At 43.3% G+C, this 119,706-nt stretch overlaps 5 protein-coding genes and 1 long non-coding RNA gene across 11 annotated transcripts in view; all 6 read right to left on the bottom strand.

Annotated features, from left to right (window-relative positions):
- Positions 1-15,389: 15,389 nt before the first annotated feature.
- LOC306914505 (serine protease 27-like) lies at positions 15,390-19,774 on the bottom strand. The gene is made up of 9 exons (XM_079491560.1): positions 19,655-19,774; positions 19,327-19,468; positions 18,884-19,024; positions 18,111-18,157; positions 17,822-17,986; positions 17,428-17,605; positions 16,860-17,149; positions 16,562-16,698; positions 15,390-16,448 (listed from the first exon to the last, which is right to left on the bottom strand). The coding sequence occupies exons 2-9, from the start codon at positions 19,389-19,391 to the stop codon at positions 16,068-16,070; spliced, it is 1,404 nt and encodes a 467-aa protein (XP_079347686.1). The 5' UTR covers positions 19,392-19,468; positions 19,655-19,774; the 3' UTR covers positions 15,390-16,067.
- A 12,159-nt stretch (positions 19,775-31,933) lies between these two features.
- Positions 31,934-39,935, bottom strand: LOC306914509 (endonuclease G, mitochondrial-like). The gene is made up of 6 exons (XM_079491566.1): positions 39,652-39,935; positions 37,335-37,525; positions 36,640-36,781; positions 35,436-35,545; positions 35,230-35,311; positions 31,934-34,575 (listed from the first exon to the last, which is right to left on the bottom strand). Exons 1-6 carry the CDS (start codon positions 39,835-39,837, stop codon positions 34,384-34,386), a joined length of 903 nt encoding a protein of 300 aa, XP_079347692.1. The 5' UTR covers positions 39,838-39,935; the 3' UTR covers positions 31,934-34,383.
- Positions 39,936-43,014: 3,079 nt separating this feature from the next.
- On the bottom strand, positions 43,015-50,559 carry LOC306914500 (E3 ubiquitin-protein ligase TRIM39). 6 transcript variants are annotated; one of them, XM_079491549.1, is made up of 8 exons: positions 50,483-50,546; positions 50,279-50,307; positions 48,295-49,401; positions 47,438-47,533; positions 47,033-47,263; positions 45,901-46,048; positions 44,562-44,588; positions 43,015-43,618 (listed from the first exon to the last, which is right to left on the bottom strand). In XM_079491549.1, exons 2-8 carry the CDS (start codon positions 50,300-50,302, stop codon positions 43,065-43,067), a joined length of 2,187 nt encoding a protein of 728 aa, XP_079347675.1. In that variant the 5' UTR covers positions 50,303-50,307; positions 50,483-50,546; the 3' UTR covers positions 43,015-43,064. The 6 variants fall into 6 exon arrangements, with proteins under 6 accessions (XP_079347675.1, XP_079347679.1, XP_079347676.1 ...); XM_079491553.1 differs by having other exon boundaries at positions 48,295-49,340; positions 50,483-50,532; XM_079491550.1 differs by having other exon boundaries at positions 48,295-49,398; positions 50,483-50,501.
- A 1,562-nt stretch (positions 50,560-52,121) lies between these two features.
- Positions 52,122-72,632, bottom strand: btr12 (bloodthirsty-related gene family, member 12). The gene is made up of 9 exons (XM_079491558.1): positions 72,514-72,632; positions 68,436-68,705; positions 66,101-66,339; positions 65,181-65,372; positions 64,633-64,728; positions 57,955-58,188; positions 57,325-57,472; positions 54,596-54,622; positions 52,122-53,580 (listed from the first exon to the last, which is right to left on the bottom strand). The coding sequence occupies exons 1-9, from the start codon at positions 72,518-72,520 to the stop codon at positions 53,036-53,038; spliced, it is 1,758 nt and encodes a 585-aa protein (XP_079347684.1). The 5' UTR covers positions 72,521-72,632; the 3' UTR covers positions 52,122-53,035.
- A 799-nt stretch (positions 72,633-73,431) lies between these two features.
- LOC306914504 (E3 ubiquitin-protein ligase TRIM39-like) lies at positions 73,432-93,037 on the bottom strand. The gene is made up of 8 exons (XM_079491559.1): positions 92,993-93,037; positions 80,534-81,111; positions 78,657-78,752; positions 77,463-77,587; positions 76,393-76,501; positions 75,179-75,329; positions 74,737-74,763; positions 73,432-74,345 (listed from the first exon to the last, which is right to left on the bottom strand). Exons 2-8 carry the CDS (start codon positions 81,107-81,109, stop codon positions 73,798-73,800), a joined length of 1,632 nt encoding a protein of 543 aa, XP_079347685.1. The 5' UTR covers positions 81,110-81,111; positions 92,993-93,037; the 3' UTR covers positions 73,432-73,797.
- Positions 93,038-112,149: 19,112 nt separating this feature from the next.
- Positions 112,150-119,706, bottom strand: part of LOC306914510 — a 10,803-nt gene continuing 3,246 nt past the window's right edge. The window contains exon 3 of the long non-coding RNA XR_013788692.1: positions 112,150-112,183. This is a non-coding gene — a long non-coding RNA (uncharacterized lncRNA). The remainder of the gene's footprint in view (positions 112,184-119,706) is intronic.

Below are 119,706 nucleotides of genomic sequence, written 5' to 3'. Positions count from 1 at the left end.
GAGCTCTGGAAGCTACTAAACAATCAACTAGGCAGTGGTCAGAAACTAAAAACCAGGTTTTCAGTTAGTACATAAACATCAAATCGGACGACACTCTCATCACTGACAAGCTTGATGTGGCCAACTACTTGAATATCTTCTTTACAAACATAGCAACAACTCTGGTTAACAAACTGCCCTCCCACTCTGGGCTCTTTGGTGTAGAGCACATTACAACCTTCTACAGAAACCTAGGTGTAAAGACGATTTTAAACTAGTTATGGTAACAACTGATGAGGTAATTAAGAAACGGAGTGCCCTCCAACCCCACAAGGCCACAGGCCATGACAATATTCCCTCCAAATTTCTCAGAGACTCAGCCATCTCTATAGCTCCAATCATCACCCACATAGTAAACCTCTCCATAAAACAGGGACAGGTCCCCCAAGATTTCAAACTGGCCAAAGTAACCCCCTTGCACAAGAAAGGGAGTAAATTAGACCCTGGCAACAACCGCCCTATTTCTATTCTAAGCTCCATCTCGAAAGTGATGGAAAAAATAGTCTATGAACAGGTTGAAAAGTATCTTGCCACTAATAAATTAATGTACGAGTTCCAATCTGGCTTCAGAACGTCCCACTCCACTGACACATGCCTTCTCTATTTGAGCGACCACATCAAACATGAGGTGGATGCTGGCAAATACTGCGGCATGGTCATGCTGGACCTCCAAAAGGCTTTTGACACCGTGAACCACTCCATACTGGTTAACAAGCTAAAAGCAATTGGTTTCGATAGCACATCAGTGAGCTGGATGCAATCCTACCTGGAGGGGAGAGAACAGATGGTGGAGGTGAATGGAACACTGTCCCCCCCCCCCTCCCAGTGAGCTGTGGCGTTCCACAAGGGAGCATACTAGGGCCTTTACTGTTCCTAATATATGTTAACGACATGACTTCAGCTTGTGACTGCAACTTGTTCCTGTTCGCAGATGACTCGGCACTGCTAGTCTCGGACAGGAACAAACTGCAGGTTGAAAAGGCCCTCAGCTCTGAACTCGGTAGAATCTGCACCTGGCTCGCTGATAACAAACTATCTTTACACTTATCTGGGAAACACTGAATCCATTCTCTTTGGCTCTAATAGTAATCTCAGCAAGGCTTCTTGGTTAGAGTGGGTGACAATGTTATCACACGTAAAGATGAAATTACCTACCTAGGTTCCATCCTGGAGGCTAATCTTTCCGGTGATAAAATGGCCACCAACGTAATCAAAAAGGTTAACCATAGAACAAGATTCCTTTACAGGATCTCCTCACTGGTCGACAAAAACACCTTGAAGACCTTAACAGGAGCCCTTGTACAGGGTTTCTTTGACTATGCATGCACCTCCTGGTACCACAGCAACTCAAAGGCCCTTAAAACCAGGCTCCAGACTTCCCAAAACAAACTGGTCAGGCTCCTACTTGACCTCGCCCCCCGAACCCACCTCACCCCTGCCCACTTCGACAGGCTGGAATGGCTTAGGGTCGACGACAGAGTACAGCATCTTGCAATGGGTCTGGTCCACAAGATTCGATACACCACCAAGATACCCATGTACCTGTCTAGATACTTCCTTAATGTTAACGAAGTCCACACCCACAACACCAGAGGGAGTGCAACGAACCATGTACAACCCAGATTCGGCACAAACAAGGGACTAAATTATTTTCGCTCCTATGCCACCAAAATGTGGAACGCCCTACCAACAGTCATTAAGACATGCGAATCCCTTGACTCCTTCAAAACCGCTCTCAAAGGGCACCTACGGACAGCTGCAATTCGAAACTGGCCCCTGTAAAATCGGAATCCCTCAAACACGGACGCAAGGACAACACAAGAGACGGTCGCGGCCACACAGCCAACTCAAGGTATGGCCACTGAGCCGACTTGGGGACCCAACGCAAGGACAACACAAGAGACGGTCACGGCCACACAGCCAACTCAAGGTACGGCCACTGAGCCGACTTGGGGACCCAACACAAGGGCAACACAAGAGATGTCACGGCCACACAGCCAACTCAAGGTACGGCCACGGAGCCGACTTGGGGACCCAACGCAGCTCCTCCAAGGAAAACAAACAAATGAACGGAGCTGAATCCCCCCCACCGCCCACCCCTTTTTTTTCCCTCACTGTATATGTTTCTTTTCCCTTTTTACCTCCTTTATGATGAATTCCTGTTCTGTCCTTTGTCTATATAGAAGTGTCTATTTGTACGTATTTGAACATTGTGGACCCTATTGGAAACAAGTGTAATGCTTAATTGGGTCGTCCACTCACAGTTAACAGCCTTTGTATTGAGTTTGTGCTTGAAATGTACTGTAATTCTGCAAACTGTTAATACATTTTTCAATCAATCAATCAATCAATGAAGTACTCAAGACAGTAAGTGAAATGCAATGAAATGAAATTTTGTGCGTTCCACAAAGTACTGTGTTACAACAATGACAATAATAATAAAATAAAAGACACTGAGTGGGGGGACATGAAGTGTATAATGCTCATTTATGCACATGTTCATTAATTTTTGTTCAATTCAGTGTTGATGTGTATGACAGACTGAGACAATCAGTGGTGGAAAGTAACTAAATACATTTACTGAAGTACTCAAGACAGTAAGTGAAATGCAATTAAAGTGTGTGCGTTCCACAAAGTACTGTGTTACACCAATGACAATAATAATAAAATAAATGACACTGAGTGGGGGGACACTGTCTGCAGGGACACTGTCTGGGGGGACACTGGGGGACGATGTCTGCAGGGACACTATCTGGGGGGACACTGGGGGACACTGTCTGCGGGGACACTGTCTGCAGGGACACTGTCTGGGGGGACACTGGAGGACACTGTCTGCAGGGACACTGGGGGACACTGTCTGCAGGGACACTGTCTGGGGGGACACTGGAGGACACTGTCTGCAGGGACACTGTCTGGGGGGGACACTGGGGGACACTGTCTGCAGGGACACTGTCTGGGGGGACACTGGGGGACACTGTCTACAGGGACACTGTCTGGGGGACACTGGGGGGACACTGTCTGCAGGGACACTGTCTGGGGGGACACTGGGGGACACTGTCTGCGGGACAATGGGGGAACACTGGGGGGACACTGTCTGCAGGGACACTGTCTGGGGGGAGTCACTGTCTGCGGGACACTAGGGGAACACTGGGGGGACACTGTCTGCAGGGACACTGTCTGGGGGGAGTCACTGTCTGCGGGACACTGGGGGGACACTGTCTGGGGGGGGGGTCACTGTCTGCGGGACACTGGGGGAACACTGGGGGGGACACTGTCTGGGGGGTCACTGTCTGCGGAACACTGGGGGGACACTGTCTGCAGGGACACTGTCTGGGGGGAGTCACTGTTTGCGGGACACTGGGGGAACACTAGGGGGACACTGTCTGGGGGGGGTCACTGTCTGCGGGACACTGGGGGAACACTGGGGGGGACACTGTCTGGGGGGGGGGGTCACTGTGGGGTCACTGAGGGACACTGTCTGAGGAGACACTGGGGGAACACTGGGGGGACACTGTCTGCAGGGACACTGGGGGAACACTAGGGGGACACTGTCTGGGGTGGGGGGGTCACTGAGGGACACTGTCTGCGGAGACACTGGGGGAACACTGGGGGTACACTGTTTGCGGGGACACTGGGGGAACACTAGGGTGACACTGTCTGGGGGGGGGGTCACTGAGGGACACTGTCTGCGGAGACACTGGGGGGACACAGTCTGTGGGAACACTGGGGGGACACTGTCTGCGGGAACACTGGGGGGGACACTGTCTGTGGGAACACTGGGGGGACACTGTCTGCGGGAACACTGGGGGTTCACTGTCTGGGGGGGTGACTGTCTTGGGGGGGGGGGGGGGGGAGTCACTGGGGGACACTGAGGGTTCACTGTCTGGGGGGGACACTGTATGGGGGTTGACTGTCTGGGGGGGTGACTGTCTGGGGGGGGGTCACTGGGGGACACTGAGGGGTCACTGTCTGGGGGGGACACTGGCTGGGGGGGTCACTGGGGGAACACTGTCTGGGGGGTGACTGTCTGGGGGGGGGGGGTCACTGGGGGACACTGTCTGAGGGGTCACTGTCTGGGGGGGGGGACTGGCTGGGGGGTCACTGGGGGAACACTGTCTGGGGGGTGACTGTCTGGGGGGGGGTCACTGGGGGACACTGAGGGGTCACTGTCTGGGGGGGGGGACTGGCTGGGGGTCACTGGGGGAACACTGTCTGGGGGTGACTGTCTGGGGGGGGGGGGTCACTGGGGGACACTGTCTGAGGGGTCACTGTCTGGGGGGGGACTGGCTGGGGGGTCACTGGGGGAACACTGTCTGGGGGGTGACTGTCTGGGGGGGGGGGTCACTGGGGGACACTGAGGGGTCACTGTCTGGGGGGGGGGGACTGGCTGGGGGGTCACTGGGGGGAGAGATCAAAACAGACCCGTCTTCATCACACCGATTAGTGTGAAATTAGTTACTTAGTTACTTTAGTTACTTTGCAGATTCAGATTAATAATACGAAACATACATGAAGTGTATAATGCTCATTTATGCACATGTTCATTCATTTTTGTTCAATTCAGTGTTGATGTGTATGACAAACTGAGGCATTGAAAATGCAAAACAAATCAAGTTGGTTCAAAACGTGGTTTAAAATGACAACACTGCCCTCCTGTGGTCAGACTGTGTCATTGCAGGGAAAACTTCAGTCTGATTCCAACCTGTCCTGTCCTCCACCCTCTCTCCTGTCTCCTATATCCTATTTTTGAGGGGCGCTAGCCCCTCCTATATACAGCTTTTGTCCCAACACGTCTCATATTTGCCATTGACAATGAAAGGAGAAATTAGGTCATATGTCCATCATATATGGCGTAACAAACATTGAATGCCATTGACAATGAAGGGAAGATGTACGTCATATATAGAAAAGCAAATTGGCTAACCAATCACATAAATTCAGTTGTTCATGAGATGGTGTATAATGATAAGAGCGCCACTCACTTCACACATGTGTGATTTTTAATCCTATTACTAGGACTAATTCACACAATTTACACTCCGTCACTTACTGTAAAACATTTCTGTAATGATAAAGCACACATAGAGGACCTGTAGTGTTGAAACCTTTAGTAAACCAAGCGAACAAAAACATTATCAATATTTCCCTAACCCTTTCTCAGATATAAAATGGTTTATTTGAGTTCAGAAAAAACATCTCAATAAAGACACAAGACTGTAGAATGTAAATAAGTATAATAAATATAACAAACTAACTCAACTGTCTCTGGCATCTACCAAATATGTACTATGATTATTTAACAATCCAAACAATCCAAACAGTGAACAGTTACACAAACCCAGCAGCTTGTCAATACTTTACCATTATTGCAATAATTATTGCATTGCATATTAATTTAACAACATAATGAACATGACTTTTTAATCCTGAAAAATATGGACAAACACTGATGCTCGTATTGTTCTACTAATAACCTAAGAGCTGAAGATAAAACAAAAGTCCAAATACAAGAAACTATTAATTCTTTCAGCGCCATTGCCGTAGATCTAGGTCAATTGAAGCCTATTTTTTGATACTACGCTTAGCGCCATTGCCGTAGATCAATGGCAATTGCGCTTTTATAGTGCATTCGATCGATCAAGCCATAAGTTAGCATCGGGTAGCTAGCTGTTGTTGTCACAAGACTCCGTCGCCCATTTTAGATCATCGGCACCATAATAATCCATTCTATCCGTTTCTTTCAATCGCCTGTATCTCCTATTCCTTGTCCCAGATGGCATTTTTGGTAAAAACAACGTTTCTTTGATGGCACAGAGCCGGAAATGAGGAGCCCTCCAGTGCTCCGGCATAGACCCATTTTGTAAACAACAGTTGAAAGAGACCTGTTAAACTTACTAGGATAGTACTACTTCCGGTAGTCTGGAAATGTGGCTTTTCAAAATAAGAGCGCGACTGGGGAAAATGCTGCCGTGAATTAGATCCTAATTTTTCAATAAATGTCTATTAATGTTTATTTTATTCAGTCGTGTTGATATTGTCAGATTATGTGATTCCTCTGCATTAGTATCCTTGTGATTGTCATCCTGGATTAGACTGAATGATCATAATGTGTCTGTGTGTGACTAACTTAAACTAAAGGCTTTCCCTTTGTATGAGTCCTCATGTGTCTTTTTAATGTAGACCTTTCAGCACAGCCTTTACCACAGACTGTACAAGAAAAGGGCTTTTCGCCTGTATGAGTCATCATGTGTGTTTTTAGATTACTTGAGCTAACACAGCCTTTATCACAAATGGTACAAGAAAAGGGCTTTTCGCCTGTATGAGACCTCATGTGTATTTTTAGACTACCCGTTTCAGCAAAGCATTTACCACAGACTGCACAAGAAAAGGGCTTTTTGCCTGTATGAGTCCTCATGTGTGTTTTTAGATGACTTGTGTTAACACAGCCTTTACCACAAACTGTACAAGAAAATGGCATTTCACCTGTATGAGTCCTCATGTGTGTTTTTAGATCAGTGAAGCCTTTACCACAGACTGTACAAAAAAAGCGCTTTTCACCTGTATGAGTCCTTGTGTGTGTTTTCAGACTACCCGTTACAGCAAAGCTTTTACCACAAACTGCACAAGAAAAGGGCTTTTCACCTGTATGAGTCATCATGTGTGTTTTTAGATGACTTGTGCTAGCACAGCCTTTACCACATACAGTACAAGAAAAGGGCTTTTCACCTGTATGAGTCCTCATGTGTGTTTTCAGTTGACTTGTGTTAATACAGCCTTTTCCACATACTGTACAAGAAAAGGGCCTTTCGCCTGTATGAGTGGTCATGTGTGTTTTTAGACTACCCGTTTGAGTAAAGCCTGTACCACAAACTGTACACAAAAAGGGCTTTTCGCCTGTATGAGTCCTCATGTGTGTTTTTAGATTTCCCTTTCGATTAAACACTTTGCCACACTCTGTACAGCTAAAACTTTTCTTTGCTTTGTGACTCCTCATGGAGTGAATTTGTTTTGATGATTTCAGGTCTTGGGACAGCTTGCTGCAGCGCTGTCCTCCCACATTTTGTGTGTTTTGTGATTTCAGTGTGCTTAAAGCGGACTGATCTCCCCTAGTCTCGTCCCAATCATCACTGTCTTCAGTAATGTCAGATTCAGAACAGTGTGAAGAGAGGTGCTGGTCATCACCAGTTGGTTGTGATCGTACCCAATACTCTATATAAGCTTGTGTTTTCATGTGTTCAGTTGAGGTGCTGGCTACAGGCTCTGTCTCTCTGTTTTCATCATCATCTTCACTTTTCACTGCTAGTAATGTCAACGTCGACCCACCAGCGTCTTCTGGTCTTTGAAGTAGCTCCTCTTCTTCATCTTTAATCTGTGGAGGTTGTGGTTCCTCTTGGACCAGACCGGAGCTCCTCTCCTCTTCAGGTGTAACCTCCTCTTTACACACAGGGACATGCAGAAAGTCTAGGAAAACAAATACAAAGAGACTCTATAGAATCTTGTACCTCAGGATGCCTCTCCCTAGGGAGGTCCTCAAGGCACATCCCACTGAAAAAGGCCCGCAAAAATTGGAGCCGGCACCGAATGGACCCGCTGCTATTATTAGCATCCGAACCGAAAAGCACAGAGAGGTGTCGGAGCCGGAGCCAAACGGAACCACCTATTATAATAACTATGAGGACTGTTACCCGTACAAAACCAGAGTATCCGAAATGACCGAATGCTGACATTATCATTAAGTTACACATTATTAAATAAGACTTCTTTCTTACCTAAACGCAGCCTGCTGTTGATGGTGCTGCAGCGCCCCTGTATGGTCATTAACATGAATGCCACGTCACAGAGTGTGGACAGTTTGTAAATAAAATAATAAATCCACGTTTTAGTTAATGTGTAGTGTGTAATCTTTCTTCTTAGCCATTGCTAATCCACCGTTAATTTATGTTGCACCAGTTGTTTATCATTATCTTCAGCATGGAGTTTCCATAAAGTTCAACATGCTATGACAACTCGATTGTTTTACCAAATTTGAACCATTAACCAAAGCGTTACGTTAATGTTAATATCAACAATATATAGCCTATGACATAACTTCCCTCACATCTTTTGTTGTCGTTTTGTAAGTAGCACATACTTCCTGACTAAAGTCACGTGACCTAGGCACGCACGCCAAGCAGGCTGTCACTGGCCAGAGGAGGAAAAAAGGGGGGTGATTGACAGCTGGGACAGCCTATCGCCAGTTCCACTCGGGTTGTAGTCATTACCCGAGCACCGAGACATACGGGAGCCGCTCCGAGCGCACCCGTGTGTCACCTCTTGTAAGCAGAACCGGGACCCGCTGCGGGTCGGTTCGGACCCCGGGTAATTTCGGATCTCGGGCTTATCCGAAGACCTCTACTTGGAACGCCTCGGGATCCCCCAGGAGGAAGTTACTAATGTTGCTCTGGAGAGGGAAGTCTGGAGCTCTCTGGTGGAGCTGTTGCCCCCGTGACCCGACTATGGATAAGTGGTTGAGGATGAATGGATGCAAAAAAATAGAAAATATGAAAAAGCTACTACTGTGGAAAGGTTATCATATATCCATTTACTTATACTGACTCTATAAACATTTTAATATAGGTATGGTTTTGCACACTCAATTGTTAATAATTCATCTTTACACCCACAGTACCGGCCCACTTTTACAATAAAATAAGTACAGAGATAGCTCTGGTCCATAGCCTTCTACTGCTTCAGTATAAGGCTATGGGTCTTTCAGTTTTACTCTGCGCCCCCCACCACACGTATAAACGGTACTTTTTGGCCAAAAAGGGATTTTGTTTCCACTGAAAAAAACCCACTTTTAGTTATTCCAATGCGCCCTCTACCGATATTGCCCAGAGAACTGCCTCATAGAGAATATTTTTCCTCCGGTGAAAAAAAATCCCTTTCTGGCCAAAAAGTACCGTTTATACGTGTGGTGGGGTGCTCAGAGTGCGTCCACTAAGGAAAGTAGGCTTTCTATTAACACAACCCATCTTTGTATTGGTGAGTAGGTCAAACGTTTGTGAGATTTTCACAAAAGAGGAGAGGCTGGTCTGATTTCGATGTGAGCTTTAAAACTGAAAGACCCATAGCCTTATACTGAAGCAGTAGAAGGCTATGGACCAGAGCTAGTACAGAGAGTGCTTTAAACTTACTGAGATCCATGGTCTTCAGGTTCCTGTTTAAGGGGTCTTCAGGTTCCTGCTTAATAGAAACAGTCCTGGCTGGAGAACTGCCTGCTGGGACAGCCTATCGCCAGTTCCACTCGGGTTGTAGTCATTACCCGAGCACCGAGACATACGGGAGCCGCTCCGAGCGCACCCGTGTGTCACCTCTTGTAAGCAGAACCGGGACCCGCTGCGGGTCGGTTCGGACCCCGGGTAATTTCGGATCTCGGGCTTATCCGAAGACCTCTACTTGGAACGCCTCGGGATCCCCCAGGAGGAAGTTACTAATGTTGCTCTGGAGAGGGAAGTCTGGAGCTCTCTGGTGGAGCTGTTGCCCCCGTGACCCGACTACGGATAAGTGGTTGAGGATGGATGGATGCAAAAAAATAGAAAATATGAAAAAGCTACTACTGTGGAAAGGTTATCATATATCCATTTACTTATACTGACTCTATAAACATTTTAATATTGGTATGGTTTTGCACACTCAATTGTTAATAATTCATCTTTACACCCACAGTACCGGCCCACTTTTACAATAAAATAAGTACAGAGATAGCTCTGGTCCATAGCCTTCTACTGCTTCAGTATAAGGCTATGGGTCTTTCAGTTTTACTCTGCGCCCCCCACCACACGTATAAACGGTACTTTTTGGCCAAAAAGGGATTTTGTTTCCACTGAAAAAAACCCACTTTTAGTTACTCCAATGCGCCCTCTACCGATATTGCCCAGAGAACTGCCTCATAGAGAATATTTTTCCTCCGGTGAAAAAAAATCCCTTTCTGGCCAAAAAGTACCGTTTATACGTGTGGTGGGGTGCTCAGAGTGCGTCCACTAAGGAAAGTAGGCTTTCTATTAACACAACCCATCTTTGTATTGGTGAGTAGGTCAAACGTTCGTGAGATTTCCACAAAAGAGGAGAGGCTGGTCTGATTTCGATGTGAGCTTTAAAACTGAAAGACCCATAGCCTTATACTGAAGCAGTAGAAGGCTATGGACCAGAGCTAGTACAGAGAGTGCTTTAAACTTACTGAGATCCATGGTCTTCAGGTTCCTGTTTAAGGGGTCTTCAGGTTCCTGTTTAATAGAAACAGTCCTGGCTGGAGAACTGATCTTCACCTGCAGACTGGACTCCACACACTGGTCTGGACTCTGGAATGAACAACCAAACCTGAACAGAGGGCGGACGAAATTTTAACGAGAAACAATGGATAGTAAAAATTAAACACCACATTTCCACAAGGCCTGAACAATACAAATAGGCCTAATTAAAATGGAAAACAGTGGAGGAACCAAATCAACATTTAAAAGCCATTGAATCCTAAACCTCCAAATTGCTCCCAATTACAGGAGATAGATACTCCAGGGCAATAGCATAAACACAAAGAGCCATTTAGATGGGATGTAGGTAAACATGCTTAATCCTCTCAAAGGTAATCACACTTTAAGCATTTGACCTCCTAATCCAGTAACCTAAATTACTGGTTTTGGGGCTTTACATAGCACAGAAACAGCACTCTTAAAGGTTACTAATGATCTTCTTTTAAATGCAGACTCGGGTGACTTCTTTTAGACCTTAGCTGTGCATTCTACACAGTCGATCACGCTATACTAAACTCAGCAAAACTGAACCAGACTAAATTGATTTATATTTTGTACTTGAATGTTTTTTTTTGTTTGTTTGTTTAACAATCATAAATCTAATATCAAAATTAAAGAACATCTAGCAAGCAGTATTTTCTTCATTGCGTATTTGAAACAGCCAATCAGTTTGATAACAGATTAATGATCCTGAAATAGATAACACAAGTAAGTATAATATTGTTGCTGTCAGGTGGAAACCTCTCATGTCCAAAACTGTAAAGTAACTTTTCAGATTTCTAAAAGTAGCTTTCAGTAGCTTTCAGTTTGCTCGACCGGGCAACCTGAAGCTAAAGCAAGTGCTTGTTTGAGAGGGGATACAACCGTCTACAAACAACACAAGATATCTGTCTAAACATCTGAAGTCAAAGCACTGTCTTATGGTCTGTGCCTGTGGAATGTAAAATTTATGTTTTCACTGTTGCTACACTTAAAAATACCAGTAAGACGCCTGAGGGCGAGGTCGCGTGCACACATCCGCCTGGGTACAGGGTTTGATGAGGTCATATCAACATATGGAATGTCAGAACAGGTCAGCTCCATATATGGAGATCTAAAGGTGGTAGCAGTGTCTTGAGTGTACAGGGTTTGATGTAGGGTTGGGTGACGATACGAATATATCGGCAATCGTGATTTGGATGAGTCTATCGCCGAATATTTTTATTGGGCGATTTATCGGGCGATTTAATTATTTTTTTTATTTTGCAAAATAATACTCAATCTTATCGAAAATTCAACTCTTCAAATGTAGCCTGTACAAGTGTGAGCAAAATGCGAATCAATTTGGACCAGCAGCCGCCGGTAGAAACTTCTCCTCCCCTTGTAATGGTATTCTCCTGCCCAAGCAACAGCCCGCAGCAGCAGCAGCTACATTGGGGTCTGACCGTCCGGGGAGGAGGAGAAGTTACTAGGGCAAGCTACATTTTGCTGTGTTTACGTCTGTCACTCTAGTCCGGACCTTAGAGTATATATGAATAGAGACGGCACCCGGAGGAGAGCTTGTAGATCTGGCTTTTTTGCGACCCACAGTGAGCTGTTCTCACTTTTCTTTTATAACACGAATATATCGTCCATTGGCGATTTTTTAACAGACGATGGGCGATTGAAAAAAATAGTGGCTGCACTAATAACTTTGGGACAGGCCCGTCTAGAGTTTAAATGGACAGGTATCAGTCAAAAGGGAGACATTAAAGAGGAAGGGTGGATGGGAAGGATCAACATATGGAATGTCAGAACAGGTCAGCTCCATATATGGAGATCTAAGGGTTTGAGGTCAGATGTAGAGTTGCTGGCCAATATTGATGACATCAGGTATCTCTGGTCGCAATCAAATTAACCCAGGGTCATATTCATTGTTAGCCGATTTGCTCATCTACATACGACGTAAATTTTCCTTTCATTGTCAATGGCATTTAATGTTTGTGTTGCCACAAATTTACGTCATATTTGATCTCCTTTCATTGTCAATGGAAAATATGAGACGTGTGGGGACAAAAGCTGTATATAGGAGGGGCTAGTGCCCCTCAACAATTTACTTTTCGGGCAAGTGGGCATGACCTTTGGCCAAGTAGAACATGACCTGTACTTGTCCAACGCCAACGGGCAAGTGCCTCTGAGGCCTTAGTGTCAACAATGCTGCAGTATGATGAATTAGGACATTATTTACAAAAGAAAACATACACGTTTAAATGATGGAGATACAAGCTAGGTTTCTCTGCCCGACAGCAACGATACAAAAGTAAACACAGCTGCTATAATAGAGCAATGAGTATCATGTGGATTTCAGGATTCACATGGAAACAGCCACCAGGGCTAATGTTTAAGTTTAAGACACATACCTGCAGTCAGTGTAGATCAATGTCCAGCAGTTTTAATATGAGACGTTTTTCATCACCGACATACTAGAGTTATACTGTTATAATTAATATACCAGCCACCCATATGGCAATGACCCCGCTGACCAACTCTACGGTGCGTTATGGTTATGACCATAGAGTTATGGGTTTTATTCTTAGACTATAGGTTTTTTATTGCATATCTCTATGGTTATGACATGAAATTTGTACTTCCGGGGCAACATGTTTCACACATGCGCATTACACGATCCAGGTTAAACTGTTGCCTTCTTACTGTCTCTCGCCCCCTGGTGGAAGAGGTGTGTAAGTGAAGATAGAGCCCCCTGTAGCTGCTACACAGCGCATTTGTAGCTTCAAGTATCTTTATAGCTTAAGTTGATCAACCAGGCCAGCTCATCTTTTTGTAGCTTTTGCAGCAGTCTCAAGTTATACACGTCGCATGTGTCTTCTTCATGTTGCTGGCTTCCATTGAAAAGCAATGGTAGACTGACGACTGTACATCTTTGTATATCTGCCCCGCCTGCCCGTGTGAACCGTTACCATAGCTGTGTGAACGGTGAACGCAGCATCAGAACATACTCTGTCTATGATCAGACCGCGCAAGCACCGCTGTGCTGCTGCTACATGCCGTTTTCTCCGCCAGAGGGAGCTGTTGTTCCTCATCGTGTTACAGACACAGAGACAGTGACTACAGAGACAGTAACAAGTTAAATCAAACGCATGAAGTTGGACTGATGCAGTCATGCAGATGCTACTATGCTTATTTGTTATTGAAAGTGTAGGTCTGCACTTATTTGTTTTGTGCTTTTGTTTTGTTTATTTGGTGTTTTGAGTGAGTTTTGTGAAAAGAAAAATACTTTAAAATGGGGTTAAGAAAACCTATATGCCTATTTAGTTCATGGGTGGAATTCATTGCACGTTTCTAAGTGAAGTCAAATGGGGCACAAATAAATGTGTTGGTTGTATTTTGAATGCTGTACAATACAGCTATTTAACCAAGCTTGTACCGTACTGTCCGCACCCATTCTTTTATTTTATTCTAACTTACCCTTTCCTTTCTGGAGTACAATACATTTCTCATTCAATATTATTTATTGATTGTTGACAAAATTATAAATGTGCACATTACAAAAACACAAGAAAGAAAAGAAAAACACAAGACACAATCAACAAGCCAGCAAACAGCAATTGTTGCTGTTTGATTGCTACGATTTTGTCCACAATTCCATGACAGGAGAGATAAGAGGCAATCGATCAAAAATAACAATTCTTCTACATTCACAGTGTAAAATGAAACCATTTTCATTTGACAACCATTGAGAACCATTGAGAACGACTGCTCTATAGCAGTGATTGCTCAGAATATATAGAGCATGAACAAGACATGTCACTTCACCCTTTAAGGCATTTTAAACATGACAATGTAACCATAAATAACATAAATAATAGTGAAACAAAAAACATTTTGTTAAAATATATTATTTTATTTGCTTTAACAAATTTCAAATTTCACCCACGTTTGGCCGCCATGTGTCCCATTAAAGGGATAGTTCAGATTTTTTTAACTTAAGTTGTATGAAATACTTGCCATTAATATAGTGGTTGCAACTGTATTAATTGATTGCCCGAGTCCTGTGGTGGGAGTTCTGCTCTGGTTTTGGTGAAATATCAAGTAGTTCCGGTCATTTTGTGGGGGGCACTGGGGGCCACGCAGTAAAAGTAAATGAATCCACAAAACTAACGTCATTTGTATTATTGACCTATTTCTAAAATATTAGTGCAACTTCCGTTCTTTTTTTACCCCTCTATCACACAGAACTATGTTTTTTGTGTCCATATCACTACGCCCAAAAAATAGTTCCATGTGATAGAGGGGTCAAAGTTGAACGAAAGTCACGCTAATATTTTAGAAATAGGTCAACAATACAAATTACATTCATTTTGTGGATTCATTTACTTTTACTGCGTGGCCCCAGTGCCCCCCACAAATTGACCGGAACTACTTAATATTGACCAAAACCAGAGCAGAACTCCCACCATGGGACTCGGGCAATCAATTAATACAGTTGCAACCACTATATTAATGACAAGTATTTCATACAACTTAAGTTCAAAAAATCTGAACTATCCCTTTAACTCATACATAGCTAAATGGCAGTAGCAATAGTTCAGCACAGGCTAACATAGATTTGCTCTAGAATGAGTTAATACAAAAGTGGATAGTAAGATGCAGGCAAGACATATCTAAACATTTCAAGCTGTTTTATGATGGCACCGAAGAAGCCTGCAGTCTCTAAAAGGGTCTGTTGTTCCTCCGTGTCAACTTGTGTCTGACTAAGATTATTCAACTGGCGCTGGCCAAAGTGAGTGTGTGTGTGTGTGTGTGTGTGTGTGTGTGTGTGTGTCCAGCTGGTGCTCGTTAACGGTCGTTAATTTCAAGGCAATTTTGTTTATACACTGTCAAATAGGTCTACATCTATTTAAGGTAGCATATACCTGTATAGACATGTTATACTGCTCATTACTGCATGTGCACACATGTATTATATACATACATCTTTGTGTTTGAGCACAAAATGCATTTTGAGAACCCACAAATGTTCTGTGTGTGCGCACGCTGTGCGGCGCCCCCACACACAATCATTCTACAGTTGTGGCCCCCGAACCTAATCTAGTTGAATACCCCTGCCTTATACGAAAGCAGACCAATCACATCAAACTACACAGCTGATGCTGTTACGCATACACTCGAGCCCTCAATTAAAAACTCATAATCCGCCACCAAAACCTCGGGCGCTGTCCGTATACCGCCACCGTAAACATCGCTCTATTATTTTGATATAACGTTTCCCGTCCCCATAAATCAAAAAATAAGAATCTTAATTTATCTCTAGAAGCGTCAATAGCAATGCTACATCCCCGCTGTGCTCAAACACCGCGGATGCAGCCTACATTCGGAGAAAAAAGGTTTTAATGACTGTGCTTATAATGGTGGTGGACGGGCGGGGATATCCAGATATCACAGAGCAAAGCAAGCAAGTGTTGCCTAGCAACGGTGCTAGAAATTGGATAATAGCGAGCTGATTCTGAATCAATAAAAAACAAACAAAAAATCAAACACGTAAAACACGTTCTTGGCGCTTCTGACTTTCAATAAAAACAAGTTAATTAAGTCCTTGACAGGGTACGCTAATGACAGCTCAGCAACATTAAGCACACAAAGCTCTTAGGATCTTAGCTCATCATTGATGATGTGTAGGCCTGGTGCCATGCAAAAAAATAACAACAACAAAAAAGCTATGTAAAGAGATGTTTCCCATGGGCAACATAACTTGAAAAGCCCTTATGCAAAACCAGCCATGCTGTAGAGAATCAGCGCAAGAGTTAAGACATAAGTGAAGTAGGAGAAACGGATGGTGTTCGGGCCACCACAAAATAGACTCATACATGGTTTAACGGGTGGTGGTGGTGGTGGTGGTGGTGGAGGAGGAGGAGGACAAGAATAACCCTCATCAGTGTCGTGGCCGGGGGAGGTGAACGTGACGAAGCCTGGTTGGTCAGCGGTGATGTGGCTGTTGATCCATTTCTGGAAGCGAGACACGCGAGCATAGACTCCTGGGGAGTTAGGCCGGGCACAGTCGGGGAAGCTCACAACCCCAGACTGGACCCAGCGGGTGGTATGGTTGTGGTTCATGCGGCTCACCAATGCCCCACCAGAGTCAAACTGTGGATAGGAGAGATTTATGATGCATTTTATCATTCTCTCTCTCTCACTTTATTGAGAGAGAGAGAGAATGATTGATGGATATGGACAGAGAAAAGAATACAATCTCTCACCATACAGAAGCCCTTTCCTACTGGATTGAGACCAGCACACAGCATGTGGTCTGTGATGTCATAGGAGCAGTTACACTTGTTGTTTCCCACGACTGCCACATCAACTTCCTGAAGGATCTGGGGAGAGGGCAGGGGAACTAATGGAAGACATAAAGAGGAGTCATTTGCGTGACTCTGCAAGGCAATACAGTGCATGTGCAGGCGAATTTTGGGTCGGTTCCTACCCAGCGTTAATCTCCACCAGAATCTGCGTCCCCCCAGCCAGTGACAAAGCTCACAGTTCCAAAATTAGACTCACCAATGTCACCGTTGTGATGGCGTGTCATCCCCCAGCCAGCCACCCAGCTTGTGGTTCCACTATAGAAGGTGCTGTCCGATGCTGCCAGACAGACAGGGCGGATGTAAGGAGTGAAGGTGACAGGGCTGGAGAGCTTCAGCAGAACGATGTCGTTGTATTCATTCACACCCTGCTTGTGGTAGTCAGGATGGAGGATCATCTGTGCAACCGTCCTGCTCACCTCGTTGGGGTTCGTTAATACCTGGGCGTGGCGACCCAAGAAAATGGTTACGTCACACAGGTGAATGGAGCTAATGGAGTGGGGGGAAAAACATGACATTTTGAGAAGCGTTATTATTATATGTATATATGAACGCGCACGCACGCACGCGCACGCACGCACACGCACACGCACACGCACACACACACACACACACACACACACACACACACACACACACACACACACACACACACACACACACACACACGACTTATATTTAATATATAGATGTAGATGTAGATGTTCCTATATATTATATAGGAACACCGATATGGTGATATGGACACAAATACATTCATTTCTCACCTTGGAAAGCAGTGGGCAGCGGACAGCACCCATTCTCTGTTGATGAGGGAACCTCCACAGAAATGGCCCAAAACATGGTGGTGTATACTCGCCTGCCAAGGCCAGCTGCCAGGGATGGCGTTATGACCGACGATTCTGTCATCCATCCTTCTGCTGTTCATTGGAGCCTGTCCGCACACTAACAAAACAACACAGGTGAATGTACGTTAGTGCCACAGCAATTCTGTGCGAAACGGGCCACTCCCGCAGACTTTGGAAGAAAAATCAGACAGATAATTCATGATCGCATGACTACAGAGCAAAGGTATTGAGTTTCATGCCGATCGGTCCAGACGGACGGGATCGGAAACATAGAAAAAAAGAAGAAAGAAATTCATAATTTTATTAGACTTACGAGACCTGGAGAGGTCGTCAATAGTAGGTGCCATGGTTGTAGGTGCCATGGTTGTAGGTGCCACGGTTGTAGGTGCCATGGTTGTAGGTGCCATGGTTGTAGGTGCCATGGTTGTAGGTGCCATCATTGCCATGGTTGTAGGAGCCACGGTTGTAGGCGGAGGTTCTAGGTGGAGATAGATCATAAAGATGACATTTAACTCGACTTACTCGAGCCTCCTCAAATCAGATAATATCACTGATGGAAAGTGAAATATGGTGCAGTAATAAACAGGTGTAGTTTCACCCACCGATTGCGACACTGACAATGACACAGCGAGGCTCCGACTGGGTCGAACTGAGAAAACAAACACGTTTAATAAACAGGAGTTTTCATGTCTGTAAGGAATGAATTGTGTCTCACAATAAAGTTGATTTGTCCCACCAAGTACAAACAAAATGGTGCAAACAAAATACAGTAATTTAATACATTGGTTACTGATACTAAACTATTGCTTTGAATTTCAGTTTGTCCTAGTGTTGTCCTATAGTGGTGTTGGATTAAGGTTCTTTGGGGTTTGATCCAGCCAATGATGCTTTATCCTTTATGTAGTATCATCGTCTACTCATGCTCATGTGAACACACCAGAAAGTTTTTAAGTTGCTTGATTCAGTATTTAGATATTGGATATTCATTTTAGCTGCCCCACACCCTTCCTATACTAACACATTGTAAATTCAACTTCCATTTTAACCATTTTAAATTCATCATCAAAACACCAAACATTTTGTTGACTCATAATATGTGAGGTGCCCGTGTTTTCTTTTTTCTTTTTTTAATTACTCTTTTCATTTATTTGTAATAATTCTTTAGATCTTTTTTTATGGAACCTTATTCTTTCACTGATGTTACAATGGATTGGTATAGGAAGGGGGTGTGGCAGCTAAAATGAATATCAAATATCTAAATACTGAATCGAGCACCTGACAGACAGACAGACAGACAGACAGACAGACAGACAGACAGACAGACAGACAGACAGACAGACAGACAGACAGACAGATCATTTACATGGATGCTGACCTGTTGGTCTGAGCTACAAAGCAGATAGGGAGATAATCTCCATCCTCCGACTGTGAAGGTGTCCATCTCAGGATGAACCGTCCCTGTACTGGTTCAGTGACGTTTATGTTGTGGGGTCCACTGTACAACAGCTCAGAGACCCTATAAACACCACCAAAGAAGAGAACAAGGTTCAAAAGTCTTAGATTACGCCTTCAGTTCACCCGAAACGTTGGGGACACCATAGGACAACAAAACACTGACCAATCAAAAATCACTATTTACATCTGAACGTTGGACGGATTGGACTGTTGATGGTGATTTATTTTACTCATGTGAAGTGTGTTGCCTCTGTGTTGATGGTGATTTATTTTACTCATGTGGAGAGTGTTGCCTCTGTGTTGATTTATTTTACTCATGTGGAGAGTGTTGCCTCTGTGTTGATGGTGATTTATTTTACTCACGTGGAGTGTGTTGCCTCCGTGATGATGTTGATTTCCAGTGTCGTACCAACAGGGGCGTAGAGCATTGCTCTGTTAGCTGGGGTGGGATGCAGGAACCTGGGTATATACTTTCCCTCTGTACAGCTGGGTACTGCTCCATCCACTGACCACAAAGGAGGGAATATAACCATTTTAATGGCTTTCTGTCTATGTTAGATTATTGATTTAAATAGATTATCTATCGATTTAATTATGTTTTATATTAATTTATTGAGTTGCCAGGAACCCCTATAAGAAAATATAACTGCAAGGATCCATTTTTATATGAACTGAGGGTTGTAGGGTGTACCTTTGACAACAACAACAGTCGTTATCTTGTTGAAATAGCTGCTTGTTCCAAGAGTTTCATTTCCACGGATGCCTGTGACTGTGATAACCTTGGTGGGATAGTCCTTCCAATGCAACTGGAGAACGTAGCTACGCTCATTACTGCTGCTGGTGTTAGAAAATGCCAAAGTGCATCCCTGAAGGAGAATGGACACAGGACAGGAAGAGTTTAAAAAAAAAAAGAAAAGAAGGAAAACGAAAAAACACAAGAAATAATGGATCACATTTCTAAGAGGCAGCACAGACCGATTATAGTAGTAGGCCTACAAAATAAATGCAATTTTAATTCAAATCTGTGTTAGCATCAGAATTAAATTAGAATAAAATGTGTATTCGCATCAGCATGATGTGATCCATGTTCTTATTTACAAATTAAAAGCATTCAACTCACCTTTGAAAACGAGACCATAGAAGGAAGTGACTTTCCATAACATCTAACCGAGTCTCCTTCTGGGTCAAACGCTAACAGGTTGTAGTTTCTATTACAGTTAGAATGAACTCTGAGAGACAAAGAGAGATGGAAGAAAGAGACATTTATCATTAATTTCTTTTCCACTTCTTTATTAGTAGAGGTATATACCAGTAGTATTATAATAGTATATCATTATATTTTAGTATAAATTATAAAGGAAATATTTATCCTAAAACAGAATTTTATTTTCCAATTATCTTGTATGCATAATGTAGAAATCAGATAGGAATCAGTATTATGCTAATCACGTCTCCCCCGTGAAAAGACAACATCTTAACCGCTAGCATAAAGGTGAATAGTTTATTGAACATAAATGTAAAAAACAGCAACAGAGTACAGTCAAACACTCAGTTCAAAAGCGATAGCAAAAAAAAAAAGGTCCTTGCGGTCCTTGTTCCCATTTAGGCCCCATGCAATCAATTCATAGACATGACATGAATAATAACAACTAAATTGAATCTTTTCAACAACAAAAAATCAAAATCATTTCAGGAAAAAAATAAAAACTGTATGTACAGACTACAGAGTGGGATCAGGCAGAGGCTCTAATCCTCTACAGCTACATAATGAGTAATAACTATAAATCAGAACAAAACAGAATATTATGTAATACGTAAGTATACTTAGTAATAAGTATAAGACTGAACAAAACAGGGAAACCCTTTTGGTGTTTTAAGCATTATGTTATACTTTAGCTATTGAAAAATAGCAGATCTACAAGCTCATAGTGCGGCATCGAGTGCCACGCTACAAGCTTGTATATCTGCTATTTTCGGAAAATTGGGAAAATGTGGCGCAAATATTTGAATATATGTTCTTTCACAGCGAATGTTTTTAACTCAAATTTTGCTTTTTTTGGGGGGGGGTCACTGGAACAACATATTGTAAGATGGGGGTCCGCAGCCAAATACAGATAATTATGGGGGTCCGACTCCTTGACATGAAAAAGGTTGAGCACCACTGACATAGCAACATAGGTTTTTCAGAAAACTGTCATGATTTAGATTTAGAAGACATTTGTAGACTCTGGTCTCTGGTCTAAATGGGTTAAAAAAACAGCAGTGTATTATGTTAATGTTAGTAATGAGTGTAAGAACAAAACAGCAGTGTATTATGTTAATGTTAGTAATGAGTGTAAGAACAAAACAGCAGTGTATTATGTTACCGTAGTAAAGGTATGATGGTGGTCTGAGGAGACCCGTTGGGTTTCCCAGTGTCCGATCTGGTCCTGGGGTCGACTACCACTGTATAATATGAATCCAAGGTCATAGTGTTTGCAATGCCAGTTATCCAGTTACCACCTGGTAACCTGTGGGAGATGATATTATTGTCGTCTCCACCAGGCCGAAGGCATGGGGAGAGAGTATGTTTTGTTGTCGTCTCCACCAGGCCGAAGGCATGGGGAGAGAGTATGTTTTGCACTCCGTCCGTGTGTGTGTCCGTCCGTCCGTCCGTGTGTGTGTGTCCGTCCTTCCGTCCGTCCGTTACCAGCTAATCTCCGGCACCGTTAACCCGGTCGATGCCAAACTTTGCACACACACTCCCTGGATGCCAACGATGAACCTCTGCCCCACATTTTCCAGAACGGCCTGTTATAGCGCCACCATGAGGCAGCTTTTCACATTGTTTACCTAAAACTGCACCGATCTGCGTGAAACGTTGCATGCACACTCCCTAGAGGCCAAGGACAAACCTTTGACCTGCATTTTCCACATCTGCCTTTTATAGCGCCACCAGGAGGCCGAATTTTGAAAAACACATTTTTGGATATTACTCCTCCAGATTCTGTCCAAAAATCTCAAACATCGTTACACAGTATCTCTATGGTCATGTGCTCAAGTCGGATCTGTCCGATATTTCATATTCCATCCTAATTGGCTATAATTGGCTTTCACAGTTTGCAAGATTGCCCCGTTTTGAACAAAAGCCTCAAATCATGAACGCAGCATGCAATTTACGTCAAATCTTTCACACATTTTCTTACTAGGCTGAGGAATATATCCCACCCTTTTCACATTGGCCTGTTAGAGCGCCACCAACAGGTTGATTTTTGCAAAACACATTTTTGGAACAAAATGCCTCACATCATCCAATTGCCATCAAAGGCAAACATATTACTTATTTATATTACTCCTAAACATTTTGCCAAACATCTCACACAGTCCTATCCTCCTGGTGGAGACCTGTGCCCAGAAGGGCACTTTTTCTAGTTATTATTATTATTGTCTCCACCAGGCCGAAGGCATGGGGAGAGAGTATGTTTTGCACTCCGTCCGTGTGTGTGTCCGTCCGTCCGTCCGTCCGTCCGTCCGTCCGTCCGTCCGTCCGTCCGTCCGTCCGTCCGTCCTTCCGTCCGTCCGTTACCAGCTAATCTCCGGCACCGTTAACCCGGTCGATGCCAAACTTTGCACACACACTCCCTGGATGCCAACGATGAACCTCTGCCCCACATTTTCCAGAACGACCTGTTATAGCGCCACCATGAGGCAGCTTTTCACATTTTTTACCTAAAACTGCACCGATCTGCGTGAAACGTTGCATGCACACTCCCTAGAGGCCAAGGACAAACCGTTGACCTGCATTTTCCGCATCTGCCTTTTATAGCGCCACCAGGAGGCCGACTTTTGTAAAACACATTTTTTGATATTACTCCTCCAGATTCTGTCCAAAAATCTCACAAATCGTTACACAGTATCTCTATGGTCATGTGCTCAAGTTGGATCTGTCCGATATTTCATATTCCATCCTAATTGGCTATAATTGGCTTTCACAGTTTGCAAGATTGCCCCGTTTTGAACAAAAGCCTCAAATCATGAACGCAGCATGCAATTTACGTGAAATCTTTCACACATTTTCTTACTAGGCTGAGGAATATATCCCACCCTTTTCACATTGGCCTGTTATAGCGCCACCAACAGGTTGATTTTTGCAAAACACATTTTTGGAACAAAATGCCTCAAAAACATGTTTATATTAATCCTAAACATTTTGCCAAACATCTCACAGTCCTATCCTCCTGGTGGAGACCTGTGCCCAGAAGGGCACTTTTTCTAGTTATTATTATTATTATTATTATTATTATTATTATTATTATTATTATTATTATTATTATTATTATTATTATTAAAGGACCAAGCAGTCCTGAATGGACTTGGTACTTTATTGTTTTTGTCTGTTTTTTTCTTCTCCTTCTGCCAAAAATAGCAGTTCTGGCTGAACTGGTGTGTGTGTGTGTGTGTGTGTGTGTGTGTGTGTGTGTGTGTGTGTGTGTGTGTGTGTGTGTGTGTGTGTGTGTGTGTGTGTGTGTGTGTGTGTGTGTGTAAGAAGAATTTTCACAAAACGGCAATTTTCATTGGCTCATAAAACCTTAATTTTTTCACTTAAAAGTACTATAGAGGCCTGGGCCATGGCTCAGTGGTCCAGGCACCTTGGCTGGTAATCCAATCTGGCAGTGTGCCACGGGTTCGTCTCCCAATCCCGACGGCCTTTACTGCATGTCTTCCCCCCATCTCTCTCCCCATGTCCTGTCAGCCTACTGTCTGTCCCTCCATAAAAAATATAAAATAAAGGCGAAAGCCACAAAAAAAACATTAAAAAGTACTATAGATTTGTCATCATCATTTTTCGACCGTGGTCGAGATCATGGATTTCATAATGCCACGCCAGACTTTTCGGTCCTTCATTGCCATCCCCAGTTCCTGCTTACTGATGCATGTGTCACTAGCAATGACATCAGGGAACGCAGTAGACAGGCACATTGACCAATGACAAAGCTTCTAGGAAAATCTTTGATTGCAGATTGCGGCCCCTAGATGTGTCACAGAGACTACATTTTTGGGGGGAGTGTTTTATCCATTACTGGCTGTCTGAATACAAAAAAAAAAAAAGGGTAATTAAAAATTTGACATAAATGACCTACTGTGTAAAACATAAAAATGATATGCTTATAGCAGCTTTAAATTACCTACTGTGTAAAACATAAAAATGGTATCTAAAGTGTAATCTTTTTTGCTGTGTCATGAAATACAGTAGTGCATCTCTTTACTTACTGTAAAATGAAGTCGCGTCTGGGAACCCGTCGAGTCATGATTCCCTCTCGTATGCAATACTCATTGTTGCTCTGCACCGTGTTCACCTCCAGGTGGGTCTCTCGGCCACAGTCTTTCCCTACTCTACACACCCATGTGCGCTCACCCATGCATGTCTTGAAGGTATTCTTATAGCGGAAATCCACCTGGAATTATGAGATTATTATGACATAATAAAAGTTATACACTACATGACTTTGATCCTGTCTCTGTTTACAGTAGGTGGATATGGACACAGAAGCTTCTAAAATCTAAAAGTGTGTCAAATGTAGCTCTAGCAAATTAATTATGATATAACTTGAACCACAAATCATGGAACTGGTACAAAAGTGAGATATTTCATACATTACAGAATATTGATTAAGTTTTGGGAATTGCAAATTACATTGATGTCAATCGGTGTAATTGTTGTGGTTATTATAGTTTTGCACCTTTTGTTTTCATTTTTGTTTCGTTTTTAAAGAGAGTTTGTTATTGTATTGTAATATGGGGTAATCAGGGCAGAGATTCAAAATGTTCCGAAAAACAGCGGAAATATCACATCTACAATCTCACGACGCATCTCAATGTGATGTGAGATCGTAAATTGGTTAATTTCACAAATAATCTTGACATGTACTTACCGTGATATGAGTTACATTTGAGAATTCATGGTCCTTTACGTGATAGGTGAGGACAGTTCCATAAAAGTCGTTCTGCAGGGACCTCGCGACCCGACTATGGATAAGCGATTGAAGATCGTTGGATGGATGTCGGGCTCCTCCATGCTGCACTCCACAGAGCAACAGCAACACCACTGCTGTCGAAGAGAGACTCATGGTTTACTGAGGGAACGTAAGATACACTGTCAGCTTTTATACACACACACACGCACGCACGCACGCACGCACGCACACGCGCGCGAGCAAGCGTGTGCATACCAAACACTTAACAATAACAATTGTTAACAATTAACAATATTTTAATTTGACAGTGGAATGAAGATAATTACCTTATATGAGGAAATGCTATGTCTGTCCGTCCGTCTGTCCGTCAAACTGTGTACGACTATAGGTAGGTAGTGGGAGGCAGACAAATCAATGCAATCCCTATTCCCTACATGTTCCCAGTAATTTGTACATTTATAATATAATTATAATAGGACCACCATACATTAGTCCCCATACACTATCTGTATCTTACACAAGCTTTCTAACCCGTCCATCCGTTCGTCCACATATTGAAAAACACTGTCTGTCTTACTCTGGTCATGGAATTTGCTGCCCTTCATGTTCTGATTGAGGACTGATTGTGGTGACCCCGTGACCTTAACGGTCACTACTTTAACCCATTTAGGCCTAAAAAAAAAATCTGAAATACCTATGTTTCTATATCAGTGGTGCTCAATATTTCAAGTCAAGGACCCTAAAAAATATATGTAATTGGCCACCGACCCCCCATCTGAAAATATGTTGTTCCAGGGACGCCCAGAAGCAACGATTTGAGTTAAAAACGAATAGATTCAAAGATTTGAAAAAGTTGAAAAAGTTGCAGGCTGCTCAGGATAAGTGGCTCGTCTGGCACTAGGCTGTTTATACCGGACAAGTTCCACAGTGAAGGGGCGGTTGATGGTGATTTGGGGGCACGGTGGCACAGTCGGTAGTGCTGTCGCCTCACAGCTAGAAGGTCCTGGGTTTGATTCCCGCTGGGGACGCTGTGGGCGTGTTCCCTCCTCCGCGTCATCAGTGCCCATACCCGAGGCGGGGTTGGTGAAAGGGCCTTTCTGTGTGGAGTTTGCATGTTCTCCCCGTGTCCCCTAGGGTAGGTAGGTACCCTCACAAAAACATGCCGTAATCCTGGTCTCTAAACTACCTCCCCCTGGCCAGCCGGGGCGCCTGATGGAGGGGAAAGGAACTGGTCGGAAAATAACGTGTTCCTTCCACGCGCTACGTCCGGCCGGGGAAACTCTCCCCTGTCAGTGTCAGGTAAAAAGAAGCAGCTTGGACTCCTCATGCGTAGAAGGCAGTATGAGGTCAGTCCGCTGCCCCCCCAGGTTGGCAGAGGAAGTGTAGCGCCCAGGATTACATTAGATAATTGACACTGGGTGAAAAAACTGGGTTGCAAAATCGTGGGATAAAAAAATATATATATAAAAAAAAAAAAAAAAGATGGTGATTGATCTGGTATAGGTATAGCTACCGGTAAGACCTGAATTGTTAGAAGGATGCATTCCATATAATGTAAAGAGCACTGCGTTACACTCGAAACGGAAACACCCTCCCCCGAAACTTAAACACCGCCATTCTGATATGCACAGGCAAGGGCGCACAGAAGGCAGAATGCATAACAAATGATACGCACAGCATTGTGTGTGTGTGTGTGTGTGTGTGTGCGTGTGTGTGTGTGTGTGTGTGTGTCTGTCAAAGTCACAAGTTGTCTATCTGATTACCAGTATGTCATATGTCAGCACAGCGCAGGTGGAGAGAGAGAGAGAGATAATTGCGCTTGAAGGGGTGGATTTTCCGAACGAATAACCCACATTTCAAATAGCAGAATAAATTCAGATGATGCAAATAGGCTCTAATGACACATTCTATAAAGTATACTTTTATATAAGATATTAATAAGATCACCTCTCATCATAATACTCATCTCGAATGAGTTTATGTGTGCAAATCACGGCTCCATTACACGCTTATTCTGTGATGCTTTTTGTCCTTAACAAAAAGGACCACCACATCTGGGCAAGCCAAAGTCCTCTTTTATAAACAACAATTATAATTAACTAATGTAGCCTGCAGTTTTCCTCAATGACGGTACTTGTTAGACACTAACAAGTATACTCTCAAGGTATTGCATGACAATGAGAATGCTCTAACAGTTAGAGCATTCTCATTGTCATGCAATACCTTGAAACATGCATAGGTTGCATCAAACCAATCAGGATCACAAAATACACTATAGGCAGTAAAGTAGAACACATCCAATATGAACACAATATAATATAAATGCACCATGTCTCTGTCTGTGTGTACGGATGTAATGCACGTAAGTCGAGAACCGTTTGCCCCACCGACTTCAAATTCACGTTCCACACCCCCACAGGGAGTGCAGTGCCCGATGTCGAGTTGGTCGAACCCACGGTTGTCCAGAACCGCCACAAAAGTCCTCTGCTCCATATATGGAGCTGGCCTGTTCTGACATCACAACACTCCATATTTGGGCATGCCTGACACAGAACTTCAGATGAATAAAGAACACAGAGAGACAGATACAGAAATGTCCATATATGGGCATAAAATGTACACAGACAGATGGGGGGAACGGGTACTCTGACACGGGTACAACAGGTATTGCATAACTGGGTGGGGCATGGATCTCCAACTTCCATTGTTACTGACTCGGTGCACTACAGCCGGGCACCGGTCTAGTAAAAATAATAGCTCAAATATATATAGTGCTTGGCCTGGGCCGTGGCTCAGCGGTCCAGGCACCTTGGCCGGTAGTCCAAGTCTGGCAGTGTGCCGCGGATTCAACTCCCGATCCCGACGGCCTTCACTGCATGTCACCCCCCCCCCCCATCTCTCTCCCCATTTCCTGTCAGCCTACTGTCTGTCCCTCTATAAAAAATATAAAAAAAAGGAGAAAGCCAAAAAAAAAATTGTAGTGAATTCTTTGTTTGACGGGGAGCCAGTGTAGGAGGACCGAGGACAAGTGTAATGTGGTTCAGTCTGAGTGTGCACTGGTGAGCAGGCGAGCAGCTGAGTTTTGGACGTGTTGGGAGTTTGTTGAGGACTTTGGAAGTGCACCACCTCCAAACGTCCATCAATCCACCAAGGCGGCTATTGCAGTAATCAATCCGGGACAGTGACGTAGAGTCCGTGGGGGCCACGGGGCCTCGGCCCCCATGAGGAATTAGACCTTATATATCGCCCCCCCATGAGGAATTAGACCATATATATATATTCGCCTTGGTTCGTCCCATTTGTACGCGCCCGTTCGCGCAATTCTCGTCTTTGCATTGACTTTGCATGTAATCGCGCCACTCTAACCATCCAAGTCTGAATGCACCTTTAACCTTTTGTCCTGGCACGGGGGCGGGGGGTGGACCGCGTTGCCTGTCCTCTTGTACACATGCAGATCAGGCATTCAAATGCTAATCTGGTGGCTTGTTTTCACCTGCCAGGTAGCGTATGCACTATGCATATACAGTACCTGCCGCTGACTCAGCGACAGAACACAGAACCTGCCATGGCGGACAGAACTAGTGTCTGTCTACATTCACTGCACCGCACAGCACACATGTCCTGAATTTAGTTATGCAGGATATCGTCCACAACATCAAAGAGTATCAGGATTTCATTGTAGTTGTTTGTGTCGTGACATATAATAATACTGATCAGAAATTCACCAAAGCGACTAGCCTGGTTTAAAGAGTACCAGATGGCAATCATGGCATTTAAACATGCTCTTCTGTATATAATCTAAACACTGTGACACGTTTAAAAAGTGTTACAAATAAGTGTTTAGAACCTAAATGCTTGAGTTTAGTGTGAAACGAAAAAGAAAAAAAAAAACATTTTCCCCGCTGTGGCGGGGGGAGAGGGGGCACACACAGGTGAACTAAAAGTTACGTGACTGCTTTGTATTGAGGTTCCAGTATAATCAGCCGTTACCGGTAAGACCTGAATTGTTAGAAGGATGCATTCCACTGATTCCAGATAATGTAAAGAGCACTGCTTTAATGTGCAGCAACCAGTTTATTAATTCCAATGGTAACATACTGTACACGAAAGTACACTGCAAGATAATTTCTCCCAGGAATGGCTGTTGATGGGCAGGAATGGCACACACCCAGACACACCCACACAACCCTGACTAAAGGCCCAGGGGGTCGTCACCATTTTTAGTAGGATGCATTCCATACAATTTAAAGAGCACTGCGTTCATCCCTAAATGTGCAGAAACCTGTTCATTAATTGCAATGGTACAGCACAGAATAACATACTGTACACAAACATGCGTGCATGACACAGACATGTGATATATGCTCTAAAAGAGGCTAGCAAGTAAAGCAAGCATAACTCCACCAAGTTCACATGCTTATTATACTGAATCTCTCGAGCCTTCGACCGCATTAACCATGGTAAACAGTTTGCTAAGCTACGAGAGAGAGGGGTTCCTTCCCACTTAATACGCGTTTTACATTTCTGGTACTCACATCAAACCATGCAAGTCAGATGGTATAAGACTCGAACCAGTGCTGGTTGTCTCGTTAAGACCCGCTAAAGTGGTGTCCGATCCGAACTTAACCGGGATGCCGAAACTTCTAATACAATGCTATCTGGGTTGCAAGGTCAAATATTCTGTCTCGTGTCAAGAGTAGGAGTTGCTATTATGGAGCTCAGATGGGGTGATACTATATCGGGGCCCTTTTTAATAACTAACGGGGTCAATCAGTTATCAGTTAGGATCAGCACGACTTTTTCGGACGAGTATGGGCATGCTCTGCCGACCCAAAGGCTCAGTCGGTAGTTCTCCGTGAATATTTCGCTTGATAATCACTGATGTCCTGACGGAGGCGCGCCGTGTCTGGTGGCCTTGAGCTACGCGAGTCGCCGTGCCGAGCGTTGCGAAGGCCACCAGTTCCGACTCAGCGCCGTCCAAGTTACGTCCCAATAGGCAGAGAATAGTATATATTAGTAGCTCCTAGTTTCCATGCCCCGACAATAGTTGGAAATGACACGTCCACCAGGGGGAAACCTTGACCAGGACATCAGTGATTATCAAGCGAAATACTCACGGAGAACTACCGACTGAGCCATGGGTCGGCAGAGCATGCCCATACTCGTCTGAAAAAGTTGTGCTGATCCTAAATGATAACTGCGGTCTTGTCGGGTGATAACGGTCGAATCCGCTACCATTTCATTATTGAAATCACACCTGACACTTTTCTCCACCCATTCCAACCTGCTTGCACTCGTTTCTTCACCTCTTTTCCACACTCTCCATTGCTCTGAAATGTTACTTAAAGTCCTCCACCTTCTTCATGTCTACTCCCTGTGACCACACTGTTCCACTTGGGTTCCTCTCATTCACATGTATTCTGTCTTGCTGCAGCTAACCTTCATTCCGTTCCTTTCCAGGGCATATCTACTGTACCTCTCTAGATTTTCCCCCACCTGCTCACTGCTCTCACTACTCAAATGTGTAGGACTGGTTGTATGATGGTCCTTATTCCTTAACCATCAAATGTATGCAGATGACCTGGTTAGTGGTTACAGTGCCGAATCAACCCCTCCGAGGGCCCTGGAGCCACCAATCAAAATGCCCCATGCATGCGTGTTTCGCGTGCGCATAACTCAATCAAGAGCGGCACCTTTTTTGTGTTTGCGTGCCCAGTGAATGAACACGTGTGCGTTCAGCGCACCGTCAGCACTATCGCCGCTGCTCCCATAAAGTTAGGCTGCTCCCCGACAAGTGCCAGCCAACTGCCTGTAAACAGTGGTGTTCCCACTCTGGATGCTGTTCAATCTAATGTTCAGTTTTATGATGAGGTCGAATGTCTCAAAAAGTGAAATCATAATGACTTTGACCATGCCTAAGAAGAGCAGCATCAGGTACTCTTCCTATTTCTGGAGACATTGGAGAGTGTCTGTATGTTTTTCTTTTTTGATTTTTGTATGTTTTAATTCCTGTTGAATTGTCCCCTGTATTGTTTTTATCTGTTATGGACCTAATCTGTCTGAAATAAAGATTGAATTTTCAATGGTCTGCAGAAGACTGATCCCATGACCTTTCCTCTAGTGCAGTGGTTCTCAAAGGGTGCCAGGGGTGCCAGTGCCGCAGAATGTTTTGATAATATTTGGAATTTATCAATGTCATTTCAGTTTAAAGGGATATTTCACTTATTTCACAAAAACGTTGTCATTTTATTGTCCACTCAGGCTCATGTGAACACCACAGACAGTTTTGAAGTTGCTCGATTCAGTATTTAGATATTAGATATTAATTTTAGCTGCCCCGCCGCCCTTCCTATACAAACCAAATGTGTGTGTGTGTGTGTGTGTGTGTGTGTGTGTGTGTGTGTGGATCCTTGTTCTTCTCATTTTCCAGAAAGACAGACAGACAAGACCGAATGATGGGTGAAAAATGTATTGATTTAATTAGCTTGTGTATTTCTTTTGCTCATATCCATCATGTGTGTGATGACAGATTGTAACATACAGTGACATACAGTACATAGTTACATACATCCCCAGAGGCTGAGGTCCTGTGAATACCAGTAATTTACTGTCACGAGCAAGATAAGTTGCAATCTTTTCATTCCTGCGACTCTTATACAATGGTTCAATAAACATCATTTATTTGTTCATTTTAATTATAAGAATTTGAAGGTTTTCAGAAAACCTTAGGCTAGGTTTTTAGGAGGCGTTTCGTTTAGAATCGGCCTCAGGTCAAAATGGGTTAAATGGGTGCCATGTATACAGGGGGCTCTACACAAGTAGGCTGTAGGCATGACAGAATAGTGGACTTGATATCCAAAGATATCTCCTCCATTTTCCAGGTCCTCCATCATGCTATAAGCATATTCTACCCTGAAGCCAAGCATGTTTAACCTGTGTGAGAAGTCAGCCCAGAGACATGGCTGAGGTTGAGCCTTTATGGACGGAGGTACCGTCCACTCTACACTATATTTACTATAACCCTAGAACACTAAACATCCTTTTTGTCAAATCATCACTAAACATGGGAATATTAAGTACAGCAATACATGGCAACTTGAGGTACTCTTCTTTAATATTTCATCAAGACTTTTCACAAGTCAACAATAAATTATTAATAATAACAATAACAATAATAAAAGATATCATGGGGGCCTACAATCCAATCGCAGGCATGCAATTCACCAGCACAAGTTAAGGCTCATGACCAACACTGTCGCTCAATGTACTGGCATATCTGTCTGTATCAGGAAAAGTTGTGTTGTTGCATGTAGCTAGTGACGTAGAGTCTGTGGGGGCCAGGGGGCCCCCATGAGGAATTGGACCAGGGGTCTCGGCCCCCATGAGGAATTGGACCTGAATATATATATTCGCCTCGGTTCGTCCCGTTTGTACAGCACCAGGTCGCGCCGCACCCGTTCGCGCAATTCTCGTCTTGCATTGACCGCTCTAACCATCCAAGTCTGGCACCTTAACACCTCTTTTTTCTTCACTGTCCGGGGCGGGGGGTGGTGGAGGGTGGACCGCGTTGCCTGTCCTCTTGTACACATGCAGATCAGGCATTGAAATGCTAATCTGGGTGCTTGTTTTCACCTGCCAGGTAGGTAAGGGTATGCATGCATACAGTACTGTACTCTGCTTAGGGTAACACCCTGGCTGGCAACAGCGATGCCAGCCTGCCGTTGAAACCTTCCGCCGTCCCAGCGACAGAACACAGCACCTGCCGAGGCGGACAGGACTAGCCTGCAATCATCTGCATCATTCTGTTTATAATCTAAACACTGTGACACGTTTAAAAAGTGTTACAAATAAGTGTGGGAGGGGGGGCGGGCCCCCATGACGATTATAAAAACATTTTGTCTCTGCATGTAGCAATATATATTGTTCAGTGAATGCCTGAGTTACACCAACATTGTTGTTGTGAAGTAGTTTTGTAATCATTATTGGTGAAGATTACAAAGATTGCTCTGTCCGATTAGTGACGAGGCTGTTAACAACCTACTACTGCCTTACGTTGCCAAACCTATTCTCAAAGACCGTGGTCCAACACAAGCCCAGCAATTGACGATATGCACATGGCTGCCATCTTGTCAGCAAGGTGTTAACTAGGTGCAACTTCCCATTGACAGCCCATTCATGCAAACAGAGAAGTCCTATTTGATGGAATTAAACAACATCAAACTCACCAACATTGCAGCTGCACGAAAAGCATGAATTATCCTACTATCTGCAAAGTGTTTGTTTCATAAAAATCCACCGTAGACATGTTATGAGCTACTTCCTGTCAAGAAATTCCTTGCAGATTTTTTCTGCAAGTGTCAGAGTTTGGAAGCACTCGTTATCAGTAAAGCAACCTCCTGCATTATGTGCACATTCAAAACAGGTGGTACGCATGGGCTGCTGAGTGATAGTCAACGAGCACTTCCAAACCACCTGCAAGGAAATTCTTTCTTGACAGAAAGGAGCTCATTACATTACATGTGACATGTCAATGCCAATCCAAATAGTTGCTAAGCTGGGCAAGCTTTCAACACCTTATAGCTGTCAATGTTATTTTGCATGTGGCTGTGTTGTTGAGCACATACAGAGCTTAACGTCGGGAAAGTCACACGACTGACCCACGCAGGTGATGACAATAATACTAATCACTGTAGCGTTACCGTGCATTACATGAAAACTCCTGTCGGACGGTTGTTAAAGTTGATTGAGTTGGATACTGTTCTCCCTCTAACATTTCCTCATATTCCTCGTTTATTGAAATAATGTCATACACATTTGTCCAGTGCATAGCCTACTGCAGACCTGGTTGACTAGATTTAGAAGACATTGTGACGCTCTTGATACTGAAATGATCGATTATTTACCATCATTTAACATGCATCTCAATGGGTGAGAAGGAAAGTTTGCCAAGTCTCCTTGGGAAAGAAATATATAAAGAATTAAATAACAAGGCCGGCCTCCTGGTGGTGCTGGTGACTGGGTGCTGTAGTTTTTTTTTTGCGGTGGTGGTAGCTGGGTCAGAGGGTAGCACGGGTCTGCCCGGAACCGAAGACCCGAACCCGAGTACTGAGCCATGTCCAAAGTATTGACTTGTCCAAAGCACAAGAGTTCTTAAAAAGTTCTATACCTTGAGTCAATGTCACTGTGGAAGTATAAGGTGGCGAACTTAAAAGAGGGTCCAAGGCAGCTCTGTCCAGTAGAAGTAGAAAAATCCTTTATTTCATTGATTAGTTTAAATATTAAAAACAAGGGTTTAAAAACACGACCAACGCGTTTCGGCCTGCATGGGCCTTCATCAGGGTCAACCTATTGACGGTCGGGTCTCGGTTCAGGGCATCTGAAATGGATGGACCTGTATGGACTATATGTATTGGGATTTGTAGTCTTACAGTATGTAGTGGTGTGATGGTGACTGGGATTTGTAGTTTCACTTAGCAGCGATGGCCTGTAGGGTGTTGGTTCTCTTCATGATGTTTGGAACAAACAGCAGCCCTGAAGCTCTCTCAATGGTTTCTATGGGAACCAGAAAGCGTTCCAGGGGGATCTTTTCGTCGACGGGCAAGTTGGGCATGATGTAGGAACGAAGCTCCACCCCTTCTGACCGCTCCAAAATCAACACCTGGACACGATAGCAAACAGCAATAATTCATAATGGCATTAGCACAAATCTGTTATAATTAGTTATGTTATACATGAATTGATCTTCATTGAGATTGCTTAAAATAATTGGATATAAATAAAATATTTTTCTAAATCTCTATGGGAAAAATGAATGGCCAATTTCTCAGTGAACCAGAAACTACACCCAATGCCCTAGGTCTGATGCCATTCCCAATTTTGGAAGAGTCCTAGACCACAGATTACTAATGTTTTGACCCATATTTAAGTATTATATACCACGGGCAGTTTCGAGGAAGCAATCTGATTGGTTGAAATAGCTATCTACCCATGCTTCAAATGAGCATCACCGCACACCTAATCAAAACATCAAAAACTAGCTAGTATCTAAGCTAGGTGTTTACACAGGACATTTTTGGTCGTGGTGGCTACAACTGTCATTAAACATATTTTTTAAGGGTAACTCTGTGGTATAATCGCAAGATTTGCAATATTACACTCGAGGATGAGCGTTACTGTCATTAATGACACTTCTGCGCTGCTTACGGGCAGCAACGCAGGCGTTCCATTAATGACGCAACGCACACCCTCTCATGTAATATTGCTTAAAAATGTCCTGCATTGGTGAAAGGGGCTATAAAAACAGGAGTACCACCTTGAAGAAGTGTGTCGGCACGGCAACGTGGTTTCGTCCCAACACCTGGTACCTCACATACAGCTTCCCATCAGGCTCCTGTCTGCACGCACACACGTGTCATGAAGAACAACGTCAATCAACCTTTATTCCAAGCCTTGTGAATAAGTCAAATTCACAAGCTTTCAGTTCATTACAGGTTAGGTGTGTGAGTAGTTGTACTGTACCTGGGCAGGTACAGCGGTCCGGTGCAGACGTAAACATTGCGGTAATGTTTGGTCAGTGAGCGACACATTTGCTCCAGATTTTTCCATGCCTTCTGGTTCATATGGGGATTCTAGAGCAGAGGAGAGGATGACTGTCTTTTTTTCCGATACCCGTCAAATTCCAGCACTTCCGTTTAGACAATCAACAGCGTAGGTCTGTAGCGGATTCGAATGCCATCAATGCATTGAAAGGGACAATATTAGGGATGTCCTGATCGGATCGGGTGATCGGAAATCGGAGCCGATCATGTCATTTTCAAATGATCGGGAGAAATAAATCAGAGATTTTCTTTTTTTATTTCAATAAAATAGTGTGTCTAAATAGGCTTGTGTCTAATGTAAATCTCAAAGAAAGATGTATAAACAATGATATTTTGTGAAAACTGTCATATGTATGCTTGATGTTTGTCCTCCTGGGGCACTGGTTCCAGCAGTGGCAAACACTCAAAGAACATGCAACAAAGACAGTCACAGAGGCGTGGAATAGACCCATGATGAAAACAAAGTAATGCAACCCCCACTATGCATGTCATGATATTGTCCTGTAGTAGGCTTACCTCTGAATGATAGCCAACGCCATGCAAATGGGGTTTTCTACAAGAGTTTTAACTTTGACTTCAGTTCCATGAGCTGTAGTTCACTCTAATACATAATTATTTTTGCTGATTCCCTGCTTTCATATGACATGAAAAAAATAAAAAAATCCACAATGACGGTATAGTTCTAATAACATATTCACACATATTTTTACCATTGAATAATTGAAAGGCAACAGACTAGACTAGAGTGACATACATTTCTCACATGGCATAAATAAAAGTGTTATAAAATATAAAGATCGGATCCTGAAAAATCGGCATGTCTCAAAATCAAATGATCGGAATCGGATCGGGAGCAAAAAAAAACGCGATCGGTACATCCCTTGATTCCCTACCCCTAACCTTATAACCAGCCAAGTAAGTCCCCTAACCTCATGTCAGTTTTAACCAGCCAAGTAAGTCCCCTAACCTCATATCAGTTTTAACCAGCCACTTAAGTCCTCTAATCTCATATCAGTTTTAACCGGCCACGTAGTCAGTTGACAATGGCATTCGAAACAGGCGGGTCTTGCCCAGCGTGGATGCATCCCTAGTATTATTACAGTCCAACATGTAGCCTACAGTACCTGTGGTGAAACGTTGCTCAGGTAGAAGGTGTCGTCCATGGCCTTTTGGCTCCACTTGTGATTGCCTGCTGCAGCCAGGTGGCCTCTGTCGAAGCCACTCCCCCGGTAGTCTGCATTGGTCGATCGGTGGTACACATGAATGCTGGGAATCAATCAAACCGCATAAATATGGTCCACCAACCAACAGAAGAGAGCAGCACAAAACATCCACCAATAAAAAAGAACCGCAAATTCCACCAATAGAAGAGAGCTTTCTTAAAGTCAAACTGTTTAAACCCTGCAAGACCCGGATATATTTCTACTATTTCTACTTTGGGGATATCTTTCACAATAATAAATGTACATGTTCTAGATCTAGACATTCTAATGATCACCAAAAATATATATATTACAGGCATTTTATTTACTTTTTTGTGAGGAATACCTTCCAGTGAAAAAGAGAGAACATCTCCATTTCCAGAGATTTTGAAGTTGTGTGAATTTCTGCCTCTGTGGCAGGTATTAAATATCCTGGCCAATGGCATTGTAAGACTAAACAATATGACCCAATGATAGAACTGAAAGGAAAACTAATTATTTAAATAAAATATAAATGTTGATCAAAAGCATCGTTGGGTCTTGCAGGACACGGAATATGATGCGGTTAATAATATTACTACTATTACAACAAAAACAACACTAATAATAATAATAACCTGTCATCTTCTTTGAAGTCACAGTTGTTCCTGTTTGAAGGTCCAGTGATGGAGGAGGGATTCAGCTGTTCTATTACCCAGGATGCCGTGCGAGTGCGGGGGTCATAGGAAGTGACATAGGACTCTCTGTTCTTGATGTTGGCCAATGAGGGGAAGCCGTACTTTGTTACTGCCCCGCCCCCCTGGAACACCTGCACACAGACCATGAGTAATGACCATTATATTCAAATCAAACTGATATAAATAAATATTAATTGCACATACTGAATTTACTAATTGGAGCATATCACTCGAGTTCTTAGATCAGTACACTGGCTCCCTTTATGTAAAAAACAATGTTTATAAAGAAATGAATGGATTAAAATTCTACTGTTGGTAATAAATCACTGAATGGTTAACAAACCTAGTGTTGGTTTATAAAGCATCTAATTGTTTGTTTAACAGTCACTAGTGTTGGTTTATTATAAAGCACTGAATAGTTTAGGGCCAAAATGCATTTCTTGTGATATCATGAACTATCCAGACCTACAGGTCATCTGGGACTGGTCTGCTTTCGGAACCCCTTCCACCATAGGAAGCACCATAGAACACAGGGAAGCACCATATCCACAAAGAGATTCTAGAACAAGAGACGAAACTCCGATTAAGTCTCATAGTAACAACCAGGCCCCCAGGAGTGCTGGCCAACATTGAAACTGCCACTACTAACTGGCCAAAGGTGGAACTGCAGGCCTGCAGCATGTTCATGGAGGTAGACGGACGTTCAGTGACATCACGTGCATAACGACACCGGGCACTGCACCCACTGTGGTGGTGTGGAATGCGTGTGTCGAATTTGAAGTTGGTGGGGTGAACGGTTCTCGAGTTACGTGGATTACACTCTTACAGTCAGACAGACACTTGGTGTATATATATATATATATATATATTAGGGCCGGGACTTTAACGCGTAAATTGAAATTCATTAATTATTCAATAAAGAATTTGCATATCACCGCACCACATCAAGCCTCCAGTATCTGCTCGATGTGAAACATGTTGCATCAAGCCTAGCCTGGAAGCTAACGTCAACAGTAGCTCTGGTACTTAATTAGATCCTTTCCCCTCACACCCACAGAAGTACAGGCTGTGCAGCCCCTCGTTTTTAGCACAAAAAAAGAAGACTTCCCTCCTTCTAACGTTATGGATCAGAGCTAACGTTATTCCAACTCCCAGTAGCAGTTCAAGGACCCACGCTCGCCCAACCCACACTCGACCAGATGACAAGGTTTCTAAATAAACGGTTATGGCCAATTAACTAAAATGTAAAACCTGTTATGGCTGTTATATCCTCTGAAGCAATAGAGGTGTTTTTTAATAGTCATGTCACATCATGTGCTTGCTGCACCAAGCCCCCCCCCAACCCTCCCCAAACTCTCAGACACCGTCTCCACACCTTAGCGCAAAACGGTCTTAAGCTGCGCACTTCTTAAGCTGCGCGCAGCTTAAATTCTGAGTTTTTAGACAGCTGGTGGATGGAAAAGAAGCTCCACCTCCGCGGAAGACTTGAGCGGAGGAGAGCGTTTCCGGGAATCTGGCCGTCGCGCAAGAATTCAGCGGAGGTGGAGCTTAATTTCCATCCACCAGCTGTCTAAAAACTCAAGCTTTAAGCTGCGCGCAGCCGAGAACGTGCGCAGCTCTTTTCATAGTGTGGCAGCAGCTAGAGACATGCCCCCACCCTCCAAACCTTCAATATTGCTTTCCCAAGCTGTCATTCCACTGTTTTAGTGTATTTTATTTTAGTGTTTTTCCCCTAATAAAGTTGTTTTTATTTTCTCATGTCCTCCTTGTAAAGCATCTTTGGGTACTCATAAAAGCGCTATATACTAAATTTGAGATATTATTATTATTACTACAAAAACTATGTTTTATTGCTTAAACGTATGTATTCACAATTGACTCAATTCATTTGAAAAAAATACTTCTCACTGTTCTCAGGTTGAATTATTGATATGCGATTAAAATGCGATGAATTGAAGTTAATTAATTACAAAGCCTCTCTGATAAATTAGATTTTTTTAATCGAGTCCTAATATATATAGGCTGGATAGATAGATAGATAGATAGATAGATAGATAGATAGAAAACAGTTTGTAGAATGGGTACAGTTCAAGGAAAGTACTGGTCAATACAAAATCTGCTATGAGGATAAATGGATAAAACCAGAAAAAGCACTAAGACTTGTTCACATCAGGGTCCTCCATTTTCAATTAATCAGAGTGACCACTGACTAGTGAATTTACACTAGCCTATAATTAATACAGGTAAACAGACTGACCGTCAGCTCCGAGGCGGCTACACTGGGTATGGGGACGACAGGGAGGCGACCCAGGAGACCACCACCGGTGTCCTCCTGTTGTTGCTGCTGATCCCTGGAAGAAGCAGCCACTGAAAGCCCCAGGGCCGTTCCAACCGACACCGACACCCCGCACACAAACCACCGCGACGTCAAAACCCGCTGCATTATTATCACCACATAGTATACTATACACTCTATCAGATAATGCAATGATTATATTCTTATTTGGCTGGGGACAACTTGGTGCAGTTCTCCTCCATGGGTCGCAGGATTATGACGTCACGTAACTCAGTACAGTAGTTTATTTTTTTTCTTTTGTAGTTTTATGGTGTGAATCGACATGCACACGCAATGCATTAGCGCCATCTGCTGTTCAGCTCAGAGTATTACCGTCACCTGCTGTTCAGCTAGCTATTAGATGGCTCTGGCTCAGAGCACTTACTACAAATTTGTCCCACCACAGACTGTCTGACTGACAGCCAGGGTGATGTTGTGGTACAATAATAGATGTACCTGAGTCATCTCAACCAGTAGGCCTACCAACCATAGTGGTCCTACTGGTCTTACTCCTACCCGACCACAGGATCTAAATGTCTCAATTGAAGAGCAGGCAGACCACGGCTGGCTGGCTGGCTGGCTGGCTGGCTGTCTGTCTGTCTGTCTGTCTGTCTGTCTGTCTGTCTGTCTGTCTGTCTGTCTGTCTGTCTGTCTGTCTGTCTGTCTGTCTGTCTGTCTGTCTGTCTGTCTGTCTAGGGTACCAGCAGGGTGTGCTATTGCACCACTCACTTCAGACAGGTCTGGTTTTTCATGAACAAATAATATAAAACACACAAAGACAACAGACAGACTACCATACATATTGGTTAAAATTAAATTTTCTTCACACACATAAATAATAATTACAGCTTTAACTCAACCATATTAGCCATCTCTAACCTAAAAAAAATTTATCAATCAAAACGACCAACCCATGTCTAAACTTTACAATTAATTATCAGCTCCTCGCCTGGGTATGTGAGTGAAGGCTGTCTGAGAACTGAGAAGACCCCAGAGGGTGTTGCTAAGTGACATCACTTTGCTGAATGGAAACCTAAATAAATGTAGCCTACTACCATTCCTGTGTGACTTATTTTTATATGCTTGATTTCAGATATTCAAACCCACGATAAAACACCATGAACCTGCAGGATAGCAATATTTATTGAAAAGTAAAGACCACATTTTCTTCTAACTCAATGCATAACATTAAAACAGGCCAGTTTAATTCAACATGCAATCAATAAAACTAGAGAAGTACAAATTATGCTACATTTAAACATTTGTATTCTCCACAATTCTAGTTTAGTACTGTTTCATGCATTCAAGGTTTGCCATACTTCAGTGAGTTGGATGTCGGTGCATTAGATTTTATTTAATTCATTTGTCAAGCTCTACTATTCAAGTCAAAATAATAATATAACACAAGAAACATTGCTCATGTAAATAGGTTGAAACAGGTTTTCTCTTTTTCTTTTTGCTAGCGCACTTAAGTTTTCTGAGCTCAGAAAGATGTTGTTAAGGTCCCTGTCTCAAGACCCCAATTATCCCTGCAATGCTTCCAGAACATTCACCCCTAACAAAATGAGGCTAACAATTCACCCCTAACAATATTGAGGCTATTCAATATTCACCCACTTATACTACTTCAGTATTGCAACTGTCGGTTTCAATGAAGAGGACCAAAATACTACAGTCTGTGGACTTCCCATTCTCCTTTTAAAATGTTCTTTTCACTCTCATACACCGAGTGTTCATTTAACTCTGACACATTGAGAGGCAGCAGTGGTGCCACGGGGGTGCCTCAATTGCAAATTCTAGCCTCTCAGTTGAAGTTTTATGTACTTCAACTTTTTTACTATATAAAAATAATGCGTGCCCCCACGCCATCATTTCATCCTGGAGCCGAGCCTGCTCAAGAGGTAGAGTGGCTGCTTTGGAATCGGAAGGTTACAGGTTTGATTCCCCAGCCCAGCTCCTCTTGGGTTAGCATCGAAGTGTCCTTAAGCACAACACTGACTGCACCTCTAACTGCTCATGGTGAGCAGGTTGTTGCCTTGCATGGTTTCCTCCACCGTCTGTGTGAATGGGTGAAAGTAATACACAATGTAAAAGCAAGTTTGATAAAGGTGCTATATACAAATGTATGTCATCACCATGCTGGCTTGTGGTGGACATTTATGTCAATTACAAATTTCCCATGAACAATTTTCCCAAACAAAAACAAATGAGTGGACAATAATGCATAAACACACAGAGCTAGCCCTAATACACTGTATAGTACAGCGGTCAAGGGACCTTTGGGGTTCCTTGAAGGTGCTCTGTAACTCTGGGAGGGTACACTCTCAGAGTTATGGGGGTCCTTGAAGGTGCTCTGTAACTCTGGGAGGGTACACTCTCAGAGTTATGGGGGTCCTTGAAGGTGCTCTGTAACTCTGGGAGGGTACACTCTCAGAGTTATGGGGGTCCTTGAAGGTCGTCTGTAACTCTGGGAGGGTACACTCTCAGAGTTATGGGGGTCCTTGAAGGTCGTCTGTAACTCTGGGAGGGTACACTCTCAGAGTTATGGGGGTCCTTGAAGGTGCTCTGTAACTCTGGGAGGGTACACTCTCAGAGTTATGGGGGTCCTTGAAGGTGCTCTGTAACTCTGGGAGGGTACACTCTCAGAGTTATGGGGGTCCTTGAAGGTGGTCTGTAACTCTGGGAGGGTACACTCTCAGAGGTATGGGGGTCCTTGAAGGTGCTCTGTAACTCTGGGAGGGTACACTCTCAGAGTTATGGGGGTCCTTGAAGGTGCTCTGTAACTCTGGGAGGGTACACTCTCAGAGTTATGGGGGTCTGTAACTCTGGGAGGGTACACTCTCAGAGTTATGGGGGTCTGTAACTCTGGGAGGGTACACTCTCAGAGTTAGGGGGGTCCTTGAAGGTCGTCTGTAACTCTGGGAGGGTACACTCTCAGAGTTATGGGGGTCCTTGAAGGTGCTCTGTAACTCTGGGAGGGTACACTCTCAGAGTTATGGGGGTCCTTGAAGGTTGTCTGTAACTCTGGGAGGGTACACTCTCAGAGTTATGGGGGTCCTTGAAAAGTATAAAAAGTCTGTACTAGTGGACTCCTGATATGTGCCAAAGTGTCATACATTTTCAGAAGAAAACCTGGAGATTGGCATTCAGTAACTGGGTCTTATGATCAAAACAAGAACGTTATATATAATGTTACGTAAAATCAAAATGTATAACATTTGCCATTGACAAGGACAAGTCTTTGCGCAGAGACATTTGCATATTGATGATTGATGATTGATTTCGCTAACTTTCCCTAACTATCAGGCTACCGTCCAGTTCTTTATTTACCCTCCTCAGCTGGGCTTAACTGGGGCCTTCTCAGGAAGGGAGCCGATGGCCATGGTGTCAGAGGCCTTGTCGCAGCAGTAGAGGTAGAAGAAAGGATACAGCTTCTCTGTGAACCTGTCCCTGAGCGTGTGAATGTGGGTCTGCGCCCTCAGGTCATAGAAGGACACGTGTCCCTCCTCGTAGTCCACGTAGACGCCCACGCGCTTCAGCTTGACCTCAAGGTCCAAGGCGATCGGCGGCACCGAGGACACGCGGTACCCCTGGCCTCTCTTCATGGCCAGGGCCCAGTAGCCGTTGGTGCTGCTCACCGAGATGCGGCCCCGCCTGTTGACGGAGGACCTGGCCACGCCCATGTACCAGTCGTCCTTGTCCCCCACCTGCACCTCCCAGTAGTGGCGACCCGAGGCGATGGCATGCCGTCCCAGCACGATGACCACCGTGTCGAATCGGTCCGGGGTGTCGGGCAGGTCCTGCCACGCCCCCAGGTGTCTCACCTGACGTCGGTCCTGCGAGAGCTGCAGCCACGGGTTGGCCGTGTCAGGGTCCAGGGTCAGATCCACTGTGAGTTGACAGGAAAGAGAGAGAGAGAGAGAGTTCTGTAAGAGGCAGGGCAGAGGCAGGAGCACTTCACCATTGTCAAACTAACTTATCTTCATATAATTGGTCCTCACGAATGCTCATTATAAGACGGCCACTCACTCAGCATCTCATTCGTGGACAGTTCAGAAACCTGCCCACCAATGACGTCATCGATGGGCATTCTTTCTTCTACTATCTCTTCTTCCCTTTCTCTCTTTTGTTTTTTCTTTTTTAATAACACGATGGGAACTATGCACAAAAAAATATTTCACCCACTTTCTTACTTGTAAAACTGTGATGTGACAATAAAGCTGCTTCTTATTAGTTACTAGTAATAGTAACTACCGCCTTACTCTTCCTGGAAAGGTGAAATAGAAGCCTTTATTCTTCTAACATTCGTTAGAAGAAAACACGTTTTTTAGGTGGTCCCTGCGTGCACAATACCAGTCCAGTCAGAGAGAGAGAGACGTTATTAAACCTTAAGGCTTATTCATATTCCAGTTTTAGGTAATAAGGTCCGAAACGGTGCTTAGTAAAAACAGAGAGACGTGTTTGGGTGAGCAGTGAAGAGCTTACCACCACGGCATGACGTCATGTTGTAGTTTTCGGTGGTCACCTTATCGCCTAAAACTGGAGTATGAATAGGCCTGCTTTAACTCTTGCTTGTTAAGTTGTTCCTGTAATGTTCTTTAGGCCTATACAATTAATATGAATCTATTTAAGCAATGGTTTATGGATGGTACGGAGGTAGTATCGATCAGTAGTTGCAGCTGCAAAGCATAAAGAGGGGAGAACTGTTTTGAGTAGACAGAAATGATGGTGCCATCTGATAATGAGCATTAGGGGGCTCCATTTAAACCAATATACTATAGGTTGAGAACTACCGCCAGAGTGAAGGCAATGCATGCATGAAAAGGGTATACCTGTGTATTTCCGAAGCTTTTTGATCTCTGAAAAAAGAAAAAGAAAGAAAAGACAAAATAAGGTAACACTGTTGAACCCCTTGGCATTTCTGCAAAATCTTCCATGAAACCAAAGCTGCAATCCACAATGTCCATGTCCTACCATGCAGGGAGGGATTCAAATGCAGGTGGATCAGAGACAAATTTTCAACTGACATAATAATAATAATTTTTGAGTGGTGCAACCATAGGGTGCAGCACTCCAATGCCCAGCAATGCAGTGTTGATTTTGACAGCAAATTTTGATTTTAGTTTTAGTCATAGTCTCTTGAATAGTTTATTTAGTTTTAATCACATTTTAGTCACCTGGAATGTTTTCGTGTTAGTCTAGTTTAAGTCGACTAAATATCATAAGATTTTAGCCGTCATAATAACTGATTTTACACTTGCTGAAAAAAGCGGATCTACAAGCACACAATGCGTTGCGCTTTGTGAGCTTGTAGATCTGCTACTTTCAGCATGCAATCAAGGGTAAAATGACTTATATTGGAAATCTTGTCCACTAGTCCCAACCACCACTACGCTCCCAGGATGCCAGAAAACTCACAGTAACAAAACATAATAGTTTCCAATAAATAATTTCAACACAATAAAATCAAGCTGTTTTAGAGTTCTGCCCTGTGGTTTTAAAACAATGTGTTGTATTGTTAATTGGTAATTGTTTTAACCATGTGTGCTGGCACATTTTACTGTGTTTTATTGTGTTTCCTTGCTATTGTGCTTTTGTTGTATCCCTCGCTGTGAAGCACACAGAGACCCCTTGGGGTGATGTTACACTATAAGTAGACCCGTATAAGTCAGGCCCGTCTGACTCTGAACTGAGTGGTGCTGTACTGTAGTTGTACTGTAGTTGTACTGTACGTGCGCGTGTGTGTGTGTGTGTGTGTGTGTGTGTGTGTGTGTGTGTGTGTGTGTGTGTGTGTGTGTGTGTGTGTGTGTGTGTGTGTGTGTGTGTGTGTGTGTGTGTTAGGCTGCGCATGACACTTGGTGGTTAAAACATTTTATTTCTGTGCTCAGACACATACATACAGACACACATTGCTGAGTGGCTTAGCCTGGGTAAACCCCTCCCCCCTCACCAGATTTGTCATTCTAGCAAGGGGGGGGGGGGGGGGGGGGGGGGGTTACCCAGGCTAGGAGTGGCTAGCACCACTCAAAAATAAACTGAAACTGAACCACTGCAGATAATGTGCTAGTTATATCGCGTTAACTAATCTATACCGACTGGTTAAAATTAGGTTTTATTAATGTTCTGGATTGCAGCGTTGAACAGTGTGGGAGGGACTGTATCAGATCCTACCGTTATCAGCCAGATTTTGTATCTGTGTCTGTAGAGTGGCTTGGAACTTGGACACGGCCTGTCTTATCATGCCAATACACATATCTGTGGAGACACTGGTCCCAGTCCAGTCTTTGACGGTTGGAGGGATGCTGAGGGCTGGAAAACTCTGTGGAGTCATATACGACAATGAGATACATTCAAAACTTTGAATGAAAACGTGACATTATATTAGAATAAAAACAAATAACATTCTGAAAATAAATAAATAAATATACAGTAGCTCCAATATATAAAAACAACATTTAACTGTAATTATACAATGAACATGCAAACACACATGCACATGAAAAAGAGAGACGACGTGGGCACCATCAGGTGAGAATGATGCTTACACCAGTGGTTCTCAAAGTGGGGTCCGGGGACCCACAGGGGTCCTTGAAGGAGTTCCAGGGGGTCCCAGCTAAATCTGGTCTGTAACTTTGAGAGTGTACAAATGGAACCAAATGGACCCTAACAGATCTATTTGGTTCCATTTGTACACTCATAGTTAAATTAACATTGATTTTACAATATAAATGGGGGTCCCAGAGATAGAAATGCCATTCAATGGGGATCCGTAGACTAATGCATGTTAAAATGGAGGTCCTTGAAATTAAATGGTTTGAGAATCACTGCTAGAGCCGTAAAAATGTTCTCTTATGGGGTCCCTGGCATGTTTTTAAATGGGGGTCCGCGGGTTAATAAGTGTCAATTTGACCATGAAACCTTTGCTATTGTGAAAAGAAAAAATAAATTGGATATTTAATGATATGATACTACATTTAATAAATGTTTTGTGGTTTTCATTAATTTTTTTCACAGAATCAAAGGTTTTATGGCCATGATTCACCAGGATCCTGGATGGCTTGATTCTAGGCTTCAAATATTTGATATATTATCAAATATAATATTTTTAAATCTCTATGGGAAAAATGAATGGCCGATTTTTCAGTGGAACCAGAAAAACACGCCCACTGCTATGGCCTTTTACCAAAACTGATTTCATCAAAGAAGACAAATAGCCTAATGGCCGATATATTAGCCAAACCGATAAATCAGTCGGGCTCTTGAAAAAGAAAACATAAGTGAACATGATCTCCCATGAAGTCACCTGTAGGAAGTGAACGTGGTCAGTGCGAGACAGGGTCTCCAGGTCTTTGTTTCTTCTCTTCAGCTCGCTAATCTCCTGCTCCAGCTCGGCGATGAGGCCTTGGGCCCGCGTCTCCGTCTGTCTCTGCTGCTTCTCGATGGCCAGGATCATGTCCGCCTCGATCTTCTGGATGGAGCGCACCAGATCTGAGAACACCCGAGTGGTGTCCTCCATCTCACTCTGAGCACTCGCCTGGAATCAGTTAAAAAAAAATATTAACAAAACAATTTTCCATTACTTTGGTGATCGATCAATTGAGTCAGTGAGTCAGTCAGCCACCCATCCATCAATCTTCCACCGCTCATCGGTGTCGAGTCATGTAGGAGATGCAGTACTTGTTGAAACACGAATCAAACAGGGACTCACCTTGTTGAGCTCCACACAGTGTTTAAGCTCCTCCACCTTCTGCAGTCTGTCCTGGATCATCTGCTGAACGTCTATCTCTGTCCTCTTCAGCTGCGCCTGCAGAGAACATGTGTGGGAAGGAAGACGTCACTTCTGGACAAGCATGGTGGCAAGTGATCACTTTCTATCTCTTGATGAGTGTCTGCTCTTTACAGTCATAGTCTGTCATGCACAGTGTTTTCTTTGTTTCCTGTAAAACAATTGTAGGTTATTATTACACAAATTACTTAACCTGTAGATCGTTGACTCTGGGCACTCGGACCCCAGGGCACTATAGCTGATCTGCAAGTTCACAACAGTTCGCCCAGGTTGTGAGCTTGTAGATGAGCTGTTTTCGCTAAATGTTACGTATTCTCACAGAATGTTTCATATTATCGGCACCAAATTAAGTTTGAACCCCACCACTTATAAGATGCAATGTAAAAGTGGTCAATGCACTCATGTGTGAAAACTGAAAATGCATTCCATCAAACTTTCAGATGCCGTTTTTCTCAAAGTGTGGAGGAAGAATGCTAAGGATGTTTACTGTGATCTCTCTTTAAATATAGAAATCCTTCTCTTCTGTTGTGTCTAAACAATAATACAAATTCAAAGCAGTTGTCCAGTCCTCCAAATTAAAACCCACCTCCAGTCGCTGTCATTAGAACGGAGGGAGTGCTCCCTATGATCAGCCCCTTTGTATATTGTACAGCGAAAAAAGATGATACAGGCTCAGAACGGATCACATTTTTTTAATGCCAAAAATAGGGAACCCATGTTGAAAGTGGTTAAATGCATGGATGTGCAAGCATGGCACGCAGCATCCCCTGTCCACTCACCTTCCTGTCTATCCACTCCCTCTCCACGGGGACGGTGTAGTGGGACCTGTGGTCCGTCTCCGTGCACAGCACGCACACCAAGGCCTGGTCCTTCTTGCAGAAGAGCTCCAGCAGCCGCTCGTGCTTCTGGCACATCCTCTCCTCCATGTTGGCCACGGGCTCCATCAGCTTGTGCTTGGTGAAGCGGGCCGAGTGCGACGCCAGGTGCTCCTCGCAGTACGAGGTGAGACACACCAGGCAGGCCTTGACGGCCTTGGGCCTGCCCTCGCCGAGGCACACGTCGCAGAGGACCTCCTCCTCCCACTGGCACGGGCTGCGGGGCGGGGAGGGTGGCGGGGAAGCGGGCGGAGGAGGTTGCTGCGGTGGAGGTGAGGTTGTTTGGGGTCCTCCTGGGAGTATTTGCGGCGAGGGTGGGGGCGAGGTTTGGGGCAGCGCCGGTGGCGGTGGCCCCGGCGGTGTAGATGGGGGTGATTTTCGCGGGACTCTAGCCGGAGGTACCGGGGGTGGCGTCGGAGGAGGAGAAGCTGCCGTGGCCACAGGTGGCGACGGTGGAGGCAACAGTGGCGGCAAATCCTCCTGCGGCCCAGCCGCGGTTGGCGTCTTCTCTTTGGAGGCCTCCTTCTTCCTCTTCTCCTCCTGCCTCTGTCTCAGCTCCTCCATCATCCGCTCATTCTGCTCCACCTCTAGGAGCCTCTCCTCGTCCTCCCGTCTCCTTCTGTCCATCGTCCACCTCTTCTCCTTGCCCGCCTGCACCTCCGCCTCCGGCTCGGCCTCCATCGCCTCCGGCGGCACGCCCCGCACCCTGATCTCCTTGAACTGCTCGGCGATCTCCCTCAGGACGGTGTTGACGCTGATCTCGGGCCTCTTGTAGAAGGCCTTCTTGCACATGGGACACTGGTAGGAGGTGCCAATCTTCCAGTATCCCAGGATGCAGCTCTGGCAGAAGTTGTGGCCGCAGGGGATGGACACGGGGTTGGTGAACACGTCCAGGCAGATGGAGCAGTGGACCTGCTCCTCGGACAGGTTCCCCGCGGAGGAGGCCATGCCTGCGCGACCAAGAGGCAGGGTCATTTTCAGCGCAATCAACGGGACATGGAATGGAACCTGCTGTGATATATCCATGGGGTTAGATAGCGTAATTTTATTTCAGGTCACTATGTGGCATGCCAATATGACAAGCAACAAAGCATGCCATACCTCCAAGTGGAAGCAGCTAACCCAATTGAATATGCAGTGTTGTCTGATCTGTTTGATACTCCAAAATACAACTCTCGCAGTGCTTTAATCTCTTAACAAGTCAAAACTTTGCTTTTGAAACAGCGGCCATATTGTATTGTAGGTGTGGCCCGTGGCCATATTGTATTGTAGGTGTGGCCCGTGGCCATATTGTATTGTAGGTGTGGCCCGTGGCCATATTGTATTGTATTGAGATCTGTATTTTTGTCATAAAATGAATACATGACTGTCTGCATTGTAAGTGGGCTTTTTAAGATAGGGGCAGAGAGAGAGAGAGAGAGAGAGAGAGAGAGGCATCAAGGAGGCATGGTGAAAGGCCTGGCTATTCATAGAAAACTAGATTAACGTCTGTCTAAAAATATTGGTCAAGTCACCAAGCGATGTGGCTGAGTAACAACGTGGGCTATGGCTTTTAGCCACAAAATGAAGACAGAATAACTGACCTATAAGCCCAGCAGTGAGTGATGTCAATAAGTCAATTACAAAAACCACTGCATTTGTTTTCAAACTCTTCATGTCACTGATATAGACCTCTATAAAGTAATCAACACAGCATTTGGCAGACAAAGAGGTGAAGTGTGTGTGTGTGTGTGTGTGTGTGTGTGTGTGTGTGTGTGTGTGTGTGTGTGTGTGTGTGTTTGAGTAAGAGAGAGAGAAAGACGGGGGAGGGAGGGGTTAAAACCTTTTGCGTGCGCACACACGCACACACACACACACACACACAGACAGTATATATATAGTACCGTACCTCCCCTTGTCGATCCTGAGTCATGTTATCTGGCCAAAAATAATAATTCCAAAGTTCAAACAACACTCGCCACACCATTTACGTAAATAATGACTCACATGTATTGTTGCTGACAGACAGTGTACAAATAAAATCCTGACAAAACAGAAAGGAGAAAGAGAGGAGAAGGAGAAACAGAAACAGAGAGGTCGCTTAAACACTCACCAGAGAGCAGCTGCTCCAGAATCTTCTCTCTAAACTGTGACACACAACCCGACACTGACTGCAAGCATACCCTCCTGTTACACCCCGACACACACACACACACACACACACACACACACACACACACACACACACACACACACGCGCACACACACACACACACACACACACACACACACACACACACACACACACACACACACACACACACACACACACACACACACACACACAAAACTATACACACATATAAACAGAGGTCAACAACACATACTGACCAATTGCAGTCACACATCCAAAGAAGCATGTGCACACATTTGCATGTATACGCACGCACGCACGCACGCACACACACACACACACACACACACATCTTATAGAAGCAACATACAGTATACCCACTTGTAAGTTGTGCACAGTCTGCACACATACAGTACACCTTAGGCCCAAAATACACACCACCATTGCACCCCTATCAGATACAAATGTTCTCTCTCTCTCCTTGGCTTGGCTCTTTGTGCTCTGAGACGAAGGACTTTAACAATGTTGCAGACTACAGGTCTTTAGCCCAGTCAAACTGAGGATAACATTGATAGCAAACAAATCTTTATTCACATGGAAAACGCACCAGATGGGTTCGGGTTATTTGATCAGAACCGTAAGTTGTCAGTCACAAGATTGACAAGAATGACTTTGCTACAGTAAGCCTTCTGGCAATTAACTGTAAACATTTAAATAGTTTAGCCAGTTATGGTTTGCATCTAGTATCTATATATATATACAACCTATATATACAATTGAGAAGAGCACACCTTTTGTGCACGGTTCGGTTGGCCAAGTCTGACTGTGCTTTGTGGCCGTGATATGTCACTGACCTTACCTCTGCATGTTCAATCCAGGCCAGCTTTGTGGGTGCAGTTTCCCTTTCAGTGATGCGATGGACCCACACGAATACTGGACAACTCACCCCGGTGCTTGCCCGTTTTTCCTCCCGGAATTTTCCCCAGTGAGGGGGATAACTTTGTAATATGCTATTGGCTGTTTGTATTCTTTTTGGAAAAATATAAAAAGATACTCCTGTGGAAAGGCTATATTATTTTACTTATATTGACCCTATACAGTTATACAATTTAGTATTATTTAGTATATGTAAGGTTTTTCCCACTCAAATGGTACCTCGTCAGATAATCCCCACATAGCCTACAACAACTTCTGTGAACAGACTTCACTGTAGTAGCTTTTCATAAATATATTTGTACTTAGGCTGTCTGCTGTCGTGAAAGTTTATAGTTAGAGAAATTCAAAGTCCAGCTGTCCAGCCTCTCCCACCCCTCACTGGGGAAAATTCCGGGAGGAAAACGGAAAAGGGGTGAGTTGTCTTGTTACCACCCACACAACTTGTCCAACACAGAAAAAACATGGTCAGTGGCCAACGATACATTGCTGGCTGCACTCATAGACATTGACGCATGGCGTTAGACGTGAGCGTGCCGCAGGTGCGCAAGCTTCTAGTACTTTACAACAAAGCCCAAATCTAAATAATCTGTTTGCTTACTTACCAACAACACCACACAGTTGAATACTGTATAATGCTCATCATCTTTTATCTTTTGTAAGCGAATAATTCAGCATGAGTCAGTGGCATCTTAATAAAGATCTTTATTGAGACGGTAGAATGAAAGTACAAAAGCAGATATTTCATAATTAAATACAGTGAAAAGGTTAGATTTCAATACTATAACATTTGTTTAAATAGTTTTATTGATTGAACCTACTAGACCCCTGTAAAAATGCATTAATAATGAACCAATAACATATTTATTTCCCCACAACCAACCTTTGGCATTCATCATCAAGAGATGTGGGCACTGGACAGTGGACAGACTTCAGCAGAGAAAACAAAAGTAACCGTTTAACCAAGATAATATTTGTATATTGTATGTATGTATAAACAACAGACTTCATCATCGGTTTGAAAGCACTAAAAGTAGTGGTCAGCTGGGCTCTCAGTCATGGATAAGCTATCCTTATGAGTTCTAAGCTATGATTGGATATTCATTTTAGCTGTGTTCATGGCATACCACCACCACCAGACATAGCCGGTCAATCACGATTGATCAGCCGTGTGATTGGACAGTCTATAGTAGTCTTGTGTTAGAATGTTTTAAAAGTGAATTAATTTGAGACCTTGATTGTAGCTTTATACGATACAGTATATATTGACATTTTTATAGTTACTGGTATGAGGATATAATCCGTTTTTGAATATCGTCACTGTCGGGTGTGATCCTCATATGTCCAAAACGGTGACTTTTCAGAATTCAAATTCAAAAATAGCAAAAGTAGTAGATCGACAAGTTCAAAAACGCGTTTCTTCATGTCGTGTTTCGAGCTTGTGGATCTGCTGCTCTGATGCTTTCATGTCTGTGTCCTGTGTTCATGTCTGTGTCCTGTGTTTTATTATACAAAGCACAAAGCAACGTTTCCGTTTCCATTTCCATGCACTGACTCAGCTCGGTGACGACGATGACGACCGTGGACGCTCGGCATTCATCAGGCGTGCTTGACGGAGCTGATGGCGAGCGGCGCCGAGTTCTTCCCCTCCTGGTTGAGGCAGGGGCTGAAGATGGGGTACAGGCTCTCGCCGGCGAAGGTGTCCTCCGCGAAGGTGTACAGGTGCAGGCGCGCCTTGGCGTCGTAGAACGACACCTGGCCCGCCTCGTAGTCCAGGAAGACGCCCACCTTGCTGGGTGGCGACGGCAGCATGAGGGGCAGGCGGGACGCCGTCAGGGCCTTGACCTCGCCGTTCTTCAGCCAGAGGCACCAGTAGCCGCCTTCAGGAGTCAGGCTGATGTCGCCCTTGCGGCGGGCAGTGGAGCGCACCACGCCCAGCGTCCAGGCCGTCTTGCGCCCGACGTCCACCTCCCAGTAGTGGCGTCCCGAGGACAGGCTCTCGCTTCCCAGGACGAAGAGGGCGGGGCTGAAGCGCTTGGGGCCATCGGGCTTGTCCGCCCTCTTCTCCTCGTACCTCACCTGGCGCCGGTCCTCGGACAGGACCAGGTGCCTCTGGGCCGTTGATGAGTCCAAGTACACCTCGCCTGCAGGGTGGGTGGGACGGAGGAGCAAAAAAACAAAATAATTACTGGGGGAAGAGTTGGCATTATATGGGATAACATTCATGAGTATTTCTTTAAATTCACTATTTTAGTTCCGATTATGAAAAGATGCTGTGAAAAGGTGTCTTCTATAGCAGTGGTTAACAAACCTTTTAGCCTGTGACCCGAAAGATAAATTAGATATTCCCCCGGGACTCAAACTAGCAGATCTACAAGCTCATAAGACGTCGCTTTGCGCCACGTTGTGAGCTTGTAGATCGGCTATTGTCACTAATTTATGGAATTTTTTATTTATTTATTTAAGACATTATTTCGAAAAATCATTACATTTTATTAATTCACGAAAACCTTTTTGGGGGGAATGTTTTTCGAAAATATTTTGACATTTTATAATAATTAAAAACAAAATGCAAGAAACAAAAATAATAAATCGACCCATAAAAATGTGTCGGTGACCCACAAATGGGTCCCGACCCACTGTTTGGGAACCAGTGTTCTATAGTGCTATGGCTGGATCACTGCTGCTATCTAGTGGACAAATGATTAGAAGCTCCTGCCTTCTCCATTCTCTTACAGTACCGTTATATAGCACTACCTGAATGTTGCATAGCCAAAGTGGGGTCCTTGAAAGAGGTTCCAGGGGCTCCCCAGCAAAATAAGTAAAAGTTTAATCTCACTATTATTTGATCAAATCCCAATGAGAGAATGTACAAGAAGAATAACTACCGGTATTCAGATCATAGGTTTCACTCTCTCCGGACCAGTACAGGAGACAGTTGTATAATTCTGTAATACTGTATTCTAAATCTAACGACAAATACCTTCTCCCTGCTACAAAATATCTCCAAGGTCCGCAGGCCTTCATTTGACATCTATTTGGGTGACCTGACCCTGACATGAAAACGTTTGAGAACCACTGCTACAGAAGACAGACTGCCAACGGTGCGGTTGGTACGAGAAACCACAAGGAGGTAGTAGAAAGCTATTTATTACTCACTCGGATAGTTCTGCATCTTCCGCAGTTCTGAGGGGGGGGGGGGGGGGGGGGGGGAGAGAGAGAGAGAGAGAGAAAAAGAATAGTCAGTATGTCAGGTATAGATTCAATAAATGAGCAGTGATGAGTATTACTGTGCAGGGCAGCACGTGCAAGAGGTAAACACACTGTGCTAATCCAAAGCTTGACATGCAGTTCACACACACACATGGTGCCGTCACTCACTCCTCTGTGACCGTTTGCCATTTGCACACGCACACACACACACACACACACACACACACACACGCACACACACACACACACACACACACACACACACAGCTGGTGATGTGAGTGAGTCACTTTTCTATTTCAAAGTAAAGTACAAGTTCAGTGACCTAGATATGACGGGGTCTGAATCTGACGCTGGAAGTGCAAGCAGGTCAAACACAGGAAGTGGAGAACAACCCCAAGTCACAATAGCAGTTAATACATTATTGACATGTACACTGAAAACAACTTTGCTGTTTGAGAGACCAAAGATATTTACCCTGCCAACAATTCTACAGAGTTTCTACAGTGTTGTACTGTAGCCTAGAATGTTGTATTTATATTGTGGGCCACAAATGTAAGCAAAAATCTACACACTGCAAAAAAAAGACAGCTTAAGTCATCATTTATTTCTGTTCAGGCATCTATCAACATGGTCTAATCAATTATATATGTCACTGCATTGGCAGAAAATGTAGCTGGTTTTATACATTTTCACTTGTTTCATGGTAATTCACTGCAACTATATACTGTTCGTTGTGAGACATGAATGCAATGTGTTATTGTAAAAAACGAAACCAGTCACAAGATGTACATATCACGTTGTCATTTAGTGCCCTAAACAAACAACCATGACCTGACGAAGATGTAACTTTAACATCGAAAGGTTGTCACTTTTTACTTGCACCCTGTTATTAAACTAAGGGCCTAAATTGTCTGAGCTGCTCTAGTGCCTTCTTTTTCGCATGTAACCTGTCCTGCTTCTGAGATGCACCAGACTGGCCTGCCATAGGCTAGAGGCGCGGTTGGAACTCCCTTAATTTCTTAAGTGCTCTAAACAAACATTAAAAAGACCACAGACTTGTATGCTGGTAGTGTTTACACAATTCAGCCGTTCCATTTTGTTCCAATATGATTATTTTGGGGGGGTTGTTTGGGAACCCTTGGACTAAGTGGTGTGTCAGTCTGTTAGTCCTGGACTAGTCTCGCATGGCCAGACTGTTGCATCTCGCAATTTTCAAATGCTTCCGTCATACATGAGTGAAATATAAAGCAGAAGTGAAGCCTCCTCCCCACTTCCGTTTCATCTTTACAGTCGCACAAATTTATCCTAATATAAATAGAAATCTATCTAAATCATCTAAACATATAGCTTTCTGCTTTCTGCGGGGGGGGGGGGTTACATACTACGTCTGGAACACACTCTGGTGGAGCTGTTGCCCCCATGACCCAACTACGGATAAGCGGTTGAAGATGGATGGATGGATGGATAGTTACAGACTCTATATAGCATTCGAAGATTGTGGAATAGTTGTCTGGCTACGCAAGACTAGTCATGGACTAACAGACATGCAGGGATGTCACCAGTGGCGTTTCCAGGAATTACATTTTGGGCAGGCAAGACGTGTTAATTGTCGTCTCCCCGCGCACAATCGTAGCACTAAAGGTTTTCAAAGAGCCTCCCAGACGAGTAGGATACAAAGGCTGAAAGGCATGCATTTACATTTCAATGGGTGATTGAGGGTCGCGCTCTACCGCAACGGCCAATCAGCTGTCCACTAATAGTATGGATTTTGGCCAGGCAGAAATGGATTTGGACAGGCAGACGTCTGTCCTCGCCTTATTGTAGATACGCCTCTGGATGTCACACACACAGACGTATTGAAAGTGTCTTGTAACTGTTGCAGCGGCTGTGACAAGACTTTCAATTTGGACTTTGAGGGGATAATGTGAACCACCGACGGAGGGAAAAAGGCAGATAACATTAATCCCTTCTCACTTGCTTCCCTAAGTCCTGCTCTTCTCTCCGAGTCTCCCCAGGTGAACCCCCTTGAAGTTGAGCTGGAATGGAATTGCGATCATCTATCTCTGCAGAGGTCCTGCAGAGACAAACGAATGACCCCTGTAGCGGCTTTCCCACCCATGCCACGAGCATGGCCAAATGTGTTTGTCATAGCGTCTGGCCACAAACGAATGACCCCTGTACCGGCTTTCCCACCCACGCCATGAGCATGGCCAAATGTGTTTGTCATAGCGTCTGGCCACAAACGAATGACCCCTGTACCGGCTTTCCCACCCACGCCATGAGCATGGCCAAATGTGTTTGTCATAGCGTCTGGCCACAAACGAATGACCCCTGTAGCGGCTTTCCCACCCACGCCACGAGCATGGCCAAATGTGTTTGTCATAGCGTCTGGCCACAAACGAATGACCCCTGTAGCGGCTTTCCCACCCACGCCACGAGCATGGCCAAATGTGTTTGTCATAGCGTCTGGCCAAACGGGAGACACTGCAGCCAGCAGTGGAATCTGGACAATCCACGGAGGTGAGCAAGTGTGTTATCTCTACAACGATGCAATTTATCGGGTCTAGTTAGAAAGCTGAAAAAAATGGAGCGAGACACGAAAGCAGAGCTTTCGGAGGGGGGGACTTGTTGTCTCACTATCTCTCGCCCATTTGGGACGCCTGTGTACACCCACCTTTTCCATATATTCTTTTAAGCTCGCCCTGGAACTTGTCGATGAGGCTGTCGACGGCAGAGCGGACCGTTCCCAGGTAGAGGTCTGTGTTGACACTGATGCCCGACCAGTCGATAAGCTCAGGGAGGGCCTGCATAGTCGGTAGACTCTGACGGAAGAAGGAACAATGTTAACGTACAGTACGACCAGTCGATAGGCTCAGGGAGGGCCTGCAGAGCCGCTAGACTCTGAAGGAAGTACTTATTGTGCAGAATGTCCCATTTAAAGTTTTCAAATGTATAATAATCGTTTGAAAATAGCCGATCTATAAGTTGTAGATCGGCTATTTTCAAATGGTCGAAATGTATATAGGGCTGAAGTGATTAATGTATGTTTTGTAATAATAATCAAAATCTACAAAGTAACTAGTAACTAAAGTTTTCAAACAATTGTAATGGAGTAAACGTACATTATTTGGACCCGAGATGTAGTGGAGTAGAAGAAATGATGTATTGGAAATTGGAAATACTCCAGTAAAGTACAAATACCACACAATTGTACTTACAGTATTACTTATATGCACTAATATTCTGACTAGTAGGCCTACAGGTAAACAGCGGATGGTACTCTCTCTCTGTATGAACATTATACCTGCAGGAAGATGACTTTGTCGTGGCCGTGTGCGAGGTCATCCAGCTCGCCGCTCCTCCGCCTCAGCATGCTGAGCTCGTTCTCCAGGCCGCGGGCCACCTCCTGGGCCGTGCGCTCCGCCTCACGCTGCCGTGTGGCGATCAGCTCCACCAGCTCCGCCTGGCTCTGCTCCACCAGCCGCTGGAGCTCCGCATACACCTGCCAGCTCTCCTCCAATTCCCTCTGGCCGCTAGCCTGGAAATGGAAAAGAGGTGGTAGCGGTGTGGGTGATATGGGAAAAATATAATATCACGATTCTTTTTCATGTTCTTTTTTATGGTAATTTTTCAAGTTACTTAACAGTACAACCACCTACGAGGTAACAAAAACTAAAAGAAAACGACCATTCTAGACCAAAATGCTCATTATTTTTGGCGAACTAAACCATAATTCTATAGAAGTATAAATTATGGTATAGAACTGCAAATCTCTGAAAAGGCGTATCGTGGAGACATTGCATCGTCTCGACGATATTTATCACCATATCGCACACACCTAGAAACAGTGTCATCCTTTACTTAAGACATTAAGACCTGAGGGCAATTCTACATGTCTTAAATCATATAAACAGCTTTCTTAAAAAAAAGGAAAAAAAAATATGTATTTTGCTATATCAGTGGTACAACCTTTTCATGTGAAGGACCCGCCCCCCCACCACGCACACATACACACACATATTTGGTTCCAGGGACCCCGAGAAGCAAAGACGAATGCGGCCATGACACCGTATTCTATTCCTTCGTATTCCATGATTACATGGAGACTCCAGGCACAGCGCTTAAGGATTTCCACTCTGGAAAGTGGTTCCACTTTGTTGCGTTTTCAACCCCCGATAACGGTGTTGCCGTCTAAACTGAAGGCACATCCGATAGATCTGTGATCAAATCAATATATATTGATTAGTTATGGATCATTTAGTTATGACATCCTAGGCTATTTTAGCATGTCATCTTGACTGACTTATCCATTTTTCAGTTGTATGTGTATATGGTTAAAGTGCTTGCAGCTCACAGACAGCGTTGGTCATGTTTTTCATCCTTTGGGCTCCTTCTGGTACTCTACTGTATGTAAACAATATTAGATAGCACGGTTAACCTTGGAAGAAGTTTACATTATATGCCTCTAGAGTTGCCTACTTAAAATGTCACAACAACCATGACTCTGACCTCTTAAGACATTCCCAGAGGGGGGTTCTTGTGCTTTTCACGTCTCACGCTTTCTTGCACTGACCATTGGACACTTTACTGTTGACTTTTTTTCCTTCTCTCTTGTCTTTCTTATGACAAGACGCAGAGATACATTTTATGGCGCACTGATTGACTTGACTGATTGTTTACCCTCGTTTCTCTGTAGTATTTTATATTTAATATATATTTTTTTTTTATTGTTATTATTGTTCCTTGATGCATCTCGTCTTTCTTTTGCCCCCCCCCCCCCCCCCCCCCCCCCCCCCTCATTCTGTGGTGTGGTGTGGTGTGGTGTGTTATTATTGCCATTATTATTGCCATTTTAACCAGAACTGTGAGTGATAGGTGAGTACATTGTTGCCCGATATCCTCCAAAAATGTATAGTCCTGCAATTTTGCCATAATAATAAATAATTATAAATGACCGTATACAGTCTTAGAGCTTGTTTTATACATACACAGCTAAACACCTGGCATGAGTTAAGTCTATTCTAGTCCATCTGTCTGTCTTTCTTTCTCCCCGTCCCCCTCTCGCTCTCTCTCTGGCGTGTGGATGGAGATCATGAATAGCCTGTGAAGTGTGGTAGTTACTAGTTAGTTGGCTGTGTTTCTGCAGGGTGTGTAAGCTCTCTGTGTAATTGCTGTGTGAAGTGTTTGTGTGACACCGTGTGACACTGTCTGGTATGACCGGCCAAACGGGTTGTGTGGCTTCCCTCCAATCAGCCGCAGGGAAATGTTTCCCTGGCCATTATGGCGTGGCGTGAAGTGAACCATCCTACATGCTTTGTAGCATTTTCTGCTGTTCTCACGTTACAGGTCCATGTGTATTAAAAGGTAGGGTAAGTGATATATTTTGTTTCAATTTTTTTTGCTATAATTATTATAGCAAAAAAAAAAAATTAACCAAAATATAGCACTTACCCTACCCGTTTGTTCAGTAGCAGGAGTCGCCCCGTCTCTCCAGCTCATTAATAAACATAAAATATATTTCCAGGCGGTTGTCAAAATGTCAGGCAGTCAGGAGAGAGTACCAATTTATCAGCTTATTTTTTTTATAGGGTTCCAGTTCCAATTTTGTCTTGTGTCATCACTTCCAATTTCACTTGTTTTATTCGTATCCTCCATCTTGAATGGATAAAATTGGTATCCTGACCTGAAAAGGCTTTTTCTATGAGACAGGGAGACTCCTGTTACTGAACAAACACTCTATAGTGTTTTCAACCAGTGGTCCGGGGACCACCAGTGGTCCCTGAGGGAGTTCCAGGTGGTCTCCAGCTAAATGGAGAGTTGGTAACCACTCTACACAATAGATATTCAACATTATTTCAACATTTGCCTGTTATCTCTCTTATGGTTCCACATCACTACAGCAATGGAATTGTGGACTAGATTTTATTCAACGACAACAATTTTTTTTAGTTTTGGGTCTGAGAGGCTAAACGTCATCAAATGGTGGTCCGCGGCTCAAATGCCGAATAAATAATGAAACTTGATATGAAAGGTTGAAAAACACTGCTCTATGGCAATGAGTACTGTATCAGAATATAGAGCTATTTAAAAGGTATATTCAGTGATTTCACTTAATTCAAATATCACTTATCCCTTCTTATTTTTTTGGATAATCCTCCCTACTATAAAGTGTGCTGACCATATAAGGAGTTCCTCCCTGTCCCCAGTGAGCCCCTGGAGTCAAAAAACCCTAGTTTCGGTTTTGGGCTTTGGGTGGCAAAGCCTTCATCCAATTAGGATGAGAGGGGCCTTCCTCCAATCATGATCGAGTGGGGCGGGCCTTGGTGCACGTGCTGTTGGTCTGTTGTACTTCCCTCACTGTAGAGCGTGTGCATGTGCACATCTTGTTACCAGGGCGGACCGGGGTTTTTTCCAAATCACTGAATGCTTGTTTACACTGTCACTACATTTAAAGCTCAACACTGCGTTGTTGTGACACATTGTGAACTTGTAGATTAGCCTTTTTTGGTGAAGATATGTAGTGTAGTTCAAATGCAGGCCGAGGCCTAGTATAAAGCCCTTGGGAATCATGTCAACTGGGTTTGAGTTATCGCGTATAGAATATCTGTTATGGTATCGTGTAATGTGAAACTATTTGTGTACCGTATATTATCAGCCCCCTCTCTGCCTCTCATTCAATCTGCTGCGCGCACACACACACACACACACGCACACGCACACGCACACGCACACGCACACGCACACACTCAGTAACAGCATCCTCATTGTAATTTTACCCACAGATCCATCCAGCTATAACCACAATGACTCACGGTTCTATTTACAGCCAGCCATGGAATGCATCAGTAAAAATGAACATTGAGTCTGTGAAACGAGACACCTGGAACAATTTGTCGAGGTGAGGGTTATGCAAAGTAAGGGATAAAGCACCGGGAGTGAGTCAATTATGAGAAAACAAGCGCAAGGCAGGGGGTGGGGTGGGGGGTGCCACGTTTAGCCCCTGAAGTGTCTAGCTCACAGTGAATCCACATAGAAACATGGCTCCAGATCTCTGACTTCATGTGGTCAGCCTGTGATTGTGCGTGGCAGAGGACCACATGTGGGCCGGTTAAAAAATCCCTAATCATGACATGATGTTGCCTGCTCCGATAAGAATCCGTTAAATGGTTTGCATCGTTTAAAATCTGATTCAAGACCAGTGTGGCATTACATTTAATGTCTCACTTTTGCCAACCGTTGTTCACATTCTACTATTCATGTTAGACGGCCTGGGCTTTGGTTTCCAGCCTAAACACACACACACACAGCAGTGAACGCCATGGGGATATATACTATCTGCTGCACACCTGTTTCTGACTGCTGCTGCCACAAAGCAGCAGAATAAGCCTATATTTTACCCACATAGCACCTACAATCACCCAAGGAGTAGAAAGTGTACGGAAGAGACGCGGTACCATGCAGGGCTGGATCTCGGTTGTATGGCCCTAGGCGAATTAATGCAATTTACAATTTAGCACAGGGGTAGGCAACCTTTAGGCACCAGTACCAACATTGGCATAAAGGAGAGTGATCACTGGCACACTGGCATAAGTGTGTGAGAGAGTATTTTTGGTTTAAAATAAAAAAATGAAATAAATGAAGTCCCTCACATTTGTATGTAAATTACATCCTGCACATAATTCTATATTCATTAAAACTCTGAACTCTGACTGGAGAGGGAGTCTGCAGATAGGTGGGTTATTGCTCTAGTCGAGTCTAATGATCATTATAACAATGTGACAGAAAATATTTAAAAAGAAGGAAACCTTTACATTTGTGGACAATCAAAATATGTATGTTTAGGAATACCAGGCTGAGCAGTCCCACCTGCTGTACGCCCGGCGCGAGTTGGTAAAAGGGCGACTTTGTTGGTTTTTGCAGTGCGCACACACACACACACACACACACACACACACACACACACACACACACACACACACACACACACACACACACACACACACACACACACACACACACACACACACACACACACACACACACACACACACACACACACACACACACACACACACACACACAAAAGTGGGAATGAAATCCAACATTATGTAATGTACAGTAGTTGGACAGAAAACATAATTGTCACTCTACTGTAGGCCCTATACTGTATGTGTCGTGGTACATTAGCCAGCAACATGGATGAGCACAGACAATATTCCCTATTGGTCCTTGAACATGTATCCCTATAGCAATATAGGGATAATTTATACTGAGGCGAGGTGAGGCGAAGGACACAGCCGCACAAGAAAGTGTGAATTAGCTAGTGACTGCCATGTCAGGACAAGAAATAGAGATTCCAGCTGGCAGCTACAGCGATGGGTGGCAGAAGCGGAGTATGAATTGGATGGTCACCACTCACCAGTTCGACCCTTGGTTCACGTGTCAAAGTGTCCCTGAGAAAAACACATAACCACTTAATTGACTGAACTTCAGTCCCCCAGGGGTCTGTACCAGCCCCCCTCCTTTTTATCCCTCAAATATCTTAGGCCAGAAATAGATGGCCTTTTTTGCCAAAACCATTATAGCTCAATGCTGCTATTCACAAGCATAATTCTCAGCTGGAGAAGGGTGGACACCACACAGTGAAGTGACTTCATGAATAAGGAAGTAGAGCAAAAAAGGAGTCGAAAGCTGACACCAACACTTACCCAGTGTCTGTTTACTCAAAGCATGTGGTCTTTAACACACACTCACCTATAACATACCTGGTTGCAGCCAACATAATATACTCACCTAAGTGACCTAACATACCTTGTTGCAGACAACATAAACACAGTCAGAATGTGTTTGATGTGTACATGCTTTCAGAATGGAAACAGCAACACAGCGGACTTGAATGTTCTGACTGACCTATTAACATAGGTCACTACTGTGTTGGGTAGAGCTTTATTTTAAAGTACCATAATTACCAAACGAGTACACTTAAGAAATGTATAGTAAGTACTACAGCATTTCCTAGCAAGTATGTGGAAACCAACCTCAGAAATATAGTTCTTACATTGATTAAAATGTTGTATTAAAATGTTATACCTTATTTGAAAAACAAACAAAACAAAAAGGATGATGTCACTGGCAGCCAGGTTCCTAACTGTCCACAGCCCTCCTCCGAGACTCATGAGGTGTTATTCACCACCTCAGGTTGTTTTCAACTTTGCTTTGATATATCTATGAGTCAGGTGCTTCCTATAGCATTATAGTCTACTGGTGCAAACAGCTGATCAATGCAACAAGGTAGGGTTTCGCACGTCCCCTAGCAAAAACAACAACGGACAATCGAAACCGGCTAATGCTTTGTTTAAAGACCTCTTTCCCCTTACTGAGCACATCCACGATGTGAGCCAATCGTGGTCATGTGTGATTAGTGAAAGGAGCCCTCCCCACACGCGCCGATTCCTAAATAATGAACACAACATATTGTTCACAGATGAAATCACAGATTGAGGCCTTAATTTGCTTTTATATGAAATATCTAAGACTATTGAGATTTGAGAAAACAAATAGTCTATCTACAAGCTTGTAGATTTGCTATTTTCAAAATATTTTTATACTTTTTAGACATACTGTAGGCTATGATAACTTGTGAAACGGGGCATTCTGCATGCTCAATGAGTACTTTTACTTCTTACTTTTGGTACTTTTAAGTATTTTGATGCCAATACTTGTGTACTCAAGTACATTTTAAATGACTGACTTTTACTTGTAACAGAGTGTTTCTACATTGTGGTATTTGTACGTTTACTTAAGTTAAAAAAAAATAAGAAAAATCTGTACTTCTTCCACCACTGGTGGCAACTGATCACTTGAATCCATGTGAAACGCTGTGTGAGTGCTCAGTCAACCTTGATCAGAGATAAGAAGGGCAGTGCAGCTCTAGTCTACGTCTGGCTAGGCAGCATGGGTGGCCCCATGGGTGTTCACTCACCTTGATGACCTTGATGGACTGTTTAATCTCCTCCAGTTTCTTGGCTCTCTCCTTGATCAAAAGCTTCAGCTCTGACCTCCTCTTTCCCAAGTTACTCTGCAGGGAATAGAAAGAAAATCAATAGGAAGTGATGATAGTATGACACTATAATTATGTCATAGTGCATATCTGCCTTCCTACAAATTATGTATTATTGTACTAACAAACGATTATTGAATGATTATGGTGACTTTATGCACTTTAGATTACAACTTAATATTGTGAAACTTCACTCAAGCAGGCAACACAATAATAAAAGTAAACATTGAGTGTATTTTGTATAAATGGCAAAAAAAGAAGAAAAACTAAAAAAGAAACCTTTGTCTTCTATTTAGAAATACACAGAAGACATGAGGTATTTTTTGCAACACGATTAAAAATAAAGAACATAAATGACCAGCGCATGTCCAACACCATATTGCCCAATTTTAACTGTGAACAACTGTTAACCATAGCATCTTTGAAGGCCTGTATCAACGTCAACCGAAACAATTCAGCATCATTCTCACCATCTTCTTCTTCCACTCGCGGTCGATGGCGACGATGTCGTGGGTCTTGTGCGCGGCCTCGGCACACTGAATGCAGATGCAGGCGTGATCCGTGCGACAGTACACCTCTAGGAGGCGCTCATGCTTCTTGCAGATCTTCTCCTCCAGGTGGAAGGTGGGCGCGATCAGGCGATGGGACATCAGAGACTTCACCTGGAGCAGGAGGACAGAGAATGTGGGAGATGCTTGAAAAAAGTATCGACCTTGTCATGTCGGTTGGTTAAATGGCGGATGGATCCCAGTGTAAAACCCTGTTCACTTGCATTGAACTCATTTTCCCAGAAACCCTTGCAAGCCAGTGGATAGGTCGATTTTCGGTTATGTCATCATAACGCGTCGACCTCGTCACGATGTCCGCGACAAAGCCGGATTTTCATAAAAGACATAAAAAAACGTCGAATTAAACATATACAACTAGATAAAGTGCCCCTCGAGGCACAGGTCTCCACCAGGGCAGGTCAGGTTGTGGCCTCCTGGTGGTGCTATAATAGGCCAATGTGAAATGGCCCTGGGTGCCATTTCGCCATTCCACTCGCCTTGGATGGCAAGTGGATGATTTGAGGCATTTTGTTCCACTATAACATTTTTGTGGCACTATAACAGGCCAATGTGAAAAGGGTGGAATATATACCTCAGCCTAGTAGGAAAGTCTGTGAAAGATTTCACGTAAATTGCACGCTGCGTTCATGATTTGAGTCTTTTTTTTCAAAACGGGCCAATCCTGCAAACTTTGAAAGCCAATGTTAGCCAATTAGGATGGAATATGAAATATCGGACAGATCCATTTTTTTGATTTTTTTTAAAGGCTGATCAACTAACTGGTTAACTGATCGATAAGGTTATCAATTATCAATGAATTAAGCGATAATTCCAATCTCTACCTTCTTATGATGTCGGAGGTGGGCCTCGCAGAAGGACCCGGGGCAGTTCAGGCACGACTTCAACGCCTTCATCTTCCTGCCGATGCACGAGTCGCACGGCACCTCGCCCGGCCGGGCGAAGTCCCCCCCTCCGTCCGGGCTGTCACCCGCGTGGGCGTGGGGGCTGGAGGAATTTAGATTGAGCGTGGACCCCCGTGTGGGGCCCCCTGCTGCTGCGGCCATCCCTCCACCACCACCACCTAGGGATGGGGGTTTATTTATTTGTTTATTTGGATCCCCATTAGCTACTACCTTAGTAGCAGCTACTCTTCCTGGGGTCCACACATAAAATACATTACAATCAATACAGTCATATGAAATACATTTTACAAGACTGTAAGAAAAACAGTTAAAAAAATAAAATACAACTAAATATAAAACAAGTGATTAATAACATTGCATATATATACAATTACAGTATGAAAGATTTTAAACAGTGCTCAATGAGCATACGTTGGTTAGACAACAGCCCGACGGGCATTAGTCCGACAACACCGCTCCCGACATGTGCGACCTGTTACAAGTAACCCATGGCCGCGTTAAAACTCACCCGTGGCTGCCGACATGCGAGCCAGGTTAAAACTAACCTGTACGCCTGAGGTTTGTCCACCAGTTATTTTCCTCCAATCAGTTAGTTATTTGAACAACTCAGAAACGAGTTTAATCTGCCTAGAACTGATTTTTATAGATACCTCCAACTAAGACACTATTTACAAAGACATGACGACTGGGACAAAATTCAAAACCTCTTTTGATGGACATTCAAAAGCATGTTTCATTTACCAAAGTCATTTCTATCTTATATCAAACTCTTCTAGAAATGGTTCCCAATGACTCTTTATATAAAAGCCAAGTGGGAGGCAGAAATACAACAAGAGATTTCACAAGAAGAATGGCTAGACGCCCGTTATTGACTGGTAGAGCAGGCTAGGCACTACTCCTACCGAGTGCTGGAGGGAATGTGGTGAACAGATCAGTAACCATACGCATATATTTTGGACATGTCCTAAGTTACAGCAATTCTGGAATACTGTTTTAAATGACATTAATGGAGTGTTTGACACTCAGATACCACAAGATTTCAAGACAGCTATTCTAGGAGTAGTACTGACTGGTTTTGAAGGCAGGAGAAAAAGTGTACCTCCTCCAGATATTGTTAAGAGCGGCCAAGAAGACTATCACAATAAATTGGCTAGGAAAACACCCTCCAACCCACGAACAATGGCTGAATAAAGTAAAAGAAATTAGAGATATGGAAGAAATTACTTATTTGGTGAGGCTACAAAATTAGCAATTTATTAAGAAATGGACACCCTTTGCATGCATCGAGATTTAACATTACCAAGATGCATTTCTACAAAGAGATTATGAATGTTTAATGTGATATATGATTGTGCAATATGTGGGTAGATGCGCATTGTGTGACAGTGTCTATAAAAATATGTATGGTACGTTCTGTAACTCGCATCTACTATTTATCATTCCCTTTGATTGATAGACCCCCCCCCCCCCCCCCCTTCCCCTCTTTCCTTTTCTTTTTCCTTTCATGTCCTTTGACTGAATTACTCGCTCAGATGTTGTCCTTCATGTTTACATTTCTTCACTTTATTATTTTTTTATGATTATTATTATTATTTTTTAAATGTGTTACTTTTAATGTTGCTGCTGTCTCTTTGGGGAGACAATGTGAATTTTGTATTGAGAACCTAATGATGCTATGTTGTGCTTGTGTATAAAATGTATTGTTTACCCCGACAATGACAATAAAAGTTGCAAAATAAACCATGCCTCCCGTGGCAGGTTAAAACTAACCCTTGGCTTCCTGTGAGATTAGGTTTAGGGTTGGGTTTTGGGTAGGGTGTCGGACTCATGACTGTAGGACTGTTAGTACGTCGAACAAAACACATGCACCTCTAGGGATCATGTCATGATTACAAATTTAAGTTGGCGCTAAATTGTCACGCAAATAATTGCGATTAATTAATGAATTGTGTTTTTTGGCATTGACCCTTGGAAATTTGAGATAAATCAAAATTTAATTTAAAATTGCATCTAAGGCTTCCTAATGAAAAATTGCACAGGGCAGATATGACAACTTAAATATACAAAGAAATTACTGACATACTTAATAATTTGATGTTAAACATTTTTACAAAATAGCGGAAATAGCTGATCTACAAGCTTACAATGTGTCACGATTTCTGCTTTTGTATTTTGACGATTATGCTAAAAAATATTGCGATTATCTCAAATAATTGCGATTAGACGATTATGTAATAATTGAGACAGGTCTTACCGCCACCTCCTTCGGCCACCATCATGCCCTGGAACTGTGCCGAGATCTCAGCCAGCACGCGGTTGATGCTGAGCTCGGGCCTCTTGGCGTAGGTCTTCTTGCACATGGGGCAGACAAACTTCTTGCTGTGGTTCCAGTAGCCCTGCAGGCAGGCCTTGCAGTAGCTGTGGCCGCAGGGCGTGGACACAGGCTCCACAAACACCTCCAGGCAGATGGAGCACTGGAACTGCTCCTCCGAGAGGCACCGGGGACCCGGCGAGCCTGGGACACCTGGGGCAGGAGACAGGTGTGTTATTCTGGAGCAGGGGTTAGGCAACGTTGATGGTGGCGAGGACCACTATACGGTATTTCCAAACTTATTCCAGGGGGCCACGTTGGATAAACTGTCTGGCAGAAACCTCTTATCTCTGTATTTTAACTTTTTTCGTAAATTAATTTTACTTTGTCATTCTATGTCACACAAAAGTAGCAAAAATAGCTGATCTAAAAGCTCAAAACGTGTAGCAGTGCGACGCGTTTTGAGCTTGTAGATCTGCTATTTTTCCTAAATAATCATTTGCTATTTTTGAATTGGAATCCTGAAAAGTAAAATATCTGCTAAAACCGAAATATTTTGATATTGATTCGATACCAATATTGCATTTTAAGGCCAATATCGGACAATACCGATATGTGTGATGTTAATTGCCCATCCCTAAAATTGTAAATTACAGAGATGAACCACTTAAACCTAGGTGACTAGTGTTCTCCAGGGCTCACTAGAGCCAATGGCTCTTGGTCTTCTCCTTTTTCCCCAGCTCAGCAGCTCTACACCAATTCACTTTGCTGACCAGGGTTCTCCATCTACAAATGCACCACATCTCTGTATGTGTGTGTGTGGGTGGATGGATGGATGGATGGGGTTAGGGTCGGTTGGACTCTGCCCGGGCTCTGGACCTGATCACCCCTATATCTCCATATATGGAGCTGGCCTGTTCTCACATCACAACACTTCATATTTGGGCATGCCTGACACAGAAGTCCATATATAGGAATAAAGGGACACAGAGAGACAGATACAGAAATCATCTCCATATATGGGCATAAAAGGGACAAATGGGTGGAACGGTTACTCTGATGCGGGTACAACTGCTATAGCCGGGTGGGGCATGGATATCCAACTTCCATCATTACCGACTCGGTACTCTACAGCTGGGCACCGGTCTAGTATTTACAATTAGTGACATCACTTATTGCCAATATGTTGTATTTGGCTGATATGTTGATATGTTGAAACAATTTTTAACACATTATCGGCCACCATCCCCCCCCCCCCCCATAGTTACTGGCTGCACTTTGGATTTGCAGGTCAGTATACTTCTCTTATATCGAATTGTAAACAATCAACGAGTGCTGTTTACATTGTAAATGGGACGTAGCCTACTCTGTCACAGCCAGGCCGGGAGGGAGTGGTGGATCAGGTGCCTTTCAGTAGAAGATCCTGTATGGCTGCATTCTTTAAATACTTTCTCCACCTCCAGTGAAAAGTAAAGCTCTTTCAAAGCCACTTCCTGATGGGTGTGATTGAGCATATTGTGTTTTCAGTTGTGTATGTTTAATCCTCGCTTATCCAATGAGTCCAATGAAGGTTTGAAACTTAAAAGGGCATATATATATTTTTTTTTTAATATATATTATTATTATAAAGCAGTGGTTTTCAACCCTTTTCCCATCAAGGTCCATTAGTCACATACTATTTGATTTTGCCTCTCAGACCCAAGACTTTGTCGTTGCATGGGTAGTTGGGTATGATTTTGTCCACAATTCCATGCTAATAATAGTACCATAGAAGAAATATTTCTGTCACCTATAGCATCCCTATTCTGTGCTTTTGATGATTGTGTAGATGGGAAAAAGGAGCATAGAATAGAACCATAGGGGACACACGCACACCTGCCAACTCAGTACTGGGTTCATTACATTGTTTAATCACAAAAATAGCAACATCGAATAGTACCCAAACTCTGAATTCTGAGATATAATGGTCAGAATGATGAGAAAGAAACTCACTATTCAAGTGGTGGAAATGGGCTTACATTAATTAATCCATAAATGGCCTTTTCATTAATGTTTACAACAATCACAAATTGTTCCTCACAATGGCTTATACTGTAGCTCATGGATTTACAGTAAATCCTCTAAAAATGACTTGACACTCTTTTTACTGTGTGTAACAATCACACGAAAACCACAGCTTATGACATGAAGACAGAAACTGTTCTGATCGTCTCAGATGTGTCGAACAGTGGTGTAGACTGGAGAGTAACTAAATACATGTACTCACGTAAGTACAAATATAAGGTACAATTTAATACTTTTTTACGACTGATGACACATTGTGAGGTTGTAGATCTGCTATTTTCAAAAGATTCCTATACACATTGAACTTGTGAAATGGGCTATTCTGCATATTAAGTATTTACTTTTGGTATTAGTATATTTAATTCATATACTATATTTCGATGGCAATACTTTTGTACTTTTACTCAAGTATGCTACATTTTAAATAACTGACTTGCACTGTCTTGTAAAACTATTTCTAGATTGAGGTATTGATACTTTTACTTCCACCACTGCCAAACAACATGTGGCAAAGTGATTATTTTCTTTTCATTTTATTTTATTAAGTATTAAATAGCACTATTCCGGGAAACCAATTTGACATGCATAAAGTGAGTGGCAAATAGAGTGGCAAAGTGAGTTTAACTTCATTTAGCATCGGATAGGACTTTTTTTGGATGTACTGTATGGGTTGTCAAGGCCAGAAAGTAGTTGTTTGCCACTCAGTAGGCGTTCCCGCATAACTTCTGTGTATGATGATGATGTCACGCGCATACCCTCTATAACAGTGGTTTTCAACCAGTGGTCCGGGGACGATCAGGTCCATAAGGGGGTTCCAGGTGGTCCCCAGCTAAATGCAGACTTGGTAACCAAATGGACCATTATAGATCTTTAACTCTTGGACCCTTACCATTTGGTTTCATTTTCGCTCTCAAGAGTTAAATTATTGTACATTACTAAATTAACAAACTAAAGTCTACACAATTAGAGAATGTAGAAGAATTGTTATTTTGATCAACGTTTGCCTGTCAACTCTCCTAATGGTACCACATCAATACAGCATGGAAGTGTGGAATCTTATGTGACAACAAAATGTTCTTTAGTTTTGGGTGCGAGAGGCTAAATCTCATCAAATAAAATTAAAATTGAGCCTTGCATATGCCTGTAAGGTCATCGAGGCTATAGGGCAAGTGCTACAATAAACCAATGTATATTACTTAATACATTACATATTTTAAGTGTTTAAACCATGGGTCTTTAACATGGGGGTTCGGTCTTGGAAAGGTCTGAAAATACTTCATAGAATGTTTCTATTAGCTCTATAATGCTCTGTAGCCTAGCATACTCCTGAACCCTGTTCCTAATTTTGCATAGGACCCCATGGAACCCCCCTCAAGGACCCCTGGGGGATCCCCGCACCCCACATTGACAACCACTGTTTAGGTTTTATGCACCAAACATCTGGAACAAACTCCCAGAAAACTGCAGGTCTGCTGCCCCTCTAGTTTCTTTTAAGACAACTAAAGACCCCATGCTGTTTGCTGCTGCCTTTGATGGAGTTATTTTTCTTACTTTTCCTTTCACTACTGCAGTCAGTGTATTCATTTGTACTTCTTTAGTTTTTTACATCCTAATGCCATTGTATAATTATGTTTCCTTTGCTTGATGTTCATGTGTAAAGCACATTAAAGTGCCAAATTGCTGTTGAAATGAGTGCTATACAGATAGAACTGCCTTTCCTTGCCACTGAACTAGAATATTTGACTTTAGGTACAGTAGCTGGTAGCTGCACATGTTGCTCGACATGTTTACACAACTCAAATGTAGCATGTTGCTTTGTCTTACCTACCGTAAGTGTGATTCAGTGAATATACTACACGGATTACATTCCCAAGAAAGCAAGTTAAATAGTTTAATGATTTAATCCCAAAAATAACATCCAACTACTAGAAACAAACAACAATTAAACAGAACTTACTTTGCATGGTTTCCACTGGCTGCAATAGTCCTTCACTGAGAGAGAACGTTTCCTCTGTCAATAATCAACAGGCAGAGGCAGGTGAGTTTTCCCAGAAACTCCCATGCCCCTCCCACTCGTACTGTGACACACCCAATCTCTCTACACACGCACGCACGCACACACGCACGCACACACACACGTGTCAAACACACACAATAAGGTCTTTTTAGGAGTGTGTGCAATTGTGCATGCCTTTTTGTGGCTTTTAGCGGGGCATGGACTGAGCATTCACTTGCCCATTATTACCTTCACCAGATCATAACAGCACTATAATTGTAAGCTGAAATTAAATTAAATGAAATGATTACTATATTTACCCAGGGTATCTGGGCTAAGCTCAAGAACTTGTTTCCAGCCAGGCCCTGCTCATAGAACATTTCATCGTAGTGGTTCAATGCCTTGTTCAAGGGCACTTCAGTGGTGGTAATTTGAACGTGTCGGACCGCTGATTCGAACTGGCGACCTTCCGGTATCAAGACCGCTCCGCAATCCGTTCGGCCACCGCTGCCACAAAAGCTCAGTCCAACATGAGGTGTAGGCATGCAACCATGCATAAGGGTATGCATAAGAAAACAGTACATTGTAGCCTGACAAAAAATAAGTAGGCCTATAAGAGCGCATACATTTATTTAACAGTTATTTATTTATTTTCTTTTATCCCACTATTTTTGTAACCTATTTTTAGGTTTAGGATTTTTAGGATTAGGCCTACTGCATGTTTTTTGTGATACGGCGGTCATTCCCTGAAGAAGACCTCCTAGGTCGAAACGTTGGATTCTGAATAAATAATACAGCATCGTGGCTACGCGTTTGCAGCCTTTTTCTATTTTTTATGGCGGTCGGGGAGAACATGCAAACTCCACACAGAAAGGCCCTTTTGCCAAACCCCACCTAGGTTATGGGCACTGATGAGTGATGACACAGATGAGAGTAGGCCCCCAGCGCCCACAGCGTCCCTGGCAGGAATCAATCCCATGAACCCTGCGACACAGTGCCTCATTTCCCAGATTAGAGTGATTATCAGCAAATTGGACAAAACAGATATAAAACAGAAGTGTAAAATGGAGAAATTGCATTTTACTGCCCAATAGGTAAATGTCATTACATTTTTATTAAGACATGGCTTGGATTGCATTCGCTTGTTTATGTAAATATTCTTTACAGTCGATGACATGGATAACAGCAATTCAATAATTCAATTCATAATTACAATTTCAAACAGAGAAGCTTCCTTCTGCTCATTCACTTTGAAATCTCTACGGTCATGATCTGCAGAGGAGCGGTCTCCTTCCTCTCCGCTGTCAATGCGGGGTCAAACGTGGGGTATATTTTGTCCTTGAAACAGCAGTTGTTGTAGGTGAAGATGTGAGCCTTGGCATCCACGTTGTAGAAGGCCACCTTGCCTTCGTCGTAGTCCACAAACACCCCTATGGTCTTGGGCCGGGGAGACAGCGATATGGCGACGGGCTTCTTGGCGAACACCACGTACTGCTTGCCGTCCCTGTGGCCCATGGCCCACAGGCCTTTCTCGGGGGACGGCGTCACGTACTCCCTTCTGTTCACCGTGCTGGACGCGACGCCCAGCGCCCAGTTGGATTTCTCCCGTACCGCGACCTCCCAGTAGTGGCGGCCCATGTTGAAGCCCTGTGTCGCCAGGGCGCACAGGTTCTCCATGAACCTCAGGGGATTCGCGGGGACTTTTTGTTTCTTCGGGGACTGCCTGACTTCCTTCCCGTCCTCGGAGATGACGAGCCAGGGTCCTGCGGTGTCGGGGTCGATGGTGATGTCCTCTGTTATGGAGACGGGGAACGGGGATTAGAAATACTGCTTCATGTTGCAGGGGTATGTTGAGGTGTCTCTCACTTTGACTCTCCAATGAATCCGATATTTAGTCACAAGCTCTAGTTATACTTTTCATTGGTTAAATATTTCACTTAAATATGTTTTAAAATAGTAAGAATAGCGAATCTACAAGCTTGTAAATCGGCTATTGTTGCTACTTTTGCGGGGCACTGTAAGTGTATCATGATGAGGAAATAGTTAGGGCATTCATTTTGTATCATGATGAGGAAATAGTTAGGGCATTCATTTACAAACAAAAAATACAAATGAAGTATGTGGAGGTACAAGGTTGTTTGCCCGAAAGCAACAAATTTAAGATAAATAAAAAATGACATTTACCAGCAAATCGCTGAATCTTACTGAGCTCTGCAAAATGAAGGGGGGGAAAACACAAAAATGTTTTCAGTTACTGTATTCACAATTATATTTGTGATATTGAATATTTACCACTTAGGTTATTCTCAACCTATTTACAGTCATTTCAAAGAACCTCTGTTTGATATCATTATGCCACACACACCCATTTGTTGGGACCCCAAACTACACTGTAAGCTCAGTGTTAAATGTTAATTTTAATTTCGTTGAGGACACCGGGGAACCCTCCCAAGGCCGTCTCACATTGAGAACCAATATGTCTCAACTTCTGCACAGACACACATTTTGTGACGACCCTGGAAGCAGAGCTCTCTGCCTGAATTTACATTTCCACAGACATACTGTAGTATCAGTAGGCGGAGAGATCTCGGATCGTTTGGCAAAGTGATACTGGCATCAGGCTTACCAGCGGCTGCCTGATTTTCCATCTCCAGGTTGACAAACTCCCTGGCCTTGCCCAGAGCAGCTCGTATGCAGCCAAGGAAATCCACCTCATACACTGGGATGGCTGACCAGTTCTGAAGAGACTGTGGTGTGTGGCAAATCTGGCTGTAATCCTGTTAAAACATGGTGACAGACATGTATTAGTTCTTGATGGAGTAAAGCTTAGCTTGCGTCTGTTCCATTATGTGAAAGATTACAATTAGGCTTCAATATGTATTTCCATTTGCTTACAATACTAATAGTGTGTACTGATTTGTATATTTTTTGTGTGCTGTAAAGTGTCTGTATCTTTTAAAACCATGCTGAAAACAATAAAACAATGATTGTTAAAATAAGCTTTTTGGGGCCTTTAATGTTTATCTGCAAAATATGTTTTCTATTACTTTTTCTGTTTTATAAATGTCTTTGAAAAGCATCACATGTAATCAGGTTTCATTTGACGCTTCACGTTTACAGACTAATTCAATTTCTATTCTTTTCTAAAATGTTATACGGTATCATTTTGGAACAAAAGGCCCACACATACCGTATATTGTCGGCCCATTATGAGATAAAACTTGAGTTACTAGTTACTTTGTAGATTTTGATTATTATTAAAAACATACGTTAACCACTTCAGCTCTATAATATACATTTCAACCATTTGAAAATAGCCGATCGACAATCAGCTATTTTCAAATGATTTTTATACATTCGAAAATTTGTGATGGGACATTCTGCATGATGAGTACTTTTACATTTGGTACTTTATTTACATTTCGATACCAATACTTTTGTACTTTTACTCACATACATTTTGAATAGGGGGCTTTTTTTATTATTGTTTTTTTTCATGTGGCTTATTTGCCTTTATTTTATTTTTATTTGTTTGTAGAGGGATAGATACAAAGTGGGCTGACAGGAAATGGAGAGAGAGATGGGGGGGGTGACATGCAGTAAAGGCCGTCGGGATCGGGAGTCGAACCCGCCAGACTGGATTACCATTCAAGGTGCCTGGACCACTGAGCCTCGGCCCAGGCCTGAATAGGGGGCTTTTACTTGTAACAAAGCACTTCTACATTACAGTATTGATACTTTTACTTACCGTTTTACTTAAGTAAAAAATGTGAGTATACTTTTCCACCACTGAAAGTATGTCTATATGAGATTTAAAAACAAAAACAAAAAAAAACAGACCTGTAGCAGTGACATGTGATCCTCGACCTGCATGAGCTGCTCCAGTTCTGCGTACTTTTTCTCCAGAACAGAGATCTCCTCCTGAAGCTCACGCACGAAGCCCTCGAACCTAGGGGTGCAACAATATATTTTAAAAGCGATACGATACGTATCATGATACATGGTTACATGATACACAATACGATACATGGACAATATTGGTTCATTATCATGGCGTCTGGCGATACGATTCAATGATTTAAAATTGATAGAGTAGCTATTTAGCAAATAAATTAAATATGTGTGAAACATGTGGATAGTGCAGATTTTTTAAGGGAAGATGTGTGAATATGGAAAGAAATAAGTAAACAGTGATTCTCTGACAAATACAAATACAAACACATTATATTTGAACACATAATAGACAAACCCGTACCTTGATTTGAACACAGAGAATACACACATTTATCGATAAGGAATGGAAAAGTAATTAAACCCCTCTTCCTCTTTTTTCTTTTGAAATTTGCTAAATACAACGCACAAATACTTAGTATTGATACAATCGATTATTTGCATCGCAAAAACGATTCAATACGGATTATTTGCATTGCAAAACGATACGATACAAAGTCAATGTTGCTGTTTACAGTTCGATTAGAGCTGTCCCGATTGTCCCCGATACTATATCGGTATCGGAAAAGTATCGGTATTGGCACTTATTTGTCATATCGGGTCATATCGGTATCGGCAAATATGCCAGTCTAACCACCGATCCGACACAGGGGTAAGGGTTTGACACTATGGCAAATAATATGTTGGGGCATGTGGAGTTTGCTTTGGAGTTTTCCTAACTGCAAGTGCACATTAGAGCGAGTCTGCTATAAACACAACACGAGATATATAGCTAGATAGCTAGAAAAACAACACAAGATGACCATACTAGTATCTGTATTCGCTATCGGCTAACGCAAGGATCGGATCGGAAAAGAAAAAAGTGTATTGGGACATCCCTAATTTCGATATACTTCGATTCTTGAAATTACTTTTTTTCGATGGATATGTTACTATTATTGTTACAGCCCTACTCGAACCTCCGCTGCACGGCATCATGCCTCGCCTCCATCTCTGCCATCAGGGTGGTGTGCGTCTGCTCCAGGGACTCCATCAGAGTGCTGAACGCCTGGACACTCGACTCCATCTCCTTCTGCGCGATATCCTATAATTAAGACATGGCAGGTGCAGGTCACACATATTAAAAACATGTTATCATGTGTGCATGCTGCATACATGAGACAATTCAGTACAGTTCTCAAAGTGGGGTTCGGGTCAAACTTGTACATAGTGGACTATTGCTGACACAACATAGTTGTAAGTAAAAGTCTGGAATTCAAAATGAATTTGAGGAAAAGCATACAAGTATTGACTTCAAAATGTACTTAAAGTACGAAAAGTAAAAGTACTCATTATGCAGAATGTCTCATTTCAAAGTTTCTAATGTATAAAAGTCTTTTGAAAATAGCAGTTGTAATAATAATGTTTTGTAATAATAATCAAAATCTACAAAGTAATTAGTAACTAAAGTTTTCAAATAAATGTAGTGGAGTAAAAGTGCAATATTTGCCTCTGAGATGTAGTGGAGTATAGAAGCAAAAGAAGGCCTACTGGAAAGTACAAATAACTCGAAATTGTACTTAAATAATGTACTTAGTTATTTTCCACCGCCACCACTGAAATTGAGACATGGCAGATCACCCACATTAAAAACATGTTATCATGTGTGCGTGCTGTATAATACATTATTCAGTAGTTCTCAAAGTGGGGGTTCGGGTCAAACTTGTACTTGTACTGGTTACTGTAAAAGATACAGTAACCAATAACCGATACAGTAACCAATTCAGCCCCATATAAATTTCGAGCATTTGAAAATCTTTTGAAAATCTCACGATCTACAATCTCACGATCTACAATCTCGGCAATTTTCAAAAGATTTTTTATATACACCGGCATTTTGAACTTGTAAAATGGGACATTTTGCATAATGAGTAATTTCTACTCTTGGTAATTTGGGTACATTTTGATACCAATACTTTTACTTAAGTACATTTCGATTAACTTTTACTTGTAACGGAATTCTACATTGCAGTATTGATGCTTTCACTTACAGTAAGTAACAAATGTGAGTACATTTTCCACCACTGACCGTTCACCCGTGCCCTGGCTGCCTGGCAGCACAGGGTCTTTTAAATGGACAGATGGACATCATATAGTGATTGTGTGCAACCCACCCTGCTTCGTTCCATGCAACAGTTGATCTCCTCGACCCTCTTGTGTCTGTCTTGTATCATCAGCTCCACCTCCCTCTCTCTCCTCTTGATCTGCGACTGAGGGGAGGGGGGAAAAGAATAGATAGGAACAGAAGGGGTGTGATTAACTACTGTACCCCTACGTGATTAACTACATGTACCCCTACCAGCAGTATCAGAGTCAGCTTTATTGTCACATCACAGGTCAGTTTTTGTTCCCATCCAGGGGTCATCGCCATGATGCTGACTTAATTGTGATGGATGAGGTCAGATGTAGAGTTGGTGGCCGGCTCCATATATGCAGATCTAGATGATGATCCAGTCTTCTCCATGTATGGTTATCCAGGGTTAGATGAGGTCAGTGTCGTGATCTTCATATATGGAGAAGGCCATATATGGTGGCGTGACGTGTCACGAGGCATGATGTCACGAGGCGTAACCATATATGGAGCCAGACCAACTGACGGGAGATGCAGGTTTTCATAGTAAATGCGACCTACGGTCTAATGGTGTTTAAAATCAACATGCTCATTTTTTCTGCACAGACTAACAAAGCCAGTTGTAGGAGTGGTTTACACCACTAAAAAATCATGTCTGACGTAATGAAATCACACCCGGGTGAACAGGGTGAACATAGCAACCATGCTCATTTTTTCTGCACTAACAAAGCCAGTTGTAGGAGTGGTTTACACCACTCAAAAATCACACCCATGTGAAGTGAGGGGCGATAATATATGAAAGTCTAACTCATGTTGATTAGGTGATGTAATGGTGATGTAAAACAAACGGTGCCAACACAAACATTACATTCTCTTTATTGTTATGGGATTTAATGTTTGTGTTAGGGACAAGATGACGTAAATTTTCCCTTCATTGTCAATTGCGTTTTTAAAACAAACATTGAACTAAAAACAAACATTAAATTTGCCACAGACAAGACAAGTCTTTGCCACAGACACATTTGTCCGCGTACGGTCACTTTGATGATGACGCCTCATCGTATCGTTATTTTCCATAGAAGTAAGAAAGGGAAGTAGAAGGGGGAAAGGAGATCAAACAAGAAAAACTAAAATACAAAAGCCTACTGTTCATTTTACCTGATCGATTTAATGTATTACAGTATAAACAAAATCGATAAAATAAAATTATTAATAGCTGATACTAATAGAAACTAATAGAAATAACCGAATGGCCTTTTACGTGTTTTCGATGTTAAATAAAAGATTATGAGGAAAGAAAATACGCCAATATTCGCAGACTTAGGGTTGAGTAAATACATCAAATAGAAAAGTGCACACGCTCTTCGGAGGACAGAGAAGTTGATAGGCGAAGGGCCGAAGGCATAATGCATAATAATACAAAATGACCTAATTAATTATGGATAGTTCACAACAAAATTTATTTTTGTTCTATTGATTACTCACCCCATGGAGACTTGAATTCATGGATATTTTGTTTTTGTCGCATTGGAGACACAAGAGTCATCGTTGTGTCTCCATAGAGAACCACTGCTGGTTTAAGTTGCTTTGCTGATTCAGCAAAATTAACACTGGTTAACACTTCTTATTCTTTTTGCATAGAAGTGTATATTTGTAGGTCTTTATAAATGTTCTGAATCAGAACATTTATAAAGACCTATACAAATATACACATCTATGCAAAAAAACTTGTTTACATCAGAGTCCTCCATTTTCTTCTGATGAAGTGAAAATGGAGGACCCTTCTTATGTAAACAAGTTTTAGTGCTTTTTCTGGGTTTATCCTCTGAGCAGATTTTGTATTGACCTGTACTTTCCTTGAACTGTACCCATTCTGCAAACGGTTGATAAAATGTTCAATCAATCAAACTGACATCTCACCATTTTTTGCTGCACCTCCGTCTCCACGGTCACCACGTGGTGCCGGCTGTGGTCCGTCTCAGCACAGAACTGACAGATCAGCTGCTCCTCTTTTCTGCAGAACCACTCCAGGATCTTGTTGTGCGTGCTGCACATCCTCTCCTCCAGGTTCATCACCGGCTCTATCAGCTTGTGTTTGCTCAGAGCCGCGGCCGTCTTGTGAGGCTCCAGGTGAGCCTCGCAGTAGGACACCATGCACACCAGGCAGGACTTCAGGGCCTTCAACTGCAGGCCCACGCAGACGTCGCATGGCACCTCGCCCGGTTTGGCCATGCATGTGGCCAAACCGGGCATGGGCTGCTTCGTGTTCTTGTTTTTGAAGAACTCGACGACCTCCCGGAATGAGGTGTTGATCCCAAGCTCTGGTCGTTTGTAGAACTCCTCCTTGCACAGGGGACACCGACACACGTCCGAGCTGTCCCAGTACGTCTCCAGACAGGTCTTGCAGAAGTTGTGGCCGCACGGCGTGGACACGGGATCGGTGAACAGCTCCAGACATACCGAACAACGAAACTGATACTCACCCAGCGTTGACATTACTGCGAATACAAAAGTTAGCCATGATTAGAAGGATAAATTGCTGCAGTATGTCATCATGGATGAAAGTTAAAATCGACTGAATAGATGAGCTCCCAAATAAACTGACTTACCTGCCAACTTGTTCAAACTACACATGCAGACTAGACAAAGTAAATGCACCTGGCTGTGCCGCTCATATCTGGTAAATGTGAAGCCACGCATCATGCATGGTATAGCTAAATGTTCACCACCGTCCTGATCAAACTGGTTTATTGGTATGCCAGGCAGTTTCTAAGCACACCGCTGCACACATGATGATACTATGAGGAAATAAATGATCAGATTATCAGGGTTGGGGAGTAGGTGATTACATAAATGCAGTAATACACAAATTGTAATTTTAAAACATTTTTAGATTACACAGAAACAAATGTTGAAAAAGATTATTATCCTCTCCTCCAGGCTCATCACCGGCTCTGTTTGCTCAGAGCCGCGGCCGTCTTGTGCTGAGATTAGTGATTAACATCACTAATACATTCATATATTTTACGCTAAAAGAAATGTTTACTTGTACGAGGCCTACTGTATGATCCATGGACATTGGAGGCAACAGTAGTGCAAGATATCTGCACGCACGCACGCACGCACGCACGCACACACGCGTGTCATACAGTAACACACACACCCAACACACAACATGTCAGCAAGGCAGTTATTTGTTTAATGATGTGGACAAAACTTTAAATTAACTCTCACTAAACAGTACACACCCTTGCTATCGGGGGAAACCCTCAGAAGAGTAAATAGTCAATAGGGTACAATTCACCCTAGTGTTGTACATAACCTGCCCATAGCTGGTTGTTCCTGAGTCAAGACTGCAGACAAACCGTGCCTTTGCTGTGACATACAGTAAGCACTTAAACCCTCCAGGGCTCTTTACTAGGCCCCCCTCCATTGGCTATCTTCACTGAATGTTTTGCTAACGAGGACACCTCAGCTTTCTGGATTGCAGATGGTTACATGACATGTTCCTGTGTTTAGTGTGATAATAGAAACAGGTGGTATGCTGCTTAGTGGTTATATGGAAGTATTTTATGAATGTGGTTTTGCTCAGAGCCGCGGCCGTCTTGTGAGGCTCCAGGTGAGCCTTGCAGTAGGACGCCATGTGCACCAGGCAGGACTTCAGGGCCTTCAACTGCAGGCCCACGCAGACGTCGCATGGCACCTCGCTAAAGCCTCGTTAAAGCACTGGTAGTGCATGAACTCTGTCTATCGATTACTCACTCCATTGACCAGCAGTGGTTCCCTTTGGAGACATCATTCTGGATCATCTGCCAAATGAAAAATAAATTGTAATTGGATATATTGTGAGAATCTCTAATGATAATGTTCTTGCTGCCTTGTTAAGAGAGGGCATGCACTTTTGACTTATTTGTAGAACTTGTTAATATTAATACCGTGAGGGAAATTACACAGCCTCACCCAGTTGATGATGCTGCTCAGATGGTCATGATGTGCACTCAGGGGAGGTTCAGTATCTTGCTCAGGGACACTTAGCTTTGACACGTAATACTGGGTGGCTTCTGATTGGCGGCCTCTGTACCAACAAGCTACTGTACAGCTAGCCTCGGACGTTTTATTTCCTGGAAGAAACTGTACAGCTGACACTGGTATATGTAACTGTCACTGACATGCTCTTCTGCCCCCTGGAAATTGGACATCCACTTACTAATAGTGTTGATTTTGACAGCACATTATGATTTTGATCAACACTGACACACGCACGAGCATGTGCACACACACACACACACACACACACACACACACACACACACACGTGACACACGCACACAGTATGCTGACACATCATTTCTACAGTAGTTTCTACAATAGCCTATGTTCACGTGTGTATACTGACCTTGATCAGCTATATTACCCTACAGCCAGTTCATGGCATGGATGATGTAACAGTAACACAGATATTTGAATGAAGAAAACATTATAACAAAGCGTTATGTTATGTGTATATGGTATATACACAATATAACTAGCACATCCACAGTGACAGGCAGTGGTGGGAAAAGTACGGTTTATTATTTTTGTATGTAAAAGTATCAATACCACAATACTCAGTTACAAGTAAAAGTCCGGTATTTAATTATTAATTGAGTAAAAATACAAAAGCATTGGCATCAAAATATGCGTAAAGTACCAAAAGTACTCATTATGCAGAATGTCACATTTCACAACTTCAATATGTAAACAGATCTTTAAAAAGAAATAGCAGATCTACAAGCTCACCATGCGCCACATCGCAGCGGGTTGTGAGCTTCCTTGTAGACCGGCTAATCATAGATCGGCTAATCAGTAAAAAAAAATCAAATAGCCTGTATAAGGCTAAAGTCCTCAATACATGTTTTGTAACAATAATCAAAATCTACAAAGTAACTAAAGTTTTCAAATAAGTACAATATTTGCCTCTGAGGTGAAGAGTAGATGTAAAAGTATTGACATTTGGAAATACTCCAGTAAAGTAAAAATACCTCAAAATTGTACTTAAGTACGTACTTCAGTACATAATGTACTTAGTTACTTTCCATCGGTGATTGGAGGTGGTCTCCCTACGCTTCCACTTAGCAATCTAGCAAGTTGCGCCATTGAGGGGTCAGAAAACAGAGCTCGAGCGCTGTTCATGCAGCCGTGGAGTGTGACAAGCTGGAGTTTGAAATACATTGTTTTCAACGAGGACGGCGCAATTATCAGCAATTTTAGGCATGTGTGCAACATGACAACTGTTTTAAAGTATTGCAACTACACCACTAAAGTCTCTGTAATGTTTATGTTGTATTATTACTACAAAATGATCTAAAATAATTAAGGAATTTAACATCATTAAAGCTGGGCTGTTGCCTGAGTCCAGTGCATTCTGCCAACTGAGTCCATTCTTTTTGGGTCAAATTACAAACTGAAGAAGTCTCCTGGGTTTAAAATAGTGGTGGGGGACTTTGAAGTGACAGCCAAGGAATCCATTACTTACCTGGGGTGCATTTTGGACAACAAGCTTTCAGGAGAAAATATGGCACAAAAGGTAATCTCAAAGGTAAGCCAAAGAACAAAATGTTTAGCTAGAATATCCAGCCTTTTAGATACATCCTAAAGATCCTGGCTGGGGCTCTACAATGTCAATTTGACTATGCCTGTACATCTTGGTATAATGGCATTTCTATGACCCTCAAGAAGAAACTCCAGACCTCCCAAAATAAATTGGTTAGAGTGATCCTTAAGTTGCATCCTAGAACTCATCTTCTCCCTGCCCACTTCACCAGTCTGGGGTGGCTTAAAGTGGAGGAGAGAGTATCCCAATTTAAAATGTGTCTAGTTCACAGGATTAGAAATAATGTAGCACCCAAATATTTCAGTGACTACTTTTCAAAGGTTAGTGATACTCACATGCACTACACCAGAGGGAGCCCTACTGATTTCAAACCCTGCCATTTTCACAGCAATATGGGAAAAACATCATTCCTATACTCGGCAGTAGCTCAGTGGAATGGCTTGCCTTCCAGCCTCAAGGTGATCAGTTCCTTTGAAATTTTTAAATCCACATTAAAAAGATGGTTGGCTGATAACATGTCCTAATTTTTAATTTCAAGTATACTGACTTTTTTAGTGTAGAATAGATAGCACAAATGGAAAAAAGGAAAAAAAAGAAAAGAAATCCAGTTTTATTGGCCAGTTTTATTTGTTCTGTTTTGTTTTTTTGTTTTATGTTTGTTTTTTTGTCTCTTTTTTGTCTCCTGGCAAAATACAAAGGTATTTTTGTTTTTGTCTGGATTGTAATTGTTGCTCCCCATCCCCTTTCCCCAAGAGGACCACAACGGAAACAAGCCTAACAGCTTTCTTGTGACTCTATCCTTTTGAAATGTATTTTTCAATAAAGTAATACAAATAAAAATAAATTAAAAAACTTCCGGTCCAGCACTTGTCACTCTTCGCCTACTTAGTTCGCCTACATCGCCAATAGAAGTCTATGTAGAAGAGCCACCATTGGACTGGCCCCATGAAGTGAACGAAGTAGCATAAACTCATATTAAAGTGCAATATCTAGCCACGGCCAAACAGGGACTACCTCTTTGCTGAGCGGTATTTGATTGATTGATTGAAATATTTATTAACAGTTTGCAGAATTACAGTACATTTCAAGCACAAACTCAATACAAAGGCTGTTAACTGTGAGTGGACGACCCAATTAAGCATTACACTTGTTTACAAGAGGGTCCACCATGTTCAATTCATCAAAGATAGATATCAACTCTCTTGTATGGGAGACCCTGGTTTGAATCCCGTTAGGACGACAGATTGCAGCTTTAAGTCCCTTCGCTTTTGTTCTTTTTAACCGTCACACTGACTGCATTTACATGCACACAATACTCAGGCTAGTGGTAACCTGGGTTTACAAGGATTTGTTGGTCGGAAGGTCAGATGCATAATGCATGACATGAATGTGATACTATTACATATTCCCCGGCTTAATCCTGAAGATATCCCCATTGCTGTTACTTGTAAAGTAACAACCTGCAGTGCTTGATCATACTACAGCGTCATACGAAAACATAAAAAATAGCATATACAAGCTCCAAACATGGTGCCTGAAAAGTTACAGTTTACACCCAACACCGACATTTAACAGCTTGTACCTCTCAAATCTTTTATTCATGATTCCTGATTCTCTTGATTTTTTTATTCTTGACTCAGCAGCAGGCATCCCTGTGGTGAAAAATGGCAGGACTCGCGAGAGCATTTAGGCAGACAGATTTTTCACGGTATTCTCAGTTTATCCAGCGGGGTTTCGTGCTTCCTATGGAAAAAAAGGCTGGCTTTGAACACCCTGCTACTCAGCATGTTGTCATTTCATATAAACAGCTCCATGCTGACACCAAATCTGGGTCAAATTCCTGCTAGACTGTTTGGAGAACATGTAGGCCTGTACTGTAAATCAGATCGGTGGGGTGTTGACATGCATGGCAAAAGGATTTGCCATTTACTGGGTTTACAACGTTTATGACCTCAGACCTCATTATGATTCTGAATAAGACCAATATAAAGTATATATGATTTGAATATCAGATTGTGCACACAGTTGTTTTCATTGTGCTTCTTCATGTCCACTATGTCAGGTTGTGAAAGCACCTTTGACTTGTTTTTATCACACACACACACACACACACACACACACACACACACACACACACACACACACACACACACACACACACACACACACACACACACACACACACACACACACACACACACACACACACACACACACACACAAACCTGCCCTGTTCTGATTGGCCGGGCCCAAAATCCTGCCCTCTTCTGATTGGCCGGGCCCAAAAACCTGCCCTGTTCTGATTTGCCGGGCCCAAAAACCTGCCCTCCTCTGATTGGCCGGGCCCTAAACCTGCCCTCTTCTGATTGGCCAGGCCCTAAAACCTGCCCTCTAGCTATGTTTCATAAATACCTGTATACAACAAAAATTGTTTAGATAGGTGCAATTCGAGCTAAATAGTGCGGGAAGAGGGCAAACGGTGGCTAGCGTTTTCCTATTCCCTGATACGTTCTGGTTCTTATCAATTCGTTCATGTATTTGATTGAACTCTCTGACCCTTTCCACTGCAGCACCTACGATCACATACACGCACACACACACACACGCACACGCACCCGCACACACGCTAAGGCTGTCCCCGAACATTCGGGGTTCGAACCTTCGCTCGTTAGGGTTGGCACTCGAATCTTAATTAATGGGCTTGAACCATTCGTTTTTTCTTTTTCTTTTTTTAACTCGAAAATATTTCTCGGCGAGAATGTGATATGCATAATAAGAGTACTATGTTATTAATAATCAGGGGGGCACACAACCGATGCCCCAGTGCGCATACATCGTCAAAATGTTTTCTGCACTGTAGATCAAAGGCATGCAAGGCGCATTTGCATACCAACAGCTGAGACAGTTATGTAGAGAAATCTGACAGGCATTCAAAAGGAACTCAAATGTGATGTTAATGTCCTGTAAGTAGACTTAGAAATAAAACTAGTGTTGACTAATCATTACAAGTGGCTCTTATTTTGAAGAGGAAGTTCAAGTTATGCACAGGAAGTCTGTTTCAGTTGTAAACAATGACACTTTCCCAAACGTGCTCCCCCTAAACGAAGACAATGATTTATTGTATTATAAATTCTAAATTTTGAAATATGCAAATGTAGGATTATGTAGGAAAATATGCTAAATAATCGAAAATATGAAAAAGCTACTAGCCTACTGTGGAAGGGTTATCATGTATTAATTTACTTGTATTGATCCTTTAAACAATTTAATATAGGTCAAGTTTTTCCCACCAATTTTGGAGCTCTGGCTCATGGACTAAGAACCACAAAGAACTGAACCGGTTCCCATTGGGAACCAACCGGTGGAAAGGGGGTCTCAGTGTAGCAAAGCTATATCTGCCATTTCTACCACTAGGGGGAAACCTTGAGCCATCCTTTTAAAACGAACGGCAGGTGGCCAGGCAGTAATGGATTCTGCCTCCCTTTTTTTTGCTTTCCACTGACATTATCATTTCTGCCAAACGCTGTTACCCATAGTGACTTACAATTACTGGACCAGTAGAGAATACTCAACAAGCACAAGCTGCCATTATGAGAGAGCACAGGTCAGAGAGAGCCACAACACCCAGACAAATGGACCAAACAAACATTCCTACCTCTCAACTCTCAAGGATGTATAGGCAACTGTGACTTGGTGGCATTAGTGCTATAAATGAAGGCTCTTGAGTGTGTGTAGACTTCAGCATGGCGATGTAATAAACTCCTCATTCTCTAGTGCCGTCTCTACTTGAAACCCTCGGTTTGCAGTTGCCTCAAGGGAGGTTGATTTCTCTCGCTTTTGTTTTGTGTCAGTGTCACACAGACCGTTAGCATTCCCCTCCAGTGGGTATTTACTTATAGGCGACTTGCTGCCCTTCATGCCGCAGCCTATTACATTGTATAGGGCATGCGACAAGGGATCTCCACTACTGGCTGGCTGTCTGTGACTCTGTGCGTGTGCTTTATGCATTTGGTGAGCATTCCTGACGCCAAATCAAACTGCATAATATTTAGCACTATAATATTTTGTTGGAATAAACCAAAGCAACCGGGAGGATGTGGAAGAAAGGGGAGGAGCTGTTTCTGCGCGAAAAAAGAGTTGGTGCCCCCAGCAAAAACTACTTCAATTATTTATTTTATTTCATTTATTGTTTCAATTTTTTTGAGCGGTGCCTAAGCCTAACAGCTATGTGTGTCTGTCCCTATGTTAGTATATCTCTGTTTGAGTACGGGCAGCTGCAATACCGCTAACTAAGTGACCTAAAGTGGCAGTGTTGAGCAGCCTAAAGGACTATACAGTAGCCTACAGCTGTTGTGCTTCACACATGACCACTATAACAATAGCACAGTACAGTGCAGAGGCAAGGAGGCAACCAGGTGCTCAGGAGGTGTGTAGGTATAAAAAATGTAAAAATGGTAAAAAGGTGCTCCTGGGATCAATCGGGATAACACAACGATATAAAGCAAAGAGGAGATCCGGGCACACGGATGTTAAAAGGAGGAAAACTTTATTGAACCGACATGTTTCGACCTATACGGTCTAGCCCTGATGAAGACCGTATAGGTCGAAACATGTCGGTTCAATAAAGTTTTCCTCCTTTTAACATTAAGTGTGCCCGGATCTCCTCTTTGCTTTATAGCACAGTACAGTACTCAGGTGCTCAGTTGCACCAAATTCCCAATCACTGATTGATTCCCACTGACACAGGGGTTCCTAATCAAGCGACAACATGATGCATAGGCACAACAACAAAATGTGGACCATATAGACTAAAAAAAAAGGTCATAGACACAGAAAGAAGCAGCTGAGCCCCAAGGTGCACCCAAGTGAAGAGTATGACGAATCTACGAAGCGCTGCCCGGGGTGTAATCATAACTGCTGTGTCAATCAATCGGCTCTCATTATCGCCCCTTGACACCGCAGTTATGGTTGCCGCTCGGCAGATTCGTCTATAGCCGAGTGAGTGCCCGTGTCAAGCGGCGGCAGCTTAATTCAGAGCCGCCCGATTTGTATACCAATATAATATGGTGAGAATCAATTATAATCGTTCAGTCGTCAACATAATATAGGCCTACAAGTAGTACGAGTTACAACACATATGTATATTCCTAGATGATCTTTCCTGATAAATCTCAACCATTCTAAATTGTGCCCACAAGCACAAGCCTATCCCACCTATTAAGTCCCACAATTAACCATGAATGGTTAATGGTAATTTGAGTAGCCCAGGGGTGTTCTTTTTTTATTCCTCTTTCCTTTCCTCCTATTCCTCTCTTTCGTTTTCCCCCTGGTGTCCAGACAGTGAAGGGCAGAACTGTGACATCTTCATGATGTGTCCAATCCATCTTCAGCTACTCATGATGAATGTGTCGATGTTCTCTTCACCTCGCGTCGCCAGGCTTTAATGTTCTCTCGATTTTCTTGAACCTCCGAATGTGAAATGAGCTCAGGGAGGTTGTGTCCTGTCAATCAGCCAGCATTGTGAGCATAGCAGGTTGGAAGGAACATCTCTACAATTGTATCTTTGTACTTGTGTGCTGTACTGTACTGGAATGACTTTCACACCATTTCGGAGGTGTTTCTAGCCTTCCTGACTCGACTTTGGATGTCTCCGCCTGCTCCTCTATTATTTGTATCTGACTGGCAGTGCCGTCTAGATATCGTCTCTGTCGGGTGGGAACCTCACTATGTCCAAAACTGTTACTTTTCAGGATTCAAATTCAAAAATAGCAAATAGTAATAGCAAAAGTAGCAGATCTACGTGCTCAAAATGAGTTGCAAGCTTGTGGGTTTGCTGCTTTTGATACTTTTGTGTGTAGGCCTATGATCAAATAGGGCGTTAATTTACAAAAATAAATCAAGTTTAAATATGGAGATAAGAGGTTTCTGCCCTGCAGCAACGATATGTAAATTATTCAGTGGTACAGTAGACGTACAGTATGCTCCTTCTGTGTTCAGGGTCATGACTTCTGTTTTCTAAGGCCTATCTGTTGTGCAAAGGTGTTGAGATAGCAGGATGTTTTTCTTTTTATTTCTTTGCCTGCATGTGGTGGTGGATATGGGACCAGTGCCAAGTCCTCTGCAAAGTCAAGATATTCTAATGTTGAGAAAAGTGTCCATCTGATGCCTCAGATTTCTCTAAGGATGTTCTTAATCTTTGAAGCACCCAGTTTATGAGTATGTCCGAGTTGAAAAGTAGGGCTACAGTGCTGACATCAGACAATCTTGGTTCACTGCTGAATTAAAAAATGTATAGTCACCGTTTCCTAGTTGGCGAGATGGTGTTACAACTCATAATGATATGGATGTCCGTTATGCACGATGTAATATCCCTCTGAATATCTGGTCAGCACATCCACTCTCTTTCCTATAAACCGGCTTGTTCTTTCCTCACTGCATCTCACATTATTTACATTTTTACAAAGATCTTGCTTGGAATGGACAAAAGGGTGGTTCCCCACCAGTTGGTGGTGTCTGCCCATTATTCTGACCTCTCAATATTCCGACCTCCCATAATTCCGAAAAAGGTTAGGTTCAGGGTTATGTTTAGGGTTACTGTTTGAGATAGTGTTAGTTCGGAATTATGGGAGGTCGGAATATTGAGAGGTCGGCACCGTAATTATGAAATCGTGAAAATACCTTGTACATTCATCTGGTATTTTCACGATTACACCCTCTGTTTGTTCATCTGGTATTTTCTTCCCCGCCAATATGTCTGTGAAGAGATTTGCTGAAGCAGTTTGGCTGCAAATTCTGCATGTACTTTGAACAGCTCTGCACTGAGTTCAGAACCTTTCCGCTCAGTATTGATTTGGTGGCTGAAATTAGTTCTATTTCCTTACATGAAGGTCAGTCTCTGGTCTTGCATTTCAGCCTCTGCTGTTGGGTGTGGTCATCTGTCCATCAAGCCTCCACTTATATCTCTAATATCTCCTATTCCATGATACCCACCACCAAGATTGGTCATATTATATTCCCTCTTGTTCACTCTAGTCACTTTCCCTGTAGTTTGCATTGATCTTTCTGACTTCGCTTCCATGAGCTTCTTGGGTTCTCCTTTTATCTGAATTGCCAGGTGTCCACTTTAAATACACTCTCGAGTCCCTTTGTATAGGCAACCTTCATTGCTTTTTGAGTGTGTGCCTTTCTGACCTGTAACTTTTCACGCTGACATCACTTAGTCTCTCCACATCAAACGTTTGGCGCCCTGTTGTTCATTTCCTAGCACTCCTCAGTTTCAGCTTCAGTGTTGCTGGTACTAGATAGCAGTTATCAGCTCCCCGGACCACTTGTGACTGACAACAGTGATTTCCTTCAGGTGTCATTGGTCATTAGGTGATCTGTCCCTTCCACCAAGTGAGCTCATGGATTTCGCAATGTGGAAAGAGTGTGCCTCTGATGACCAGGTCGTAGATGGTAGAGTTCCAACTTCCAACAGCCTCTCTCCTTTGTTGTTCATGCATTAAAATCCCTCCATTATTAACTTAACCATATTGTGTACCTTCTAATTCAAATTAACTGGTCAACCTTTGTTTTGTTAATGTCACTATCATTTGGGTAATAGCGCTGGATGACAGGGGCTTCCCCCTTAACCTTCTAACCTTCATGAGTCTGCTATTGACAGGTTTCCATTCTGTCAGACACTTCTCTATTGCTTTTTGACGATAATGGCTAGCTGATCATGGTGTTGACTGTCATCTGTTCCCGAGTACATACCTGTCTCTCCCATTTGGGTTATGTGTCTCCATAACCCCATCCATCTCCTCTCCCCGGACGGACATGCTAGTTGAAATGTCTCATCTTTGCCGTACATTGAGTGAGATTACTTCTTTCATTCATTCACGTTCACAGTTTTACATACATTCCAGAAACCATAAAATGTAAAATGTGTGCTAATTAGTAAGGCCAGGCGGGGCCTCGGGCCAGCCCAGTTAGGGCCCAGGTAGGGCCGGGCCTTAATTTTCGGGCCTGTTGAGAACCCTAGTTTTCGCACTAAAGACTTTGGGGCGGGCCCGTCTAGAGTTTGAATGGACGGGTCACGGGTATCAGTCAAAAGGGAGACGGGAAGGATGGGTGGGGATGGATCAACATATGGAATGTCAGAACAGGGTCAGCTCCATATATATGGAGATCTAAGGGTTTGATGAGGCCAGATGTAAATGGTAAATGGAGCCAGGCTCCATATATGCAGATCTAGGTAATGATGTCTTCTCCATGTATGGCTATCCAGGGTTTGATGAGGTCAGTGTCGTGATCTTCATATATGGAGACGGCCATATATGGAGCGTGTCCAGTGGCGTGCACAGACATTTAGAGGGGCAGGTACTCAAGTGAAAAAAGGGCACCCTGTGCAGCACGTGGAACCGGCCGGTTGCCTTAATAGTGTGAGATTTATAGATTTTGGGGCATAAATAATATATAGCTTTTTATCAAGAATTGATCACCATGGTCCACATACTGTACAAAAAGAAAGAGCACCACCTAGTGTCTATCTGTGCATGCCACTGAGCGTGTCACAAGGCGTGACGGACTAACTGACACGAGGCGTGACTGACTGACATGAAATGTAGGTTTTCATAGTAAACTGCGAATTACAGTCGCAATAATGACATACAATACTATTGACAATATTCAGACCGCTGCCATCTTGCCAGCAAGGTGCTAACTAGGTGCAACTTCCAGACAGCCTATTCACCCAAACAGAAAAGTCCTATCTAACTGTATTAAATAACGTCAAACTCACCAACATTGCAGCTGTAAGGAAAGTTTGAATTATCCTCTTTCAATCTGTAAAGTTTTTGTTTCAAAAGCTTGTTATGAACTACTTCCTGTCGTTTTTAGTAAAGCAACCTCCTGCTGCCTCCTGCATTATGTGCAAATTCAAAACAGGTGGTATGCAGGGCAGTTGGTGATTATCCAAGCACTCCCAAACTCTGACACTTAGAAAACAATTACCTGCACAGAATTTCTTGACAGGAAGTAGCTCATAACTGTCTACGGTGGATTTTTATGAAACAAAAACTTTACAGATTGAGAGAGGATAATTCAAGCTTTCCATACAGCTGCAATGTTGGTGAGTTTGACATTGTTTAATACAATTAGATAGGACTTTTCTGTTTGGATGAATGGGCTGTCTATGGGAAATTGCACCTAGTTAGCACCTTGCTGGCAAGATGGCAGAGGTCTGAATATCGTCAATACCAGTAAGACGCCCTGAGGGCGAGGAGCGAGGTCCCGCATGCAAGCATCCGCCTGGGTGACGGCAGACAGCAGACTGCTGGGTGAGCGCTGGCGCTTTGGCATGGGGGGTCAGATAAAAATATGGAATGAATTCTGTACTGGCCATATATGGAGCGTGTGTTGAGTGTACAGGGTTTGATGAGGTCAGATCAACAAAAGTTGCTGGCCGGCTCCATATGCAGATCTAGGTGATGATCCATGGTTATCCAGGGTTAGATGAGGTCAGTGTCGTGATCTTCATGTATGGAGATGGCCATAAACAGTATGGTAGCGTGACGTGTCACGAGGCATATATGGAGGGTCTCCATGATGTCACGGGGTCAGATCCATATATGGAGATCTAAGGGTCTCCATGATGTCACGTGATGTCACAAGGCATGATGGATTGGCAACCATAATATGGTGGTGTGATAGACGCGAGACGCAGGATTTCAGAGTAAATGCGGCCTTCAGTCGCAACAAGAAATCATCATTACTAGTAGAAGCATATTTACTGAAAAACAGTAGGGGTCATTTATTTTGGGAAGCTAGAAGACTTGTCTAGGTCCAGTTGAAAATAGCAGGTGCTCTTTTTTGGCGGTTTTGAAGGAGGGTTGGCAGTCTCACTTTTTGATGTCTGGGTTTTCTGTATTCTGGTGCCATAATAGCAGAATTAATTCATCCCCATGTTTGTGCCAAATCTGGGGGGAATGAGATCAGTGGAGTTCCCACTGGTGAACTTGTGCCCGTAGGCATTTCTCACTCTTTTGAAGTAGTCTAGGTAGATGGGAACTGGTCCCTTGAGTACCATGACAACAAGGCCCATTGCAAGTTGCTGTACTGTACACTTCCTTACGGCATTCATTTGAATATCATTCTGTGCCCAAACTCCAAAACCTGGAGGATGTGAATCCTGGTGGATTACACTGTGTCAGCAAGGGGTGGGGTGACCCTTACTTGTCGATATAGCTTGCCTTGGGCTCACTCTAGGCACACAGGCCTTTGCCTTCCAACCAGCGACGGCTCCAGAAAATTGTGACTGGGGGGACTATGGGGGGCTGGCTATTTAGTGCGGCTGCTAACGAATGTTGGTTTACATAGAAGTCAGTCATTTGGGTTTGTGGGGAGGGGTGGGCTAGGGGGGCTATCCCCCCCCCCCCCCCCCCCCCCCCCCCCCAGAGCCACCCATGCTTCCAACCACGACAAGGTGTCCATGCTTCGGGATGCCTTGTTCTTCATTAAAACTGACTGTCCACTGGGACAGGTTTTACTGAGAGGTTTTGCTCCCAATGGGATAAAACATTCCTCAATAATACTATTTTTTGAGGAAATCTAATCTTCTGGTCTTAATGATGTCATCGAATCCTTTAAATCCTTTAAATATTGATTCCTCTTTCTCGCTTTCATTGATTTTTCTCTCTTTAAACAGAAAGAGCTCTCCACGGATGCCATTGCGTAATTGCTGTGGTTATAGCCACATCATGCACAGTGTGTGTGTGTGTGTGTGAGTGTGTGCGTGCGTGTGCGTGTGCAATATTCAGTATCATCGGGAGCACAGCTCATGTCGAAAAACTTACTTTTCAGGATTCAAATTCAATTAAAATTCAAAAATGGTAAAAGTATCACAAGCTCAAAACGTTTCAAGCTGCGTTTCGAGCTTTCAGATCTGCTACTTTTGATGTGTTTTTTTTACGTGTGAAGCTGTGCTAGTATAATCAAGTAGGGCTATATGATTTACAAGAAAATGCAATAAGTTCAACATTGGGGTTTGGAGATAAGAGGTTTCTGTGACTATAGCCTCAGCATGGGCATGGCCACTGCAGTGGTGGTGGGTTGCATCCAATCTATCGAATGACGGCACAGAGAGACTGTGTGGGATTCTCGGAATGGAGAGCCTATAGCTTCCTCTCCTGTGTGAATTCTTCCCTGTCGCCGTGTGTCAGTCAGTCAAGGTAAACGTATGATCCCTCTCTCTGTTTCTCTCTGTATTTACCCATCCATCTTTCTTTAGCGCTCTCTCTCTATCTCTCTCCTCATTCTCCCCCTCTTGTAGACCCCATGTTCTTTTCCATAACCCTCTCTGAGTGTTCCTTTTCACATTTATAAATAGAAAGCTACCCTCCTCCTTTTTGCTCTCTCAATCCCCCCCTCTCCCCCTCTCTCTCTCAATCCCCCCCCCCCCCCCCCCTCTCTCTCTAGTTCTCCCTCCTCCCCCGCAATCCTCCACTTAGTCTCTGCTGGAAGCTACAGTTCACTGTGTTTTTTCCTGCCTTCACCATCTCCCTTTCCCTTAAACCCCCCCATCTCTCTCTCTCTCTCTCTCTCTCTCTCTCTCTCTCTCTCTCTCTCTCTCTCTCTCATTCCACTTTAATGACATTAAATACTCCAGTACCAATACATATTTGTGGTGTATTTACCATTTTATGTAGCCTAGTACTAGACGATAATCAGACATCAAACATTTCAATTATTCAGCACCTCACCCGCATATATACTGTACACATGCCCTCGCACTTGTGTGTGTGTGTGCGTGCGTGCGTGTGCACGCACACACACTTATGCAACCTCTCTCTCTCTCTCTCTCTCTCTCTCTCTCTGTCTGTGTCTTTATCTGTCCTGTTCTCTTGCTCTGTGGCTTCTCAGAGGGAGGTGTGTTCTTTCGTACCTCCTTGGAGGTGATATGGAGCGCCAGTCCCAAGCGTTATTGGTAGTCCAGATAGGGCCAATCATATAATGTGTTACTGATAACCTAGCCTCTGTACCCAGGCTTTCATTTCCGTTACTGATAACCCAGCTGTAACCCCCCCCCCCCCCCCCCCCCCCCCCCCACACACACACACACACACACACACACAAAATTGGACGCCTCTGGGAGCAACTCGCACGCAATGACAGCTTTCCCCCCGGGAGATACACAGGAGATCATGTTGTCCCATTATCACTCAAGCAAATGTTAGGCACACATAACATGTGTGTGTGTGTGTGTGTGTGTGTGTGTGTGTGTGTGTGTGTGTGTGTGTGTGTGTGTGTGTGTGTGTGTGTGCGTGTGTGTGTGCGGGTGTGTGCACGCGCATGGGACTGTTGTGGGATAGGTGATCAGTGGTGGAAATTAACTAAATACATTTACTCATGTACTGTACTTAAAATGTTGTGGTATTTTTTGTACTTTAGTTGAGTATTATTTCCAATAAATCTCAGAGAGGCAAATATTGATTTTTTTTTTTTTACTTCACTCACTTTTTACAGCTTACTTTTACTTTGCAGATTTAGATTATCAAATTAAAACAAACATAAAATAAATGGTGATGTATAATTAGCTAAAGACTCAACCTACCCAGCAGCACACAAAATAATTATGAAAGATCTGCCCTTCATTTACCAGCATCAACATTAAAGTCATGAACATCTATTTTAAACTGTGTAAAACTGTACATGCATAAAAGCTGTAACATTAATACCTGTGCCAATGTCCTTGTTCAACACAGGCTGCTTCTGATCTTGGACAGGCAGTTATAGCTGTATATATTATAACTTATTCTAGAGAAAAATGAAAATGGAAAACGATAAATAACAGAAACATGCAGAGCAATTTAACTCTTTTAAATCACTTACTGCATCTTATGTGCTGCTGGGCAGCTTAACCTATCCTTCTATAAATAAATTAAATATTGCAAAATGATTTAATTCCGGCCACCGCAAACTCAATGTATGAGTAACATCCGGCTGGGGTGACTGGTAAGTACTGAGAGCTAAAATAAATGGTATTGCATTTATATAGACAGGAGGAGCCAGGATTCGAACCGCCGACCCATGGATCATTGTTGGACGACCTGCTCTACCTCCTGAGCCACAGTCGCCCCAAGACTGATGGTAGGTGAGCTGATGGTAGGTGTGGCGCTCCCTCCATCTCCCAGGGCTCTGGGATTGGCAGTGATTCTCACCCTTTTTAATTTCAAGAATCCCCAGCTTGACAAGTTTGTTATCTTTGAGACCTAAAATTGACATAGTATCAGTGATATTTGAACACTGAGACTGTACAAATGGAACCAAACCATGGTGTAAAGTAACTAAATACATTTACTTACGTACTGTACTTAAGTACAGGTTTTCTGCTCTACATGTAAAGTGTCTTGAGACACTTTTAATTGAAGTACAATTTTGAGGTATTTGTCTTTATTATTTCCAATTTCCAATATGTTTAGGCTACTTCTACTCCACTACATCTCAGAGGCAAATATTGCACTTTTACTCCACTACATTTATTTGACAGCTTAGTTACTTTGTAAATTTGGATTATTATTACAAAACATACAGTCATATATACATTTCAGCAATTTGAAAATAGCCGATCTACAAGCTCACAATGCGTCACGATGCGGCGCGCGTGCACACACACACACACACTTTCCCCCACTGCGGCGGGGGGGGGGGGGGGGGCGGGGGGGGGATGTCAAGTTCAGGTTTAGCACCCTTGGCAGTTGGTGTGGCCAATATAAATACAGTGGGCACCCCTCACTTCACACGAGTGAGTGTGTGGCATATAGTTCAGGTTTAGCACCCTTGGCCATTATAAGAACCTGATATAAATACAGTGGGCACCCCTCACTTCACATGAGGGGTGTAATCCATGATATTATTGGATTGAGGCCAGGCCCAGAAGAACAACTTAAATAGAGCAGCAAAGTGTCAACCTCTCCTCATGGCAGCATTCTCTCCTACTGACATGTTTCTCTTATATACTCTGTAGGCTCCACCCATTGATTTCTAATAAACCAACCACAGAACAACAGCAATCCACCCAAGATGCGCCCCATGTTCTAACCAATCACCAGGCCCATCCCTCAATCAGATCTTCAGACACCAATCAATCACACAAACTATACACATCGGCTTCAACAGCCCCCCAACCCCCCTTACAGTGTCTTTCTGTGCAGATAAACAAAGATATATCAGAGATTCCAGTCACAACATACTGTTCACATTCTTGTGGGACTGGGAATATACAAGTGACAACAAGCATAACATATACATTTCAATATGAATGTGTTGATGGCTGAACATAACAACACAATAGATTTCAGGGATATCCCCTTGAGATGCAGCATCATAAAAACATGAACAAGATACATAGAAGGCTAAGCATACAGTACACACAGATACACACACAGATACTGTAGCTGCTCACCCTCTCCCACCCACCCCACCCCACCCCACCAACCCCCACATCATCAGACGCAGAGAAAAGAAGGCATGGGGCACAGTGCAAATACAAGAGTGTAAATGTCATTACTGGTACTGTCAGTCCAGAAGCATAAACTGATTCAAGATGTGAATGTAGGGAAGTCCTAAAGCAACTGAAGGATGAAATAGACAGCTCACCCCCATTCACTCCATATTGTACTGCCAGGATTAGATGGCAAACAATGTTACTTCTTTCCTGCAGTCCACTTTTATATGAATCCCATTTATTTGTTTCATTTTCCCTTTTTTTCTTTTCTTTTTTACAGATGGTTTAAAGCTCCAAAAGAACTCAGACCTTAGATGAACTGTAGTGTGAACAGAAAAAGGACTGCAAGGCTCCCCTTTCGGTAACAAGACAACTCACCCTTTTTCCACCTCCAAGTGAGTTGTCCGGACATCTCACCCCAAAAATCCGGACAACTCACCAGACATCTCACCCCGGTGAGATGTCTTCACTTTCGGGGGTGAGCTGTCTTCACTTTCGGGGTGAGCTGTCTTCACTTTCGGGACCTACATGTACGTCCAACCTCTTTAAGAGATCTTTGGCATTTTAAAGTAAGACCATGCATAAAGCACGTTGTCCCCTCTCTGGCCCAATATGTTTATTGTCTCCACCAGGCCGAAGGCATTGGGAGAGAGTATGTTTGCCGAAGGCATGGGGAGAGAGTTATGTTATGCACTCCGTCCGTCCGTGTGTGTGTGTGTGTGTGTGTGTGTGTGCGTGCGTGCGTGCGTGCGTGCGTGCGTGCGTGCGTGCGTGCGTGTGTGTGGATTCCACGAACATCACAATGAAGACCGTTCAATGATGTAATTGCCCCTATAGAATACAGCCCTCATGTAGATGATCTTATTTTCTATCAGCACAGCTGTGAGGTATTAATTGCGCATGGAGGCCTACCTCAAGTGCAACGTTCTCTTCCAATTGACATTTGCTGCAACTTCATCCAGCACGTTGAAGATGTGCTCAATGCGGCGATCACTATACTGTACATTGTTCATTATCGGTCCGGTTGAAATAGCTAAAGCAAAACATTTAAATCCACTAGAGATAAGACCCATCATTTGACCATTGTATGTTCAGTTGACACATAGGAGGAGAGGATGTCATCTAAAAGCTAGGTTAATCCCTGCTCCACCTGACATGGAACCTCCATTGAAGAACCGCTATTGTTTAGACCTTAAATCAAGCCTAATGGCACTAAACCCAGAAGATAACTTCAACACAGTCTACTGGAAAAGAAGAAGTTAGGGTACACAAACAGGTCCCCTCAAAAGGCATACAGTTTATGTCCCATGACAACTGCAGCATGGCCATGCTGGAAAGAAATACTTTTGTTCTAACCCCCCAAAATATCACTTACCCTAACTTCAAAACCAATCTGCATTGACACGTTGTGAGCTTGTAGACTGGTCATTTTAACAATTCAAAAACGGTTTGCAAAATAGTAAAAAAAAAAAAGGCAAAGAATTTTAGGGATAAGGGGTTTAGCGGTGACGAAAATGGAGCCCTAAATAGAACAGAGCCTTAATTAGTATCATCGGTAACACCTGTGAAGGAAGTAGGGAAGGGGCCCGGAAGTAAGATAGAGCCTATTAGATGGCGCCTCTTGCTTGCAGAGACACACTGTAATAATGTGTTTAAGCATTTCATAAATGATTGTGTTGACGTGAAACTTGCGTCTCGGTGTCATTGTGTTATCTGAGCATTTGGGGAACCCAGCTTAAACACCTAACATTACAAATGAATATATTTTCCTAATTTCCTTAAGATCTCCAAGATGGCTTTGTAACTTATCGGGTATCATTACCATAAAACTAAATTCCTAGCCACTCAGTGCTCATTCACATTAATGACTGATCATTTTAGAATATGTTTGTTACTTCCAGGGGGCAAATCCTGTGCGGTACATTAGCTAAGAGATAATTATGCTAATTAGGCAAACAGCTCAGACAAACTGAGCTGAAATTCATTAGATGCTATAGAAGAAAAAAAAACAGTAAACAATTAGTGGTTTCCCGTGAAACTTAATGATTGCTATAATCGATTTAAAATAAAAGAAGACATATAATTATTTTTCTTCTAATGGCTTGTTTTTTGATGTGCACACTATAATTGTGTAGGCCTATCTAAAGAGCAGATCTAAGTTTCTGACAAGGCAATATGGGTCGTCACAAGAATTGGTCGACAGGCTGTCAATATAATTCACAATCTCGCGATGACAGCTGATACCGTCGTAAACTCGCTTTAGATAGCTCAATTAAATGATTTAGTGCACATCAAAAAACAAGACAGCAGAAAACAATGTGTCTTCTTTTATTTTCCTAAACCGATTATTTTACAAAGGTCGCAATCATTCAAAAGTACTATTTATAAATAAGCGTGTACAGCAGCCCTCTCTCATTGGCTTAAATGCATTCCATTGAACATTCGTCTCCAGTTTGCCTCTCAGTGCAAAGACTGGAATTGTCAAACCAAGAAAGTGATGTATGTGGCCTTTCCTTGTAGGGTAATGTTACATCCTGTGGCCTGCAGGTGTCAATGATACCAATTAAGGTTGCTTTCCGTTCAGGTCAAACAGGGTGACTGGCGACTGCTATTGTACATGTTGACTCATTGGAAAGACTCTACTATACACTAAATGGAAAAGAGCGTTAATTAGTATCATTGGTAACAACTGATGTAACATGACCCTACTATGGACACCAAAGTCACTTTCGCGGTCCGGCAAATTCCATTTGGCAGATTCTACACACTGGGAGGGGAGCTGGAAGTCCAATTAATGGAATGCATTTAAGTCAATGAGAGCCGGGTGGGCAAACGTGTGAATAAACACTATCTTTGAATGATTTATAAAATAATCCACTCAGGAAAATAAAAGAAGACATTTGCATGTTTTCTGATGACTTGTTCAAGCATACTATTATAGCCTATAATTATATTGAGGCATTAAAAGAGCATTAAAATAATTATATTTGTGACCGCAGTAAATATTCTCTTTTTTTACTAAAAAGCTGGCGATATGGAGAGATCCCTGTTACTGAATACTCTATGGCAGTGGTTTCCAAACTATGTCATGTCAAGGACCCCAAAATTGACACTAATATATAGCCCGTGGACCCCCATTTGCAGAGATATGCCAGGGACCCCGATAAGAGAAGATTTTTTTGCTCTAGCAGTGATTCTCAACCCGTTTAATTTCAAGGACCCCCAGTTTGACATGCATTAGTCTATGGATCCCCATTTATTGGCATTTTTATCTCTGGGACCCCCAATTTATATTGTAAAATCAATGTTAATTTAACTCTGAGTGTACAAATGGAACGGGTCCATTTGGTTCCATTTGTACACTCTCAGTTACAGTCCCATAAGGGTCCATTTGGTTCCAAACTATTATTTAGCTGGGGACCCCCTGGAACTCCCCCTGGAACCTCAAGGACCCCTGGTGGTCCCCGGACCCCACTTTGGGAACCATTGCTCTATGGCACTGATTGTGATTACTTAGAATATAGGGAAAAAAAAGCCCGATATACAATCTTGTTGGATGTTGTCACACAATGAAAATAAGTCAAACGTCTTGTACAGTACAAGCTTGTACCGTAGATTATGCTTTTTGGGACGTGACACACCGTCATATGACAGAGTATAATTGAACCATATGGGCTGCCTGCCGGGAAACCTGGTGATTAGTGAAACTGTCTCCTAGCTGTCCCGACCCTTCTGCTGTGTGTGTGTGTGTGTGTGTGTGTGTGTGTGTGTGTGTGTGTGTGTGTGTGTGTGTGTGTGTGTGTGTGCGTGTGTGCGTGAGTGTGAGTGTGTGTGTGTGTGTGTGTGTGTTTTTTTTTTTATCCTTGGCTTATGAAAAGACACAAATCCCATAATTATACGACGTCTCATGTGAGTTCAGCGCTCTCCGTTCTCTCAATTCCAATGGAACTCTAAATTAAGGCGTTAACATTCTGCCAAGAAAGAATAGAACTGGCACACCTACTGTATGGCAGCAGGACCAACAGTGAGTGGATAAGGCAATATATAAAAAATAGAAGTCTGCACACTGTAACTTTGCAAAGCTCCCAGTCAAGGCTTTATTACAGACTAACATTTAGACACAGTCCTCATCAGAATGGGTTAACATACTGCCACCCACGAGCCTGATTTAAATAGAACACACCCCAGAGGGGGACCAGATTAAAACGACGTCCCGCGAGGGACCCTCGTAGCCAAAACCAGGGGCCCCCTGCAGGCTAGGCCAGGGTCGAATGGATATCCTTCAGCAGGCATTTGAAGGATATTATCCTTCAAATGCCTGCTGATGACTTCATGTGTGCCAGATTCAGTTCCACGTACTTGCCAAGTGCACTTTAGTTACACTGGCGCTTTGGAACTTATGGGGCTTCTCATCATTCGTACATCATCGTTTAAAAGGATAATTCACTAGTAAGAGACCACACCTGTACTTCAGTTTGACAATTTATTGAAACGAAATTAGATGAATGTGCGCGGCGCGCGCGCGTGTGTGTGTGCGTGTGTGTGTGTGTGTGTGTGTGTGTGTTTATCTGTGATGGCCAAAAGGTATCTAGACTATAGAATTTAGGTAGATTGGCATATTTTCGGTAATTTGTACATCATCGTCTTAAACGGATAATTCACTAGTAAGAGACCACACCTGTACTTCAGTTTGACAATTTATTGAAACGAAATTAGATGAATGTGCGTGTGTGCGTGCATGTGTGTGCACGCGCGTGTTCAGGAGGGGGACAATCATCTACCACTCAATGAAATTGGAATCCCCTTTATGCCAGTGGAGATATTAGGCTTAAGAACCGTACAGTGTTACCCCCCCACCCCCTTTTTGTCCTCGGGCATTACACATGCATATATGTAATATACCTTTCTGTAAGCAGTATAAAAGCACACACGGAGGACATCTGACAAGGAAAAATAAATCCCCACCAAGGAGAAACTGCACAACACACTGATGGCTCCAGATGCAAGTGAAATTTTGCCTTGCCTCTGTAGGAAGCATTAAGCTCTGTGGGTCTGTCTGTCTGTGTGTGTCCAGGTCTAATCCTGGACCGACCATCGCCAAGGTCCTTGTGGTGCAGTGTCGTAGGTCAAAGAAACGCAGAACTTTTCACATACTAGCGGGCAAAGGCCTAGATATTCAGGGACCGGAACGATGCAAGACAGGAACAATGACATTTGGGAATGAATGACTTGGTTATTCTTTTTGGGGGTACTCCCCAAGCGGGGGGTCTGGGGGTCCTCCATCTAGGCCTACTCTTTAACAGAGTAGGCCTAGATGTCATTTCCTGTGTTCTGGTAAATTTGGGGAGTCTGATTTATCGGGCTTACTTTTATCAGGCTTGCTTTACTTGCATTGGAAAATGATGGGTACGATTTCAGCCATTAAAACGCAAAAAGTAGGCCTACAGAAATTGATTTTATGACTGAAGACCCATCTTTAATAACAACCATTCATTAATTAGGTGATTGCATGCACTGCATTGCATGCACTGCCTCAGACCCCCCCCCACCGCCCCCCCCCACCCCCCCCCAAGCGGGGGTCCTCCCCCAGAAACTTTTTAATAGGCCTATAGTAAATATAAGTTCCTGTGTTCTGGTGAATTTTGGGACTGATATCAAATGGTATGGTATCAATGGTACCATAATGACAATGCAGTTGTCAAGCAGGAAATGTAGTCGAAATGCAGGAGACTCCTACAGGATCCAGGAGTGTTGGCAATAAACATACCTGACATAAACAAATCTGACAAAGCTCCATACACTATATCCTGGCCCAGCCTGTATGATTTTTGGGACTGATATCAAATGGTATGGTATCAATGGTACCATAATGACAATGCAGTTGTCAAGCAGGAAATGTAGTCGAAATGCAGGAGACTCCTACAGGATCCAGGAGTGTTGGCAATAAACATACCTGACATAAACAAATCTGACAAAGCTCCATACACTATATCCTGGCCCAGCCTGTATGATTTCTGGTCTAGAGGGGCGGGTGGCGGTCGAAAACAGGCAGTGGATCCTATTGGTTCACATATCTGAGCTAACCGCCCGCACCTCCCTCCTCACCTCCCCTAGGCTAGCGAAATACATGGAAGTGGGTTTCTTATGCCAGATTTTCCAATGTGTTCCCCAGGCTTTTGTTTTTGAGCCGAATGTGAATGAAAATAAAAGCCTGGCTAGCGAGGCTACCTACACTATGACTCAGACATATCGGTCGGATCGGCAGTGGGCGTAGGTATGAGTGCCACGTAGATGCTGGGCCTCTGTTTGACGCAAGCAAAACCCCAGATGAAGCGGTAGCCGTAACATTGGTCTGAGAATGCAAAGTTCACTTGTGTCTAGCGTGCAATTTCTCCTTTCTGGTGTCATTATACCTGCCTGTAAAATCCTGAGTCCATTGAAAATCAGGGAGAGGTCATGATGTTGGTCTCTGACCGTTGCAAATAAGATAGTTTAAGTCAGTGAGTTGGAAATCTGCTAATCTCGCGGATGTTACCCCATGCAGAATAATTGTATTTGTTGTTTTTGTATAGCCCTTTTCAAAACAGGAGTTACAAAGTGCTGCACAGCAATTGGAACAAATGCATGGAATATAACAAATAGGCTACATTATGCTGTAGCCACTAGAGCATACACAATTTAAACCCTATAGGATAAGAATAGGACAGATAACAGAATAGGGATGTTATGGTTCATATGGTTAACCCAGTGAGGGAATGTATACAAATCATAGACTTCACTCTCTCCACTGTTTATATTTCCCCACAGTATAGATTAGACAGTAGAGGTATGTGCTAAATCCTAATATAACATAAACCTTCTCATATGGCGTTCCCTCCCACGCACAAAATATTATAACAGGGGTCCATGGCCTAATACTTCACAGTGTAGAGACAGGATATACATAGGGAGAGAGCAAAGCATCACAGCCTGTGTGGTATACACTCCTTAACCACTCTGCTACTGGCATCCCCATGGCCTAATACATATCGTTGGCAGAAACCTGTCATTTTCTTTTAGGGAATTAATGCCCTACTTGATCATACTACAGCATCGCACTAAAGCATACAATTCAAAATGGCACATCTGCAAGCTCCTGTTGAGCTTGACGATCTGCTACTTGGACGTGAGGTTTCCAACCGACAGAGATGATATCAATTTGGGGGTCCTTGACAATGTTTGAGAACCACGGGATTAATTTATGGTTATGATTATATATGGCAAGGGTTATTATCAAGATAAGACAAATGAGACACACAGAAGATGGTAAACACACGTTAGAGTTCATAAGCAATATGCAGCAAATTTTATTTAGTGCAGAAAACACAGTACAGGGAGTGTTCTTGTGCGTTCTCACATCAACCTCCATCTGCGAACATCCCCCCCAACACGCGGCAGATTGAAATGTCGAACACATAGAGGGAATTCATAGCTTTAAAACATACAAATATGGGTTCCACATGCAAGCACATCAGAAACACAACAAAACAAGTGGGATAAATACACACGTCTGTAGGTATCCACATAAATAATAGACATAAATTGGTAAAAACATCAATAAATAAAGCATTGATCATGGTAGAATTGAAGAGGCCAAAAAGGGGGAGGGTTCTGATTGGTTCAAACTGTAGAGTGAGTTGTGGGATGGGGTACTGTGGACTTGTGGAGCATCCTGATTGGCTGTTTGCCTCCCTGATAAAACGGTGATCACATTAACGGCCATGCTGCAAAGGAATACAAGTTCCGCAACTCAACAACATCCCGAAACAGAGATTTGACAATCATCGCAAATTTAGCCCAACCATCCCACCCCACCCCCACCCCCCCCAACAAATAAATAAAACAAAATGCTACATACAGAACGTTCCTGCAAATGCAATCGCAGGCAAACCCCCCGTTAGTCGGCAATCAGGCTCTGAAAAACGAAATGTTTGTTTCCTAAGTAGCATGGTCATTGTAACTACCGTGAAAGCACTGGTGAGGTGGAAGGGTGCTCTTGTTTTTTATTTTATTTTTTTCAAACATATCACTAAACTGGGCTACTTTTGACTATTGCTTTACAACACTACAGGGACAACACAAAACGAGAAGAAGATCATCTAAATATACAGTGTTTTTGATTTTTTTACCCCCCCCTCCTCTAAAGTATGGCTTTGATGTCATTTCCAGGCTGTCCAACTTTGTATCCAGAGATCCAATAATGCTGGCATACCCCACCGATTTACAATTCACTTGTCAAGTACATTACATATTGGTCCAAGCATACTTCCAAAGTGAGTAAAGTGTGGATAGGAGTATACTGCAAAAGGGCGTAGTACGTTAAGGTGAATGAGTCGGGTATGGATATCCAGACACGTCGTATACAGACGCCGTACAAAATGGCATTGTAGAAAATCACCGCCTGTTGTTTGCTTGCCAATGCTCATGGGTTTTTAGAGAAATCTTGAATCTAAGTCATCTCGGTTGAAACCATACAGCACTTTACGATTGATTCACCGTCACAGTAGCAAGGCGACCTATTCGTTCCATCCATCCAGGCCTCGCACTCGTTTGTTTGTTGGTTGGTTCATACAGTACGGTAGCAAGGCATGCTGTGTGACGCTCTCCAAAGCCAGCATTTGGCTGCCTTGAGGGGGACGTGAAATGAGGTCAGGCTCACAAAGCGGAGCAAAAAAATAAATAAAGAAAACATAAAAACACAGCAATGGCAATGAACAAAAGAGAAAAAAAGATAGAAATAAACATCAAACATTTGAAGAAAAGTTAACTGGGGCATCAGTCCCTTTTTAAATAACTATCATCACATATTCTGAATCTTCACATCTTGCTTGTTCGAAGGCGAATGTTGTTAGAGAAACCCTAAGATGAATAGTTTGGGCGAAGCTGATTTAATATTGGGAGCTGGAGCTTTGAGAATGACCAGATGCAAGTTAACAGTGACTGACAGACAAGGTGATCTACGTATCTATCTCATCTGAATCCACTTCTAACCGCTTCCTCCCCGTGGCTATTTTCGGCATGTCATTATAGGTGAAAAAGCCACAATGCAATGCATTGTGAGTTTGTAGATCAGCTATTTTAGAATAGTCAAATATAAAATAGGGCTAAATTCGGCAACTGCTGTTCCTGTGTGTGTGTGTGTGTGTGTGTGTGTGTGTGTGTGTGTGTGTGTGTGTGTGTGTGTGTGTGTGTGTGTGTGTGTGTGTGTGTGCGCGCGTGCTGTGTGTGTGTGTGTGTGTGTGTGTGGCATGCATGTGTGTGTGTAACTGTGTATGTGATCATAGGTCAATGGAGGACTAGTTGCATCTGAGGTGACCAGCTGGCTTATACGTTCGGGAAACAATCTCTGTTGCCAAGCAACATTTAGCCTCCTGGAGAGTGTGACAGGTATTTTCAGTCCTTAAATTGTGATCATTTCTACGTTGATGTACTGTAGGACAGTGTCGTTCACTGGACAGCGGCCATTTTCAACTGACCAGCGAGCCGCACTACCGTGCAATGAAGTATAAATGATAATAAATGACAATTGATTATTAAAAATGCTGATTACTACTTTGCTTTACTGTGGCTTAGACCTATCCCAAGATATTGTTGCTGTCAGGCAGAAAACTTGTGATTTTGTCACAAGCTATTTAGTTTAGTTAATACTTTTCCATTGGTATAAAACCCACAGCCACACTAAACTAAATAGCCGATCTACAAGCTCACAACACATCACATCGCTAGGCGCTGTGAGCTTGTAGATCAGCTATTTTAGCTACTTTTTTTCCCTGCCTGACGACAAAGATATATTTGTTGATGGTGCAGTCTAGTGGTTAAAACACATTCTCACCCACTGGCATCCCTGGAATCTAGTCTAAGCTACATTTCCATAAAGAAAGAGCTTGCTTGTTTCTTTGACAAATGGCCTTGACCATAATTCCATACTCTCTATCTGTGTCGTCCCATTTAGAACCATCTCCAAGGTTCTGAGAATAGCTACATCGCAGATACATTATCAATTATAGATGTGTTAAAGTGACACACTACAGTAAGCTCAGCTGAGTGGCAGGTCTCTCTCGTTCTAAATCCACTGGGATTCCTCCTGCACACACACACACACACACACACACACACACACACACACACACACACACACACACACACACACACACACACACACACACACACACACACACACACACACACACACACACACACACACACACGCACACACACACACACACACAAACAATGTGTTTACCCTGGAGGAGTCTGCACAGATCCTCTTGGGCAAACGCACATTTTGAGAGTGTTAAAAATGAATGAGGTGTTGTTTGAGGTGAGTGGCAAGTTAAATTCCACCTGGATCCCAGCTGAGTGCACGTCAAGTAATTATTTTTGGAAACGTCATATGGAGTCTGAGGGGGAGGGGGGAAACCACAGGGGTCATTGAGGGGGTTCCAAGGGGTCCCCGGCAAAATGTGTTAATCCTTTATCTAAAAATAGCTGATCTAAAAGAGACTTGTGGATTGGCTATACAAAAAAGAAAATTGGAGTAATTTACAAAAGGAAAAAAGGGTGTCCATAGCCAAATAATGAAAATGTGTGAGAATCAATGGGCTAGGCTAGAGTCTGTCACACGCTTCACTGAACTGACCCCAATTGTAAGCCCTGTCCAATCCATGTACTAACCTCCATTTTAGGATATGGAGGATTGATAAAATGGTGATGGATGAGGGCTGATTTGCAGTGTGTGTGTGTGTGTGTGTGTGTGTGTGTGTGTGTGTGTGTGTGTGTGTGTGTGTGTGTGTGTGTGTGTGTGTGTGTGTGTGTGTGACTGCCGACTTGTGCTGGTTTATATCTTTTTTTTTTACATCCCTTAAATAGAAACGAGGTTACATTCCGTTAATAACACTAGTAATTAGTGAGGAGGTTATTATTATTATGATAGCGGAGGACAGCAGTCTGGCTGTGCGGAAGCGGGTCAGTGTGCTACATACACGGGGATGGGAAGTGCATGGAGGCTTGAGGCAGATTGCAGTCTGGGAATGTGTGTGTGTGTGTGCGTGCGCACGCACCCACGTGTGGGTGTGTGCGCGTGCGTGCGTGCGTGCACGTGTGTGTGTGTGTGTGTGTGTGTGTGTGTGTGTGTGTGTGTGTGTGTGTGTGTGTGTGTGTGTGTGTTTATGTGTGTGCTTTCAAATAATTGTCCCCACAAATGTAGGATGTGTGTGCCGCGCACGCACGCTGCTTGATAATGTGCACACAGGCCTATCAAGTGTTGTGCAAAGACTAAAGTGTGCTTCCAGATTTAGTGAAACTACGGTACCTTGGAACAGACTGGTTGATGAAGTTACTTTTCCGTTGCATCAACCAGTGTGTGTGTGTGTGTGTGTGTGTGTGTGTCTCTCTCTCTCTCTCTCTCTCTCTCTGGCACAGTCTCCGTCGGTCTCTTTTGATTGCCAAGCTAGACGGATGTTTGGGACTTTCTCTCGGTCTTGTTTTATCTGTCCATCTGTCTCTTTCTCCTCCGCCTGTCTGTGGAGCTGTTATCTCTCTTTCTTTCTGTGTCAGCCCGCTTCTCTCCGCCTGCCTGTCTAAAAAGTGTATCTCTATCTCGTCTTGTGTCCAGATCCAGAGTTAATCAGGATCAGGTTTTAGGTGCCGGCGCCTGTCCAGAATCGTTATCGAGTGTTTACTTAAGGGCTAATGTGTTTTGGGTTACCTGTGATCGTGGAACAGGGGCAACCCAACACTGTGCCTGTCACAGGGCCATAAATACTGTAGACGGCTGACTCACTGGTCCTATGTGGAGAGACGGGACCGCAGTTAATGAAGCCCTTTGTAACATTTGGTCTGTCCCCCCATTGGGGCCTAAAACCTATTGATGGTTTTAGGCCTCAATTCTTTATACGCCTTTATACGAAGGTCTTCGTATAAAGCCCAAGTTATTGAAGTAATAAGGTAGTCTAAAGAAAGCCCCGATAGTGGCCCCTAGAGGTCGTGCTGCACCTTACTATTTACTTGGCATTTTAACGGGGTTATTTCTGCTGAAGGCTGTCAGTGAGCGACTTCAAACTTCATCATAAAACTATTATAATATTGGTGACTTTATTGACCACGTGGGCCATTGTTGGCTATTAATGATGATTGCAACTAGCACGCCAGAATGAGAGCGAGAGAGGGAGTGTGTGTGTGTCTGTGTGTCTGTGTCTGTGTCTGTGTGTGTGTGTGTGTGTGTGTGTGTGTGTGTGTGTGTGTGTGTGTGTGTGTGTGTGTGTGTGTGTGTGAGAGCGAGAGGGCGAGAGAGAGAGAGAGAGAGAGAGTTAACATGACCACGGGTTGTTTCCATGACCATGGCCTCCGTCAACCTGCCGCGAGGTGGGATCAGGTGGCCAGGTCACCTGGCCTACATCCGTAAATGGCAGGCGATGGAGAGGTGATTTTACACCTCTGCCAGTATTGTTTTCATTGGCCTTTTACTTGGCACGGGAGTGGTGGGGAGAGAGAGAGAGAGAGAGAGAGAGAGAGAGAGAGAGAGAGAGAGAGAGAGAGAGAGAGAGAGAAACAAGATGGAAAGAACAGGCAAGAACAATTCATGGAAATTAGATAGTGTGCTTCTACTCTTCATAGCAGAAAAGACAGATATATACTTTGATTGCACATCAAGCTCACAACGCATCACAAGGCATTGTGGAGCTTGTAGATCTGCTTTATTTGGTGTGAGACAGCAGCATGCAACTAAGCATACATCTGGTGTCATATTCAGTTCGGTTTCATTGAGGTTCTGTGCTTATTCTGTCCGTACATCTGTCAGCCAGTCAGACGTTTGGTATTGGGCTGGGGGTTGTCTGATTGTTCTCAGGGGTCCGCATTGTTTCCGTGACGACAGTGGGGGCATAAGGTGGTTAGCGGGGGGGCAAGGTGAGGTGGTTGTAAAGGTGGTCAGTGATGGATCATGGGAGGGCTACGCTATTTACGTCATGCTAAGTTTATAAAATTCTGCGTTTCCCTTCTTTTCTTTTCGATTAGTAACACCCCTCCCATGACTCTTTTTAATCCTCTCACATTCTCTCATTCAGCCAGGAACTGACCTCATCTCATGCAAGCGTTTAATTGTACTTCTATGCGTGTGACGGTGAACTTGGAACTTTAGCCTATCGTCCTATAGCTGCTCTCCCACCTCCTTCTGTGGAGAGTTTTTTTTTTTTTTTAATCAGATTTTTTTTTACGCTTTATTGTTTTTTATACAGTATATATATTTTTGATTGTTTTGGTTTTCTTTTTGTTTAGGTTTTTGTGTGTTGTTTTTTAGTTTTATGAATCCAGTCGGTTGGTCGTTACTTCTTCTTCTTCTGGAAGCGTCTGAACTGGTTCTGGATGGCGAGCGCTGCCTTCTCCGTCTCTGGAGCCTCCATGTCGATGTCCACCTCCTCCTCTGGCTCCTGGGGCTTGGCCGCCGACGCCTTCTCTGTGGGGGGCGGAAGGAAGGAAGGGCAAAGGGCAGAAAAGGGAAGAGGGTGAAAGGGCAAAGGTTAATGCGGCATAGAGGGGTCAAGGGATAATTTTGGTTAGACACTCGATGTCGGAGTTGGCCCATTTCAAAAGTCATGCTGACTTTCCGAAATTATGTCATGTGGCAGCCACAGTTATTATGTAATTTTTTGCCAGCTAAGTCTATGGACTTTAATGTTTGTTTAGGGCAGTAAATGACAAAGTAAGATGTCATTTGGCTGATATAAATACAGCGGGCGGGTCCCTCACTTCACACAAGTGTGATTTGTATTAACCCCAGAACAATGGCTTCCATTATACAGTAGCTTGCTACTAACTATAACTATAATATTCCAGGAATAGAAAGACAAAAATGGAGGAAGATAAAAACATCCGCGCACTGTTTTATAGCTGCAAAGAACGTCCTTTTATTAATAGCGAAAGTTTCGTCTTCATCAGGCAAATATACATTATACAACTAATGAGCATTAGTGAGGACCAATTATATGAAGATAGTTTGAAAATGGGTAAAGTCGTCCTTTAAGTTTAAACAACACATATTATCCTATATGTCACAAAATCTTTACAGATGGGGGTCCTCAGCCAAATACATATCAATTTGTCATGGAAATGTTTGAGGACTACTGGACTAAACACAGTCAACGTTCTTGGTTCTTCCTCCCACGACTCTCTTGTTGACCAAGTTTAGCTCTAGTCCTCCAGTCAGCTGTAAAGGAGGTTGTAAACAATGATTGTGGAGTGACTTACAGACAAAACTAACTTGTGCGTCGGAGGAAATAACCCATAGTTTTGACTTTGAGCGAATGAGAGGGAGAGAGGAGAGAGGAGAGAGGAACGAGAAAATGGATGGAGGGATTCTTGTGGAATGTGTCTCGCTGACAGTGCTGCTAAGCCTATGAAGGATGATGCTGGTGTATGAAAATGCAAGGCGCCTCGATTTAGCCTTAGGAACTCCTACACACTTTTGGTAGTACTGTATGATGCATACTGGTGGTATTGTGGGCGAAGCATGGAGAAAACGGTGGAATACATCCGCTCCTGCTACCAGATGAATCACTTGACCTTTTCAGAAACACATCCCATTTGTATTCTACCAACCAAACGTGGTGGATATCCCACCAAGACTGCATTTGTGTGTGTGTGTGTGTGTGTGTGTGTGTGTGTGTGTGTGTGTGTGTGTGTGTGTGTGTGTGTGTGTGTGTGTGTGTGTGTGTGTGTGTGCACGCGTGTGTGTGTGTGCATGTGTGTGTGTGTGTACGTGTGTGTGTGTGTGTGTGTGTGTGTACGTGCGTGCGTGCGTGCGTGCGTGCGTGCGTGCGTGCGTGCGTGCGTGCGTGCGTGCGTGCGTGCGTGTGCATAAGGCAACCTAGAGGCGAGTGTAGTGGAGCCGTGTACTACATGTGGTCGTGGTGTCCCATCTGCTGTAAGAAAGTGAAATGTGAAGTGAAATGGTTTGATACAAGCTTTCAATTGCAATCCGTCTCATCAACGCATTCTTACTCCCAAGACGGCAAACCGGTGACAAGCTTCTACAGAGCCTTCTATTGGCGAATAGTGACAATTCCTGACAAAGCCCTGAACCTGATGTTTGCGGAATACACTGGAGTGTACGAGCGTTTAATTGTCACTATTTCGAGTTACTTGATCCACATGACGCTGTTTTCTGTCCCCTCATTGACACAACTCTCCAATAGAAGGCTCTGCCCGTAACGTCACATGTTTGGCGTGGGTGTGTAAGTGTGTGTGTGTGTGTGTGTGTGTGTGGGTGGGGGGGGGTTACGATTTTGTAACTATATATCAGGACGTACTGTAACTCGAACAGCGCTGAGTCAGCTGAAGCGGACTTCGCAGCAGTTGGCACAACGACTCAGCCACCTTGCTCAAGGACACTTTGACACTAACTCAGCTGAGGGAGTCCGGGATCGAACTGGGAACCTCATGGTTCCCATCCAGCTGCTCTTCCAATTTTGTCTGCTCATCTTTGCTTTGTGTCATCACTTCCAATTTCACTTATGGCTTATCCTCATCCTGTAATCTAGTGTCGTTTTCTCTCCTGCTTGGATATAATTGGTATCCCAGACCAGAAAATGCATTTCCTTTTAACTAGAGAGCATGGAGAGACAGAAGCTCCCTGCTAATGAACACTCGGAATATAGATATTTAACATTTATCTTCTGAACTCACGCCGAGATGGCCTGTTGCTGCCTCCCGGTCCAAACAACCTCTGCACAGAGTTTTTTAATATCAATTGATTATGGTTCCCAACTGTGTTCTGTATGCTGTCCTCTGGCTTATGCTGTCCTCTGGTTTATGACGCATTTTTTAGAATTGTAATATCTCGGATTCTTCTTAGAAGTTCAAGTATTGGAAATTGGAAATACTCAAGTAAATATCTCAACATTGTACTTCAGTACAGTACCTAAGTGAATGTACTTAGTTGCTTTAAACCACTGGTTTTGATATGTGTCAATCCACCGCTCACAGTGCCAATGATGTCTTTTGACGCATGTTGTGTTTTCAGTTTTTATGGTAGATGCCATAAAAACTAATTATTATTTTTTATATAATTATTATTGTTTTGGAGAAATGCCTTTTTCTCGGCTTCCATGTTTCTTTCTGCATTTTTGGCGAGACATGCTATATTCAACTAGCCTGGGTAAACCCACTCCCCCTGCTGGACAATGCAAATCTGGCGAGGGGGGAGGGGTTTACCCAGGCTAATATTCAACAGCCTGCAATAAATGATGCGTAGCCTGCAGAGTTAGTTCAGGCAGGCATACTCGAGGGGGTTCATGCCATGCTCAAAGGCGCATACTATACTCAAGGGGTTAACATGCTGCATTACTATGTGGGTGTATAAGCGTGTGCAAGTCCCACACGTCATTCGCTGATGTGGCAGTCAGCTGACCAATTGGGCGGGCTACTTAAGCTCACCAGTCTGCATGCTCTTCCTGCCTTCCTCTGCATATGGTTCCTGGTTGTTATGTGATGTTTGCTCCCACCACCACCCCAGCACCCCCTGGTGGGCTCTGTTATTTATGCTCCCCATGGGGGGGTTTATTGTATATCTATCTCCCTGCTCTTATGTTTTATGATGGTGTTTAATCGCGCCGAGCAGGGAGAAAATGCAGCCGAGCCGAACGCCAAGTCTAATATTGTATGCACACTTGTATTCTCATTCTCTAATAAATAGTGGTTAAATCTATTCGTGAGTTGTCTGACTGAACTAGGGAACAGAGGGTCACGGTGATTTTATGTATTTTTTCACTGGAACCACCGTGTTGTCCAATGCTCGGGGGCTCCATCGTACTGAAGATAAATATTCTGTGACTAGTTGAAGATGAGAAATCACTGGCAGGGTCTGATTCATTTATTTATTATCTCCGGCAGTCAATAAATATCACTTAGGTTAAAGGTGCACCTTTAACCAATAACCACACTTAAGCCGTATCATACGGTACTTAGTTGACTGTGGTCCCCCGGCGCTCACTGCTGTTTTGCTCTACATCAGACATGTTTCGCTGAATGTTCACCCAAGAATAAGGACGCCAGGATGGATTCATGTGGTTTTAAGCAGCATTTGCATGTTGGAAACCGACCAGGCGGAGCACATCATTCACTGATCTAAAGGTCGTTCCCTCTGCGTGGTGCCTCGTACAGTACATTACAGCCCCTTTGGGAGCTCTATCATGTCGTGATATTTAGGGACATTAACAGTTGCCATTGTGAATATATAAAAAAAAAAGAAGACCTCGCACATTTGACCTATCACGGCGTCCTTGCATATAATATGCCTCTATCACATGCTACAGACTTGGGGCAGTATTATGCGTGTCTTAAGTACAAGGTCTTATTACTTAACTTAAGACCTGGAGGAGTGATCAATGCCATTTGGCTATTCTGAGTGGCCAAACAGCATTGACCACGCCTCCAGGTCTTAAGTTAAGTAATAAGACCTGGTACTTAACTCTTAGCCTGCCGCCATTAATTAATCCCTCGATTGCGTATTGCCATGGTTTAATCACGCGTGACACTTACTTTGAAGAGCCAAATATCCGTAATCGCATTTTACTATGAAACCATTCCGTGTGTGTTGACGAAGCTGGTGCTCGTTCTCTCGGTCGGTGGTGGAAAAAGTGGACCGCGAGTATCACAGCGCCTGCTACAGGCCGTTGAAAACGCTTGTCTGGGACAAAGCGTCCTCTGCAATGTCGCTTCTGTGAGATAAAGCCGTCTGAAACCAGAGCCGGCAATGTAAGTGGATGCGCGCGCATTTTCAAAATGGCCGCGCCCATTGTGTCAGAAGCATAACAAAGCTAACTGACGGTAGATTTCGATACGATCGTATTAAAACATGCATTAATGAATACATCGCTGTTAAAACGGCTTTTCCGTTTGTGGCAGGCTACAAGATTCTACGTTTTAAAATTCCTATGTTCCTGGCGGGTAAACGATTAAGACACGCATAATACTGCCCTTGGAGTCAAAACCAATACTATTTCCGTTGCTGTCGGGTAGAAACCTGTCTGTCAATACAAAGCACAGCCAGAAAGTGTCCTCTGTCACAGGCAAGTATTTCAAATTACCACGGTTTCACAATTATATAAATAAAAGTTAGGGTTGTGGTCTTGTCTTACACACAGTCACACTGTCTATTAGTATCTTTTGGCAGCAGTGTCAAGAATAATATGCTTGTCAGGTCTGATGAGAGAGTCAGGTCTGATGTCTGTTTCATTCCCTTTTCCCCATAAAAAATCGTTTTAGTTTTCTGACAATGTCCTCATCTACGGCTCTGACAGATGGATGGGGAAAAAAATCTCACACCAAGGCTTAAAGAGCTCCCAGTCGGAACTTTATTGATTGAAGTTTCGACTAAAACGTCTTCTTCAGAATGACGCATAGGACAACACAACATGCGTCATTCCGAAGAAGACTTTATTTGGTCGAAACGTTAATCAATAAGGCTTTTACTGGGGAGCTCTGTAGTGTAAGCCTTTGCGCGTGGTGGACTTTGATTTACTTTATTTGCCTGTGATTTTCATTTGGTCCGGCACCAACCCTCGCAGTGGATGTGCCAGTTCTATTTTATTTGTGAGGCAACACTTCCCACTGCGCATCATAACATAGTCAGTCCGTTGCTAGGATGTTGTTTGTCCTTAATGTAGAGATGTACCGATACCATTTTTCCATTCCCGATAACTCTGATAACAACCAATAACTCGTGTGTAATTAAAAGAAGAAAAGAAAAATCTAGGACAGTTGTTCTCAAGGGGGGAGGGGGTCTAGGGACTCTCACTAATTGAAAGGGGGGCCGACCGTTTATACGTCCGCCTTTGTCCGCCTTCTCCTACCAAACCCCACTGTTTGCACAAATCTCTCCATGCACAACACCTGCATGCCTGCCCAGACATAAACAAATCTCACAATTACCGTACAGACTGCATTTGAATGAAATACTGTTATTCGCAACATTTCACTGTGATGCAAATTACATCACATTTTAGGCCACTCCCCTTTCCACTGCACACACACGCGCGCACACGCACAGCAGTACAGTACAGCACAGTACAGTATGGTACAGTACAGTATGCTACGGTATGGTACGGTAAGGTACGGTACGGTACAGTACAGTACAGGACCGCACTCAAATAGTCTGACTGAATAAGTGGGCACCCGGACAACTGGCCACCTGGATGGCGTGGCGTGGCGCTAGAGCGAGACCGGCCGATGGCCGGTTGAGTTCTAGTTTATTATAATAGCCGGGTCCGTTCGGCTCCGGTTCCGATATCTCTCAGTGCTTTTCGGTTCGTAGCTAGAATTCTGATAGTGATAATAGCAGCGGGTCCATTCGGTTCTGGTTCTGGATACATTTTTTGCGGGTCTATTTGGGTACTTGTTGGTCAAATTGGACCCGTGAAGACCTCTAATCTAATGTGTGTGCATCTTTAGAAAAAAGAGATTTGGGTTCTCAGTGTGACGTCATGGTTGAATAATGGATCATAAAGGTCACCCATGCATACAATAAATGTAAAACGTCAAATACTAGCCTTTTACTGTTTGATCCGATCCGATGACACTGCAAATAGTAGCTTTATATACTGTTTGATCTGACTGAGTGAGCACTGATACTGATCCTGCAAAACTATGAGCGTTCATGTACGCCTGGCTGCCAGATAGCCTTTAGTGCACATTCAGACGGAAAAAAGGCGAGATACTGTGAGATAATGTATGGCAGGAAAGTTGTTAGAGATGTGAGAAAGAGATGTACAGATGATATGAGGAAGTGACTGTGTGCGTGCGTGACTCGTGTACCGTTTGTGTGCGAGCGTGCGCGTATACTTGTGTCTGTGTGTGTGTGTGTGTGTGTGTGTGTGTGTGTGTGTGTGTGTGTGTGTGTGTGTGTGTGTGTGTGTGTGTGTGTGTGTGTGTGTGTGTGTGTGTGTGTGTGTGTGTGTGTGTGTGTGTGCGTGTGTGTGCGTGCGTGCGTACATAAGCGTAAGAGTGCATGTCGAGACACTAAATGAATGAGAAGCAAGTGGAATTGAAACACAGGAACATGCACTGGAAACAAGAGAGTGTGGCTCTCTGTATACTTTAACCCTTATCCGTACTTTCGCAGCGTAAGAACAGATCTAGGGAGCTTGTAGATGGACTATTTTCAGCCCAAGATAAAAGAGCGAAAACATAAAAGTCACCAGTATAGAGCCCTGAGGGACTTGGGTCAACCAACCATAGGGTTCAAGAGGTCCGGTCCATGTTCTGTCTTCCTGATAGTGTTGTCACGATACTGGATTTCAAATTTCGATACGATATTTGGAAAAGTATTGATATTTCGACACCATTTTCGATACCACGCAACCACAGCAATTTCTCTAAGGGTTTAACTTTTACTTAGTTTAGTTTTACTTTCACTTATATCTATTGTATGTATCTGTCGGTATCTATCGGGTGGTTCCCAAACGTTTTCATGTCAAGGACCCCCAAACTGACACTAATTAGCCTGCAGACCCCCATTTGAAGAGATATGCCAGGGACCCCCATAAGAGAAGATGTTTGCGGCTCTAGCAGTGATTCTCAACCCGTTTAACTTCAAGGACCCCCAGTTTGACATGCATATTAGTCTACAGACTCCCATTTAATGGTATTTCTATCTCTGGGACCCCCGGTTTATATTGTAAAATCAATGTTAATTTAGAGTGTACAAATGGAACCAAATGGACCCGTCTCTGAGTTACAGACCCACAAGGGTCCATTTGGTTCCTAACTATCATTCCTAACTTGAGGGAGTCCCCCTGGAACTCCCTCAAGGGCCACTGGGGGTCCCAGGACCCCACTTTGGGAACCACTGTCATACGGTATGTCCAAACCGGTTACTTTTCAGAATTCAAAGGTATCAAAAGTAGCAGATCTACAAGCTCAAAACGCATCGCTTTGTGCAGGGCGTTGATTTAGGACAACAAGTTTGAAGATGGAGATAAC

Source organism: Electrona antarctica, assembly GCF_951216825.1.
Source record: "Electrona antarctica genome assembly, chromosome: 21".
Lineage (NCBI taxonomy): Eukaryota > Metazoa > Chordata > Actinopteri > Myctophiformes > Myctophidae > Electrona > Electrona antarctica.
Note: the sequence above shows the minus strand (reverse complement) of the source record. Positions and strands in the feature narration are given on the sequence as shown.

Bases quoted from the DNA above. Each gene is read 5' to 3' on its own strand.
- LOC306914505 (XM_079491560.1), bottom strand. From the start codon at position 19,391: ATGCTCTACGCCCCTGTTGGTACGACACTGGAAATCAACATCATCACG. The intron at 18,158-18,883 runs GTCAGCATCCAT...TTGTTTTCTCAG, and splicing joins TTTGTAGCTCAGACCAACAG to TTCGACCCAGTCGGAGCCTC. The intron at 17,150-17,427 runs GTGAGAAATGAA...CCACTCCATTAG, and splicing joins GCTGCCCACTGCTTTCCAAG to CTCCATTCACCTGTGTGACG.
- LOC306914509 (XM_079491566.1), bottom strand. From the start codon at position 39,837: ATGCAGCGGGTTTTGACGTCGCGGTGGTTTGTGTGCGGGGTGTCGGTG. The intron at 37,526-39,651 runs GTCAGTCTGTTT...GTCTGTGTGCAG, and splicing joins TAGCCGCCTCGGAGCTGACG to GTGTTCCAGGGGGGCGGGGC. The intron at 35,546-36,639 runs GTACTGTAGGCT...CCTCTGCTCTAG, and splicing joins TGAGCAACGTTTCACCACAG to AATCCCCATATGAACCAGAA.
- LOC306914500 (XM_079491549.1), bottom strand. From the start codon at position 50,302: ATGACTCAGGATCGACAAGGGGAG. The intron at 49,402-50,278 runs GTACGGTACTAT...GATATATCACAG, and splicing joins CTCAGGATCGACAAGGGGAG to CAGGTTCCATTCCATGTCCC. The intron at 43,619-44,561 runs GTATACCCTTTT...GTCAACTCACAG, and splicing joins AAAGCTTCGGAAATACACAG to TGGATCTGACCCTGGACCCT.
- btr12 (XM_079491558.1), bottom strand. The intron at 58,189-64,632 runs GTGAGTGAACAC...TTCCATTTCCAG, and splicing joins AGTCCATCAAGGTCATCAAG to GCTAGCGGCCAGAGGGAATT. The intron at 53,581-54,595 runs GTGAGTAATAAA...CCCACCCTGCAG, and splicing joins GAAGATGCAGAACTATCCGA to GCGAGGTGTACTTGGACTCA.
- LOC306914504 (XM_079491559.1), bottom strand. From the start codon at position 81,109: ATGTCAACGCTGGGTGAGTATCAGTTTCGTTGTTCGGTATGTCTGGAG. The intron at 78,753-80,533 runs GTGAGATGTCAG...CCCTCCCCTCAG, and splicing joins CGGAGGTGCAGCAAAAAATG to TCGCAGATCAAGAGGAGAGA. The intron at 74,764-75,178 runs GTAAGCCTGATG...TTCATTTTGCAG, and splicing joins GGAAAATCAGGCAGCCGCTG to AGCTCAGTAAGATTCAGCGA.